We start from the raw sequence: 144,179 nt of genomic DNA, 5'->3' as shown, positions 1-144,179 counted from the left end.
GATGACGTAGAGGCTATGTGTGCAGTGAATCGGAAAATGGCGCAGAGACTTACCCGGTCCACGTGCGCCGGCGGGGTTCCGAACTCCGGCGAGCGCGATTGCGCCTTTCTGGTGGCGGGGGTCCCTGGTTCAAGCTCTGGCAAGCTTCATGGCCTCCTAGGGAAGCTACCTAGGGGCTTGGATCGAGCGGAGGAGGGTGGGAAATGGTTCGGCCACGGTGGTTGTCCTCGAGCGGCGCTGGAGGGTCGTGGAGAGGTCGCCGGAGCTATGGGCGAGCTCTAGGGAGTTCGGCGCGGGACAGAGGATGCAACGGGGAAGATAGCTGGGCATTGGGGCGGTTTTTATAGCTGTGGCGCGGGCGTGGTCACGGGCGGCCGCGGGCGCACGGGGGTTCGCGCACGGGCGTGCTCTGAGCGCGCCCCCGAGTGTCAGCCCGCGTCGAACACGTGTGTGTTTGCTTCTGCCATGGTTCAACGGCCGATTGGAGCACCTTAACGTGCAGATCTTGGCAAAACCACTGTGTACATTCTCTTCCCTGCACCATATCCTACCTTTTTGATGTGAGTCCCAAGCCAAGATACGGTCGGGGTAGGGAGATATAGAGGTGAGAAGTTGCCTCTGTCCTAGCTGTCCAAACCGGGACAAAAGCTATGCCAAGTCGTGTCAAACGACTTGGGGTGGGGTTCAACTTTCTCCAGGGTATTCTAGAGGTATTTTGGCGCCACTTTGTCAATTGGGTCAAATGGTTTTGAAGTTTGAATGAGGGTGAACATGTTTGATCTTTGACCAAGGGTTGGTTTTGGACTTAGAAAAATTTTGATTGTTCTTTTGTGCTCAACCCTTTGGTGAACCTTTTGGGGTTTTTCTGAAACCTTTTTGGGGCTACTTTCTTACTATCATTTGTAGGGTATTAAGTGTACTACATCTTTTATAATTGGCCCAAGTCATGATCATGTGGTTTTCATAGCCTTTTGATCACACTTACCTCTAGTGCTCCACTTGTCCAAAGGGGTTTGAATTAGGGTTTGGGCAATTCTCCCCCTTATATGTGCATAACAAGCCAAGGTATGACATCTAAGATGAGTTGCACTTACTTAGGATCTTGAGCTCCAAATTTGGTGTACTTTTCCCAACTCAAGTCACATGTGATGATGGGCTTACTTGTGTAGTCTTGAGTGAAAACCCTAAGTAACACCTGAGGTGTTACAATTCTCCCCCCTTAAAGGAATCTCGTCCCGAGATTTAGGTAGAGTCCTTTGGAGGGGTGCCATGAAGGTGTGCTGGTGTGTTGCTCCTTCCATTATCTAAGTTTCTCTAGTTAACTGCTCTTCGAATGTCATTCTCTTTGCGACTTCAGAAGGAAGTCCTTTTTGAGTCATTTCTAAAGCTTACCACACCTTTAGCATCTAAGTTTTTCTTATATTTGAATTCAAAGGGCAGGTGGGGTGGGGTTTTGGATTACGTACCGACTCCTTTGGGCAAAAAGTCGGGGAAGCGAGAACGTAGAAAATCCTCAGTCTCCCACGTAGCTTCTTCTACTGAATGGTGACTCCACTGAACCTTATACATTCTGATCGACTTGGCCCGCGTTGATCTCTCCTTTTGATCCAGCACTTTGACGGGGTGTTCCTAATAAGACAAGTCTGGTTCTATCTCAATTTCTGGTTCAGGTAAGACTTCAGTGGGTAAGCGGACACACTTCTGTAGCTGAGATACATGGAACACATTGTGAACTGCTGACATGTGGGGTTGCAACTCCAATTGATAGGCTACGGGTCCACAATTTGCTTTGATCTCATAGGGTCCAATGTAGCGAGGAGCTAACTTGCCCTTGATTCCAAATCTCTGGACACCCTTGGTGGGTGACACCTTAAGATAAACATGATCTCCCACTACAAACTGTAGAGGCTTCCTCCTCTTGTCATGATAGCTCTTTTGCCTGGCCTGAGCAGCTTCTAGGTTCTTCTTAATAACTCTGACCTTTTCCTCTGCTTCAAGTACCAAGTCTGGTCCAAATGTTTCCCTCTCTCCTGCTTGAGACCAATTCAGCGGGGTCCTACACCTTCTCCCATACAAGGCTTCAAAAGGTGCCATCTTCAAACTGGACTGATAGCTGTTATTATAATAGAACTCTGCCAAAGAAAGACACTTGTCCCAATTTTTACCATAATGTAGCACACAGGCTCGCAACATGTCTTCGAGGATTTGATTCACTCTTTCGGTCTGGCCATCTGTCTGCGGATGGTATGCTGAGCTTCTTATTACATGGGTCCCAAGTGATTCTTGTAGCTGCTCCCAAAAGCGTGCCACAAATAGTGCTCCTCTGTCAGATACAATGGTCTTCGGAATGCCATGCAAACGCACTATTTGATCAACATAGATTTCTGCATATTTCTCTGTCTTGTGGGTGGTATGCACTGGCAAGAAATGAGCGGTCTTGGTCAACCTATCCACAATGACCCAAATAGAATCATGGTGCCGGGAGGTATTGGGCAATCCCACGATAAAATCCATGCAAATATCCTCCCATTTCCAAGATGGTATGGGAAGGGGTTGCAAAGTGCCTGCTACCTTCATATGGCTGGCCTTGACTCTCTGGCAGGTGTCGCATTCAGATATATACTTAGCAATTTCCCTTTTCATTTTGGTCCACCAGTATAAAGATCTGAGATCATGATACATCTTATTACTGCCGGGGTGCATGGAGAATTTTGAAAGGTGAGCTTCATCCAATATATTCTTTCTGAGCTCAGGGTTCTTAGGGACAACCAGTCGGTCTCCAAACCATAGAATTCCTTTGCTGTCTTGACGGAAGCAGTTGTATTTTTCTGCTTTCTGTTTGATCATTTCCTTGATAACCTGAACACCCTTGTCACCCATCTGTGCCACGACTATTTGTTCTTGTAAGGTGGGCTCCACTGAAATATAACTCAAGGCACCGGAGGAAACGACTTCTATTTTCAACTTGCACAACTCATCACATAGGGTGGTGACTCTTGCATCCATATTCATACAATTGCACTGGGCTTTCCTGCTTAAAGCGTCTGCCACGACATTGGCTTTGCCAGGATGGTAATGCACCTCCAAATCATAGTCCTTGATTAGCTCTAACCATCTCCTCTGCCTCATATTAAGATCGGCCTGGGTGAAGATATATTTGAGACTCTTATGATCAGTGTAAATGTTACAGTGAGCTCCCATCAAGTAATGTCTCCATATCTTGAGAGCATGAACCACAACTGCTAACTCCAGATCATGTGTGGGGTAGTTCTACTCATGGGGTCTGAGTGCTCGGGAGGCATAAGCAATGACTCTGTTGTCTTGCATTAAGACACATCCCAGTTTAGTACCGGAAGCATTGAAATAAACTTCAAAGGGCTTGGCGTTGTCAGGTTGAGCTAGCACTGGTGCTGTTGTCAAATGTTGTCTTAGTGTATGAAAGGCATCCTCACACTTCTGGCTCCAATCATACTTGACTCCTTTCTTCAACAATTCAGTCATTGGCTTGGCAATTCTGGAGAAATCCGGAATGAATCGTCGATAATACCCTGCCAATCCCACAAAACTCCGAATCTGTCGCACTGTGGTAGGAGGTTTCCAATCTATTAATTCTTGTACCTTCTCAGGATCAACTGATATCCCATCCTGAGAAATTGTGTGACCCAAAAATTTAATTTCCCTCAGCCAGAATTCACATTTAGACAACTTAGCATATAAACGATGATCGCGCAGTCGCTGAAGCACGATGTGTAGATGCTCAGTATGCTCGTCTTCATTCTTGGAATAGACCAGAATATCATCAATGAAAACCACCACAAATTTGTCCAGCTCTGGCATGAATACTGAGTTCATTAGATACATGAAATAAGCCGGGGCATTGGCCAGCCCAAAAGACATCACCAAAAACTCATAAAACCCATATCTGGTAGAGAAAGTCGTCTTGGGAATATCGCTGACACGGATCTTGATCTGATGGTAGCCCGAGCGAAGGTCTACCTTGGAGAACACTTTGGCTCCCACCAACTGATCAAACAAAACATCAATGCGGGGCAGTGGGTATTTGTTCTTGATGGTCACCGCATTGAGAGGTCGGTAATCGACACACATTCTCAGACTTTCATCCTTCTTCTTTACAAACAAGGCTGGGCATCCCCATGGTGAAGTACTTGGGCGAATAAACCCCTTGTCCAACAACTCTTGCAGTTGCTTTTTCAATTCTGCCAATTCCGCTGGAGGCATCCTATAAGGTCTCTTGGATATAGGTGCAGTTCCAGGTTGCAATTCTATTACGAAATCTATGTCCCTATCAGGTGGCATCCCTGGCAATTCATCCGGAAAAACATCTGGGTAGTCACATACCACAGAGATTCTCTCAATAGGGGACGCTATCATGGTGAATGCACAAGAGCGGGTACAACCCTGCTCAGGCAAATATAAAGTAGTCTCGCCACAGGAAGGGGAGTGAATCTCAATGACCCTTGCTGCAATATCAAGTACTGCCTGATGCCTGGATAACCAATCAGTTGCCAATATGATATCCACACTATCCAAACCCAAAATGAGGAGGTTGGTTTTGATTATCAAACTACCAAACTTTATAGGCACATTCTTGTTGATTTGATAGGTGGCAACCCTGCCTCCTGGTGTTGAAATTGTAATACCCCCATTGGTGTGGTGAAAAGGTAATTGGCACTTGCCACTAAATTTTGCACTGATAAAACTATGGGATGCACCAGAATAAAAAAGAATAATTGCAGGATAATTCAAAACTGAAAAGATACCAATCATGACGGGTGCTCCCTCTGGAATGTCAACCATGGTGGTGAAGTTCAGTCTGCCTTGCCTCACTTGCACCTTCTGCCTCTTGCCTTGGTTCTGGTTGGCATTCTGTCCCTGCCTCTGCTGGTTTATGGGGCAATTCTTAGCATAATGTCCGGTGTTACCACAAGTGAAACACATGTTGTCATTGGCCTGACGGTACTGCTGCTGCTGCTGATTGTTCCTCTGCACTGGGGGCTGAGAGCGGTTGGGTGCCTGCTGCTGTTGTTGGGGTCGAATCACCCAACGTCCTTACTGCTGCTGGGGTCCTCTGTTCTGAGTGTCAGACACGATCCTGAAGCGCTGTGGCTGAGCTGAAGGTCCTGCCACAGGGGTCTTCCTCTTCTTCTCTACCTAACGAGCTGTGATACAGTCCTCCTGAGAAATGGCCATGTTGACTAACTCATTATAGATGTTGGCCCTGACTGTGTTGAGACGGTCACGGAGCTTAGTGCTGAGCCCCCTCCTGAACCTGTCCCTCTTCTTCTCATCAGTGTCTGCATGATATCTGGCGTACTGGCACAGGTCATTGAAGGCCTGAGCATACTGTAACACTGTCCGGTTCCCATGAGTGAGTGCCAGGAACTCATTGAGCTTGCGGTCCATAATGCCTGCTGGTATATGATGCCCCTGAAAGCTACCTTGAACTCTCTCCATTCCACCTCATGGTCAACTGGCTGCATAGCAAGAAAGTGGTCCCACCATGTCCGCGTGGGTCCGCGAAGCTGCTGGGTGGCGAACCTGACCTTAGTTACCTCTGAACAAACTCCATGGAGTAGCGGGAATTTGGATTCCACTACCCTCAGCCATACATCAGCATCAAGTGGGTCCTCTGCCCTGGTGAACAACGGTGGCTGGGTACTAAGGAACTCCTGGTAAGTGGCTGCTGCGGGGTGATGCTGATGATCACCACCACTATAATGCTGAGGTGGCGGCTGACGCTGCACCAACTGTTGCAGAATCTCGTTCTGCTGAGCCATCAACTCTTGCAGAGTAGGAGGCGGTGGCAGTGGTGGAGGAATGCGCTCATTCTGTCCACGACGCGCTCTTCCTGCCATCTGAAAAAATCATGTATATTCTCAATATCACATCTCTGAGGTTCAAGGTTCAATCGTGGTGAAAGAGTCAAAAGGGTAAAACCAATATATTCTTGCATAATTGAGAAAGGATTTCACATGGCATAAACTTTTCTTCCTAAATTAAAGCTGACATCCTTCATCATCCATATTTCCAAAAGAGTTTGCCATGATTACATCAATAACTCAAAAGACTCAACTCTATCTAGCCTAGTACCCAAGGGGTGCAAAAGCTAAGCTAGCTTCGAGGAGTTATACCGTCACAGACTTCTAACTCTATCCCTGCGACCTAGTGGGCAAACGAGGCGACGCTCGACTTGGGGGAAGGTGGTCTCCCTGAGACAACAGTGTCCAAGCTGGAGGCAGGCTCCTCTCCTCCCTCGATGTCGACATCCTCATTGGCCTCCATGTCCTGGATCTCCTGGTGGTGCATATCCAGATGCTGGTTAGCCTCCGCAAGCTGCTGTTGAGTGTTGATTAGCTGATCCTCGAGAACCTCGATGGTGTTCTCCCTGGTGCCCACTAGCTCCTCAAGCTCTTGGATCTCATTTGATAATTGTTCCACTTGTAGGTCTTTTTCCACCATCTCAGTGGACAAGTCAACCACAAGTTCCTCTCTGTTATCCAAAGTGATCTTGGTCGCCTCCAGCAATGCCATCAGATGGGACATTGCCTCTCCACGCATCACTTGCAGACGATACAGGGCATTCATGCACCGCACCGTCATGTGAGCAGTCTGACCTGGGTAGATAGCCCAGATATCCTTGGCATGCTCCACTCGGTCCTTCCACATTGGGTCATCCTCCTTCTCCATGGGGAACAAGCCAATGGGGTGAGTGGACAGCTCCAAGGGGTGGAATCTGCAGAAGGTGGTCAGTCCGTGAAGAGCAATTGCCTCCATAGTATCCTCAGCCCGGTATCCAAAAGACTCAGAGTCCAGCGAACGCCAGCCTCGCTGCAGGGGATGAGGCTCGAGGGTCATCCTCACCCTACAGCGGGGCACTCGGTGCTTTTCAAACAGCTGCACCGCGTACTGGGGAGGCATCGTGTAACCAGCTCCCTGAAGTACCTCCCACAAGATACGGGGGAAACCCTCTCGTGCAAGCCCGTCAGTGTGGGACTGTGCATTCCCTTCATCCGAGGATCCGTGAGAAGTCATCTGTGTATGGTTAAGCATAAGTAAAAAGGAAAAGAATTATAAAATAAAAAGGGATCACAACTCAGCCTCTCTATAACTACGACAAGGGTACTGGGGTACTTAATTTGCCATCATTGTGTATTAAAGTTCTTACCCAATTATTAAATAGTTCAATTAAGAATGCATGCATGCTCGTCCTAAACGACCTCACATCAACTTAGAGGGAATAGGAAGGAACTCCCATCCCTTATAGTAGCCTGTAGGGCTTACTCAATTAGCCACCTAGCTACCCCTCTATTATCCTAAGGCTTCACGTCCTAGGTCTATCCTTATCGCCCTGACTATCTATCCAACATTTGTTTCTAACCAGTTTTACTTTGAAAAAGGATGGTATTTATAGTTTATTGATTCCTCTGTGGTGGTACGAGCTCCGATACCAGCTGTGGCGGAACCGCCCGAATTATTCCAACTTAAGTGCCTAAGTCCCACCTTAGAGGCTAGACCACACTTAAATAGGAATAACACGTCAGTCCCTCGGATCTAGTCCGACGAGGCCACTAACAGAATCAAGTACCACGTACTCACTCGATGGTGAGGCACAGAGCAAATGCAATAAAACATAAAACCACACATTAAGGAGTATTTAATTATTACATCATCACCGGAGTTTTTGCAAAAGTAGTCATCATTGTTCGGAATGCAGCGGAATAAAACTAACGATAAGTAAACGGAAGGATGGGGAAGCATGTCCCATCACTCCTCGTGCTCCTCCTCAGCCGAGGTAGGGTCCCACTCGACTGTCCATCCCGGTGGCAAGATGGACGGCCAAGTCACTCCAACAACCATGTCCTCCAGAGAACCTGTAAAATTATGCCACAAGCAAGGCTGAGTATACTGATACTCAACTATACTTACCCGATGTGAGGAGTCTACTGGCTGAGGGGTTTGGTTGCCAAAAGCACTAGCTGAGTCTAAAAATCAAGTTTAAGCTTTTTCAAGTTTTAGTGTGACTCTCTTAAGACTAAATGTGTACTATCTACTCATTCATGGTATCAAGCAATTTAGCAATCAACACCTTTTGCCAACTCATCACATTTCCACTTGTTACTCAATGCAGTACAATGGATCAAGCAGTCTCATTAGCTGCGAGAAGCAGACGATTCGAATCGAGTTTTTATCCTTGCAAGGTAAACCTAAACACACGACGTGGCGAGGCACTCCGTCCCCACACACATCAGCCGTCCCCATCGATTCCCCATCAGCAGATCAGGGCTCACCGCCTTGGCGTACAATGCCTCACTGACCCCGACTGCCGTCGTGCAGTGACCGCACTTGTACCCACCATAACCGGAATGAGAGACCACGTCTCAGGCCGCGTGAGGGGATATGTCCACTGCCAGGTTCACTCAGGAACTAAGCTTACCGATTTACCATATTTCTCGGCATGTTGAAGCGTCCCCAATCCTCTGGGACTCAAATGTGATACAATTACTAGTCCCAGGAGGCTAGTAAACACATTTATACATCAGATGATACCAAATCTGCTTAAACGAGACAAACCTACAAAGGTGGCGAACAACTTTAAGAGTTGGTCCACAACTCGGGACATATCATCAGAGTGGGGCTGAAGCAGCCCGATATACGCGCGAAGCCATTCAGCGGTCCAACAGCCACAGGCAAGGTTGGGAACAGTCGTAACTCTTATCCGATCTCCTTTTTCTGAAAAACAACAAATAAGCAAGGGTGAGTACAAACGTACTCAGTAGCCCACCTTCACCCACGAAATGGGGAAATCAGATATAATGCATGGAATATGTAGAGCTCAGGATATTTGCAGAAACAACAATATTTTATGCAGGGTTGTTTTGAAAAACATTTTGTATTTTGCAAAGTGCATCCTCTCCAAAAGGAGCAGGAAGTTTTTCAATATTAGAACAAAATCCCCTGGACTAAACCATCCAGGTATCTCAGCAGTTCCCACTGGTTTTCATTTTCAAAAACAGCTACTGGACTTCCCGTCCACCATAGCTCACGGCTCAACCGCCGAACCTTTTAAAAACCACTTTTCAAAAGCATCTCTTTTTTTTGGAAAACAAAACATTAATTGCCATACCATACCAGACTCGTCCATTCCTGTGGACACAGACTATTCGAATAGGTTTTCAAACTCTGCGCAGAGGTGTACACTTTACCCACTATTCCGGCTCTGCGATCTCATGATCAGTGAGATCCGAATCCGAATCTCTTTCTTTCCTCGCACGTCCTAACCTTAACGGTTATCCGGAAGGAGTCGGGCCACCGCCATGTCCAAACCGGACAAAACTTTCCCCCTCCTTATCCTCCCGGTGCTCCCCAGCCTTCATAACCCTAGGGTCGGACCGCACGAGTTCAGATTGAGTGACTGCCCACACAGTCTCGAGTGGTTGTACTATTAAAGAGTACAGGTAGTGAAGATGACAAACCGGTCCTTATACGAGGGGACAATCCTTCTGCTCACGCCTAAACCAGCTGAGCCAACACCTTAGGCCCTCCCCTAAACCAGGGAGTCCCTCATTATCCCACTCACAAGGTGATAAGGGCGAAAACCCTTCATCACACACATTTTGAAAAGCATTTTCTTTTGAAAACTCACACCTGTTCTCAAATCATTTAGAACATATATATCAGGGATTGATTGCGGCAAGCGGCTGGGTGGCCATAATAACTTGTCTCAAAATCATATCATGCATAAAATAACAGGTTGAGGGTTGTGGTTGAAAAATCATGGGTAATTTATGCATCAAAGGGATCCAGTGAGCTTGCCGTGCTTATTCGGCGAAGGGGGAAGGGGAGCTCGCAAAACTGGCTTCTGGCTCCACCGCCTAGCGTAGACTTGCGGATCTGGCCTCCACGAGACGACACGGACGCTCCGATAACTATGCAACATGAACAAGCAAACATACAAACGAGCAAGTATACCAACAAATATTTAGTATAGTGGTCAGAATAGTGATACATGGATGGGTAGAGTCTTGAGTAGAATATGTGTCATGTGGTGTTGAGATACTACTAGTGGTGGAGCGGAGGTGCTTACCAGGAGGGTGGACTGGAGGCGAAGCGACACTATGCGTGTAGCCGACAGAGCAGAGTAACTGAGTGGGTGGGGTGTTTGCCTTGGCTGAGGGTGTTGAGTGTGTGTGGAGAGGGAGAGGGTAGCTGGGTGTTTTTATAGCTGGGTGTATGTGGTGTAGCACAATGAAGTTCACTGTTGGTGAGAATAGTGACAAATGAATCGTCTGACTTAGTATGAACAGGAGAGTTATAGGCAGAATATGGGACAAGATTATTTTGGGAGTTTTCTGGAATATGGACCATGCTTAAGGGATGACATGGTTGGATAGGGAATAGTTTGATAAGAATTTAGAAACGAGAATTATTGGGAGCATGGTTCAAAGGAATCTCAAAGTCAAGCATGCTCAACTTGGGGAAACCTGGGATGGGTGACCAGATGGGAAGTTCCCACTGGAAGGAAAACCACAGTCACCGGAGTTTGTATGATTGGAACATGGGTCTGGCTGGTCTTAGGTGGACTGGACAGCATGATGGATGAGTAGTTGAAATTTGGGATGACTAGATGACCGATGAATAGTAACGATGAATAGTGGCGATGGAAAAGTAATTATAGATATCATCGATGAATAGTAACGATGATGAATAGTAATGATAAATAGTAACGATGATGAATAGTGTATGTGAATGGTAACAATGAATAGTAATGGTGAATAGTAATGGTGAATAGTAATGGTGAATAGTAATAGTGAATAGTTCGTATGAACGAACGATGAACGATGAATAGGAACTATGAACGAACGGACGAACGATCGAATGATCGGACGAACGAACGATCGGAATTTCGGCAGCATAACAGTAGGAAAAGATTATTTGGACGAACGAACGGACGAACGATCGAATGATCGTACGAACGAACGATCGGAATTTCGGCAGCATAACGGCAGGACAAAGATTATCTGGAAGAACGATGAATAGGGACTATGAACGAACGATGAACGATGAATAGGGACTATGAACGAACGATGAACGATCGAATGATCGAACGAACGAGCGATCGGAATTTCGGCAGCATAACAGTAGGAAAAAGATTATTTGGACGAACGAACGGACGAACGATCGAATGATCGGACGAACGGACGAACGAACCATGAACGATCGGAAGAGCGATCGAACGATCGGACGAACGAACGAACAAACTAAGAACAGGGGACGAACGATCGAAGAACGATCGAACGATCCTTGTGCTAGTGTGTGCTTGTGTGGAACATGGAGTGGGTGTGTGTGGGGGGGGGAGAGTTGCCATGAAATGGCTTGGGGTGGGATGAGAGGAGGCCCTTGCCCCTCTATTTATAGCCATGGTGGGGGGATTAGGGGGAGGGATGAGAGGATTAGTGGGAGGATGAGAGGATTAGTGGGATATTAGCATGTATTTGTCTTGTATAAGTGAGATTAGCTTGTAGAGCTCACGTATGACACCGGAGGCATACGTATACGTATGAGCATGAGGAAAGTTATGAAGAAAATATTTGTAGGGACTTGAAAAATGATTCTGAAGGTATTTCTCAGGAAGAAAATACTTGGAGATATATCGGTGGAATATTTGGACAGTATTTCTGGAAAGAACTTGAAGGGGATCACTCGGAAAATATCTGGGCGGTATTTCTGGAAGAATTTGAGGGGGATCACTGGGGAAATATTTGTAGGATATTTTGAGGAGGATTTTGGAGAGAATATAGACCACTATATTTTATTTGCTGATATCAACTCACAAACAAACATTTTGAAATGAAATTTGAAATTCATTTTGAATTTAGAGCGAGTTTGAGAAAATTTCAGGATTTGAATTTTTGGGATGCTACACATGTGCTTAGTACGTTCAATCGCTTGACACAGGTATCCGCACGTTAATCCTTATTCCAATTTCATCTCGTAGACCATGCATCCCCATGGATCCGTGTCCACAGACCAACATCATTATGATATGAAAGTGGGTACAATCAATGTCCTGACCTCGCGCGAGTGCTAGAAAAATCACTCGACTTCTATCGAGATCCCTAATTAGCAAAGCAGCTACTCGACCTAGCATACTAGTATCCATCTCAACAAGGGTTCCTGAGTTCATGCAACTAGGGTTTCAATCAACTCCTAAACTTAAGTGCACAATACAAGCCTACAAACATTAAGTGTAGTAAAATAGCATATAGAACAGGTTATGCATAAAACCGGGGCTTGCCTTCTAAAGCTGGGGTAGGCAGATCCTCTGGGGCAGGCTCTGGTGCTGGATCCGGGGCTACCTTCTGAGCAACTCCTTGCTCCGGCACGAGGATGTACTCTCCGTCCGCGAGGTTGCAATCTATCGAATGCAATGAATAAGATATATGCCTGCTATGATATGGAGAATTTAATAGCAATTATGCCTTAGTGCAGAAAAACTAAGTTAGTTAATCATTTAGGGTTTTATTGTTATAAGAGGCTCTTAGGGTTTTAGGCTTATCAATTTAGATTTGAGGTTCTTGCCTAAGCATAATGGATTAAGACTTGGATTGCCTCTTAACTTCTTTAGTGGGCACTCAAGGGTTTTTGCTGGTTGGGTTAGGGTAACATTAGTCTCCACTATTAATTCCCCTTTTTCATTTTCTATTTATGAATTCTAGGGTGGGTTTGAACTACAACAGTGATTTAACTTTTTTCAAAAATTCTATAAAAGTTACAGTGGGTTACTATTTCTCACTGTAGTCTGTCCTATAAATTTGAGGTCCAGAACAAATAGAATATGCCCTGGACAAAAATAACAAAAGTTGGGGCAAAGGGGTCACTTTGCACCACAATTCTTAACTAGGGGGGGGTTCTGTCCTAAGGGTCATTTTTGCTGGTATCTAAAGGTAATAACATGCTTATGTGCCAAAAATCACAGAAGGTTACTTAGTGATTATTTAGTTATGATTTTCTAAAGTTTAATGCTAAAAAGATACTTATAACTAACTTGTTATTTGAAAAATGTCAAACAACAGAACTTATATTTTTTCTAGGTTTATAAATACAAAACATTTGTTATCCCAAGGTTTGGGGTGTTTTCTCCTCAGGGTTATTTTTCTAGGGGTTTTCTAAGTTTTCCTTGTTTTCCTAAAATAAAAGGTACCTCATTTCTTTTGTACTAAACAAGGGTATAATAAATTTTTTTAGTGAACTATACTGAATAAGAAAGCTAACAAAAATGTGGGTGCTCCCTGGTTCTTTATTTAAACCACCTTTTATATTTTCTTCAACTTTAAGCAAAAAGTGATTTAAATGGCAAACTCTACCTTAATGGGGTGTACAGAGGGGTTTATTATTTTTAAACAGGTTAGGAAGTGATTAAGTACTTCTCTAAATTTTCTTAACCCCAGTCTAATAGTGTAGCTATTTTTCCTTATTTCTTTTAGCTTTTCACCAGTTAATCATTTAAATCAAAACTTTAAAGTTTTCTATAACACTTAGGGGTTTTATATTTTTCCTAAGTAGTTTACATCATTTAGAATCTGGCAAAATTGGTTTGACTCGATTTGGGTAAACCAAACTGAAGTTATGAATTTTTCAAGTTCTGTTTGGATTTAAATCAGAATATTTAAAAAGGTTTCCTGGAAAACCCATTTGCACCGAAGACCCTGAGTTCTTTCTAAACTAATCCCTACAGTTATACCTTTGCGCTACTATTCCCCTGAGTCACTGACAACGCACAAAACCCCTTGGCCTTTTCTTCTTCTCCCCCGAGGTCCCTCCCCTTATGCAAACAGTAACCGTGGAAAATTATAGGGCGGCGCGGCTTACCGGCGGCGAGAGAGGTCCGGCGAGGGGCAGGGTTGGCTTCGGGAGGTCCTGGCGGTCACAACGAGGTACAGCTCGACGACGGGGGTGGCCGGAATCGACCGGTCCACGCGCGCAGGCGGGTGAACTCGTCGGCGGCGAGAGCTCCAGCCTAACCACAACGATCTAGTTCAATTAAACGGCACGATGAGCTCCACGGGATGACGTAGAGGCTATGTGTACAGTGAATCGGAAAATGGCGCAGAGACTTACCCGGTCCACGTGCGCCGGCGGGGTTCTGAACTCCGGCGAGCGTGATTGCGCCTTTCCGGTGGCGGGGGTCCCTGGTTCAAGCTCTGGCAAGCTTCACAGCCTCCTAGGGAAGCTACCTAGGGGCTTGGATCGAGCAGAGGAGGGCGGGAAATGGTTCGACCACGGTGGTTGTCGTCGGGCGGCGCTGGCGCGTCGCGGAGAGGTCACCGGAGCTATGGGCGAGCTCCGGGGAGTTCGGCACGGGACAGAGGATGCAACGAGGAATATAGCCGGGCACTGGGGTGGGTTTTATAGCCGTGGCGCGGGCGTGGTCACGGGCGGCCGCGGGCGCGCGGGGGTTCACGCACGGGCGTGCTCTGAGCGCGCCCCCGAGTGTTAGCCCGCGTCGAACACGTGTGTGTTTGCTTCTGCCATGGTTCAACGGCCGATTGGAGCACCTTAACGTGCAGATCTTGGCAAAACCACTGTGTACGGTCTCTTCCCTGCACCATATTCTACCTTTTTGATGTGAGTCCCAAGCCAAGATATGGTCGGGGTAGGGAGATATAGAGGTGAGAAGTTGCCTCTGTCCTAGCTGTCCAAACCGTGACAAAAGCTATGCCAAGTCGTGTCAAACGACTTGGGGTGGGATTCAACTTTCTCCAGGGTATTCTAGAGGTATTTTGGCGCCACTTTGTCAATTGGGTCAAATGGTTTTGAAGTTTGAATGAGGGTGAACATGTTTGATCTTTGACCAAGGGTTGGTTTTGGACTTAGAAAAATTTTGATTGTTCTTTTGTGCTCAACCCTTTGGTGAACCTTTTGGGGTTTTTCTGAAACCTTTTTGGGGCTACTTTCTTACTATCATTTGTAGGGGATTAAGTGTACTACATCTTTTATAATTGGCCCAAGTCATGATCATGTGGTTTTCATAGCCTTTTGATCACACTTACCTCTAGTGCTCCACTTGTCCAAAGGGGTTTGAATTAGGGTTTGGGCAATTCTCCCCCTTATATGTGCATAACAAGCCAAGGTATGACATCTAAGATGGGTTGCACTTACTTAGGATCTTGAGATCCAAATTTGGTGTACTTTTCCCAACTCAAGTCACATGTGATGATGGGCTTACTTGTGTAGTCTTGAGTGAAAACCCTAAGTAACACCTGAGGTGTTACAGAAACGAGTCGCGATCTAATCGCAACGTGAAGCGAAGACGAACAGGCACAAGCAAACAAACATATATATATATATGTATATACATAAGAACATTACACCATACAATATAAAATGTTATAAAAGCGAGCAATATAAAAAAGATAGCGCTTCTACGGTTATAGGAGGAAAAGAATCACGATAGTTGAAGCTAGGGTCGAGAAGTTATAACATTTATGCTACAAAGTATTAGTTAGAACATTTAATTCGACGCAGTCACATTAATTGACATCAAATATAGATTAAAATTACTATGTAGCTATGACTAACTTACTAGTTTAATAGTAGACGATTAAATAGTTAATTAACTGTCATGAATGATTATAAGCAAACAGCTTAATCCCACGCGCGAATAACATGCGATACGTGTGAACGTCGAGCGACAATGTGTGCGAAGAGCGCGCGCGACACTCGCGAATGACACGCGAATACACACGACTTAGCGTGCGGACAACGCATGGCCCAGCACGACACCACGTGCGGAACAGTACACACGAATCCATACGCGCAACATCGCGCGAATGACATGTAAATCAGCATGCGCGAAGCGCGGGAACCACTAAATAACTATCAGGTTTATACTAAACAAGTATTGATTCACAAACATTTGAATCGATGTAATCATATTAATGGGTATTTATAAAAGGGCAAGTTAAAGCTACACTTAAATTAGAATGTCATTTTATTAGCCATTAGACAAACAAACAATACGCTAGTTAGACAAAATACTTATTATTAACATGCATTCAACATGATTATGAAGTTATCACAATTAAAATAGGATCAGATGTATCTACTATGCATACACATTGAATACGTACTCGTTCATAATTCAATACGATGGAATCTCATACGGCCACAACCCATCTCACCCACGAACAGGACGATTGCTTCTTCTTCTCGTTCTCCACTGCGCACATGAGAACTAACACGACGGGAGGAGCTCGGCGAGGGTTGCCTTTCGGTCGACCACGACGGCTGGATGCCGGCCAGGGCCCGCTGGGAGCACACCGCGGCGGGCTAGGGAGCTGGGGCCGGACGCCTAGGCACGCGGGACAGGCGCGCAGGAGAGGGCTCGGCAGCGGGCTGGGAGCTAGGCCGCGCGCGTCGCGCTGGCAGGCCGCGAGCCGCCGCGCCGGGCAGAGACCGAGCAGGCTGGCCACGCAGGGCAAGCCACGGGCCGCCGCGCTGGCTTTCGTGCCATGGCCGCGAGCCGCGCCGCGGGCGGGCTGGCTGCCGCGAGCTGCCACGCCGGCCGTGCCGGCTGCCGTGCCGAGCCGTCGTGGTGGGGCCGAGCGCCCGCACGCCGAGCCGGGGTCGCGCGCCCGCGCCAGGCCTGCCAGGGCTGGTCGCCGCGCCGAGCGGGACGAGGGAGAGGGAGGCACTGGCGGTTTGGAGGGGGAGAGCGAGCGCGTCCTGGTGCCAGAGTGGGAGATCGTGGGAAGCAAGGAGAAAAGATGAGAAAGGGAGAGAGAGAGAGAGAGATGGGTGGGCGAGCGGCGCTAGGGGCAGCTGGGGCAGGGATGGGCGCGCAGGGAGTGCGCAGGCGGTTGGGCGAGCCACGCAGGTGGCGGCGCGGGCAATGCCGCGACATGTGCGAGGGCTAGGGCACGAGGGGGAGGGCGCGGCTGGTGGGCCGAGCGCGCAGCTGCGCTGCAGGAGGGCCGCGGGTGGGAGGCGCGGAGCTGGGCCGCAGAAAGGCCGGCTAGGGGCTAAGGGAAGCTTTCCATCTTATTATTTTTCTTCCTTTTCTTATTCTTTTATCTATTTATATTCAAATTTAGATATAGTTTTTGAATCGAAAATTCAAATATACTTCTTGAGTTTGAATGGATGCAGCACCACAACAATTCAACATATAATAAAATATCTCGGCATGCTATGCAAAAATCAAGGACTCTTTTTAGGGTTCTATTTTACTACGCTCAACATATGTATATATATATATATACACTCACATACAAAATAACTCTCCACTAATCAGGAAAAGAAAAAAGAAATATGAAAGAGAGAGGGTAACACCTGAATTTGGTGAATATTAGAAAAGAAATTTTATACCCCCAAATTCAGGGTGTTACATTGATCCCTTATTCACCCAAGAACTCTTCAACACCAGTGTTCTTCAACTCGGTCCCGTTGTCACTTCTCACCTTCTTGATCTTCAGATCGAATTCATTTTGAGCTCACCTAACGAACTTCTTAAGTATCTCTTGAGTTTCACCTTTGTCACTCAAAAATAAAACCCAAGTGAAACGAGAAAAAAATATCAACAATTACTAGACCATATTTGTTACCGTCAACGCTTATGTAGACCACCGGTCCGAAGAGGTCCATGCGCAGAAGCTCCAATGTTCTCTTGGTGGTGACTACATTCTTTGGATGATGTGGAGCGCCATGTTGCTTTCCTGATTGACATGCTCCACAAACCCTGTCTTTCTCAAAAATAACATTGGCCAGTCCAACAATGTGTCCATCCTTTTGAAGCTTGGCCAAGTTTCTCATGCCAACATGAGCTAGCCGGCGATGCCAAAGCCAACGCTTGTCGGATTTTGTCACTAAACAGGTATCAGATGACACTCCACTTGTTCTAGAGTCAATAAGATAGAGCTTGCCTATCAACGAACCCATAAAGGCAATAGAGGAATCCTCTGTTGTAAGGATTTTCACACACACATTTGTAAATAAACAATCAAAATCCATTCCACAAAGTTGTGAAACGAATAGCAGATTGTAACTCAAAGAATCAACTATTGAACATTAGAGAGTGATTGATGGTTTTAGATAGAAATGTTACCAACACCAATCACCTCTCCCTTACAACTATCCCCAAACACAATCTCTTGTGACTCTTAGGTTAGATGTCAGGTTTGAAACATGTCCTTCTCCCCGGTCATGTGATATGTACATCCACTGTCAAGCACCCAGCTTGACCCAGTGGAGGAGTAGACCTGCAAACACAAGTTTAGGCTATGCTTTTAGGTACCCAAATTGAATTGGGTCCTTGATTGTTAGTAATAGCCTTTGGTACCTGTTGGGGGTCTCTTTCTCTGTCGAAGGTCCTCAGGACAAAGAAATCATCTACAGCCAAAAGGACTGAGCGCCGAAGCTGCAACAAACATGTGTAAAGTGCCGAAGGATTAAAGCTTCGGCCCAAGATAGTTACAAAGGTCAGACGTGATAATGAGGCAGAGAGGAAAATACTTGTTAGTCCCTGATGCTTGTATTAGGATAATGTGAATGTATCAGGGTCATAAATGTACTTTTGCTTGGGTTGCATCCCATGCCTATAAATAGATGAACAGTACTGTTCACGCTGGATTGGAATTGCACTCACGTTTTTGCCTTTGAGCAAGCCAAAGGTACAAATGTAATATACATTATGTATCACTTTATTAATATATGAGATGGATCTTAATATTGATTAACATTTGATATGAAATGAATAAATGGCATAATGATACATCTGCTATTATGCTTTTATATTTATGAATGATGAAGACTTGTTCTTCATGACATTCGTCCAAGACCCATTATGCCCTAAGGGAGATAATGCTTCGAAGGACGAAGGTCCTTAACGTTTAACAATTGTGTTGCCTTGTTTTATGGTCCACAGTAATCTAAAACAAGTGACCAACATTGGCACCCACTGTCGGTGAACTCACTTCCATGACCACAACAATGGCTTTGCAAAGTCATCAGGCTGTGTCACCTTCGGAGACGAAGCTCATGCTTCCGATCATAGGCAGTTCAAGCTTCAAACTAGCCAACAAGAAGCAAAAGAAGGAAGCACAAAGAAGGGTACAACATGTTGGAGTACAAGGACCCTTCATCAAGTCTAAATGGTCTCATGTGCCGATTACATTTTCCCAAGAGGACCTTCAGCTTAAGGATTATCCCCACAATGATGCCATGGTCATATCCTGTGTCATTAAGGGTTCTTGGTCCACAATTTCCTAGTGGATACGAGCAGTGCAACAGATACCATCTTTGCAAAAGCTTTCAGACAGATGCAAGAGCAAGACGACAAGATACATGATGCAACACACCCCCTGTGTGGCTTCGAAGGAAAGCAGATAGTGGCACTTGGAAAGATAACAATGCCAATTACCTTCGGATACGTGCACAACACCATAACTGAGCAAGTTGTATTTGACGTTGTAAACATGGATTATCCTTACAATGCAATCATTGGATGAGGAACATTGAATGTTTTCAAAGCGATACTTCATCCAGCATATTTGTGTATGAAAATACCATCATACTAGGGCCCTATTGCTGTGCATGGAAGCCAGGAGGTTGCTAGAAGGGCAAAGGGAATTGGACAGATTGGAGGGCCATTCACAACATAGACAAAGCTTAAGCTCACCAGCCGCACAAATACATAAGAGATAAAGCTGCTTTGGCGGACCAACCAAAGTCTATGCTTCTGTGTGAAGACGTAGCTGAAAAGAAAGTGTTGTTTGGATCCCAGTTATCTAAGGAACAAGAAAGGGCTTTATTAAATTTCTTATTCAACAATAGGGATGTCTTTGATTGGTCAGCCAATGATCTATGTGGTGTCAACAGAGATGTCATCGAGCACTCTCTCAATGTGGACCCAACCATCAGACCAAGAAAGCAAAAGCTTCGGAAGATGTTAGATGACAAAGCCGAAGGTGCAAGAAATGAAGTAAAAAGACTCCTGAGTGTCGGTGTAATCAGAGAAGTGACATATCCAGAATGGCTAGCTAATACTGTGATGGTGAAAAAGGCCAATAGAAAGTGGAGAATGTGTATTGATTTTACAGATCTCAACAAGGCATGCCCGAAGGATGAATTTCCTTTGCCAAGAATAGACTCCCTTATAGATGCGACAGCCACTTCAGATCTCATGAACCTGTTGGACTGTTATTCAGGCTATCATCAGATTTGGATGAAAAAAGAAGATGAACCCAAAACAAGCTTCATAACCCCTAATGGAACTTATTGCTATCTTCGGATGCCTGAGGGCCTCAAGAATGCTGGAGGAAGCTTCAGTAGAATGACTTCCAAGGTTCTCTGCACTCAGATCTGCAGGAATGTTTTGACATAATTTGTTGATACCATAGTCAAGAGCACGAAGCAAGAAAATCACATTGCTGATTTGCAAGAAACATTTGCCAACTTCAGAAAGGCTGGCCTCAAGTTAAATCCAGAAAAATGTGTCTTAGGGGTGAAAAAGGAAATTCCTTTGTTGTCTAGTATCAATAAAGGGGACTGAAGCTAACCCAAGCAAAATAGAAGCTATACTTCGGATGGAGCCACCATAGTCAAGAAAAGGTGCTTAGAGATTGACAGGAAGGCTGGCATCATTATATAGTTAACAACCTTGACTCCACCTTCATCAGGAGCCCCACTGCTATTGTATGTAGCTGCTTCCCACGCTGCAGTCAGTGCAGCGCTGGTTCAAGAAAGCTAGGATGAACAAACAAAGAAACAAGTCCCAGTTTACTTCGTCTCCGAAGTATTAAGTCCATCAAAAAGGAATTACACAGAGTTGAAAAAGGTACTGTATGTTGTATTGATGGCTTCCAGGAAGCTTCAGTATTATTTTCAGTCTTACCATATAATAGTACCTTCGTCTCAACCCTTAAAGGACATCATAAGAAACAGAGAAGCTATATGAAGGGTTGGCAGGTGGGCTGCAGAGCTGAACGAATTCACCATTGATTTTGTTCATAGATCTTCGATCCAATCTCAAGCACTAGCAGACTTCATTGTCGATTGTACGCCAGGGGCTCATGAAGAAGGACACCTGATAGATGACGAAGCTTGGACAATATTCTGTGATGGCTTGTGGGGAACCTTCGGCACAGGTGCAACAACTGTTCTAATTTCACCATAAAAATCAAACCCAGCTATACAGCCAGGCTGAAATTCAATTGCACAAACAACATTGTAGAATACGAAGCGGTCCTCTTAGGGCTTTGAAAGCTTAAGGCCATGGGAATAAGAAGAGCACTACTTAAATCTGACTCTCAAGTAATCACAGGCCAGGTTGACAAAAGCAGTAAGGCAAGAGATCTGAAGCTTGAAAAATATCTTGACACAGTCCAAAGAATGGAAGCCTCCTTTGAAGGATTTTTTAGTGAAAAACATCCCAAGAAGGGACAATGAACAAGGAGACTTGCTAGCCAAATCAGCGGCACTGGGGCTTCCACTTCCCCTAGAAGTATTCTTTGAAACTCTCAAGGCACCTTCGGTTGAACTCATGGAAAGGGCGGTGCTTACAATTTCGCCAGTACATAGTGAATATTGGAGAACAAAAATTGTATCTTTTCTCCAGGGCAATTATCCTTCGGATGATGAAGCTTACATAAAAAGGATGCATGCTAGAACAAGGCCATATATTATTATAGAAGGGGAATTGTTCAAGCAAGGAGTATGCTCCCCATTGCTAAAATGCCTATCTAGAGCCGAAGGTCAAGAATTGATGAAGGAAATACACTCAGGATATGCGGAGCCCACATTGGATCCAGGCCACTCCTTGGCAAAGTTTTTAGACGAGGGTTTTACTAGCCGAAGGCTGCTTCGGATGCAGCAGATCTAGTGCAAAAATGCGAAAATTGCCATAAGTGTGCCAGGGACCAGAAACAGCCTTCTTTCCTAACACAATTGATTCAGCCCACTTGGCCATTGCAGAGATGGGGACTAGACTTGTTGGGACCACTTACACCAGCCCAATGGAATATGAGATATGTCGCAGTAGTAGTGGAATATTTTTCAAAATGGATTGAAGCCAGACCACTGGCCACGATAACTTCGGCCACAGTCCAAAAGTTTTTCTAGCAAAATATCATTTGCCGCTTCGGTGTGCCGAAGACTATCACAGTTGACAATGGAGCATAGTTCGATTTCGAAGCATTCAAAACTTTTTGTGATCAGATTGGAACAAAAATACACTTCGCTCAGTAAAACATCCAGAATCCAACGACTTAGTAGAGCAAGCAAATGAAATCATTATCACAGGAATAATGAGATCAATCTTTAATCTGCCAAAGGGAAAGTGGCTAGATGAACTAGTGAAGGTAGTGTGGAACCATAACACTGTCGTCTTAAGATCAACATGGTTCACCCCGTTTAAGCTTTTGTTCGATGATGAAGCAATAACACCAGAAGAAGCAAATACAAGATCAATAAGGAGTCTAGCTTCGGCAGAGGACTAAGACACTTACAAAGTATCAAAAGACTCTATAGAGGGATCAGACTTCAGACAATAGATCATATTAATTAATATCAAGCCGAAATAGCAAAGTGGCGGGACATTAAAGTTAGATTTAAAAACATTAAGCCAGGGCATTTGGTGGTTCGAAAAATAGCCATCCCAGAAATAGTGGGAAAGCTATGGTTCAAGTGGGAGGGCCCCTTCTTGGTAGTATCTTCGTCAAGACCAGGATTGTACAGGCTAAGAGACATGGATGGGAATGATATTCCAAGATCCTGGAATGCAGACGAGCTTCGGGGATAAATGTTTACACAAATATTACATTCATTCGACAATTTTTTTGCCGAATATATTGTTTTCATTTACAAAAAAGAGCTCTAAGAGCATCTTTTAGGACTACTAGCAAAATTGTAAGACAGCTTCGGAAGCATTCTTCAGGATTACCGAATAAGCTTTGGTTTGTCAATCTTCATTTGTCTCCCTCTGGAAATAGCAAAAAGACGTTATGAAACACAATGTGATGAATGAGAAGAAGCATGAAAAGCAGGAAAATTTTCATACCTTGTTAATTAGAGCCCGAGCTTCGTCTCCAGCAACTTCTTGGCCACCCTTAGTCCAGATTTGAGTGATAAATCTATTGTCCATGCTTCTGGCTTCAGCCATGATGTTGTCCAAATCTGATGCTGAATGGCCGAAGGTTGGTTTATTGACAGTCTTCAGGTGGTTGCATCCAGCCTTGGCAAAACAACACATGTTCCGCGGGCAGCCACTAGTGCACAAAAGTCATCGTGGCCGACTATAACTTCATTAAGATCTTCAATCTCCTTTTCAATCCATCAGAGTGCCCCTGGAATATCTTCGGTAGAATGACTGGCTTCCTCAGATGTAGCTCTGACAGAATTGAAAATATCCTTCAGCCGAGCGGAACATTGTGTCACAAAGCCAAAGCATCTATCCCGAAGAGCTTTCAGTGTTTCGCTAAGCTTAAAGCTCTTCTCAAATTTGGCCTTGACTTTAATATTTAAGGCTTCGGATTCACGGTTGAATCGGCTCGTGCTTTCTTCCAAATTGATCTTGCTTCTTTCAGCTCTTTACTCAACTTTTCGATTCTTACATTCTGATTTGAAATTAGAATACCTTGCTTCTCGTTTTGAAGACGAGCTTTAGCAAGAGAGCCTTCGGCTAAACTAAGCAAAGAGTCTTTTTCCTTCAAAGAATTTTAAAGGTCCTCAATATTTTTCTCTAAATCACTGATGATAAATTCGTTCTTTCTGTCTCCATCATCTTGTTGTAGTTTCAAATCTTTGCTCAGTAGCAAACTCTGTATCAAAAGACGAAGTTGTATAAGACCTTCACATTCCAAACTCTCTATGGCACAATTCACTGTTCAAACGTCGTTCTCGCGCCGTTTGACCTCTATTTCTCCAAATCACTCTGTTTTTGTGTCATAACTCTCTGTGTATGTATTTATTCACATTTCATATACTTATGACTATGTGACTAATATGTGCTCACCTCTTCTGTCATTTTAGTGATTTTGCCTACTCGCCTGTGTGTCTCCTGTCATGCCTGGTTCTTTTTTCTCTCGAGAAGTTCCGAGGTAGCTATCACTCTATTCAAGACTTACCTACTGCTTTCCACTCTCGCTAATATTATCTCCTTATCTTGCAGCAGTCAGCTCAGGATGGTGAGGACGAAGAATGTCACACCGTCAGGGGAGGAGATGACGAGGACCCTCCTCGCCCCTTCAAACAGGTCAAGGGCAAGACTGTCTATCTTGAGCAGCAAGAGGGCAGAGAGAAGAGGCGTTTGGACAGAGCCGCTCGTGCAGCTCTTGCAGCAGCAGCAGATCAGGCTGAGCAGGGAGGGCAGTTGAGGATCTCCTCTGATCAGATCGTCTACCGAGTTTGTCGCCTCGCGTCTCGGCCTCGCTCCTCCACTGCTCGCTCCACGCCTTTCGACCCAGTCTCCACTCGACCTCCCACTTCGCCAGCTCCTACCGCTCTTGAGCCGTCCACCACTCCCTCTGTTTCCACCACCTCCACTACTCCTGCTTCCACTGCACCCGCTCCCGCTTCCACTCCACCTAGTCCTCCAACTCGCTTCTGTGAGCGTCACAAGACTGAGGTGAGACTGCTTGCTGCTGATCCTCGTCTGCTTGACCTTCAGCGAGCCACAACTGCCCAGGTACGTCGGTTCAGACACCTATCTTTGGATTCTTGATTGCCAGCTCAGAGGGACCCAGCAGCTACGCCACTCTTCAGCACCGGGACCCATGAGTCTTTCTTCAGGGCGCAGTTGCCTGCTTAGATTGCCCTGCGAGTGCACTGGCTTTTGGATCTTCCCGCCTTTCTGTCAGTCGCCGGTGTAGAGTCAAAGGATCATCTCTCCTATCTGCCAGGTTTACTCTCTCTTCTGACCTTCGGTGGTAGATATATTGAGGAGTTGGTCAGAGTATTTTATGCCACAGTATGGATAGATCCAGATCATCAGTGGCTGAGGTTCAGGTTTGAGCGAGAGGATGTGACTTTGCATGCTACCTAGATCCGAGAGCTGTTTGGATTTCCTGGGTCGTTGACAAGGCTCCACAACTTATGCTATGTCATGTCAGATTCTCCCCATCGCCCTCCCTACGATGTTGCTCCAGCCACTGCTCACGTCGCTGCCCTGTTCAGACCTCCGTTCATAGACGGGTTGCGACGTTCTCCAGCAGACTTCACTCCAGCAGCAAAGTTCTTATACGAGATCATGAGGCGCACTTTGCTACCTAGGATGGGATATAGGGAGGCCACCACACATATCCAACTCTGGCTACTTAGTGCCTTGATATCTCACTCGGAGTTTGACGTGGTTGATTTTCTGATCTGTGAGATTGAGGACACAGTTTTGGATGGTCTCCGTGCTCGCCGTCAGCTGCCGTACGGTCACTATCTCTGTCACATATTTGCGCAGCTGATCTAGCCTCCTTAGTTCTAGGCCACCCTCGAGGCCTCTCGACTGCAGTTTGGTTTCTATCGCCCAGCCCCTGAGGACACATTTCCAGCTCTAGCTCCAGTATCAGATATCAGGGTTGAGAATGAGACCATCAGATAGTTCGATTATCAGGGTGCCTGAAAGTCGCCTAGAGGGGGGTGAATAGGCGGAATCTGAAAATTATAAACTTAAAGCACAACTACAAGCCGGGGTTAGCGTTAAAATTAAACTCGAGTCCAAAAGAGCGAGCAAAAACAAATCAACCAAGAAATAAAGCGGATGACACGGTGATTTGTTTTACCGAGGTTCGGTTCTTGCAAACCTACTCCCCGTTGAGGTGGTCACAAAGACCGGGTCTCTTTCAACCCCTTCCCTCTCTCAAACGGTCACCTAGACTGTCACACCCGGTTTTAGAAGGCAAACCGAATGCGAACCATGTACGTGCCAGGATCAGCAATTCACGTACACATCAGTTACATAACATGGACATCATCACACAGTGCTCAAATAGTATTAAAAAGGGAAATAATAGTCGATTACATCATATGTCTGAGACATCCACATAGTCTTTACAATAAATCAAAGTGCGGAAAAGAAACGTAGATAAACGCGGCCTTCACAGGTAGCCGACTGGGGGTTGCCGCTAACCCACGCCTAGAACTCGTCGTAGTCTTGGAACTCCTAGAAGTCTCCTTCCACAGCTTCATCTTCTCCTGAGCAGTGGTTGCAATGCTGACAACCTGGGGATGGGGGGTTTTGGTGTGTAGAGCAAGGGTGAGTACACATCAACATACTCAGCAAGTATCCTGTTTGGCTGTAGTGGACTAGCTTTATGTGGGGATAAGTCAAGCAGTTGCTTTTAGTTGGTCAGATTATTATTTACTAGTAGAAAGCCAGGTTTTAGCATTAACCCAAGTTATTAGCCCGATGTACCCTTTCCAAACGGAAAGAATACCACTTACCAGCACCATAGACATAGCCAAAACCATCAGTCTCATTGCCACCTGTAAACCAAAGTGTCTCTGATCAAGTACCACTAATCACTGGAGCTCCCTTGGCAACTCATAACCGCGAGCACGGCTGATATATCAGTTTTCAAACACTCTGCAGAGGTTGTGCACTTTACCCACAAGCCGTGATTCCCTTTCTGCCCGGAGATCATGACTCTCCATTGATCACTACCAAGGTGACCCAGCAGGGCATCACTATGTAGCCTTTACAAAGATTCCCCGGGGCTGTAGCCACCCGTTAGGTTTCCTAAATGCACCGCACTCCTCCCCAAGGGGCGAACCCAAACTTGGCAGAGCGAGCCGCATACACCGAGCCCCATTGACGGCACGACGGCTAAGTGATCTACACCCCAGATCCTCTAATTATTCAGCTAAGGGCACCCCATTCCACCCTCATGGTTGCACTGTTTTCCCGGGTGGTCATCCATAGAACAGGTCCTTACGGAGAGGCACTCGAGAAACCGCTCGAGCCCCCTTAAAGGCCACAAGTACAACATCATAATAAGAGAAGGGAAAACAGCGTATCATAGATAATCTCATCATGTTCATTGATTAGAGTTTGAGCAATAGCATAAAGCTAAACAATAATAATCTAACCCAAATAGGTAAACAAGGACATGGATAACAAAGCTAGTCAATCCTTAGACATAAATGTGTAATGCGGGAGGTGAATTAAAGAATGAATAGGACAGAGATAGGTCAAGGGACACTTGCCTCCACCAACGGACTGCTGCTCAGGGGCTTCTCCTGCGAGTTCTTCGGGCTCCTCGATCGAATCGTTCTCTATGCGATTGCAAGCATACATACATCCATCCATCCAAATTAGGAAACAAACAGTACACCATACAAGAGAACAAATAAAGTAAATATGCATAGAATATCACATACGATAATGAATTTACCATGGTTAGAAAGAAACGGGGAACGGTCTCCCAGGGGTTAAGGCTTATGCTCGAGGTGCACTACGGGTAGACGAATAACTACACGTTACGTGCTCTAATTCTACTTGGCTTCAACAAAAGGATTAGCTACATGCACTAATGTAAACGTGACCCTTTTTAGTAGATTAGCATTGAATGAGATAGACGATTAGCTATACAAATTAACTAACGTAACCAATTTCCGAATTGAGACTCCTATCTTATTAATATAAACAACGTGATTAGCGCGCATAGGATACAGGGGGGTAGACGGGGCGTCTGGGGGGGGGGGGTAGACGATCGTGTCGCGGACGCGATAGGGCGCTATGTGTCGCGTCGCGGGCACGATGGGCTACGCCAAGGCGCTGCGCGGGCACGCGCACGCGCAAAGCCATGCTTAACGTGCCGCGAACGAGTCGCGCAGGCGTCGGGGCCGCGCGCCAAAGGCACGCTGGCCGAGCTTGAGGCCGCGCCGGGGCCATCACGACACGAGCAAGGCACGCCGGCGGCACGCCGGGGCGGGCGGGCGAACACGGGCGAGGGCGACCGGGCCGAGCGCGGGGCTCGCCGGGGACGAGCGTGGCGGGGGCGGCCGAGCCGGGCGCGGGCGCCATGGCCGGGGCGGCCCGCCGGAGAGGTGGCCGAGCACGGGGGCGGGCGGGTCGCCGGGGGGGGGGGGGGGGGGGGCGGCCAAGGTCGGGTACGGGCTCGCCGGGGAGGGGCGGCCGAACCGAGGGCGACGCGAGGGCGAGACGGGTTCGCCGGGGCGGGCTCGCCGGGGCGCCGGGCGGACGGGGCGGGGTGGGGAAGGGGCGGCGCGGGGTAGTCGAGCCGGGGCCGGGCGCGGCGAGGGTCGGCCGAGGTCGGGGCGCGGCGGGGCGGCTCGCCGGGGCGCCGAGCGGACGGGGCGGCCAAACGCGGGGTCGGGGCAGGGGCGGCTCGCCGAGGCGCGGCGAGGCAGGGCTGGCGCGGGACGCCCGAGCCGGGGCCGGGCGCGGCGGGCGCGGGGGAGGGAGCGGCGGCGGCGGCGCTAGGGCAGGGGAGAGGGAGAGAGAGGGAGAATGACGGGCGGGGCCCGTGGGGAGGGAAATTTTGGGAGGAACGGGGGAGGGGGCGGCTGGGCCGGCCATGGGCCCAAAGCGGGGGGGGGGGCGCGGTTGGGCCGGCCGGGACGGCCCACGGGCCGGCCATGGGCCCAAAGGGGGGGGGGCGGCTGGGCCGCCCAGCTGGGCCGGCGCGAGGGGGAGGGGGGCGGCTGGGCCAAAATGGGGAAGGGGGGAGGAAAAAAAAGTTTTTCCTTTTTCTCTAAATCTAGATGAATGATTTCACAATTTCAATCAATCAAAACAAGTGCATGGTCCGGCATGGTGCAGCAAACAAAAGAAAGCATTTCTAGGGTTTTACTTTACACGAGATTTGAAGCCAAAACCCGCTATAACTTTGGAAAAGATCAAGGTTTAGCGAGGGGAAAAGGGAAAAGGAAAGGGTAACGCCCGAATTTGGCGAGTGAAAAGAAGAAAAAAAAATCTACCCCCAAATTCAGGGCGTTACAAACCTATCCCCCTTAAAAGAATCTCGCCCTCGAGATTCAGGGTTGGCTAGCAAAGAGCTCAGGGTATTTAGCCATCAAATCATCTTCACGCTCCCAGGTTGCTTCTTCCTCAGAGTGATGATTCCACCTGACTTTGCACATTCTGATAGTCTTCCTTCGAGTGACTCTATCTGCGGTTTCAAGGATCTGCGCTGGCTTCTCTGTGTAGGTCAAGTCCTCCTGGACTTCAAGACCCTCCACTGGCAACTGCTCTTCCGGCACACACAAGCACTTCTTCAACTGAGACACATGAAAGACATCATGCACAGCAGCCAAATTCTCTGGCAGGCTGAGCTGATAGGCCACTTCTCCACGCCTTGAGAGAATTTGGTACGGACCAATGTAGCGGGGTGCTAGCTTGCCTTTGACTCCGAACCTTCTGACTCCTCTGATCGGTGACACTTTCAGATAGACAAAGTCTCCGACTTCAAAACTCAGCTCTCTTCTTCTTGTGTATGCATAGTTTCGCTGCCTTGATTGCGCTATCCTCAGATTCTCTCGAACCATCCTGATGTTCTCTTCGGCTTCAAGCAGAATGTCTGGCCCGAACACTTGCTTTTCTCCAAGCTGATCCCATTGCAACGGAGTTCTACAACTCCTTCCATAGAGCGCTTGAAATGGTGACATCTTCAAACTGGCCTGATAACTGTTGTTATAGGAGAACTCTGCATAAGGCAATCTCTTATCCCATCCGGACTGATCTTGCAACGCACAGGCTCTCAACATGTCCTCAAGAATTTGATTGGTCCTTTCGGTCTGACCATCTGTCTGCGGATGATAAGCTGAACTGAAATTCAGATGTGTGCCCAAGGCTTCATGCAACTGCTGCCAGAAATGAGAGGTGAACCGCGTTCCTCTGTCTGACACTATCTTCTTTGGCACACCATGAAGGCAAACGATCCGAGACATATACAACTCTACCAATACTGCACTGCTGTAGTTGGTCTTGACTGGTATGAAGTGGGCTGACTTGGTCAAACGGTCCACTACTACCCAGATGGAATCGTAGCCGGCTCGAGTGTGAGGCAATCCGACTATGAAATCCATACCGATTTCATCCCATTTCCACTGAGGGATTTGCAACGGTTGTAACAATCCAGCTGGTCTCTGGTGCTCTGCCTTAATTCTTCGACAACTATCACACATAGCCACATGCTCTGCGATTTCCCTCTTCATTCCGTACCACTAGAATTTCTTCTTCAGATCCTGATACATCTTCTCACTGCCAGGGTGAATCGAATAGGCTGTCTCATGAGCTTCCTTGAGGATCAACTCCCGAATGGATTGGACATTGGGAACACACAAGCGGTCTTTGAACCATATCACACCTTCTGCATCTTCCCGAAAATCTTTGCCTCTGCCATCTAGAATCAGTCGCCGGATTTCACTGATCTTCTCATCGTTCTTCTGCGCTTCTTTGATTTCCCGCTCCAAGGTAGGTTCCAACTCAACTGTGACTCCTCGCGAATTATTTAGAAATCCGAGACTCAACTTGTCAAACTCTTTGGCCAACTCATAAGGCATCGGACGAGCGACCATCAGGTTGATCTGACTCTTCCTGCTCAAAGCATCTGCCACTACGTTTGCTTTGCCTGGATGGTAATGAATCTCCAACTCATAGTCTTTGATCAGCTCTAACCATCTTCGTTGCCTCATATTCAGTTCTGACTGAGTGAATATGTACTTCAGACTCTTGTGGTCTGTGTAAACATCGCATTTCTGTCCATACAGATAGTGCCTCCATGTCTTCAGTGCGTGAACCACTGCTGCCAACTCTAGATCATGGATTGGGTAATTCTTCTCATGAACCATCAGCTGTCGGGACGAGTAAGCTACAACTCTTCCCTCTTGCATCAACACACATCCCAAACCGGTGTAACAAGCATCATAATACACCGAGAAAGGCTTGTGCACATCAGGCAAGACTAGGACAGGCGCTGTTGTCAACTTCTCTTTCAGCGCTTCGAAGGCCTCTTGACATTCTGGGTCCACTTGAACTCAACCTTGTTGCCTAGCAACGCTATCATTGGTTTCACAATCTTCGAAAACCCTTCAATGAATCGCCGATAATATCCGGCCATTCCAACGAAGCTCTTGATTCCTCTAGCATCTGTTGGTGCTTTCCAGTTCAGAATGTCTGCCACTTTCTTCGGATCCACAACCAATCCTTCTTTGTTGATTATGTGACCCAAGAACAGGACTTCATTGATCCAGAATTCACACTTGCTCAACTTTGCATACAACTGGTGCTCTCGCAATCTCTGCAATACCATCCTCAAATGACTTGCATGCTCTTCTTCGCTATGAGAATAAATCAGAATGTCATCAATGAATACCACCACAAACTTATCAAGATAATCCATGAATACACTGTTCATCAAGTTCATGAAAAAGGCTGGCGCATTGGTCAAACCAAAAGACATCACAGTGAACTCATACAAACCATACTTGGTAATGAATGCCGTCTTCGGAATGTCCGAAGGTCGGATCCTGAGCTGATGATAACCTGACCTCAGATCAATCTTGGAGAACACACTGGCTCCTCTCAACTGGTCGAACAGATCTTCTATTCTGGGCAAGGGGTACTTGTTCTTGATCGTGACTTCATTCAGAGCTCGGTAATCGATACACATTCTCTTGGTGCCATCTTTCTTTTCCACAAATAGGACAGGGGCGGCCCAAGGCGAGGTGCTTGGCCGGATGTAACCTTTCTCTGATAGCTCATCAATCTGCTTCTTAAGCTCAACCAACTCTGGTCCAGATATTCTGTAAGCTCTCTTAAAGATAGGAGAGGTTCCAGGAAGAAGTTCTATGGCAAACTCAACTTTCCGCTCTAGTGGCATACCCGGTAAGTCCTTTGGAAACACATCTGGGAATTCGGACACAACCTTGATACTCTCAATTGGGTATTCTTTACTGCTATCAACGACCATCTGATAACAACTTCTTTTCTTTGGCTCAGGCGGAACTAATTCAGTCACCACTTCCTCTCCTAGTGGGGACACCAACCTGATTGTCCTTGTATCACAACTGATGACTGCCTGGTACTTATCTAGCCAATTCATCCCTAGGATGACATCTATTCCCTGAGTACCCATTACTATGAGGTTGGCGGGAAACGCTATCCCCGTTATTTCCACACTTATATTCAAACATATGCTATCGGCTCGGATTCTACCACCGGCTGAGTCAATTTGAATGGGGGTTGACATGGTAGTAATTGGAAGATTATGTGCTTCTACCCATGATGCAGTAATGAAAGAATGCGTTGCTCCAGTATCAAATAACACTTCTGCAATATGGGAGTCGACTGGGAACATACCTACTATCATGCCGGGGGTCTCCTGAACTGCTTCAGCCTCCAAGTGATTCAGTCTTCCATGATTGTAACGCGGCTGAGAGCGGTTGCCTGCTCCAGGCTGAGACACATTCTGCTTTGCTGGGGCATTGGGGCCTGACTGCTGCTGGGCTGCCTTCTTCGGACATTGCATCACCCAGTGGCCTTGCTCTCCACAGTGGAAACATGCTCTGTTTCCAACCTGAGCTGGTGCTGCCTGACTGTTCTGCTGGGCTGCTGGGGCAAGAAGACGAGGTGCCTGCTGATTCTGCCTCTGAAACTGACCTCCTGACTGATTGCTCTGACGGTTCTGATACTGGTGCTGAGGATACTGCCTTTGGACTCCTGATGTTGCTGAGGTGGACGCTGGTTCTGCCTGAACTGCTGAGGTTGGCTGCCTGAGAAACGAGGACGATTGCTGCTTCCAGGCTGGGGTCCACTGATCTTGCGCTTACGATCCTCCATCTCCTTACGCTTCCTCTCTGTCATGATTGCTCTGTCAATCAAGTGCTAGAACGTCGGAAAGGTATGATTCATCAGCTGATACTGAAGAGGGTCAACCAAGCCTCTCAGGAAACGGTACTGTCGCTTGGCGTCGGTGTTGACATCTTCAGGAGCATAGCGAGACAACTGCAGAAACCTGTCCCGGTACTCACTGACAGATGATGACCCTTGCTTGAGGGCTAGGAACTCCTCCTTCTTCACTGTCATCAGACATGCAGGAACATGGTACTGACGAAAGCTACCTCTGAACTCTTCCCAGGTGATGGTGTCGGGGTTGGCATGGGTGGCGAGATAAGACTCCCACCATGATTGGGCTGCTCCTCTCAACAGACGGGGACCATACATGACCTTCTCCCTATCATCGCATTGAGCGGTATGCAACTCCCGCTCCACAGTGCGCAACCAGTCTTCAGCATCCATGGGGTCAAAAGAGTGAGCAAACATTGGTGGATGACCTCTCATGAACTCATCACGCTTTTCTCTGGGCATCTGAGGCATCTGAGGCTGAGGTGGTGCCTGTTGCTGTTGTTGTTGTTGCTGCTGCTGAATGGCGGCCAGAGTCTGACCGATGGCTTGAACTGCCTGAGTCTGCATCAGAAACATCTGCTCGATCGACACCGGGGGCGGGGGCAGCAGGTGCTATTGCGGAGGCACCTCATCCTGCTGAGCACGCCTTCCTCCTTTGCGCCTGTTCTCTAACATCTGCAGAATGCAACCACACATCAGAACTGATCTGGCAAATCTTGCAGCATAAGAAAAGAGTATAGAATCCTTCAACAGCACTGAACAGATGAGCATCTTCACTGATCTCCAACACAGACCACACAACTTCTCAGATAAAGAGGAAAGTGGAATAAAAGGTTTCCCAACTAGCTAACTAACTCCATTAACATAACAGGTAAACCAAAATGCAGGGGATACCCGCACTCTAGTGACAGTCATTACAAAGATCCAAATCAAACATAGTTCATCATGACAAACATAAATGCACAGGATATAGCAAACTACCCTGTCTAACTAAGACTAACTAAAAGCGAGACTAACGCTAAGACTGTAGCTTCTACGTATATATTTTGTATTAATTACAAGATTCAACTCTAACGAGCTATGGTTCTAGATTTATCTTGGTCTTGCAGTCGGGATTGCCATAAGACTAGCGTCCACGTCGAGGTGAGCGGTACGGGTGCTGAGTCCCGACGGGAGCGGGGGAACCATCATCCAGGTGACGACGTTCCGCGCGCTCAGCCCGCAGCAGGGCGATCTCAGCATGAGCCCTACTCAGCTCATCTAGTGCATGGTCCAGCTCCGTGTTTAGCACGGCGGCTAGTTGACTGTGCTGCTCAACCTAGGATTGTCCTCATCGACAGGTGAAACAATCACGCCTCCTGTGCTGCCAGATGGACGACGGGGGTAGTACTTCAGGTTGAGACCGTCAGCTACACCACCGAGAACCAAGCACTACTGCGAAAGCGCACGCCGTGCAGCATCTTGCATGGCCGCCTCAGCTGAGTCCCGCTCAGAGATAGAATAGTGCTCTGAGCAGACCTCAGCACCCTGGAGACTGTTCTCCGGACGGCGCACCAAGCAGGTTGCCTCCCAGCGGTCCGGGTAGACCCCACGACTATGCTGGTAGACCGCACAACGATACTCGATGGACCAAGTACGCCGGTTAAGTGCCCGACGTAGTAGGGTGTCGAGCGCATCATGGAAGTGACACCCGCGAGCAGCGTCACGAGTGATGGGTCGAGCAACCCATCCTTCCGGCTCCTGGTCAGCAGAGAAGTCGGTGTTGTGGCTCGAGTTGTCGTCGCCACCTCCGTCGTCTGGGTCTCCTCCAGCAGCTACTCCAGAAGCTGGGGTGCCCAGTGGTGGTGCAGGGGGCGCCTCCAGGGGAAGCACAGGGGAACTGCTCCTCACGGACTCTATCTCCTGGTGGAGCGAGAAAGAAGAGCCCTGCTGCTCCTGTCGTCGACGCTCCTGCTCCTCATTCAGGCGGTGGTGCAGTCTCTCCAAGTGGCTGGACTGTCCGGCCACGGGACGACAAAGCGGACGCTCAGCAAGGCGGGAGGGTAAGAAGGGGATGACAGACTTTCGTGCAGTGTGTTTAAGTCGAGCCATCTACAAAAGACACCGCAAGCAAAAGAGTGAGAACAGAATTAATATGACCAGCAAATAATGAACCATAAGTAAATGAAGGATTAGAATAAAACATAATTTTCAGCAAGGTATAGTATATAGTAGAACATAGTTCTGGTCGATATGACCAACTTTTGAAGGGATATCAAAGTCAAGGCAGGGACAGAGGTCTATAGTCCTTAGAACGACCATTCTATTCTAGGTTAGCGGTCCTACAGTCAGCCTGGCTTTGATACCACCTATGTCACACCCGGTTTTAGAAGGCAAACCGAATGCGAACCATGTACGTGCTAGGATCAGCAATTCACGTACACAGCAGTTACATAACATGGACATCATCACACAGTGCTCAAATAGTATTAAAAAGGGAAATAATAGTCGATTACATCATATGTCTGAGACATCCACATAGTCTTTACAATAAATCAAAGTGCGGAAAAGAAACGTAGATAAACGCGGCCTTCACAGGCAGCCGACTGGGGGTTGCCGCTAACCCACGCCTAGAACTCGTCGTAGTCTTGGAACTCCTGGAAGTCTCCTTCCACAGCTTCATCTTCTCCTGAGCAGTGGTTGCAATGCTGACAACCTGGGGATGGGGGGTTTGGTGTGTAGAGCAAGGGTGAGTACACATCAACATACTCAGCAAGTATCCTGTTTGGCTGTAGTGGACTAGCTTTATGTGGGGATAAGTCAAGCAGTTGCTTTTAGTTGGTCAGATTATTATTTACTAGTAGAAAGCCAGATTTTAGCATTAACCCAAGTTATTAGCCCTATGTACCCTTTCCAAACGGAAAGAATACCACTTACCAGCACCATAGACATAGCCAAAACCATCAGTCTCATTGCCACCTGTAAACCAAAGTGTCTCTGATCAAGTACCACTAATCACTGGAGCTCCCTTGGCCGCTCATAACCGCGAGCACGGCTGATATATCAGTTTTCAAACACTCTGCAGAGGTTGTGCACTTTACCCACAAGCCGTGATTCCCTTTCTGCCCGGAGATCATGACTCTCCATGGATCACTACCAAGGTGACCCAGCAGGGCATCACTACGTAGCCTTTACAAAGATTTCCCGGGGCTGTAGCCACCCGTTAGGTTTCCTAAATGCACCGCACTCCTCCTCAAGGGGCGAACCCAAACTTGGTAGAGCGAGCCGCATACACCGAGCCCCATTGACGGCACCACGGCTAAGTGATCTACACCCCGGATCCTCTAATTATTCAGCTAAGGGCACCCCATTCCACCCTCATGGTTGCACTGTTTTCCCGGGCGGTCATCCATAGAACAGGTCCTTACGGAGAGGCACTCGAGAAACCGCTCGAGCCCCCTTAAAGGCCACAAGTACAACATCATAATAAGAGAAGGGAAAACAGCGTATCATAGATAATCTCATCATGTTCATTGATTAGAGTTTGAGCAATAGCATAAAGCTAAACAATAATAATCCAACCCAAATAGGTAAACAAGGACATGGATAACAAAGCTAGTCAATCCTTAGGCATAAATGTGTAATGCGGGAGGTGAATTAAAGAATGAATAGGACAGAGATAGGTCAAGGGACACTTGCCTCCACCAACCGACTGCTGCTCAGGGGCTTCTCCTGCGAGTTCTTCGGGCTCCTCGACCGAATCGTTCTCTATGCGATTGCAAGCATACATACATCCATCCATCCAAATTAGGAAACAAACAGTACACCATACAAGAGAACAAATAAAGTAAATATGCATAGAATATCACATACGATAATGAATTTACCATGGTTAGAAAGAAACAGGGAACAGTCTCGCAGGGGTTAAGGCTTATGCTCGAGGTGCATTACGGGTAGACGAATAACTACACGTTACGTGCTCTAATTCTACTTGGCTTCAACAAAAGGATTAGCTACATGCACTAATGTAAACGTGACCCTTTTTAGTAGATTAACATTGAATGAGATAGACGATTAGCTATACAAATTAACTAACGTAACCAATTTCCAAATTGAGACTCCTATCTTATTAATATAAACAACGTGATTAGCGCGCATAGGATACGGGGGGGGGGGGGGGGGTAGACGGGGCGTCTGGGGGGGTAGACGATCGTGTCGCGGACGCGACAGGGTGCTATGCGTCGCGTCGTGGGTACGATGGGCTACGCCAAGGCGCTGCGCGGGCACGCGCACGCACAAAGCCACACTTAACGTGTCGCGCACGCGTCGGGGCCGCGCGCTGGCCGAGCTCGAGGCCGCGCGCCAAAGGCACGCTGGGCCGAGCTCGAGGCCGCGCCGAGGCCATCACGACACGAGCAAGGCACGCCGGCGGCACGTCGGGGCGGGCAGGCGAACACGGGCGACGGCGAGGGCGGCCGGGCCGGGCGCAGGGCTCGCCGGGGACGACCGCGGCGGGGGCGGCCGAGCCGGGCGCGGGCGCCATGGCTGGGGACGGGCGGGGCGGCCCGCCGGAGAGGCGGCCGAGCACGGGGGCGGGCGGGTCGCCGGGGGGGCGGCCGAGGTCGGGGACGGGCTCGCCGGGGAGGGGCGGCCGAACCGAGGGCAGCGTGAGGGCGAGACGGGTTCGCCGGGGCGGCCGGGCGCGGGCGGGGGCGGGCTCGCCGGGGCGCCGGGCGGACGGGGCGGGGTGGGGAAGGGGCGGCGCGGGGCGGCCGAGCCGGGGCCGGGCGCGGCGAGGGCCGGCCGAGGTCGGGGCGCGGCGGGGCAGCTCGCCGGGGCGCCGAGCGGACGGGGCGGGGCGGGGCAGCCGAACGTGGGGTCGGGGCGGGGGCGGCTCGCCGAGGCGGGGCCGGGCGCGGCGGGCGCGGCGGGCGCGGGGGAGGGAGCGGCGGCGGCGGCGCTAGGGCAGGGGAGGGCGGCGGCGGCGCTAGGGTTAGGGAGAGGGAGAGAGAGGGAGAATGACGGGCGGGGCCCGCGGGGAGGGAAATTTTGGGGGGAAGGGGGGAGGGGGCGGCTGGGCCGGCCATGGGCCCAAAGCGGGGGGGTGGTTGGGCCGGCCGGGACGGCCCACGGCGGGGAGGGAAGGGGGGAAGGGGGGCGGCTGGGCCGCCCAGCTGGGCCGACGCGAGGGGGAGGGGGGCGGCTGGGCCAAAATGGGGAAGGGGGGAGGAAGAAAAAGAAAAGGTTTTTCCTTTTTCTCTAAATCTAGATGAATGATTTCACAATTTCAGTCAATCAAAACAAGTGCATGGTCCGGCATGGTGCAGCAAACAAAAGAAAGTATTTCTAGGGTTTTACTTTACACGAGATTTAAAGCCAAAACCCGCTATAACTTTGGAAAAGATCAAGGTTTAGCGAGGGGAAAAGGGAAAAGGAAAGGGTAACGCCCGAATTTGGCGAGTGAAAAGAAGAAAAAAAATCTACCCCCAAATTCAGGGTGTTACATAGACCGAGTGAGCTTTCTCCTTAATCAAATGGGTCACTTAGACCCCTACAAGGACCACCACACACTTGGTGTCTCTTGCTTTGATTACAAATGTCTTGAGAACAAGAAATGAGGAAGAAGAATGAGATCCAAGAATAAGAGCTCAAAGAACATGAGCAAAACACTCTCTCTAGTCACTATTTGTTTGGAGTGGATTTGGGACTTGGAGAGGCTTTGATTCAATTGAATTGTGTCTTGTATTGATTGCACTAGCTCTTGTATTTAATGCGATGTCTGAAAAACTTGGATGCTTGAAGTGGTGGTGGTTGGGGGGTATTTATAGCCCCAACCACCAAACCAACCGTTGGGGAGGCTGTCTGTCGATGGGCGCACCGGACACTGTCTGGTGCGCCAGCCACGTCACCCAACCATTAGGGTTCTTACAGTTTCGACTGTTGGAGCTCTGACTTCTTGGGGCACCGGACAGTCCAGTGCTGCACCGGACAGGCACTGTTCACTGTCCGGTGCGCCTTCTGGCGCTGCTCTGACTCTACACGAACTATCCGCGCACTGTTCACGCACTGTTCACACTTTTGCAGACGACTGTTGCGCTGTTAGCCATTGCTCCGCTTGGCGCACCAAACAGTCTGGTGGCCCACCGGATAGTCCGGTGAATTGTAGCGGAGCGGCTCTCCAGAAACCCGAAGGTGGCAAGTTTGAAGGAGTACGGCCCTGGGCACCGGACACTGTCCGGTGGTGCACCGGACAGTCCGGTGCGCCAGACCAGGGTTCTCTTCGGTTTCTTTTGCTCCCTTCTTTTGAACCCTAACTTGGATCTTTTTATTGGTTTGTGTTGAACCTTTAGCACCTGTAGAACATATAATCTAGAGCAAACTAGTTAGTCCAATTATTTGTTTTGGGCATTTCAACCACTAAAATCATTTACGAAAAGGTTTGACCCTATTTCCCTTTTAGTGTCGTTGCAGATACTTATTCCGATGATGATGAGGATCTAGGGATTCCTCCACCACCTCCTGGGCCACCTCGTTCCCATGATCACGAGGCTAGTAGCTCTAGTGCTGCTCCTTTGGCTGCTCCTCCAACCATTGAACCTGCTTTGGCTACCATTCTCCAGTCACTCACTCAGAAGCAGGCTCATTTGGCCGTAGAGTAGGCCAGGCAGGCAGCTATTCAGCAGCAGACGTCCGAGTGGATGCTCTCGATATTCCAGACTATTCAGGACCGCCAGGACACCCTACAACAATAGCTCCTAGCAGACAGGGTCGAGCACCGGGCGTTCACAACTCATTGTCCAGCATATTGGTGTTTAGGTCCCTCTAGTGCAGTCTGCTCCTCCTCCTGCTCTTCGGACTGCTGTTGTGCCAGCTCTTCAGTTAGGACCCCCGCTCCATTCCTTTGGTCTATCCATCTCTCCGCTCAGGCCAATCACCCTGGGCTTCTCGACCCAGGTCATCGGACCTGCCAGTGCTCAGCCACTAGTGCCACCAGCGTCTGTTGTTACCATTGCTGTCGTGGCTGTTTCTGTGACTGCTCCAGCTCCGGCAGATCCTGCACCACAGCCAGCGTTAGAGTCAGCACCAGCTCCAGCCTCTACTGTAGATCCTGGATCCGAGACTGACTCCGATACTTAGCTCGCGTTTGCTCTTCTGCCTCGACCGCGACCTGATGCACCTTCACCTCCTCTGTCTTCTTCTGGTATGTAGGTTCGGGTCACCCTTTTGGTGTTTGACACCAAAGGGACAGAGATGTGAGTTGTGAGAGCTAGGGGGAGTTAGTTGAGAGAGCTTTTGATCTTTTGATGTAATATATATGCATGATACTCTCTATACTAGCTCCACTTTTGTATGATGCTTAACTCACAAACTCTATGATATGCTCTCGATGTTTGTTAATGACTGTGTGTGTATTATGTTTTCACCTATGATGTTGTCACCAGTCGTTCAGTTCTTGTTCATGGATTTTCATTTCATACTTATATGAACAAAAAAACTTATGTTGTGTATGCTGATACTTACTATTTTATTACACGACTTTTTCTGTCAAAATTGTTGAGTATAACTAACCATCTTCTATGTTGATAGAAAAACAAACAAACTACTCTCACACTCTTGTAGGGTTGTCATCAATCACCAAAAAGGGGGAGATTGAAAGCACCTAGGCCTCTGGTTGGTTTTAGTGATTAATGACAAAATAAGATTATATGTGACTAATGTGTGTTTTGCAGAGCAAATGGTAAGTTAGGTCGCATTACAGGAAGTTGAGTTGCAACGGTGAAAACAATCCCTCAGATGAGAACTTGAAGCGATGGTTGAAAAAGGCGAATCAAAAGATGAAGGTCTTCATATTCCAAGTGTCAAAGGAGTTGCAGACACTTGGTATAGAATTAGGTCTTTTTTTATTTTAGCCGTACTATAAAGAGGGGTTGTGGACGAGTAGTTTGACCAAGAGATTTCTAGTATAGTGTTGGTGCATATTCACACTCACATCTAGTGCTAGGTGTCACTCTATAACACACTCACAAGTTAGAAGAAAAACAGTTTAGAAAATCCAAAGGAAAAGATGATAGGGTTGCTGGCTTAGGCGCACCGGACTGTCTGGTGTGCATCGGACTATCCGGTGCACCCTCTAACAGTGGGGCCAGCCAGCCCCGGGAGCAGCGCCTCTGCCCCCGAGAAACCCGAGAGCAACGAGTTCACGAGTTGAATTTTAGCGGCCATAATAGATTGTTCGGTGTGCACCGGACAGCCACTGTTCACTGTCCGATGCACTGTCAGTCCAACGGCTAGCTATCAGAACTAGCCATTGGAGCCGACCGTTGGCGCACTGTTGGCGCACCGGACTGTCTGGTGCGTGAAAGTAGCCTAGAGGGGGGTGAATAGGCTAACCTGAAAATTTTTACCACAAACTTTGAAATATTGTTAAATCTACAGTTCAACTGGTGCAGGCCAGTTCAACTGCTACACAGGCAAGTTGAACTACTCTGAACCAGTCCAACTGTTAAAGTAAATCTAGACTATGAACTATGCGGAAAATATAGTGTGAAACTCTTATAGATGATGTAACACCCCTGGTGTTACGAGAACTAAAACTTTGACATGTCATCATCATATGCATCCGCATCATTTTGCTTGCTACACCTAGAATGCACTTTACTAGGTCCAAAATTTCAATTGAAACCCTAAACTAGCCCAAAAAGTGGAAATCAAAATATAGAGAGAAGTTGCCAAAAAGTCCATATACCAAAGTGGTAGATCTTGGAAAGTTGAACAATTTCCATGAGTGGAGATGTCCAAGTTTTATGGGAAAAATCGGAGTGAACTGCTGAAATTCAGTTTTGGTGCAATTTGGAATTTTCTGAAAATAATGTCAATTAGCTAACTTTGGGCTGTTATAACTTTTGGCTTCTAGACATTTTTGTGCTAGTCACTGTAGCAAAGTTGTGGGGTACCTTAGGTGTACAAACTTGTTTAAGTTACTTAACCCTAAAGTCATATGGAATTAGGAGTAAAACTGGTCAAAAGAGGGGCTGACAGGTTTGGATTTCAGACTTGGTGTAATTGCCCAAGTCTAAATTTCAGTGTCTCTGGCTCAACTTTGGAGCTTTGTGGTGCCTGATCCATGTGGTTTTGGGCTAAGGTTGCTGTAGCAAGTTTGAAGGCCATATGTTGGTGTCCTAGTTTGGCAAAATGTCATACCCCTAATTCTATTTGTAATTGGGAGAAAAAGTGATCCAAAATAAGGTTAACAGATTTCCAAAATTTCAGAATGTGAATAATGACTGAATTTGGAATTTAGTGTTGTGAGAGCTGTTTTGGAGTTCTTTTGTGGCTGATCTAGGAAGTTTTAAGCTGAGGTGTTGGTAGAGGAAGTGAAGACCATATAGTGGTGAATAACTTTCTTTAAAGGTAATGGACATGATCCTATATGAAAATTGGAGTAACAACGACTCAAATTTGGACTGTTAGGTGGCTGAACTCTGAATTTTCAGATTTGGAATAGCGTCTAAGTCTGAATTTCAGTGATTGTGACTGACTTTGGGACTTCCTAGTGCATAATCCATAAGGTTTTGAACTATGGTTTCTATAGAGGAATTGAAGACCATATGTTGGGGTACAAATGTCTTTAAGGGTGATGGATATGATCCTGCACAAAAAGTGTAGAAAAAGTTAACTGAAAATGGACTGTTGAGTTGCTGGTGACTGAAATCTGTTCAGTTAACAAAAACTGAAATTCAGTAAATGGTGCCAAATTCAGAGATCATTTGTGATCAATCCAAGTGGTTTTAGACTAAAGTTTCCATAGAAACGTTGGATCCCATAGTACAGAGAACAAGTTTTATAAAGAGGCCTGGACTTGGTTCTACATAAACCTTGGAGTAAAATGCTCCCAAACTTGCCCTGTCAGATTAGGTGTATGGTGTCTGTTTCAGAAACTGCCCCTAGATTCAGTGTTTTGTGAGCAGTTTTGGAGTACCATAACATTGAACTCATGCACTTTTGGCCTTGGAATACTATAGAAACCTTGGAGACCTATAGTTGGAGAACATTTTCCCTTGAGAAGGTGGAGTTTGGTAGTGTACACAAATAGGAATAAATCTGCTCTAAATGATCTCCGTCAGGTTAGTTTGGTGCTGAACCATGTGCAGTTTATTGAGGCAGTGAATTTGGGTTAACCTTGGAGTAGGATAACTCTTGATCTGTGAGCTTTTGGCTTGGGGTTGCTGTGTCAAGATTGTAGAGTTAAGTTTTGTGAGCATATTTGGTTAGCCTTGGTTGACCTGTTGTTGTGTCAAGAAATAAAGGGGGCTGAACAGAGAAGGTTCTGTCAAGTAATGAAGTTCACGTTATTAGAAGAAAAATCTACAGAAGACTTTTTGGTCACTGCCGTGTTTCACTTTTGTGTAAAGGAAGAGATATGGATGAGGTGAATTGCAGGGGCGGTCCAGACTTTAACCAGTACTGAAATATCCCAGGTGAACTGAAAGACATTTATTCTGGCAACTTTATCTGTTGTGCTCGATGGGGGTAACAACAATAAAATCTACCCTATTCCTGCCTTGCTTTGTTCATGCGACCGGCGTGGATGCTTGGAATGGAGCCACATACTCGCGCTCATGCAATTGACAGCCTCACCCAGTTTGACACCTCTATCCAATCTTTGAACTCAGCCATCGTATGAAGCGGCGCTGTCCATATAAAAGGGTAACCGGGGGAAAATAAGAAGAGAGAAAAGGTAGAATCCTTACCCTTGTAGTAAGTCGTTGTGGGTGACTTCAATACCCTATTGCTGCCTTCATTTTCCCCCAAGCTATACCCTGAAAACACTCTAGTCTCTAGCCGTGTAGTTTCGCGTGTCTGGTGACCACGTCATCAAAGTCTCAGCCTCGCGTGGCCAGGCGTACATGGTACGGTTCTGCGCCCCTGATTTAGCGTTCTATTGTTTACGTTTGTTGCTGAAGCTCATCGTGGTGGTCGTTTGATCATTGCCGACCTAAATCTCTCGGAACGAGAGCTCGACGCCGCATATTAGCCCCATGAACTGCCCCTGTGTCAACTTATAGAAGTTTGGTTAGTCTGACGCTATCTAACGTCAGCATCGTGCCTGACGTAACCTACTAGTGCTTTCCGTTGCCCTTGATTTGGATTCTTTCGTGCTAATCATTCATGGACGGGCGCCGTGGACATGGAACCTCGCTATGTGGGGGGGGGGGGAGGACGTCGTTGTAGGGTTCATAAGTAGAATTCATGCCTGAGATAATTTGTTTTAAGGTTTGGGTAGGTCCAACAGATACTTGCGAATGTGCTTGAGCTCCCCCTCGCCGTTACCGAGGCCCGACTTACCTAGAGAACCAGAAACTAGATAATAGACATATTTAAAACCTTAACTTTTGATACTAATTTAGGGTTAAATCAAACTTGAGCCATACTTAATGTTAAACTATAAATTGGCCAACTAGAACTTGAAGAATTCTCTAATTTTTAGTAAGCTTATTATGATCCCTTTAGATAGAGATTATACTACCTAGAGTCATGAGTATAAGTGCCATATGCTTAACTCAGAGTATATAAGCTTTCCACATCTCCCTAAGCAAGAATTTGCATAGCATATCCTTACATGAGCATTCATATACTTCGAATTGACTTGTAGAGCACCTTGAAGAAGAACTTGAAGTTTAAGTGGAAGGGGAGCCTGTTCCTCCATCTGAACCTTCTCCAACTGAGGTTGTCACTGAAGGTCCTCCAGAAGGTGCCCCCTTTGGATTTGCTGCTAACTGCAATATCCCTGTAGAAGAGCCCGACTCTCCTCCTCACCAAGGCAAGCCTCGGTGCATTTGCCACCTTCCTTGTATTACAAAATTTTATCACTTATATGCTGCATTAGGTGACAGAAGTTGAATGATTAAACAATTGATGCATTACCATCCTTGAAAGATTGATTATCATACCTTGTTACCTATTTTATAAAAGCTAGTGATGCTTAGTCCTGCTTATAGATTAAGAAAAATGTTTTTGATTTATGACTCATGATTTTTAAAGAAGAAAAAGGGCTTGGGGTGATGGAGGCATCCTCCACGGGGATGAATTCATCATTCAAGCAGGGTACCTCTGCCAGGTATCAAACTTTGAGAATTTGTTTAAAATGAGACTAGACGTTGAGCTGGATAGGTCGCCCGTCTGTGTCGATTAAGGACCGTACCGATTGTAGGCCTGTTGATCTAGGACCTTTTAACTAGCAACATACCTCATCATGGGTAAGCCTGAACCTGGCTACTCCATATGTGAAAAGACAATCATGCACTGGGAGTGGAGAGATGGCGGGAGTAGCGTGTACCCACCTGGCACGTGGCTGGATGGTGGAGTACCGTACTCTCGGGTGGCGCAGACCGGTTCACGTAGTGGAGGACCCGTGGGAATGGTATACATATGCAAGGGTTAAGTGCTACATATGTCGTGTGGTTGGAGATCCCCAGCTGGGTATTAATCGATTCGAATCACCGTTACTTCTCGGTCATGAAGACTGGATCACTGCTCTGCATCGTAGATAATAAGTATAACAAAGTTTTGGTTAAAAGCAATCTAGTGTAGGCTAAGTGAATGATCTAGATTAGGAAAATCTAGAGACACGTTAGTAGATTCAGGTAATAACCTAACTTGTGAAATAAAACTTGGCTTAAGGATCCATTATTAGTAAGCTTTTATGCAAAAAAGAGTCATTGATAATTGATGAGCTTTTCCCTTGATTCCCCAAAAGCTAGCATGCCCTTTAGAGTCTTTTCCTTAGTCGGGTAAGTCTTGCTGAGTAATTGCCTACTCAGGGTTTTATTCCCTATGTTGTTGCAGGAAAGATTTTTTATGCCTTGGCTTTATTAGTTGCTCCTTATAGAGGTATTGAACCTTAGATTACTTATGTGAATCTTTTATGGAAAGGCCTCACCTTTCCAAGTATTGTAGTTATGCACTCTAAATACTATCAGGACTTGTAAAAATTTCATTCCCTTTTATGTTGTATGACTTGAGTTCTGGAATGTAAAGTGTATTTTGTAAAATTCTTCCGCTCTATCTCCAATGTGTGTACCAAATGTGATTACTATAATATTCCTGTTATGTGGGAGATCCTTGGGATGATGAGTTCAAGTTGATGAACTCAATAGCCTTGTTAAGTTACCCGGTACACGTGCATAGCAATCTGAGGCCATTAAGGCAAGGATTGGTGCATGTGGGCCTGATAATTTGGGAGGGATGTCACAGATGAAAAATGCTACTAATAGGCAAAGTGTGGATGGTGAAGATACGAGTGTTATTTTACCACAAGATCCACACAACGAGTAAACCTATATGTCTATCTTGCCAAATAAGATCTCAATCACAGAACGAGCAAGAACACAAGACACAAGATTTATCTCGAGGTTTGGCCACACCACAAAGTTGTCCTACTCCTCGTTGAGGAGCCCACAAAGGGCCGGGTCTTTTTCAACCCTAAGCCTCCACAACCCGACCACCAAGGTCAAGGGATTCCTTATCTCAAATGTTGCTCACAAGAGCGGGGATTACAAACTTCTTGGGGTCGTCCACAAATTTGGAGACTCCCAAGTAACCTCAAACCGTCTTGAAACCTAGGGTTTCAAGAACACAAAAAAACGCACAAGAGGTGTTTGCAATAAGCTTAAGAGATTAGAATGAGATGGGAGAGGAAAATCAAATCCGTGAGCACAAGCACAAACCTCACACCAAAGGGCTCCTTCAGCCGAGTTGAATCTAGAGCAAGTTTTTGGTGAGAGAGGGATAGAAGTGTGCCTTTGTCTCAAGTTAGGTGAGCAATGAATGTGGGTGTGACCAGCAGCATTAAAGAGAGGGGTGTGGGGTCCTATTTATAGTCACGGCTCAAAACTATCCGTTTGACCAGAATTCCCGACCCCAAACCGGTTGAACCGCCCCTGGTAGACCTGGCAGCCTGTCTGCCAGTCTGACTGGCAGACTGCTACACAGTTTGGTCAAGTTGACCAAAACCGGTTGAACCGACCTGGGGGGCGGTTGAACCGCCCCTGGCAGTTCTGTTGGCCTGTCTGCCAATCTGACTGGTAGACTGCCGGATAGTGGTCAGAGGGGTCAGGGACCAATTGAATCGCCCCTAGGGACCAGTTCAACTGGTCTTGACCAGAGAGTTTAGGAGAGAAAATCCTAGTTCAACTGGCCCAGAGGCATGTTCAACTGGTGTATGGTCAAAGAGGTTCACAGTTGAAGTTGAAGTTCAGCTGTAGTTGGGAAAGCTAAACTGAAGCTGAAAAAGCTCAACTGCAGTTGAAGAAGTTCAACTCAGCTGAAGTTTAACTCAACTGAAAAAACTCAACTGCAGTTGAAGAAGTTCAACTGCTTTTCAACAAGAACACTCTCAGTTTCTCAAACCCAACAACAGTTAGACATAGAGCGTTCAAGAGATTTTGGTTTTCAAAAATAGCTTTTGAATTTGGAGGCTTGAGTTATAGCAAACACCATTACCTGTGCGAAAACTATTAAGGAAGAATTAGATCCTGCGACTCGAGATATACATAAAATTTTATACGTCTGTCGCATGGAGACTTTTCAAGGGTACCGCATATGTGTTTTCTTTTGTCCTTGAAACTTCCTATTTGATTTCTCAATAGTAGTTGTGGTTCTTGTACATTCTGAGCATATACTAGGAGCAAACTTGTTAGTACCCTTATTTGTTTTGTCATTAAATCACCAAAACTCTCAATTAGGGTTGACTGCACTTACAGTGCGCCCATACACAGAGAGGTTCATCAACGACTAGTTTGGTGGTTGGGGCTATTTATACCCCCTCCACCTACCTCATTGAGTGTCTTGCTGCCCACATTCAAGTCCATTCATTGCTAGAGCATTGCATGCCCCACAAAGCCTAGTTACGTGATTAGAAAATCATAATCCCGTGTTAGGACCTCATTAGTGCAAGTGAGAGCCACCTAGAGCACACACCACATGCATTAGGCTTCTCTTGGTCAAGTGAAAGTCTATGGCTTGTTACTCTTGGTGATCGGCATCACCTAGACGGCTTGGTGGCGATTGGAGCGCGGTGATCACCCCGGAGGATTTGTTGGTGACCCGTCTCAAGTTTGTACGCGGTCATGAGAGATCCACCTCGTCGGAGTAGCAAAGGATCACCTCATAGTGAGCACTTGGTTCTTGCGAGGACCAAGGGGAGCGATACCCTTGCACGGGTGCTCCAACGAGGACTAGGGAAGAGTGTCGACTCTTTGATACCTCGACAAAAAATTGGAGGAGTCTTCTTAACCTTGCTCTACATTTCGCATTTCACTTTGTTCAATTGCTTAGCAAGTATTTGAAGTAATGACTTAGGATTGTTGTTTTTCTAGTAGTATTTACTTATTGCTAGTAGTTGTGTGAAGTTGGGCTCTTGCTTAGGGTTTAATATTTGTGGAATTTTTAGAAAAGCCCAATTCACCCCCCTCTTGGGCATCGTGATCCCTTCAATCGCCTCAGTTGTTGCCACATCGTTCGCCATCCTTCTTCTTTTCTCTCCCCCCTCATGCCTCCGCCTCTGCGCCACCCCATTCTCGGCAGAGGGCATGGGAGCAGGCGCCTCCTCCCCGTATTCGTCCAACATCAGCCCTGACACCGACCCGCGCAATGGATATTGCACGTCCACGAGGATGTTTCACAGCATGCGTGCACCATCGTTTTCGCCATCGTTAGATGTCCCGTTCGTCTTTCCGGCCTTCGCCCTGTTCTTCCTCCCCAACCTGCTGCCCCCGCCCACGGTCGTAGCCATGAGCCGACCGACGCTCGTCAACGCGGGTACGGGGTGAGTCGGTCTTGCTCTTGGCCTTTCTCCGTGCGTGCCGTCGAGGAGGATATGGTGGTGCCTGCCACGCTTAGGTTATCTTGGCGATGATGAGTCCAGGTCTGAGATATTGGACATCCAAGGCCTGTAGCGCGACAACAGTCGTCATATGCTACGAAGTTTGTGGTGGTGTTGTGTCACCTCGGCGGGTCCAGGGCTGTGAAGGCACTCGCATTCTCTCGCCCTTCTTGGACTGGCGCCTGGTGCGGGTGCCTCTAGGTTTGGAGCTACCCCGTCTGGGCTTTTTTCTCCACTTGCGTGCTCTCTCCCTTTATTTATCTAGTTGTATACTACATATGTCGCCTCCAGATACCCAGGTCTTCGTCATGTCCTTCTCCAGCAACGAACAGGTATGCCCGCCTCTTCCCTTCCCTTCCTGCTCTACGAAACATTGGAAGTGGGCGAGACGAGGGATGGGGTCATGGGGGTCCTTGATTTGCTGCCTATGGTACCCGTTCGATGGCTCGACATCGTCTATCTACATGGCCTTTCCCTTACCACGATGTCGACTCAGTATGCTTCTACCATTTCTATGTACATGTCACTCATCCTTCTGTCATCGCAAAAATTGTTGTGTTGTTCCTCTGTTGTTTTGGGTGTTAGTTTTTTGTTGTGCTAAGGACTAAACATAATTTGGGTGTGTTAATACTTTATTTATTGTCTGCACATAGTTTGTGTTCTTCTGATGATGGCTCGTGGATCCTGCAAAATGTGTTAGTATTTGGAGATCTATGCGTGCACTACCCCGTAAAAGTAGTTTTAAGAGCAGGCTAAAACGATTTTGGCTTGTATTTTTTGTTAGCTCTAATGGTACACCTAAATGTAAACGTAAAGTTAGAACTGCCCATGGTTTCTTCGGCCCATATGTGTTCACATGCCTAATTTGTTCATGACCCATGTTTCATCAGCCCATATGCAGGTGGGAAAAATACACAGCAGCTTCAGATCGTCTTTTATGTGTTCACCATGTCTGTACACTACACCATGACACATTATTGCCCACAGACTGTCTGATGGTAAAACACCTAAATAGCGTCGTACAGTCTGTCGGTAAAGAGTTTTAGCGACAGATAATGTGTGTCGGCAAAAGTCCTGTCGGCAATAATCTTTACCGGCAGACATAGATGTACCGACATACTATCTGTCGGCAATGGTTATTTTTTTGCCGACAGACATATCTTTACCGTCGGACAGACTTTTGCCGACATATTCTTGTGTCAACGGCTTGTGTGTCGCTAAAAGTCTATATGCCGACAGATTGTCTGATGGTATTCCCTATGTGCAGTTTAAAAAAAAATACATGCATACAAATATATGCTAATGAAACAAATAATAAACTGATTATGATGCACATTGCAGGACAACTTAAATAATATGTAGCTCAGAATATATGAAATTTGATTACTAAAAGGATTGTAGGACAACTTGAATAATATGTAGCTCAAAATATACGTTTGGATTCCAACATATATTTGTTTAGAACACGCTTTCTGTGATGGACATATAAAAATAATAGCATACATGTTTTCTAAATTTTGAAGTGATATTTCAGTTCTATTACATGCAAAAGTATAACGATTCATCTAGCAAACTAAATTCTCTCCACCGGCTGGGTGTTACGCCAACAGCTACCATGCATGCGAGTAATCGTTTTTTCACACTTCAAGCAATCTGATCCTTGCTTCCAGCTCCTCTTCCTACAACATAGTTTGATAATATATCAATTACTGTATCAGCAGGTCCATAAACTCCCAACAGAAAATACAAACTAAAAGTGCAATAAAGGTTTATTAATACATATATTTATGTACTGAATGCACATGATTACAAAGAAATAGAACATGAATCATAACTTGAGCGGGTAGAAAATTTATCATAACAAAGGTATCATGGACTGAATCCTAAACATCATAACGAAGGCATCATGGACTGAATCGCGGTCATCATAACAACGGCAAGAAACAGACTCCCAATTGAATCATGGACAGCAGGAACAAAACCGGACTTCTCCATATATATAAAGAATCTGATGTTAAATATAGACAGACAAAACAGAAACACTGATTCTTGCATAAAGAATCTGTGGACAGATGCTCTAACCTCTTGCTCAGACTGACAACATTTTTATAGATTGCTTAATGCTTATCATGTGAATAAAATCACAAAGAAACTACCATGGACAACTGATTAATCCTCTAAAGTCATCAAGGACATCAACAACCAAAGTAGCCATTTATCTACTAGTACTGTTGCTAGCTGTTTCCTACTTTGCTAACAAGTTTGATCCGACTAATGTCAACGCACGTGCTACTAGCTGATACAGTGGTACTAATAAGCAGGCACAACTAATAAGGTGTTTGGGTCGATGCCACTCGAATGTATGTACTGGTCGAATTTTAGCTTTCCAACATAAAGAAAAATTAGCCATCTAAACAAAGACTAAAGCCATCAAACTTTGCTATAGGAGACGTTTAAGAACAACAAAGGGGGCAGTGCACAAAATATACGGAAAACTGATCTCCAGCACGCCAGCACCAATGCCAAGTTGCATCAGTGGCTCAGCCCTAGATGGAAGCTGCATTGACCCTACACCATCCCTGTGCCGGTGCAATCTGGCATCGTTGGCATAGTTTACTGTTCGCAAATTAAATACACTAAAGTGATAATGGCATTATTAATGGATAAATGCTAGCATGGCCATCAGAAATGAGAACATAAGAATCGCCGCTGTTGGGAGATGAAACTAACTCCAGCATGATGGAAATCTGAAACATCGGTGCTACTCCAATCGGCAAATTCTAACAGCAGTGGCATCAAACAAAGGTGTTATGAATTATGATAAGTCAACAGGCTAGGCTAGGCCGTAAAACGCCCCAAAAATAAATCAAGTGGCATCATCGATCCCTAATAGATCGAGGAAACACAGAGGCGGGCCCAGGATTTAGAGAATGGGTATTCGAAATTGTACTAGATAAAAATATTTGGATGGCCTAAAGCTTATCTGTCAGCGTTTCGACCCCGGGGGGTCCCTGGACCGACGAGTAAATTGTCGCCGCGTGCCCCAGCCCAGATGGGTCGGCGCGAGACGGAGCGCGAAGGGGGGAAAACCAGAGGGAGACAGGCGTAAAGGGGGAAACCCGTGGCCTTCGTGTTTGTCCCGCGCCCAGGTCGGGTGCGCTTGCAGTAGGGGGTTACAATCGTCCGCGTGGGAGAGAGCGAGAAGGATTATGCGCGCCGTCCCGTTCCCCCGCGCGGCCAACCCTCCGTACGAGTGCCCTGGCCCTTCCTTTTATAGGTGTAAGGAGAGGGCCCAGGTGTATAGTGGGAGGTGTAGCAGTGTGCTAACGTGTCTAGCAGAGAGGAGCTAGTGCCCTAAGTACATGCCGTCGTGGCAGCCGGAGAGGTTTTGGCACCCTATTCGTGTGATGTCGTGGCCGTCGGAGGAGCGCTGGAGCCTTGCGGGAGGACAGCTGTCGGGGCTGTCGAGTCCTTGCTGACGTCTCCTTGCTTCCGTAAGGGGGCTGAGAGCCGCCGTCGTCATGGACCACGCGGGGCGCCATCATTATTTGTTTACCAGGGCGAGCCAGATGGGACGCCGGTCTTGTTCCCCGTAGCCAGAGCTAGCTAGAGGTAGGGTAATGATGGCCCCTCCTATGACGTGGTCGGTCCGAGCCCTAGGTCAGGCGAGGCGGAGGCTCCTCCGAGGTCGAGTCTGTCTTTCGAGGTCGAGGTCGAGTCCGAGCCCCTGGGTTGGGCGAGGCGGAGACCGTCGGCTGAGGCCAGGGCTGAGTCCGAGCCCTGGGGTCGGGCGAGGCGGAGTTCGTCGTCTTCCGGGGCCGAGGCCGAGTCCGAGCCCTGGGGTCAGGCGAGGCGGAGTTCGTCGTCTTCCGGGGCCGAGGCCGAGTCCGAGCCTTAGGGTCGGGCGAGGCGGAGTTCGTCGTCTTCTGGGAACGAGGCCGAGTCCGAGCCTTGGGGTCGGGCGAGGCGGAGTTCGTCGTCTTCCGGGGCCGAGGCCGAGTCCGAGCCTTGGGGTCGGGCGAGGCGGAGTTCGTCGTCTTCCGGGGCTGAGGCCGAGTCCGAGCCTTGGGGTCGGGCGAGGCGGAGCTTCCTATGGCGCCCGAGGCCAGACTTGGCTGCTGTCAGCCTCACTCTGTCGAGTGGCATAGCAGTCGGAGCGGCACAGGCGGCGCTGTCCTCTTGTCAGGCCGGTCAGTGGAGCGGCGAAGTGACTGCGGTCACTTCGGCTCTGTCGACTGAAGGGCGCGCGTCAGGATAAGGTGTCAGACCATCCTTGCATTAAATGCTTCTGCGGTGTGATCGGTCGGTGTGGCGATCTGGCCAAGGTTGCTTCTTGGCGAAGACTGGGCCTCGGGCGAGCCGAAGGTGTGTCCATTGCTTGAGGGGGCCCTCGGGCGAGACGTGAATCCTCCGGGGTCGGCTGCCCTTGCCCGAGGCTGGGCTCGAGCGAGGCGAGATCGTGTCCCTTGAGTGGACCGAGCCTTGACTTAATCGCACCTATCAGGCCTTTGCAGCTTTGTGCTGATGGGGGTTACCAGCTGAGATTAGGAGTCTTGGAGGTACCCCTAATTATGGTCCCCGACAGTAGCCCCCGAGCCTCAAAGGGAGTGTTAATACTCGCTTGGAGGCTTTTTTCGCACTTTTTTGCAAGGGGACCGGCCTTTCTCGGTTGTGTTTCGTTCCGGTGGGTGCGCGCGAGCGCACCCGCCGGGTGTAGCCCCCGAGGCCTCGGAGGAGTGGTTTGACTCCTTCGAGGTCTTAATGCGTTTCGTGATGCTTCGGCCGGTCTGGTTGTTCCCTCATGCGAACTGGCTGTAGCCCGGGTGCACAATCGAGTCCCAAGTTCTCGGGCTGGTATGTTGACGCTGTCAACGGTTTGGCCGGAGCCGGGTTTGCGAGAGCAGCCCCCGAGCCTCCGCATAGAGCGAGAGGACGGTCAAGGACAGACTCGACTTTTTTACATACGCCCCTGCGTCGCCTTTCCGCAAGGAGGAGGGGGAAAAGCGCCATGTTGCCCTTGGAGGGCACCGAACATGGTGTCTCCAGTGAGCTGCTAACGGGTAATCCGAGTGGACGCTCGTGCCCCATTTGTTAGGGGTCGGCTAGTGGCCCGGAGGCGCGCTCCAAAAGTACCTGCGGGTGATTTGCCGGACCCGGTCCCCTTTTGACGGGGTCCGAGGGCTCGATGCCTCCCTCTGATGGGATTTCGTTACAAAATCGTTCCCGTTGGTCTCGGAAATGTTCTAGGGTACCTCGAGAGCGTAGCCCGAGCCTTGGTTATGTATCAAACGTACCCAGGGTCATCCCTCGCTCTGCGTCTGAGGCGGCTATCGAACCCTTCGGGGGCCAGCCTACGAACCCCTAATCAGTAGTGGGCGCGGAGCCCGTGTGGCCTGAGGCGGCCGTTGAACCCTTTCGAGGGGCCGACCTTCGAACCCCTGACCAGTAGTGGGCGCGGAGACCGAGTGCTCTGAGGCGGCTGTGGAACCCTTTCGAGGGGCCAGCCTTCGAACCTCTGATCAGTAGGGGGGCTCGGGGCCCGTTTCCTTCACGGAGAAGGATCCCTTTCGGGGTATCCTCTTTCCCGGTCCCTGTTGTAAGAGAGAGAAAGAGGAAGAGGAAGAGGAAAAGGATACGAAATCGAATGACGTGGCGCACCTCTTTTTTTTTGACGCGGTCATTATGGCGGAAGCGAAGCGTCGCCTGCTTCTCCTGCCAAAGGTGCCGCCTGTCCTGCCGCAGAGTTAATGCGACGGGGCGAGTGGTTCACGGGGCGGCTGTTGCGCGTGCGCGAGCCGTTCGAGGAACGGAACACGGGCGCGCCGTCTTCACGCAATGAGAGAGGGTTCTCTCGCTGTCCCAGGAGGGGACGTGAGCTTGGCTGACGACTTGACCGCTACTTTCGCCCGCCTGCCACCGCCATTACTGCCGGCCCATTTCTGGCCGTATCGACTGTCACGCCTTCTCCCGCGGCTGACTGGCCCGTGACCGATGTGCCTGGTTGGCACTGTTGGGTCATGCGCTGGGTTGCCTCGAATCGCGGTACTGGTTCCACAGTTGGGGAGGCATGGTAGTGGCGCGAGTGGCGGTGCAGTTTCTTGCACGTAGCAACCGGCGCGCCGGTTACATGACGTGTGGGCCTGGGCCTCCATGCTGGACGCGTCGAAGTCGAAAAGGTGCGCCCACTTGGTGCGGTTGCATGCCGCCTGCATGGCGGTTCGCCCTTTCACCCGCTGGTCTGGGCAAAAGTGGAGGAATGCTCGTAACCGCTGGGCAGTTGCGCGCGCCGCGCGTGACGGTTTGGCTTCTTCTGCCCCTGGCTAGCTTGCATGACGCGTGAGACCCAGCCCCCGTGTCGTAGGGGGAGAACCTTGGAGCGTGTTGGAGAAGACTCAGCCCGCGATGGCTGAGGACGCAAGTGGGGAGAGTTGCCTTTAAAAGGAGGGTGACCCCCTTGAAAGGCAACCATGTCTTTGCGCTCCCCTCATGCGTCGCGTCTTTCCACCTTCCGAGCCCCCAGATGGGGAACATTCACAGTCCTTCTGCCTTGTCGTTGGAGGAACGCAACTTCACGGAAGTTGGTACCTTTCAGCCATCGTTCGGCTTCAAGGATTTTCATCAGCCAGCCCGGCCGCATCCCCTCGCCGGTGGTCACCCAAGACGGTGACCACCAGCTCCTGGGTGGGGAGAAGCAAGCCGGGTTTTGGCCTCTGCCCCTCCCTCAGCTTCAAGGATGTTCATCATCAGTGCTGGGGAGGGGAGTGTGCCGAGTTGGGGTCGGTCTCCGCGCGGGCAGTGGCACGCCCTTCCCTCAGCGATCAGGGGGAAGGGCGTTCACCGTTCGTGGCGCTGGCAGCTGCCGCGTGTCCGGCTCTCCGGTCCGAGCGGCTTCGGCGCTGCTTCTGGTGTCACCTTCTGCCGCGGCAGCCGGAAGAGGTTTCTCTGCCGACGAGATAGTCGGTGCCGCCCGCGGACTGACCTCCAACTCTACGGCCTTCTGCTCGTCCTCGCCCCTCGAGTGGGGACGTGGGCGAGGGCCTTATGGCAGCGGCATCCGCCCTGAGGTCATCGTTGCTGCTGTTCGGCCGCTCGGAGCAGAAGTCGTTGTCGCTGCTGCTGGAGCGGGCGGCGGCGAGCCATCCGTCGGCCTTCTGTTGCTCCGCAGGCCCTCCAATCGTGGGGGGTTTTTCGTACCTGTGAGGTGGAACCGGAGTTCCGTTCGTAATGGCACCTTGAGTGCCGGTGTCTTGTTCATTGTGGCTGTCGGGGCCTGAACATGTATGTATTTTCGGCACGGAACCGTGTTTTTTCCTCATTTCGAGCACTAGGACTCGCCTGTCGGCTAACTGAACCGCTTAACTAAGTGTGAGTTGCCTCGTGCGAAGGTGACGAGTGAGGTATCCGTATCCTGGAGGCGTAGGAGTCCCTCGGCTCGGTCGGCCTTGCCGCCCGAGGCTTCTCTTGCTTAGTTAAAGGATCCCTCGACCGCTCTTCGATGAGCCGAAGCCGGAGGCAGCGATGTTAGCATGGACAGAGGCAGAGTTGGCTCGAAAAGAAGACTTCGTTGGCCGGAGCCTGGCCGGGCCGTCCACTTGCGGGACCAGCGCCGGAGTCGAGTTGCCGAGGCCATGAGCCGGGCTGGTGTCCTCAAAGGACAGCTGGCTGAGGCTTCGGGGCGGCCGGCCGAGCCGTCTGCTCGGGCCGGATTCCTAGAGGAGACCCTGGCGGCGATGGCCCGGGCGCAGTGCTGACGTCGTCCTTCGGAGTGGAGATCCTCCGACCGCGTCGCCGTCCGAGGCTCGGTCGGACTTCGCCGAGGGTTGGGTTGACACCGAGGGTGCTGCTGCTCCCCCTCCGTCAAGGTCCGAGCCTGCAGGATCGGTTTATCTTGTAGTGTGCGTATGTTTTCTGCGGCCGCCGAGGCCCAAACATACTGTCGTCGTGTTGTAAATCTGCGTTTCTTTTCCTCTTGTTTCGAGTATCCGGACTTATTTGTTGGTAGCAGAATTGTTTGTTCGAGCGGGAGTTACTTTTCACGGAAGGTGATGAGTGAGGTATCCGTATCCCGGAGGCGTAGGAGTCCCTCGGCTCGGTCGGCCTTGCCGCTTACATGTACTCTTACTCGTCCGTAGGATTCTGCTATCGATATAGTCGAGAAGGCCCGAAAAATCGTTTCGTCAGAAGAGTTTTCGAGCGTGAAGACTTGTTCGGTCCGCGGAATCACTTATCCGAGCGTGAGTTACTTATCGCAGAAGGTGATGAGTGAGGTATCCGTATCCCGGAGGCGTAGGAGTCCCACGGCTCGGTCAGCCTTGGCTGCTTACGTGTACTCCGTCATTTTCAGGATCCCACTTTCGAAGTAGTCGAAAAGGACGAAAGACGTTCTGGCAAAAAAGATCTTTTCCGAGGAAAATTTTGACGCAGAGGGGGTTCCCCCCTTCTAGCCCCCGAGGGAGGGTCGGGCTTTGCCGAGGCAAGGCTGACCCTTCCTTGATGGTTAGACTTTGTGTGTGAACGAGGTGTACGAATGACTTGAAAGCATCTTAAGGGTAGAAGCGAAGTAGCTGTCAGATGTTCCAAGCGTTGCTGTAGACCTCGCATTGGCTGTTGGCCAGCTTGTACATCCCGGGCTTCAGAACCTTGGCGATGACGAACGACCCTTCCCAGGGAGGCGTGAGCTTGTGCCGCCCTCGGACGTCTTGCCGCAGCCGAAGCACCAAGTCGCCCACCTGGAGGTCTCGGGACCGAACCCCTCGGGCGTGGTAGCGTCGCAAGGACTGCTGATACCGCACCGAGTGTAGTAAGGCCATGTCCCAAGCCTCTTCCAGCTGGTCCGGTGAGTCTTCTCGGTTAGCTCGACTGCTTTGGTCGTCGTAGGCCGTCGCCCTCGGGGAACCGTATTCTAAGTCTGTGGGCAAGATGGCCTCGGCCCCATAGACTAGAAAGAACGGTGTGAAGCCCGTGGCTCGGCTCGGCGTCGTCCTCAGACTCCAGACCACCGAGGGGAGCTCCTTCATCCATCGCTTGCCGAACTTGTTGAGGTCGTTGTAGATCCGTGGCTTGAGTCCTTGCAGAATCATGCCGTTGGCACGCTCTACTTGCCCATTCGTCATGGGGTGAGCCACGGCGGCCCAGTCCACCCAGATGTGGTGATCCTCGCAGAAGTCCAGGAACTTTCTGCCGGTGAACTGGGTGCCGTTGTCGGTGATGATGGAGTTCGGGACCCCAAAGCGATGGATAATGTTGGTGAAGAATGCCACCGCCTGTTCGGACCTGATGCTGTGTAGGGGTCGGACCTCGATCCACTTGGAGAATTTGTCGATGGCGACCAGCAGGTGTGTGTAGCCCCCGGGTGCCTTCTGCAAGGGACCGACGAGGTCCAGGCCCCACATAGCAAATGGCCAGGTGATGGGTATTGTCTGCAGAGCCTGAGCGGGCAGGTGGGTCTGCCTTGCGTAGAATTGACACGCTTGGCAGGTGCGGACAATTCTAGTGGCGTCGGCCAGTAGAAACCTTGTCGGAAGGCGTTTCCATCAAGGGCTCGGGGCGCTGTGTGATGTCCGCAAGCCCCCGAGTGTATTTCTTGTAAGAGCTCTTGGCCTTCGGTGATGGATATGCATCGCTGGAGGATGCCTGAGGGGCTGCGGTGATAGAGCTCCTTCCCATCCCCCAGCAAGACGAATGACTTGGCGCGCCGCGCCAATCGCCGAGCTTCGGCTCGGTCGAGGGGTAGCTCTCCTCGGTGGAGATATTGCAGGTACGAGGTCTGCCAGTTTTGATTAGGCATGACCCCGCTTCGCTCTTCCTCGACGCGCAGTGCCTCACCCTCGGGGGCCGAGGGTGCCTCCGGCTGAGCCGAGGGTGACTCGGGCTGAGCCGAGGGTGCCTCGGGCTCGGGCGTGTCGTCGGTCTTGATAGAGGGCTGATGTAGGTCTCGGGAGAAGACATCCGGGGGAACCGTTGTTCGCCCCGAGGCTATCTTAGCCAGCTCGTCCGCAGTCTCGTTGTATCATCGGGCGATGTGGTTGAGCTCGAGCCCGTAGAACTTGTCCTCTAGGCGCCGAACCTCATCGCAGTAGGCTTCCATCTTCGGGTCGCGGTAGTGGGAGTTCTTCATGACTTGGTCAATGACGAGTTGCGAGTCACCGCGAGCATCGAGGCATCGGACCCCTAGCTCGATGGCGATGCGCAACCCGTTGACCAGAGCCTCATACTCGGCCACATTGTTGGACGCCGGGAAGTGGAGGCGTAGCACGTAGCGTAGGTGCTTCCCGAGGGGCGGGATGAAGAGCAGGCCTGCGCCTGCCCCTGTCTTCATCAGCGACTCATCGAAAAACATGGTCCAGAGTTCCAGTTGGATCGGAGCCGTTGGGAGCTGGGTGTCGACCCATTCAGCCACAAAGTCCGCCAAGACTTGGGACTTGATGGCCTTCCGAGGGACGAACGAGATTGTCTCGCCCATGATTTCCACCGCGCACTTTGTAATTCTACCCGACGCCTCTCGGCACTGGATGATCTCCCCCAGGGGAAGGATGACACCACAGTCACCGGATGAGACTCAAAGTAGTGTCGCAACTTCCGCCGCGTTAGAATCACCGCGTATAGCAGCTTCTGAATTTGTGGGTAGCGGATCTTGGTCTCGGACAGTACTTCACTGATGAAGTAGACCGGCCTCTGGACGGGCAATGCATGCCCCTCTTCTCATCTCTCAACCACAATCGCGGCGCTGACCACCTGAGTGGTAGCGGCGACGTAGATCAAGAGGGCTTGTCCAGCAGTGGGGGGCACCAAGATGGGCGCGTTCGTGAGGAGCGCCTTCAGGTTCCCGAGGGCTTCCTCAGCCTCAGGGGTCCAAGTGAAGCACTTGGCCTTTCTTAAGATGCGGTACAGAGGTAGACCTCTTTCGCCGAGGCGCGAGATGAAGCGGCTCAGAGCCGCAAGGCATCCCGTGACCCTCTGTACGCCTTTCAAGTCCTTGATGGGCCCCATGTTGGTGATGGCCGCGATTTTCTCCGGGTTGGCCTCGATGCCCCGGTCGGAGACGATGAACCCCAAAAGCATGCCTCGTGGGATTCCGAAGACGCGCTTCTCCGGATTGGGTTTTACGCCTTTCGCCTTGAGACACCGGAATGTCGTTTCAAGGTCGGAAAGGAGGTCGGAGGCTTTCCTCGTCTTGACTATGATGTCATCGACGTAAGCCTCGACCGTTCGACCGATGTGTTGGCCGAAACACGTGGTTCATGCACCTTTGGTATGTCGCACCCGCATTCCTCAAACCAAACGGCATGGTAACATAGCAGTACATGCCGAAAGGTGTGATGAAAGAAGTCGCGAGCTGGTCGGACTCTTTCATCCTGATTTGGTGATACCCTGAGTAGGCATCGAGGAAAGACAGGGTTTCGCACCCAGCAGTGGAATCCACGATTTGATCGATGCGAGGCAGAGGGTAGGGAACTTTTGGACATGCTTTGTTTAGACCAGTGTAGTCTACACACATCCGCCATTTCCCTCCTTTCTTTCTCACAAGCACAGGGTTGGCAAGCCATTCGGGATGGAATACCTCTTTGATGAACCCTGCCGCCATTAGCTTGTGGATCTCCTCGCCTATGGCTCTGCGCTTTTCTTCGTCGAATCGGCGCAGAGGCTGCTTCACGGGTCGGGCTCCGGCTCGGATATCCAGCGAGTGCTCGGCGACATCCCTCGGTATGCCGGGCATGTCCGAGGGACTCCACGCGAAAACGTCGGCGTTTGCGCGGAGAAAGTCGACGAGCACTGCTTCCTATTTGGGGTCAAGCTCGGAGCCGATCCGGATCTACTTGGAGGCGTCGTTGCTGGGATCGAGAGGGACGGATTTGACCGTCTCCGCTGGCTCGAAGTTGCCGGCATGGCGCTTCACGTCTAGCGCCTCCTTGGAGAGGCTCTCCAGGTCGGCGATGAGGGCCTCGGATTTGGCGAGGGCCTCGGCGTACTCCACGCACTCCACGTCGCATTCGTACGCATGTCGGTATGTGGGGCCGACGGTGATGACCCCGATGGGGCCCGACATCTTGAGCTTGAGGTAGGTGTAGTTGGGGACGGCCATGAACTTGGCGTAGCATGGCCTCCCCAACACTGCGTGGTAAGTTCCTCGGAACCCGACCACCTCGAACGTGAGGGTTTCCCTTCGGAAGTTGGAGGGAGTCCCGAAGCAGACGGGTAGATCGAGTTGTCCGAGGGGCTGGACGCGTTTCCCGGGGATGATCCCGTGGAAAGGCGCCGCGCCTGCCCGGACCGAGGATAGATCGATTTGCAGGAGCCTGAGGGTCTCGGCGTAGATGATGTTGAGGCTGCTGCCTCCGTCCATGAGGACCTTGGTGAGCCTGACGTTGCCGATGATGGGGTCGACAACGAGCGGGTATTTCCTCGGGCTCGGCACGTGGTCGGGATGGTCGCCCTGGTCGAAGGTGATGGGCTTGTCGGACTAGTCTAGGTAGACTAGCGCCGCCACCTTTACCGAGCAGACCTCCCGACGCTCTTGCTTATGGTGCCGAGCCGAGGCGTTCGCCACTTGCCCACCGTAGATCATGAAGCAGTCGTGGACCTCGGGGAACTCTCCTGCCTTGTGATCCTCCTTCTTATCGTCGTTGTGGGCCCTGCCACCTTCCGCAGGTGGCCCGGCCTTGTGAAAGTGGTGCCGAAGCATGGCGCACTCCTCAAGGGTGTGCTTGACGGGCCCCTGATGATAGGGGCATGACTCCTTGAGCATCTTGTCGAAGAGATTGGCACCTCCGGGAGGTTTCTGAGGGTTCTTGTACTCAGCGGCGGCGACAAGGTCCGCGTCGGAGGCATCGTGTTTCGCTTGCGACTTCTTATTGCCTTTCTTCTTGGTGCCGCGCTGAGTGGACGCCTCGGGGACATCTTCCGGCTGGCGGCCCTGGGGCTGCTTGTCCTTCCGGAAGATGGCCTCAACCGCCTCCTGGCCAGAGGCAAACTTGGTGGCGATGTCCATCAGCTCGCTCGCCCTGGTGGGGGTCTTGCGACCCAGCTTGCTCACCAGGTCGCGGCAGGTGGTGCCGGCGAGGAACGCGCCGATGACATCCGAGTCGGTGACGTTGGGCAGCTCGATGCGCTGCTTCGAGAATCGCCGGATGTAGTCCCGGAGGGACTCTCCCGGCTGCTGGCGGCAGCTTCGGAGATCCCAAGAGTTCCCAGGGCGCACGTACGTGCCCTGGAAGTTGCCGGCGAAGGCCTGGACCAGGTCGTCCCAGTTGGAGATCTGCCCCGGAGGCAGGTGCTCCAGCCAGGCTCGAGCGGTGTCGGAGAGGAACAGGGGGAGGTTGCGGATGATGAGGTTGTCATCGTCCGTTCCACCCAGGTGGCAAGCCAGCCGGTAGTCCGCGAGCCACAGTTCTGGCCTCGTCTCCCCCGAGTACTTTGTGATAGTAGTCGGGGTTCGGAACCGGGTCGGGAACGGCGCCCGTCGTATGGCCCGGCTGAAAGCCTGCGGACCGGGTGGTTCGGGCGAGGGACTCCGATCCTCCCCGCTGTCGTAGCGTCCCCCACGCCTGGGGTGGTAGCCTCGGCGCACCTTCTCGTCGAGGTGGGCTCGATGGTTGAGGTGGTGGTGCTCGTTGCCGAGGCGACCCGGGGCCACAGGCGCTGTGTTGCGCGTGCGCCCGGTGTGGACCGAGGCTTCCCGCATGAATCGGGAAGTCGCGGCGCGATGCTCTGAGGGGTACCCCTGCCTTCGGGAGGCAGAGCTTTCGGCCCGTCAGACCGCGGCATCCTCCAGGAGATTCTTGAGCTCTCCCTGGATACGCCGCCCCTCGGTGGTTGATGGCTCCGGCATCGCGCAGAGAAGTATTGCCGCTGCAGCCAGGTTCTGGCCGACCCCACTGGAAGCCGGTGGCGGCCTTGCCCTGACATCGTCGGCGATGCGGTGCTGGATGCCCTGGGGTAGATGACGCGCTTCTTCTGCCGGAGGTTGGCCTGCCCATTCCTGCCCGATGTCCCAGCGAAACGGCTCAAGCGTTCCTGCTCCCTCGTCGATCCTGGCCTGCATCTCGCGGATTTGCTCGAGCTGTGAGTCCTGACCCCCCGCAGGGACTGGGACCACAGCTAGCTCCCGAAGGATGTCAATGCGAGGCACAGGCCTAGGGGGATCACCGTTTTCCGGTATACCAAGATGGTTGCCTTCGCCGGGACCCCGAAGATCGACGTGGAAACATTCACGACTTGGGCCGCAGTCCTCGTCGCCGAAGCTGCGGCTACCATCGGAACAATCGGACAGGCAGTAGTCGCATGCGGTCATGAAGTCCCGCATGGCACTGGGGTTGCCTGTAACACCCCAGGTGTTACCATGGCTAGAGCCCACCTAGATACTAAAGGCTATGATCACATGTGGAAGAACTTAAGGAGCAAAAGCATGAGGGCCTTGGAAAGCTAGATGTTAACCAAGGATTGTGAGTGACCAAAAGCATTACTCCAATCATTGCACACTTACTACCTTGGATAAGAGGGGAGAAGAACCCTAGACCTCTCTTAAACCCTATCTCCCAAAACCCTAGATAAGAGGGAAAAGAGAGTGAACAAGTGTGCAAAGCATGAGTAATATTTACCCAAACCTTAAGTAACCTTATAACCAGCAATTAGGGGAAGGGATTATTGCAAAAAGACCCCTGGAGAAACCCCAAATCAAATCTCCAAGTGGAGAGAGAGCTAGAGCTCTCTATTTCTCTCTAAGTTAAAAACTATACCTACACTAAAGATCAGTTGTGTTCACCTCGAATCTGGCATCAAATCCACCTATGTCCTATACCAAAAATGTGGCATACCACCCAAGGCACCCACTGGAAAAAGCTGAGCTCGAGACTTGGACGTTTGACATGCCTTGGCATGGTTTTTGTCGCGAAGTGGGCAGTGTGACACACCCGATTTGGCGACCAGAGATCTCCCTACCTAGGCCATATCTGCCATGGCAGCTCACGAATGAGAGACAGCCCTAGGTGCCAGGAAAAGACTCGCGCCGGATTTTTGCCAAGATTCGCACGTTTGCGACTTGGGTGAGCTGTGGAACACGGGCAGATTGAAAGCTCCACGTGTTCGACGCGCCCTGAGCTTGCCAGAGCACGCCCGCGCGCGCCCCGCGTCGCGCCAACGGCCAGCCGATGCCCTGTCCCGCGCCCGCGCCTATAAAGCCCTCCCAGGCGTCGGTTACACTCTTTCGCGCACGCTCAAGCCTCACCGGAGTTCAGTTCGCCGTCGTTTGCCCGTGCGCGGCGTGTCCGCGGCTACCCGAGCCACTGCCGCCGTAGACCGGTCAGTCCAGTTTCCCCCAGCCCCATCCAACCCTCTGAGACGAATGTACACGCCCCAGTGAAGCTCCCCGAGCGAGGAATCGAAGCCTACTTCGCCGGAGAGGCCAGTCCACGGTCGCCGGAGCTCTCAACCCCGCCGGAGTGCGTGGACCGGGTAAATCACTGAGCCATTTCTCGATTCACTGCACAGATAGCCTATACGTCACCCCAGGAAGCTCACCGTGCCCTTGGATTGAACCAGATCGCCGTGGTTTGGCCGGTACACTCGCCGCCGACGAGAACACCCGCCTGCGCTCGTAGACCGGGCGATTCCGGCCATCCCCGCCGTCAAGCCGCACCTCGCTGTGACCGCCAGAGCCTCCCCGAGCCAACCCTGCCCTTCGCCGGACCTATCTCGCCGCCGGTAAGCCGCGCCACCCTTTTCTTTCCCACGGGTACTGTTTACATTGAGGGAAGGACTGCGGGTGAGAGGAAGAAAAGGTCAGGGGACTTTTTGAACTGTCAGCGACCTAGGGAATAGTGGCGCAAGGGTAGAACTGCGAGGATTGATTTAGTTTAAACCCAGGGACCTCGGTGTAAACTGTTTTTCCAGGAAACTCTTATTAAATCTGTTTTTAATTTGAACAGAGACTTCAAAAATTCATAACTTCTGTTTAGTTCATCCAAATTTGGTCAAACCAATTTTGTCAGACTCTAAATAATGTAACCCACTTAAGAAAATATAAAACCCCCTATGTACTATAGAAAACTTTAAAGCTCTGATTTAATTATAGTTTTGGCCAAAAGCTCAATAATAGGGCTAAAATTAGTTGCACTATTTGACTAGGGCTAGAAAAATTTGGAAAAGTTTATATCTACCTACTAACCCAAATAAAAATGCTAAACCTTTCTGTCCACCCCATTAAGTTAGTTGTTGCCCCTTATTTTACAATATGCTCAAGGTTAAGAAAAATAGAAAATGTGATTTAAATAATGAACCAGAGGGCACCCCTATTTTTGTTAGGACACTTATTCAATATAGTTCACTAGAAAAATCTCTCATACCCTGGTTTAGTATAAAATAAGTAGGATACCTTTTAATTGAATAAAACAGGGATAACTTAGAAAAACCCTACAAAAATAACCCCAAGGTGAAAACACCCCCACCCTTGGGATAGTTAATGATTTGTTATTAAGAACTTAGGAAAAATATGGAATCTCCTGTTTGACATTTTGCAAATAACAATGAAGTAGAAACTGCCTTTTTGCCATTTAACTTTAGAAAATCATAACTAAATAACCACCCCTTAGCTTTATGTGATTTTTGGCACATAAGCCGATTATTACTGTTAGATGCCAACAAAAATAACCCTTAGGGCAGACCCCACCTCTACTTAAGAGTTGTAGTACAAAGTGGCCCATTTACCCAATTTTTATTCTTTTTGTCTTAAGCATAGCCTTTATATGTTGAGCCTCAAATTCTTAAAACAGGCTAGAATAGCAAATGGCAACCCACTGTAATTTTTACAGAATTTTTGGAAAACATTAAACCACTGTCATAGTTCAAACCTACACTAGAAACCATAAGGAGAAATTAAAGAAAGGAAAATGAATAATGGTAATTAGTGTCATCCTAAAACCCTTGTAATTTGTCCACTGAAATGTATCAAGACAATACAAATCCACTATGTTATCCTCAATGAAAACCTAAGCCTAAAAAGTAATAAGCCTAACCCACTGGAAGCCCCGCATGACTAAGAAAACCCTAAGTTACTTCTTGACTTAGTTTCTTTTTAGCATAATGTTATTAAAATCCTGCATAATCATGACATTCATGTTCATTGCATTCGATAGACTGTAACCTTGCTGACGGAGAGTACGTCCTCGTGCCGGAGCAAGGAGCTGCTCAGGAGGTAGCCCCAGAGCTAGCACCAGAGCCTGCACCAGAGGACCTGCCTGCCACTGCTTTGGAAGGCAAGCCCCGGTTTATGCATAACCTGTTATTTATGCTATTTTACTTCACTTAATGATTGTAGGATTGATTGTGCACTTAGGTGTAGGAATTGTTTGAAACCCTAGTTGCATGATCTCAGGAATCCATTTGAGATGAATACTAGTATGATAGGTCGAGTAGTTGCTTTATTTAATTAGGATCTCGGTAGAAGACGAGTGATTTTTCTAGCACTCGCGCGAGATCAGGATTTGGTTGTACCCACCTTCATACTATTATGATACTAGTGGTAGACAACAATCCATGGGGATTGGTTGTCTACGAGATGGGAAAATGGAATAAGGATTAACGTGCGGATACCTGTGTCAAGCGTTTGAACGTACTAAACACATACCGAGAAATATGGTAAATCGGTAAGCCTAGTACCTAAGTGAACCTGCCTGCAGACTTTGCCCCTCACGCGACCTGAGACGTGGTCTCCCATTCCGGTTATGGTGGGTACAAGTGCGGTCACTGCACGACGGCAGTCGGGGTCAGTGAGGCATTGTACGCCAAGGCGGTGAGCCCTGATCTGTTGCCAGGGAATCGATGGGGACGGTTGATGTGTGTGGGGACGGAGTGCCTCGCCACGTCATGTGTTTAGGTTTACCTTGCAAGGATAAAAACTCGATTCGAATCGTCTGCTTCTCGCAGCTAATGAGACTGCTTGATCCATTGTACTGCATTGAGTAACAAGTGGAAATATGATGAGTTGATATAAGATGTTGATTGCTAATAATGCTTGGTACTATGTATGAGTAGATAGTACACTTTTAGCCTTAAGAGAGTCACACTTAAATTGGAAAAGTTAAAACTTGACTTAGAAACTCAGCTAGTGCTTTTGGCAACCAAACCCCACAACCAAACAGCTGCATGTCTAGAGGTAGAGGAGTAGACTCCTCACACCGGGTAAGTCTAGCTGAGTATTAGTATACTCAGCCTTGCTTGTGGCATAATTTTTTACAGGTTCTCAGGAGGAAATGGTTGCTGGAGTGACTTGGCCGTCCATCTTGCCACCGGGTTGGACTGTCGAGTGGGACCCTGCCTCGGCTGAGGAGGAGCATGAGGAGTGATTGGACAGGCTTCCCCATCTCTCTGTTTAATTACCGTTAGTTTTATTCCGCTGCACTTCGAACACTGATGGCTACTTTTGAAAAACTCCGATGATGATGTAATAACTTAATACTCTTTCATGCATGGTTTTATGCTTTATTGTATTTGCTCTGTGACTCACCATCGAGTGAGATTGTGGTACTTGATCCTGTCAGTGGCCGTGTCGGACTAGATCCGAGGGATTGACGGGTTATTCCCATTTAAGTGTGGTCTAGCCTTTAAAGCGGGACTTAGACACTTAAGTTGGAATAATTCGGGCAGTTCCGCCACAGCTGGTATCGGAGCTTGTACCACCACAGAGGAATCAATAAAATGTAAATACCATCCTTTTTCCGAAATAAAACTTGTTAGAAACGAGGTTGGATAGATAGTAGGGCGAGCAGGATAGACCTAGGACGTGAAGCCTTGGGAGGATAGAAGGGTAGTTAGGTGGCTAAGTGATTAGGCCCTACCGGCCACCTTAAGGGATGGGAGTTCTTCCCTATCCCCTTATATTGTGAGGTCGATCAGGACGAGCATGCATGCATTCTAAATTAAACAAATGGATATTTGAGTAAAAACTTAAAAACAAGAAAATAACCAACTAAGTCCCCAGTACCTTTTTATTTAACTAGAGAGGCTGAGTTTTATTTTTTTATTCTTTTTATAATTCTTTTTCTTCTTTTACTTACGCTTAACCATGCACAGATGACTTCCCACGGATCCTCCGATGACGGAAATGCACTGTCCCACACTGACGGGCTTGCACGAGAGGGCTTTCCCCGTATTTTGTGGGAGGTACTTCAGGGGGCCGGATACGCGACACCCCCTCAGTACGCGGTGCAGCAGTTCGAGAAGCATCGAGTGCCCCGCTGTAGGGTGAGGATGACCTTGGAGCCTCATCCCCTGCAGCCAGGCTGGCGCTCTTTGGACTCCGAGTCTTTCGGATACTGAGCGGAGGACACGATCGAGGCGATCGCTCTGCATGTATTGACCACTTTCTGCGGATTCCATCCTTTGGAGTTGGCTACCCACCCCATTGGCTTGTTCCCCGCCGAAAGGGAGGACGACCCAATGTGGAAGGATCGGGTGGAGCATGCCAAGGATATCTGGGCCATCTACCCAGGACAGACTGCGCACTTGACCGTACGGTGCATGAATGCCCTGTACCGTCTGCAAGTGATGCGCGGTGAGGCGATGTCCCATCTGATGGCATTGTTGGAGGCAACAAAGATTACCTTGGACAACAGGGAGGAGCTGGTGGTGGATTTGTCCACTGAGATGGTGGAGAAGGACTTGCAGGTGGAGCAGCTATCCACTGATATCCAAGAGTTGGAGGAATTGGTGGGTACCCGGGAGAACACCATCGAGGTTCTCGAGGACCAGCTCATTAACACCCAGCAGCAGCTTGCCGAGGCTAATGAGCACCTGGACATGCATCATCAAGAGATCCAGGACATGGAGGCCAACGAGGACGTCGACATCGAGGGAGGAGAGGAGCCTGCCTCTAGTGTGGACACTGCTGGCTCAGGGAGACCACCTTCCCCCGAGACGAGTGTTGCCTCATTCGCTCACTAGATGTCCAGGATAGAGTTAGACGTTGGTGATGGTAGGACTCCTCGCAACTAGCTTAGCTTTTGCACCCTCGGGGTACTAGGCTAGATAGAGTTGAGTCTTTTTGGGACAAATGATGTAACCGTGATAAACTCTCTTGGAAGCATGTTTGATGGATACTGTTATCAGTTTTAAATTCGGAAGGAAAATTTTATGCCTGTTTAAATCCTTTTGTCGAAATTGGAGTCTATCATATTGCTTTTGACTCTTTTCGCCGCAATTAAATCTTGAACTTGGAGATATGGTGTTAAGTATGTATGTGGTTTTTCAGATGGCTGGGAGGCAACGTCGTGGCCAAAATGAGCGCGTTCCTCCACCGCCGCCACCGCCTCCCACTCTGCAGGAGCTCATGGCTCAGTAGAATGAGATTTTGAGGCAGCTAGCTCAGCGTCAGCCACCACCTCAGCACTATGGTGGTGGAGACCATCAGCGTCACCCTGCGGCAGCCACCTACCAGGAGTTCCTCAGTACTCAGCCTCCTTTGTTCACAAGGGCGGAGGACCCACTTGATGCAGATGTATGGTTGCGAGTGGTGGAATCCAAATTCCCGCTACTCCATGGAGCTTGTTCAGAGGTCACTAAAGTCAGGTTCGCCACCCAGCAGCTTCGCGGACCCACGAGGACTTGGTGGGACCATTTTCTTGCCATGCAGCCAGAGGATCGAGAGGTGGAATGGAGGGAGTTCAAGGCAGCTTTCAGGGGACACCACATACCAGCCGGGATTATGGACCGGAAGCTCAATGAGTTTCTGGCACTCACTCAGGGCAACAGGACAGTGTTGCAGTATGCCCAGGCTTTTAATGACTTGTGCCAATATGCGGGATACCACGCGGATACAGATGAGAAGAAGAGAGACAGGTTCAGGAGGGGGCTCAACACTAAGCTCCGTGACCGTCTCAACACCGTCAGGGCCAACAGCTACAATGAGTTGGTCAACATGGCTATCTCCCAGGAGGACTGCATTACAGCTCGACAGGCAGAGAAGAAGAGGAAGACCCCTGTGGCAGGACCCTCAGCTCAGCCACATCGCTTCAGGATTGTGTCCGACACACAGAACAGGAGACCCCAGCAGCAGCCAGGAAGATGGGTGATCCGACCACAGCAGCAGCAGCAGCAGGCACCCAACCGCACCCAGTTTCCAGCTCAGAGGAACAATCAGCAGCAGCAGTACTGCCAGGCAAATGACAACAGGTGTTTCACATGTGGCAACACCGGTCATTATGCCAAGAATTGCCCCAGGAACCAGCAAAGGCAGGTGCAGAATGTTAATCAGAATCAAGGCAAGAGACAGAAGGTGCAAGTGAGGCAGGGCAGGCTGAACTTCACCACCATGGCTGATATCCTAGAGGGAGCACCCGTCTTGACTGGTATCTTTACAGTTTTGAATTATCCTGCTATTGTTCTTTTGATTCTGGTGCATCACACAGTTTTATCAGTACCAAATTTAGTGCCAAGTGCCAATTGCCTTTTCACCACACCAATGGGGGTATTACAATCTCAACACCAGGAGGTAGGGTTGCCACCTATCAGATCAATAGGCACGTACCAATTAAGCTGGGTAGTCTCATTTTCAAAACCACTCTATTGATAATGGGATTGGATAGTGTGGATATCATCTTAGGGACTGATTGGTTATCACGGCACCACGCGGTAATTGATGTCGCAGCCAGAGCCATAGAAATCCACTCCCCTTTGGATGGCGAGATCACCTTATATCTGCCCGACCAGGGTTGTACCCGTTCTTGTGCCTTTGTCATGATAGATTCCCCAGTTGAAAAGATTCCAGTAGTCCGTGACTATCCGGATGTGTTTTCGGACGAATTGCCAGGAATGCCACCTGACCGAGACATTGAGTTCGCAATCGAATTGCAACCCGGGACTGCTCCTATCTCCAAGAGACCCTATAGGATGCCTCTCACGGAATTGGCAGAATTGAAGAAGCAATTGCAAGAGTTGTTGGACAAGGGGTTTATTCGCCCAAGTACTTCACCATGGGGATGTCCAGCATTATTTGTGAAGAAAAAGGATGAGAGTTTGAGAATGTGTGTTGACTACCGCCCTCTCAATGCGGTGACTATCAAGAACAAATACCCGCTGCCCCGTATTGATGTTCTGTTTGATCAGTTGGTAGGAGCCAAGGTATTCTCCAAGATAGACCTTCGCTCAGGTTACCATCAAATCAAGATCCGTGCCAGCGATATTCCCAAGACGGCCTTTTCTACCAGATATGGGCTGTATGAGTTTTTGGTGATGTCTTTTGGGCTAACCAATGCCCCGACTTATTTTATGTACCTGATGAACTCAGTATTTATGCCGGAGCTAGACAAGTTCGTGGTCGTTTTCATTGATGATATTCTGGTTTATTCCAAGAATGAAGCCGAGCACACCAAACATTTGCATACTGTACTTCAGAGACTGCGTGACCATCAGTTGTATGCTAAGTTGTCTAAGTGCGAATTCTGGCTGAAGGAGATTAAATTCTTGGGTCACACAATTTCTCAGGATGGGATATCCGTTGATCCTGAGAAGGTGCAGGAGGTGATGGGTTGGAAACCCCCGACTACAGTGAAGCAAATTCGGAGTTTTCTGGGATTGGCAGGGTATTATCGACGATTTATTCCGGATTTCTCCAGAATTGGCAAACCAATGACTGAACTGTTGAAGAAGGGAGTCAAATATGAGTGGAGCCAAAAGTGCGAAGATGCCTTTCACACCTTGAGGCAGCATTTGACAACGGCCCCAGTGCTGGCTCAACCTGACAACACCAAGCCATTTGAAGTTTATTGTGATGCTTCTGGTACAGGTTTGGGATGTGTCTTGATGCAAGAGAACAGAGTCATTGCTTATGCTTCCCGAGCACTCAGGCCCCATGAGCAGAACTACCCTACACATGACCTGGAGTTGGCAGCTGTGGTCCATGCTCTTAAGATATGGAGACACTACTTGATGGGAGCTCATTGTAACATCTACACCGATCACAAGAGTCTCAAATACATCTTCACTCAGGCAGATCTGAACATGAGGCAAAGGAGATGGTTGGAGTTAATCAAGGACTATGATTTGGAAGTGCATTACCATCCGGGCAAAGCAAATGTTGTGGCAGATGCCTTGAGCAGAAAGGCCCAGTGCAATTGTATGAGCATGGATGCAAGAGTTACCACCCTGTGCGATGAGCTGTGCAAGCTGAACCTGGAAGTTGTTTCTCCAGGTGACTTAAGTTATATCTCGGTGGAACCCACATTGCAAGAGCAAATAGTGAGGGCACATATTGAGGATAAGGGTGTTCAAATGATTAAGGAAATGATCAAGCAAAAGGCAGAGAAATACAAGTGCTTCCGTCAGGACAACAAGGGAATTTTATGGTTTGGAGACCGATTGGTTGTTCCCAAGGACCCTGAGCTCAGAAAGAAGATACTAGATGAAGCTCACCTTTCCAAATTCTCCATGCACCCTGGTAGCAACAAGATGTACCATGATCTCAGATCTTTATATTGGTGGACCAGGATGAAGAGGGAAATTGCCAAGTACATATCAGAATGTGACACCTACCAGAGAATCAAGGCCAGTCACTTAAAGGCAGCAGGCCCCTTGCAACCCCTTCCCATACCATCCTGGAAATGGGAGGACATTTGCATGGACTTCATAGTGGGATTACCCAATACCTCCAGGCACCATGATTCCATTTGGGTTATTGTGGACAGGTTGACCAAGACCGCTCATTTCTTGCCAGTGCACACCACCCACAAGACAGAAAAGTATGCAGAAACTTATGTTGATCAAATAGTGCGATTGCATGGTATTCCAAAGACCATCATATCTGACAGAGGAGCACTGTTTGTGGCACGCTTTTGGGAGAAGCTACAAGAATCACTTGGGACCCAAGTAATCCGAAGCTCAGCATACCATCCCCAAACAGATGGCCAGACAGAAAGGGTGAATCAGATTTTGGAAGACATGTTGCGAGCATGTGCACTACACTACGGGAAGAATTGGGACAAGTGTCTGTCTTTGGCAGAGTTTTCTTACAATAACAGCTATCAGTCCAGTCTGAAGATGGCACCTTTTGAAGCCTTATATGGGAGAAGGTGTAGGACCCCACTGAATTGGTCTCAAGCAGGAGAAAGGGAAATTTTTGGGCCAGACTTGGTACTTGAGGCAGAGGCAAAGGTCAGGGTTATTACCAAGAACTTAGAAGCTGCTCAGGCCAGGCAAAAGAGCTATCATGACAAGAGGCAGAAGCCTCTACAGTTTGAGGTGGGAAATTATGTTTATCTTAAAGTGTCACCCACCAAGGGTGTCCAGAGATTCGGGATCAAGGGTAAGTTAGCTCCTCGCTACATTGGACCCTATGAAATCAAAGCAAGTTGTGGACCTGTAGCCTATCAGTTGGAATTGCCATCTCACATGTCAGCAGTTCACAATGTGTTCCATGTATCTCAGCTGCGGAAATGTGTTCGCCTACCCACTGAAGTACTGCCAGAACCAGACATTGAGATAGAACCAGACTTATCCTACCAAGAGTACCCCGTCAAGGTATTAGATCAAAAGGAAAGATCAACTCGGGCAAGGTCAATCAGAATGTATAAAGTTCAATGGAGTCACCATTCAGCAGAAGAAGCTACATGGGAGACTGAAGATTTTCTACGCTCTCGCTTCCCCGACTTTCTACCCAAAGGAGTCGGTACGTAACCCCAAAACCCCACCCCCACCTGCCCTTTGAATTCAATTATAAGAAAAACTTAGATAACAAGGATAGTCTAAGTTGTAAATTTAACTTAAGAAGGGCTTCCTTCTGAAGTTGCAAAGAGAATGACATTCGAAGAGCAGTTAATAAGAGAAACTTAAGTGTAAAGGAAGAATCGCACCAACACACCTTCAAGCACCCTCCAAGGGTCTCTACCTAAAATCTCGGGACGAGATTCCTTTAAGGGGGGAGGGCTGTAACACCCCAGGTGTTACCATGGCTAGAGCCCACCTAGATACTAAAGGCTATGATCACATGTGGAAGAACTTAAGGAGCAAAAGCATGAGGGCCTTGGAAAGCTAGATGTTAACCAAGGATTGTGAGTGACCAAAAGCATTACTCCAATCCTTGCACACTTACTACCTTGGATAAGAGGGGAGAAGAACCCTAGACCTCTCTTAAACCCTATCTCCCAAAACCCTAGATAAGAGGGAAAAGAGAGTGAACAAGTGTGCAAAGCATGAGTAATATTTACCCAAACCTTAAGTAACCTTATAACCAGCAATTAGGGGAAGGGATTATTGCAAAAAGACCCCTGGAGAAACCCCAAATCAAATCTCCAAGTGGAGAGAGAGCTAGAGCTCTCTATTTCTCTCTAAGTTAAAAACTATACCTACACTAAAGATCAGTTGTGTTCACCTCGAATCTGGCATCAAATCCACCTATGTCCTATACCAAAAATGTGGCATACCACCCAAGGCACCCACTGGAAAAAGCTGAGCTCGAGACTTGGACGTTTGACATGCCTTGGCATGGTTTTTGTCGCGAAGTGGGCAGTGTGACACACCCGATTTGGCGACCAGAGATCTCCCTACCTAGGCCATATCTGCCATGGCAGCTCACGGATGAGAGACAGCCCTAGGTGCCAGGAAAAGACTCGCGCCGGATTTTTGCCAAGATTCGCACGTTTGCGACTTGGGTGAGCTGTGGAACACGGGCAGATTGAAAGCTCCACGTGTTCGACGCACCCTGAGCTTGCCAGAGCACGCCCGCGCGCGCCCCGCGTCGCGCCAACGACCAGCCGGCGCCCTGTCCCGCGCCCGTGCCTATAAAGCCCTCCCAGGCGTCGGTTACACTCTTCCGCGCACGCTCAAGCCTCACCGGAGTTCAGTTCGCCGTCGTTTGCCCGTGCGCGGCGTGTCCGCGGCCACCCGAGCCACTGCCGCCGTAGACCGGCCAGTCCAGTTTCCCCCAGCCCCATCCAACCCTCTGAGACGAATGTACACGCCCCAGTGAAGCTCCCCGAGCGAGGAATCGAAGCCTACTTCGTCGGAGAGGCCAGTCCACGGTCGCCGGAGCTCTCAACCCCACCGGAGTGCGTGGACCGGGTAAATCACTGAGCCATTTCTCGATTCACTGCACAGATAGCCTATACGTCACCCCTGGAAACTCACAGTGCCCTTGGATTGAACCAGATCGCCGTGGTTTGGCCGGTACACTCGCCGCCGACGAGAACACCCGCCTGCGCTCATAGACCGGGCAATTCCGGCCATCCCCGCCGTCAAGCCGCACCTCGCTGTGACCGCCTGAGCCTCCCCGAGCCAACCCTGCCCTTCGCCGGACCTATCTCGCCGCCGGTAAGCCGCGCCACCCTTTTCTTTCCCACGGGTACTGTTTACATTGGGGGAAGGACTGCGGGTGAGAGGAAGAAAAGGTCAGGGGGCTTTTTGAACTGTCAGCGACCCAGGGGAATAGTAGCGCAAGGGTAGAACTGCGAGGATTGATTTAGTTAAAACCCAGGGACCTCGGTGTAAACTGTTTTTCCAGGAAACTCTTATTAAATCTGTTTTTAATTTGAACAGAGACTTCAAAAATTCATAACTTCTGTTTAGTTCATCCAAATTTGGTCAAACCAATTTTGTCAGACTCTAAATAATGTAACCCACTTAAGAAAAATATAAAACCCCCTATGTACTATAGAAAACTTTAAAGCTCTGATTTAATTATAGTTTTGGTCAAAAGCTCAATAATAGGGCTAAAATTAGTTGCACTATTTGACTAGGGCTAGAAAAATTTGGAAAAGTTTATATCTACCTACTAACCTTTCTGTCCACCCCATTAAGTTAGTTGTTGCCCCTTATTTTACAATATGCTCAAGGTTAAGAAAAATAGAAAATGTGATTTAAATAATGAACTAGAGGGCACCCCTATTTTTGTTAGGACACTTATTCAATATAGTTCACTAGAAAAATCTCTCATACCCTGGTTTAGTATAAAATAAGTAGGATACCTTTTAATTGAATAAAACAGGGATAACTTAGAAAAACCCTACAAAAATAACCCCAAGGTGAAAACACCCCCACCCTTGGGATAGTTAATGATTTGTTATTAAGAACTTAGGAAAAATATGGAATCTGCTGTTTGACATTTTGCAAATAACAATGAAGTAGAAACTGCCTTTTTGCCATTTAACTTTAGAAAATCATAACTAAATAACCACCCCTTAGCTTTATGTGATTTTTGGCACAGAAGCCTATTATTACTGTTAAATGCCAACAAAAATAACCCTTAGGGCAGACCCCACCTCTACTTAAGAGTTGTAGTACAAAGTGGCCCATTTACCCAATTTTTATTCTTTTTGTCTTAAGCATAGTCTTTATATGTTGAGCCTCAAATTCTTAAAACAGGCTAGAATAGCAAATTGCAACCCACTGTAATTTGTACAGAATTTTTGGAAAACATTAAACCACTGTCATAGTTCAAACCTACACTAGAAACCATAAGGAGAAATTAAAGAAAGGAAAATGAATAATGGTAATTAGTGTCATCCTAAAACCCTTGTAATTTGTCCACTGAAATGTATCAAGACAATACAAATCCACTATGTTATCCTCAATGAAAACCTAAGCCTAAAAAGTAATAAGCCTAACCCACTGGAAGCCCCGCATGACTAAGAAAACCCTAAGTTACTTCTTGACTTAGTTTCTTTTTAGCATAATGTTATTAAAATCCTGCATAATCATGACATTCATGTTCATTGCATTCGATAGACTGTAACCTTGCTGACAGAGAGTACGTCCTCGTGCCGGAGCAAGGAGCTGCTCAGGAGGTAGCCCCAGAGCCAGCACCAGAGCCTGCACCAGAGGACCTGCCTGCCACTGCTTTGGAAGGCAAGCCCCGGTTTATGCATAACCTGTTATTTATGCTATTTTACTTTACTTAATGATTGTAGGATTGATTGTGCACTTAGGTGTAGGAATTGTTTGAAACCCTAGTTGCATGATCTCAGGAATCCATTTGAGATGAATACTAGTATGATAGGTCGAGTAGTTGCTTTATTTAATTAGGATCTCGGTAGAAGACGAGTGATTTTTCTAGCACTCGCGCGAGATCAGGATTTGGTTGTACCCACCTTCATACTATTATGATACTAGTGGTAGACAACAATCCATGGGGATTGGTTGTCTACGAGATGGGAAAATGGAATAAGGATTAACGTGCGGATACCTGTGTCAAGCGTTTGAACGTACTAAACACATACCGAGAAATATGGTAAATTGGTAAGCCTAGTACCTGAGTGAACCTGCCCGCAGACTTTGCCCCTCACGCGACCTGAGACGTGGTCTCCCATTCCGGTTATGGTGGGTACAAGTGCGGTCACTGCACGATGGCAGTCAGGGTCAGTGAGGCATTGTACGCCAAGGCGGTGAGCCCTGATCTGTTGCCAGGGAATCGATGGGGACGGTTGATGTGTGTGGGGACGGAGTGCCTCGCCACATCGTGTGTTTAGGTTTACCTTGCAAGGATAAAAACTCGATTCGAATCGTCTGCTTCTCGCAGCTAATGAGACTGCTTGATCCATTGTACTGCATTGAGTAACAAGTGGAAATATGATGAGTTGATATAAGATGTTGATTGCTAATAATGCTTGCTACTATGTATGAGTATATAGTACACTTTTAGCCTTAAGAGAGTCACACTTAAATTGGCAAAGTTAAAACTTGACTTAGAAACTTAGCTAGTTCTTTTGGCAACCAAACCCCACAGCCAAACAGCTGCATGTCTAGAGGTAGAGGAGTAGACTCCTCACACCGAGTAAGTCTAGCTGAGTATTAGTATACTCAGCCTTGCTTGTGGCATAATTTTTTACAGGTTCTCTGGAGGAAATGGTTGCTAGAGTGACTTGGCCGTCCATCTTGCCACCGGGTTCGACTGTCGAGTGGGACCCTGCCTCGGCTGAGGAGGAGCATGAGGAGTGATGGGACATGCTTCCCCATCTCTCTGTTTAATTACCGTTAGTTTTATTCCGCTGCACTTCGAACACTGATGGCTACTTTTGAAAAACTCCGATGATGATGTAATAACTTAATACTCTTTCATGCATGGTTTTATGCTTTATTGTATTTGCTCTGTGACTCACCATCGAGTGAGATTGTGGTACTTGATCCTATCAGTGGTCGTGTCGGACTAGATCCGAGGGATTGACGGGTTATTCCCATTTAAGTGTGGTCTAGCCTTTAAAGCGGGACTTAGACACTTAAGTTGGAATAATTCGGGCAGTTCCGCCACATTGCCAAGTCCGGAGAAATCCCAACAAAAGTCGGGCTCGTCATCTTCCTCAGAACCCGAGGGCCCGTAGGTCGAGACGACTGTCAGCCGGTCCCAGGGTGACCGCATACCGTACCCCAGAGGGTTTGGACTCGCCTCTATGAAAGCGTCCACCGAAGCGAAGTCGCTTGGTGGGTCGAGGCTAAATCCAAAAGGCACGAGATGGGAATCGGTCGGTACCTCTTGGTCGACAGGCGGTGACGAAGTCACGTCAGGGGCAGACTGCACCGTCGTCTCAGGTACGAGGGTGACGCCCAGCAAGTCCTTTGCGAGCGTGCTGGCGTCGTCCGTCCGCTTGGAGTTGGCGTGTTGCGGGGAAACGGCACTCGTCTTTGTCTCAGACGTGAGGTCGATGCCCGATGTGTCCCCCGTTGGGGCGCCGGCGCCGTCGACTCGCTCGACAGCCGACGAGGTGCCGCCTCCTGCTTGGCCTTGGTTGCCCCGCCTCCTCCTCCGTCAGCGGGGGAGGCGACGGGACAAACCCGAATGTTGTTCTTCCGCCATGTGGGGAAGACGTCGTCGATTCCGCTGCCACGCGGGTTGTCGACCACCATTGTCGCTGTCACACGGCGGGGGAAGGAGTATCACGTTGTAGCTGCCGTCGAGGGACATGAACTCAAGACTCCCGAAACGGAGCACCGTTCCGGGTTGGAAAGGTTGCTGGAGACTACCCATCTGGAGCATGACGGGAAGCTGTTCGTCAACACGCAGCAGGCCCCTACCTGGCGCGCCAACTGTCGGCGTTTCGACCCCGGGGGTCCCTGGACCGACGAGTAAATTGTCGCCGCGTGCCCCAGCCCAGATGGGTCGGCGCGAGACGGAGCGCGAAGGGGGGAAAACCAGAGGGAGACAAGCGTAAAGGGGGAAACCCGCGGCCTTCGTGTTTGTCTCGCGCCCAGGTTAGTTGCGCTTGCAGTAGGGGGTTACAAGCGTCCGCGTGGGAGAGAGCGAGAAGGCTTATGCGCGTCGTCCCGTTCCCCCGCGCGACCAACCCTCCGTACGAGTGCACTGGCCCTTCCTTTTATAGGCGTAAGGAGAGGGCCCAGGTGTACAGTGGGAGGTGTAGCAGTATGCTAACGTGTCTAGCAGAGAGGAGCTAGTGCCCTAAGTACATGCCATCGTGGCAGCCAGAGAGGTTTTGGCACCCTATTCGTGTGATGTCGTGGCCGTCGGAGGAGTGCTGGAGCCTTGCGGGAGGACAGCTGTCGGGGCTGTCGAGTCCTTGCTGACGTCTCCTTGCTTCCGTTAGGGGGCTGAGAGCCGCCGTTGTCATGGAGCACGCGGGGCGCCATCATTATTTGTTTACCGGGGCGAGCCAGATGGGACGCCGATCTTGTTCCCCGTAGCCAGAGCTAGCTAGGGGTAGGGTAATGATGGCCCCTCCTGTGACGTGGTCGGTCCGAGCCCTGGGTCGGGCGAGGCGGAGGCTCCTCCGAGGTCGAGGTCGAGTCTGTCTTCCGAGGTCGAGGTCGAGTCCGATCCCCTGGGTCGGGCGAGGCGGAGACCGTCGGCTGAGGCCAGGGCTGAGTCCGAGCCCTGGGGTCGGGCGAGGCGGAGTTCGTCGTCTTCCGGGGCCGAGGCCGAGTCCAAGCCTTGGGGTCGGGCGAGGCGGAGCTTCCTTTGGCGCCTGAGGCCGGACTTGGCTGCTGTCAGCCTCACTCTGTCGAGTGGCACAGCAGTCGGAGCGGCGCAGGCGGCGCTGTCCTCTTGTCAGGCCGGTCAGTGGAGCGGCGAAGTGACTGTAGTCACTTCGACTCTGTCGACTGAAGGGCGCGCGTCAGGATAAGGTGTCAGGCCATCCTTGCATTAAATGCTTCTGCGGTGTGGTCGATCGGTGTGGCGATCTGGCCAAGGTTGCTTCTTGGCGAAGACTGGGCCTCGGGCGAGCCGAAGGTGTGTCCGTTGCTTGAGGGGGCTCTCGGGCGAGACGTGAATCCTCCAGGGTCGGCTGCCCTTGCCCGAGACTGGGCTCGGGCGAGGCGAGATCGTGTCCCTTGAGTGGACCGAGCCTTGACTTAATCGCACCCATCAGGCCTTTGCAGCTTTGTGCTGATGGGGGTTACCAGCTGAGATTAGGAGTCTTGGGGGTACCCCTAATTATGGTCCCCGACACTATCATAATAGACTTTATACATATATATAATTGATTCACCTATAGATAGTCATAGCATAGATAGTCATAACATATAATAGAACATACACATTACAGAAGTAGTAAACTAAATCATAACTCATGTAAAAATAATAGGTCAGGGGAACATTAAATAGTATAAGAATGCTTACAAATTACAAGACAACCTTCTAATCCTTTAAGCTTTGAAATTGAGTGGTAGCACTACTCTTCCTCTTCATTTTCAAATCTACAAATAAATCACAATACACTTAATTCAATGCCTAGTCTAAAACAAATTAAGATGCACTCAAATCACAAATCAGTGAAACCATTCAAACGGTCAAACAACTAAACAGGACCTCAACTTCAACTTCACATATCGGCGAACCGCGGATGGTTGTCTTGGTTCAGGACTTCAGGCTGCCGTGCCGGCTGGGCCAAGGCGGCTCCGCCGTAGCTGGCCTGTGGCCAGTGGCCTGGGTGCCCCGCGCCTGGCAATGGTAGGCTGGCCGCTGGCAGCGAGCGCTTAAGCGCTAGCGCCTCAGGCCTCAGCCGCTCAGCGGTCAGCGGCTCGCTGGCTCAGCGCGACAGCGCCCGGCGCCCTGGCCGATGGTCGTGGTGCGCCCGTCAGGCCCCTGGCGCCCGTGCGGTCGTGGCCGAGGCCGACCGCCGATGGCGCCTCGCGCGAGTTGCGTCCGCCCTGGCGCCTTGGCGGCTGCCGGCTGGTGTCTGGTGAGACCTGCGACTGCCGTGCTGGGGGCCTGGGACAGCGCGCGACAGACCTAATGCCTAATGGGCCAGATGGGCCGAGCATGCAAAGAAGCAAGAACAAAGCCTAGAACGAATTTGGGTCTAAATACTCAGTACTCATGTATTTTTCAATATTTCAGAGTATATATATAGCATATACATGTATATATAACTTTTTTTGCCAAAAATAATATGTTCGATTCCGATCCTATACGTTACGTACGTAGTACTCACGACGCTCGTTATTAATTATTTTTTGCTATTTAGGATCGTGACATCCATTTACCGACAAACGATTTGATGCTATTTTTTCCCGATAGACTTTGCGCCACGTATAACCTGTTTTACCGACAGATGGACTGTCACAATAGCTCGACATTATTGCCGACAGATTTGTTGACTCCAATACAATAACTACCGACAGATAGTGTGATGGGAATATTTTGTGACAGACTGTCTGTCGCAAAACGTCTATTTTTACCGTCAGTTGTTTGACGCTAAAATTGTGTCATGGTGTAGGGGTAGTTTGTGACGCATAGCTGTTTGTTTGGTTTTTTAGCTTCTGGCCACTAAAAGCTACCATGGATAGTCAAACGCCCCAGCTTTTCAGCTCAATTCTATAAGAATTGTTTTGTTAAAAAATGTCCAAAATCAATATGAACACAGAACCAGTCGAGTCATCACGATAGTAGGAATCCATCGTTTTCTAAATCCTGAATCCTTTGGGCCACTTCATCTTTCTCCGCACGTAATCCCCACGACACTCAAATTCTTCACATAACTAGATTATCTTGACAACTAGATTCTCAGGAAAGTTGGTCAGAAAAAAGCTAAACCAAACATGCCTAACATCGTCTAGCATATGTCTAGCAGAAGGGAAGCTGACGGGGCAATGAAGAACAACAGATGTCCCGGAGTTGAATTTTGACTATGCCATGAGCGCCGGCGCAAGGGCGGATATTGGGCCTGGGCCACCTGGGCCGTGGTCCGGGTCGTAGCCCAAAAAAATTATATATATAGTAGAGATTTTGGTCAAAAAAACACTAACAGACCTTCTGCGTCCTATCTGTTTTCTGCGTCCGTGTGCCAAGGCGCCACCAGCCGTGAGAGCACGACACCGAGCACTGCAGGAGCACGAGAGCTCTGCGAGCAGCAGCACGCCATACGCCAGCACTGCTGGTCTGCTGCACTGCAGCACCGCAAGGCATAGCCGGCTAGCCGCGTAGACCGAGCGTGCCGTGCCAGGCTGCTGGGCGCTGGCTGCAAGCCTGCCAGGCCTGGGCGCTGGGCGGTTGGGCGTGCCGACTGCTGCGGGCCCGCGTGCCACTGCCTCACTGCGCGCCAGCCCTGGGCTGGGCGGCTGGGCGTGCCGTGCGCGGCGCCGGTGCGCCCGTGCCAGGCGCAGGCAGCTAGGCAGCTGCCGGCCAGGTGTAACCGAGCGGTATGTTCCTGAGCTCTTGCGACTTGTATCTCATTTTCTCGGATTTTTTTAACTAGTGAACAACGAGCCAAATACTAGATTTTTAAATGTTTCTGTGACTGATGATAGATTGCCATCAAAATTCAAAATCAAAGAATGAAGAGGACAAAAAATTGAGATCGTTTTATTGTCCGGCTCCTACACCTTTGATACGAACTGATTCATCAACACCAAACCAACCTTCCCAAGAAGAACCTGTTATAGAATCATAAAAATTAGGTGTTGAGGAAGGACAGGCATCATTAGAGACAGAAGGTAGCAATGCAAATGAATCGGTAGGTTTAAGAGATAGCAATATCAATAATGTCGATCAAGTTATAGCTGATCCTGGTCTTCGCATGCCAACTGAGCAAATTGATGCAAACATTAGGGATGCTGTCAGAAGAACATATATTGTGAAGGGTCCATGCCAACCAAAAGGTCATAAGCATCCTAAAAGAATGATAGGCAATCGCAATAGGTCTTTTCATAATGAATGGTATGTAAATAATCCATGGTTGGAGTATAGCATTGCTAAGGATGCGATCTTTTGTTTTTATTGCTACCTGAAAGGGAAATAGGGTCAAACCTTTTTCCTATAAATGATTTTGGTGGTTGAATGACGAACACAAATATTGAACTAACTAGTCTGCTCTAGATTATCAATTCTACAGGTGCATAAAGGTTCAACACAAAACAATAAAAGATCAAAGTTAGGGTTCAAAAAGAAAGGAGCAAAAGAAACCGAAGAGAACCCTGGTCTGGCGCACCAGACTGTCCGGTGCCCAGGGCCGTACGACTCAAAACTATTCACTTTCGGGTTTCTGGGACCACGCTCCACTATAATTCATCGCACTGTCCGGTGTACCAGCGGAGCAACGGCTAGCGAGCGCAATGGTCAACTCCAACGTTCCCTTGCAACGTGAACAGTGCACGGACAGTTCGCGCAGAGTCAGAGCAGCGCTAGAAGGCGCACCGGACAGTGAACAGTGCATGTCCGGTGCGGCACCGGACTGTCCGGTGCCCTAAGAAGTCAGAGCTCCAATGGTCGAAACCGTCAGAACCCTAACAGTTAGGTGACGTGGCTGGCGCACCGGACTGTCCGGTGCGCCCATCGACAGACAACCTCCCCAACGACTATGTGGTGGTTGAGGGCTATAAATACCCCCCAACCACCACCACTCCAAGCATCCAAGTTTTTCAGACATCACATTCAATACAAGAGCTAGTGCAATCAATACAAGACACAATTCAAAAAAATCAAAGCCTCTCCAAGTCCCAAATTCACTCCAAACCACTAGGACTAGAGAGAGAGAGTTTTGCTCGTGTTCTTTGAGCTCTTGTTCTTGGATCGCTTTCTTCTTCCTCATTATTGTTCTCTAAGTGACTTGTAATCAAAGCAAGAGACACAAAGTTTGTAGTTGTCCTTGCGGGGTCTAAGTGACCCGTTTGATTAAGGAGAAAGCTCACTCGGTCTAGGTGACCGTTTGAGAGAGGGAAAGTGTCGGTGTTTTGGGTCCGATCGCGCACCCGGGGTTGCCCCTCAAGGTGCTTTTTGGAGTAGGACGGTGTTACCGACTGTAGCTCGATGGTTCGTGCTAGATGCACGAGAGATAGTGTACAGTTGTGTACAGGTTCGGGCCGCTTTGAGATGCGTAACACCCTACGTCCTGGCGTGAGTACTTTATGTGGTGGGTTACAAGGAGGCTCTCTAGTGTTGGAAACGTAGAGAACCGGGTGGGTGGCTAAGTAGTGAGGTCTCTCTTTTTGAAGGGGTGCCCCCTAGGCCTTATATACTCGACTGTGGGGTGTTACATGCGGATATGATAACGACGTGTGCCTAAGTAATAGTGAACTGATTGAGTCTGTCTTCCTATAATTCAGCCGACCCATCCTCGCTCGGTTTTGATGTATGAGGCCCCTGCGCGGGAAGGTCGGGTCACTGTTGTGATCGCTGCTCGAATTCATCGGGTCGTCTGGGCTTGCGTCGATCCGGTCTTGTGTCAATCCGCTTCACTAGACGTTCCTCCCCAGGCCCATGAAGGGATGACCTTGCGAATTATTGGGCCCACGGGCCTCTCGTGAGGTCTCTTATCCTTCTGGTGAACCCAGGGGATATCCGCCCCCCATAAGCCCCCGATCTTTGGGTTGATTTTAAAATAACCGGCCCAAAGATCCTAGGTCCAGCTTGCAGTTTTTGATTTAAACAAGGAATGCCTTGAAAATAAGTCTGTCGGGCCACTACTTCTGAACTCTGAGTGATCCGGTAAAAACGACATTTTACTGTCTTCTTCTGCTATTATTCCTCGAGATTCAGTGTTCTGTCTCAAGTTTATGCTTTAGAGGTCAGCATTTTGCTTTGTAGAACTTCGAAATTCATTGGGTGCACCGAAGGTGCACCCAATGGGTGTAGCCCCCGAGCTTCGAGTGGATTTTTGCAGATAATCCACTCGAAGGTCTTCATTTCAAGTCTTCTCATAAATCACTTTTATCTTCCACTTGTGTTTTTTCAGAAGTCAGCCTGGTCTTAGTTTCGCCTTATGCTTTAGAGGTCAGCATTTTTCCTCTCGGGGATGATGATTCATTGGGTGCACCACAGGTGCACCCAATGGGTGTAGCCCCCGAGCTTTGAGTGAATTTTTGAAAATAATCCACTCGAAGGTCTTCATTTCATGCCGTTTTTCAGGAATCATCCTTTCCTTTTGTCGAATGCCTTAGAGATCAGCATTATATCATTAACATTATGCTTTAGAGGTCAGCATACATTTTTGTCTTTGAGGCCGAGTATGCGATCTGCCCATATCTTGTTAGGTCTTGCAATTTATTTGATTTGCGAATGATTGGACGTTCGGTAGATGGCCTTTGGCTAGTCTTCATATCACTTTGTGCTTCAATGCTTCTGTTGATTAGACTTGTACCTCATTGGCTATATTTGGCTTTCCTCTGATATCTGTTGATATCTTCCTTCTGTCTTGAGGTATTCATTGCGTATACTGTATGGATGTGACTGCTTGGGAAAAATCTATTGAAAATTCCTGGACGTCCCCCCCAATGGGTGTAGGCAAGGGACGACTTGGTGCGCTGAGCGTTTAGCAAACTGCTTCTGAGTAGTAACTTGACGTGACTGCGGGTGTAATCATATCGCCCAGGCAGTTGACTGGAGTCCCAATGGGTGTCGTGTTACGTGGAACGGCGCCAGCCGCCTGACGTGTCTCCAGACGGTTTGAATTGCATATTGAATTTTTGCGACTGTTCGGTGGCCGTGGTAGGAGGTGAGCGGTTGCCTTCTTCTTCTATAAATAGTGTGCTTGCTTTTCTGGCATCTTCACATCTCTTACTACTGCTTGTTGCTTACTCTCTTCACTTTCCTTCTACTCCACCATGGGCAAGAGCAAGAAAGGTGGTAGTTCTTCGCATCACTCCGGCGATAAGCAGAAGCATGAGCCGACTCCTCCCTCGGAGGACTTCGGCGACTCGGAGGAGGAGTTATCCTCCGAGTCAGAGGGCTCACCGGTCCATGCCTCTCCCCCGGCGTCGTCTGATGACTCAGATGACTCCCAGGGGCTCGCCGCAGAGGTGTGGACCTACATCCGGGTCGTCGAGCGCGCCGGGCTCGAGGGCTCGGATGAGTCGGAGTACTTCTCGGACTCGTCCGAGGAGGGCGGCGGCGACGACGATGGTGGTGACGGCGACGACAACGGAGGCGATGGTGACGACGGCGGTGACAGCGGCGAAGGCGACGGCAAGGGCGGCGACGGCGAAGGCGGCAACAAGGGCAGCAACAAGGCCAGTGGCTAGGCGCCACTGGTTTTAAATGTTAGTATAGATTAGTAGTAGAAGTAGTATTAGTGAAATAATGTAGTAGTAGTTAGTAGTATAGTGTAGTGAAATGTAATGTAGTAGTGGGGAGGAAATCAGCTCATAATGAGTTGATTTTTAAGTTTGGTAATGCTTCCCTTTTATGATGAAGAAGAATTTCGCCCCATTCTGTGTGCACTCTTTTGCTTTCCCGTCGATCGTCGATCGTATTTATGCTTACTACGGATGTTGTTCTTGGACGTAACGCTTGAGTAACGACTTAGAATCGTCGAGTTGCGTTTCAGATTGCCTTCTTCGCGATGTCGGCGCTTTAGTGGTAGCGGCCGAGTCCTTTGGAGCCACGTTGCCGCTTTAGGAATAACAACCGAGTGATTACCGGCGACGTCGGCGTTTTTAGAAGTAACAACTGAGTGATAACGGGCCACGTCGGTGTTTTAGAAATAACGACCGAGCGGTTACTAGCGATGTCGGCGTTTTACAAGTAACAGCCGAGTCCTTTGGAGCCACGTCGCTGCTTTAGGAATAACATCCGAGTGACTACTGGCGATGTTGGTGTTTTAGAAGTAACAGCCGAGTGACAACGGACCACGTCGGCCGCTTTGGAAACAGTGGTCGAGTGAAGTCTGGTAACGTCAGCGTTTTTAGAAATAGCAGCTGAGTTATATTGGGCCGCGTCGGCCGTTTTGGAAATAACGGCCGAGTGATGACATGGCACGCCAGCGTTTTAGAAATAACAGTTGGGTGATGACTGGGCACTTTTTAGAAATGGCGTCTGGCCCAGGAAAACCCCATATGTACTGCATTGTCGCATGCCTCTGCATTCTGAGCCCTAGTTTTGCTTTTCTGCATCCAGATCTTCTCTGCTCTCTTGCGATATTGCTTCCGCTCCACTCGCCAGCAAGATTGAGATGGCGCCCAAGCGGAAGACTCAGAGTTCATCTGTCGCAATCATTCCTCCCATCGATCCCAACAACCAGTTGCCTTTCGTAGGTAACCACATGTCTGTTGTTTCTGAATCCGACCTTCTCCACCTTGTATCCATCAGAGTCCTTCCTCCGAAGGAACTCTGTTCTTGGCAGATTTGTCGTGGGGTCAATGTTCTGACAGAAAACACTCATGAATCCGTCATTTACATTCCTTTTCTCATCTGCGGCCTTGCTCTTCCTATTTCTCCTTTCTTCCGCGGTCTCCTTGATTTCTATCACTTGAATCTAACCCATCTGAATCCCAATTCCATTATGCAAGTTTCCGTTTTTGTTCATTTGTGCGAAGCCTTCCTTGGTATTCTGCCACACTTTGGCTTATGGAAGTATTTGTATCACTGTCGGCCTGGGATGGCCGGGGGACAGCACCAGCTTGTGGGGGGTGCAAGTTTGGAGGTGCGTCGTGGGAGGAAAACTGAGTACCTCGACATCCCACTCAAGGACAGCATCAAAGGATGGCGCCTGGAATGGTTTATCGTGGAGAATCACGGGAATTCCCTCCCCCAGTCAGGGAGACAACCAGATGTTCGCACTTCGAGTTGGACTGAATCCCCCACAGATCTGGAGGTAGCTGAGGCGGGGGCTCTACTTGCCGAGGTTGGATTGTTGAAGGAGAAGGGTCTGACTGTCGAGGCAGTGGTTGCCGATTTTGTTTTCAAGAACATTCAGCTACTGAAAGACAGAGCGCATCCAGCTTATATGTATCAAGGCCTTGCTGATTCAACCCGGGTTACCAACAGAAGGATTCCTGCTATGGATTTGGTGAGCCGGCTTGAGATGATACTCAGAGGCAAGGTGTCTAATATCGGTGCTCCTATTGCATACTCAGCCTGGAATCTGCCTCCTTCCAAGACCTTCATCAGTTTTGTGTCAAATCCTTCTACTGGTGATAGCGGTTTGGGCCTTAGAGTGCGACCTTCTCCCGAATAGGTTGAGGCTTTGGTTGCTTCACTTGGCGAAATCCCCAAAGACGAGAGGCAGGTTCATTTCGAGGTGCCTTTGAATCTGAGTGACGTAGAAATAAGTGCCATGCTGGACATGTTGGCTGAAGATTCCTCTGATGCAGCCCCTGCTAAAACACTGGTTGTAGCACCCATCCCCGAGTCTGGCAAAGCTTTGGATATTCAGAGGTCTGATAGTATTCGCCCGAAGCGTCCTCGCCGAACCAATCATCCAACTTCTCCTACTGAGGGGAAGAAAAAGAAAAAGAAAAAGAGACATCTTCGTCGAGTGTCATGCTTGAATCAGGATGCCGGCCCTTCTGCTCCTGCTGCTGAGGAAGTGCCAGTGCCGGTTTTTGCTGAAGCTGATCCCAATGGGTGTGACCCGACTGATGCTGAACCAAATGGGTGTGACCTTGATGATGTTGAACCCAATGGGTGTAATCCGGCCAAAGTTGATCCCAATGGGTGTACTATCCGCATTATTGATGAAGATGAGGAAGAGGAGGAGGAAATCCCTTTAATTCGGAAGAATAGCCAGCGCTACATAGCCAGCGGGGAGAGTAGTGGTGTTCCTTCTCCAGCTTTGTCTGCCCTCGTTGGTCTGCAAGAATTGTCTCTGGCAAATTTTGATCAGACTCTCGAAGATATGGTTCCAGAAGATCTGTTGTCGGAGCCGGCAGATGGTGGGATGATGGAAATTTGTGCTGATATGCCTGATGCCGGGTTGGAGTTATTCCGAGCGGCGTCTCGTGCCTCATCGACCTTGGAGCGTGGTCTTAAGAGTCAGGAGGCTGGTCTGGATTGCTCTGTTCCCATGGAAGTGGTTGAAGGTCCTTCAGCCTTAGAGGTGGCTGTTACAGAGGGCTCGGTCCTCAAGGATGGCGCTAGCGTTTACCCAGCCCCTGAGGGTGTTGCCGGAGATGATCCAGCTCGGATGGGTAGCGCGAGCTATGACCCAGCCCTCGAGGGTGTCCGAGTTGGTTCTCCCTCTCATACTTCCATGGATGTTCACGTAGGGTCTTCTCCTCCGCATTCTGGTTGCATGGCAGCAGCACGAGCTTTGGATCAGCAAGTCGCCTTAGAGGCCGGCGCTCCTGATGACAGAGTTTTGATTTCTGCTGATGACATTGAATTGGTCCCCACTGATGCATTGCGGATTGCTCCGGTTGGTGATCCTTCATCGAGCTATCAACTGACTTTCCACGATTTGGGGGTTCCTTCGTTCTTCTCCAACCTCCAGGTAATTTGGTTTTTCCTGATCTGACTATAGCCCGGGTATGATACTGTTCTTACACTTATTTGTTTTTAACGTCAGACATTGGTTGACGAAATGGCTGGTCAGTTGAGGTTGCAGGGTGCTTCAGTCCCGGAAAGAGCTCTGTCTCTAACGCATGGAATCCAGTGCTGCTTCAGCGGTGGGTATCTGATTTGGAGATGGCAAATGCTGGTTAGTGCCCTTTGTTTCTTCTTTGGCTACTTGACTGATATGCTTTTTAGCTGAACACCCTTGCTTGACTGTTTCTTGATAGATATGGTCTGGCGGTATTCTGATCTTGAAGAAAAATATTCTCAAGGTCAGACGGATTTGGCCCAGGTTTCTGCTTCTCTGAATGATGCCAACATGCTGAACTCCACTCTCAATGCTCAGCTTGACTCTGAAAAGGTGGCCAATGAATTAAACTTTTACCTGCCCTTATCTACTGCGTTCTTAATGCTTGCTTGACGTTGGGGAACTGATTCTTGTTTGCAGGAGGAGAAACGTGCCCTTGCAACTTCTCGTGACAACCTTGACAAGTTATACCGCGACGCCAACAACTCGTTGACCATCTTGGAGAGGAGCCATCGCTTCACCATGGAAGACTTGGATAATCATCGTTATAAGCTGCAAGAGTCCATGGATGATATGATTCGCCTTAGGCAATTGGTGTCGAGCAAGGATACTATCATCAAGGATCTGCGCGCTTCTAAGAGATCAGTCGTCCAGGAGCTAGAAGCTGCTCGGTTGGCTGTCAAGGCTGTTGAAGACACTTCCGCTACTCAGAGGGCCCAGCGCGACAGAGCTATGGACAAAGCCATTCGCGCGGGGCGAATCCTAATGAGGAGACCCGGCGTGGTTGTTCCTGACGACATAGTGGCAGACGTGAATGTCGTTCCTGAATTCTTCGAGTCGCCCCACTTCGTCGGTCGCTCCTGAGAAGAACATTACCAAATAGAAACACTGAATGCTTTGTATACGTGGTTAGTGTGCTCGGATATTTCGTTAGAAAACACTTTTCAGTACTGAATGTCGTTATTGTTTTCCCGTTGTTAGAATCCAACGGTGTCTACAATTGCAGAAGTAAATGTAGTGTGATGGTTTTGAAATTTCTTCATATTTTGCGACTTATAGTGGTCACCCTGAGTTAAGTAAGTGTGAGCATGTCACACCGTCTTAAGTCGTTGCCGACTTAAGTCGATTGCTCCGTTAGTAGGGTATAGTGCTCACCCTGAGTTAAGTAAGCGTGAGCATGTCACACCGCCTTAAGTCGTTGCCGACTTAAGTCGATTGCTCCGTTAGTAGGGTATAGTGGTCACCCTGATTTAAGTAAGCATGAGCATGTCACACCGCCTTAAGTCGTTGCCGACTTAAGTCGATTGCTCCGTTAGTAGGGTATAGTGGTCACCCTGAGTTAAGTAAGCGTGAGCATGTCACACCGTCTTAAGTCGTTGCCGACTTAAGTCGATTGCTCCGTTAGTAGGGTATAGTGGTCACCCTGAGTTAAGTAAGCGTGAGCATGTCACACCGCCTTAAGTCGTTGCCGACTTAAGTAGATTGCTCCGTTAGTAGGGTATAGTGGTCACCCTGAGTTAAGTAAGCGTGAGCATGTCACACCGCCTTAAGTCGTTGCCGACTTAAGTCGATTGCTCCGTTAGTAGGGTATAGTGGTCACCCTGAGTTAAGTAAGCATGCAGGTTGACAGTAAATAATTTGAGTGCCTTTGAAGTCTTTTTATTGATGATATATTTCCCAGTTTACAGAATACAATGTCGTCCCATTAGCTTTTGAAATATAGCTAGGGGTAAAACTTCCTGAGATGTTCTATGTTCCATGAGTTCCCAATTTCCGAGCCGTCCATTTGAGTGAGACGATATGATCCAGGTCGAGTGACTTCTGCTACTATGAATGGTCCTTCCCATAGTGGTGATAATTTGTGCCGTCCCTCCCCCATTAGAATTCGGTGGAGGACGAGGTCTCCCACTGCGAAGGATCGATGTCGTATGGCCTTGTCATGATAGCGCCTCAGAGTTTGCTGATACCGGGCCGACTGAATCACTGTATTCAATCGTTCCTCTTCTAGTACATCAACATCCTCTAGTCTAGTAGCCTCAGCTTCTGCTATGTTTTCAAAGATTAACCTTGGTGCCCCAAACTTGAGATCAGCGGTGTTGGGGCGAAGGCGAAGACGCCACCCTTCGCTCGATGCCTTCGCCGACCTCGCTGGATCGACGGAGACAAGACAACGGACAGACTTACCCTTCGCCCGACACGGCGCCGGACGAAGACCTATGGCGAGGTCATCCCACCTCACGACCTCGTCCTGCGTGGAGGCCCACGTGTGATCCGGCCCATTGTAACAGACCCTGGGTGGCCGCTGCGCGTTACGGGCCTATTATGTAAAAGCCTCCCTGTAATTACGGTCTGTAACCCTGCTTTATGGGAATATTCCGGGGATAACCTAGGCGCCTGAGGGCACATGCGTCCTTAACACTGGACGTTGGGCACTCAGATACCTATAAATACCCCCGCACAGTGCCCTTGAGAGGCTAGATTAACAGAGCTATTGCCATCTCGTGCAAAAACCCTGTTTGCGTTGCTACACTCCCCCGTTGGGCCAACTTGCACCGGAGAGCAAGTTCCAACAAGCGGGTAGCACTGCTTCCGAACCATAGACCATAAAGAAAGGAGTGTTTCCATGCAAGGCCCAACTAGGTTGAGTTCTCAGGCTCCAAACAACATAGGGCAGCTCTCTGATCCACTTTCCTGTGAACTTTTCATTCTGGTCAAAGACTTTCTTTCTAAGCGCCTCCAATATCACCCCGTTGGCTCTTTCTACCTGCCCGTTGGCTCTTGGGTGCGCCACCGAGGCATATTTGATCTGAATGCTTTTTTGTTCGCAGAAATCAAAGAACTCTGAGCTTGTGAAGTTGGATCCTAGGTCGGTTATAATGCTATTCGGTATTCCGAACCTGAATATTATGTCTTGTATGAATTCCACTGCCTTAGCTGAAGTTAGAGAAGCAATGGGTTTGAACTCTATCCATTTAGTGAATTTGTCGATAGCAACCAGTACATGAGTGTATCCTCCTTGAGCTTTCTTGAAGGGTCCAATCATATCTAGTCCCCAGCATGCGAACGGCCAGGTTACATGTATGGTTTGTAGTTGCTGCGCTGGTAGATGCTGATATTTTGACAAGTACTGGCAGGCTTCGCACCTCTGGACTAACTCGGCTGCATCACTCTTTGTTGTTGGCCAATAGAAACCCGACCTGAAGACCTTCCCAACCAGGGTCCTAGATGCTGCGTGTATCCCGCATTGTCCAGCATGGACCTCATCCAGAAGTTGTTTCCCAGTAGTCGAGAGAATGCATTTCATGAGGACTCCTGATGCGCCCCTTCTGTATAGTGTTTCCCCAATGAGAGTATAATGAGCTGACTGCCTCGCAATGCGTTCGGCTGCATTTTTGTCATCTGGTTCCTCCTCATTCTTTATGTACCTTATGATCGGCTCCCTCTAGTCATTAGAATCTGACTCTGGTTAGCTCAGAGTATTGCATTCCTCTACCCGATCTAGTGAAATGCTCGGATGCAGTATGTTGGGACCATGCTTCGTCGCCGAAGGTCCTGCAGGAAGAAACAGCTTCGGCTGATGCTGTCTTCACGTGATGCCGAAGGGTGCCGTTCATGAAGCTTCGGAATTACAAACCGACTTAAAAGTAGAATGACCTTTTAGTCCATAAGTGTTTGAGCCGTTGTTGTAAAATTTTATGAGGGGTATGATTGTAATTGCTCACAGGCTATGTCCTGTGCCTATAAATAGTGAACAGTATTCCTTTACTGTTCACGCATTCCTGTAATTGCAATCGCATCATTCGGGAACTATTCTTTGCCAAGGCAGAGCATTTGAGAACGAGTCCTCAACATTGGCGCCCACCTCCGGTGAACTCACTTCCACTTTTCTGAGCTGATGGCTTCGTTCAACATACAAGCTGGAGCTGCTTCGGCTCCGAAGCTGGTACTCCCGATAACAGGCGGTTCATGTTCAGAGCCAGCCAACAAGAAGCAGAAGAAGGAGGCACAGAGAAGGGTACAGCATGTTGGGGTGCAAGGACCCTTCATCAAGTCAAGATGGTCTCATGTTCCTATTACCTTCTCCCAAGAGGACCTTCAACTCAAGGATTACCCACACAACGATGCTATGGTTATCTCTTGTGTTATCAAAGGATTTCTGGTCCACAATGTTTTGGTTGATACAGGCAGTGCAGCTGATATCATATTTGCTAAGGCCTTCAGACAGATGCAAGAGCCCGAAGATAGAATTCTTGATGCCACACATCCCCTTTGCGGCTTCGAAGGAAGGCAGATTGTAGCACTCGGCAAAATCTCAATGTCAGTGGCCTTCGGATTTATCAACAACACAAGGACTGAACAAGTTGTGTTTGATATTGTTGACATGGAATACCCTTACAATGCAATCATTGGTCGTGGTACTCTTAATGCCTTCGAAGCAATTCTGCATCCAGCTTATCTTTGCATGAAGATACCTTCGGACCAAGGGCCCATTGCTATTCATGGAAGTCAAGAAGCTGCCAGAAGGGCCGAAGGAAACTGGACAGACTCAAAAGCAATCCATAATATAGATGGAACTGAAGCTTGTGAGCAATACAAGTTCAGAAGGGAAAAAGCTGCTTCGGCTGACCAGCCGAAACCCATGCTCCTATGTGAGGATATAGCAGAGCAGAAGGTGCTATTGGGATCTCAATTGTCCGAAGAGCAGGAGAAAACCTTGATAAGGTTTCTGTTCAACAATAAAGATGTTTTTGCTTGGTCAGCTAATGATCTTTGTGGAGTCAACAGGGATGTTATTGAGCACTCGCTCAATGTTGACCCATCCTTCAGGCCCAAAAAGCAGAGGCTTCGGCAAATGTCTGAAGACAAGGCCGAAGGTGCTCGGAATGAAGTAAAAAGACTCCTCAGTGCCGGAGTTATTAGAGAGGTAAAATACCCAGAATGGTTGGCTAACACTGTTATGGTGAAGAAGGCCAATGGTAAATGGAGAATGTGTATCGATTTTACTGACCTCAATAAAGCCTGTCCGAAGGACGAGTTTCCATTGCCAAGGATAGATTCCTTAGTTGATGCAGCAGCTTCATCAGAGCTTATGAGTTTGCTGGATTGCTATTCAGGCTATCATCAAATATGGATGAAGAAGGAAGATGAACCAAAAACCAACTTCATAACCCCTAGTGGGACATATTGTTACCTTCGGATGCCTGAGGGGCTTAAAAATGTTGGAGGAAGTTTCAGCAGAATGACAGCGAAGGTCCTTCACTCTCAGATACGAAGGAATGTGCTAACTTATGTTGATGATATCATTGTAAAAAGCACGAAGCAAGATAACCACATAGCTGATTTGCAGGAGACCTTCGCTAGTTTTAGACAGGCTGGTCTAAAATTGAATCCAGAAAAATGTGTCTTCGGAGTAAAGAAGGGGAAATTTCTCGGTTGCCTAGTCTCAACAAAGGGAATCGAGGCTAATCCAAGCAAGAAGCAATACTACGAATGGAACCACCAAGTACAAAAAAGGGGGCTCAAAGATTGACAGGAAGGCTGGCGTCTCTCAACAGATTCATATCTAGATCAGTAGAGAGAAACTTACCATTCTTCGAAGTGCTGAAGACAGCTGAAGTCTTTCAATGGGGGCCAATCCAGCAGAAGGCCTTCGAAGAGCTAAAGCAGTATTTGATAGATCTAACAACATTAACTCCACCTACGCCAGGGGCTCCTTTGTTATTATATGTGGCAGCTTCGCACTCAGCGGTAAGTGCAGCACTTGTTCAGGAGAAGCTTGAAGGCCAAGTTAAGAGGCAGGCCCCAATATATTTTGTATCCGAGGTTCTTAGTTTATCAAAGAAAAACTATACAGAGTTGGAGAAGGTACTGTATGCTGTCTTGATGGCCTCCAGGAAGCTTCGGCACTATTTTCAAGCTTACAACATAATTGTTCCTTCTTCACAACCTCTGAATGATATTATGAAGAACCGAGAAGCTACTGGAAGGATTGGAAAATGGGCTGCAGAGCTCAATGAATTTTGTATTGATTATGTTCATAGATCTTCGATTCAGTCCCAGGCGTTAGCAGACTTCATTGCTGACTGGACGCTAGGGGCTCAGGAGGAAGAAACAAATAAAGACGTCGAAGCATGGACAGTGTTTTGCGATGGGTCTTGGGGAACCTTCGGAGCGGGAGCGGCTGCTGTGTTGGTTTCACCTTCCAAAGTTAAAACTTGTTATGCGGCAAGACTTGATTTCAGTTGCACAAATAACATCGCCGAGTATGAAGCTCTACTTTTGGGTCTTCAGAAACTAAAGACAATGGGAATCAGAAGGGCCATTTTTAAAACTGATTCTCAAGTTATTTCTGGTCATATTGACAAAAGTTACAAAGCAAGAGACCTGAAGCTTGAAAAGTATCTAGATACAGTCCGAAGGATTGAGGTTTCCTTCGAAGGTTTCTCTGTCAAAAATATTCCTCGTGGAGAAAATGAATACGCTGATCTATTGGCTAAGTCAGCAGCCCAGGGGCTTCCTATACCTTCGGAAGTATTTTTTGAAATAATAAAAGCACCTTCGGTCGAGCTTCTTGAAAGAGCAATCCTTAACATATCCCCTGTTTATAGTGAAGATTGGAGAACTGAGATCATCTCTTTCCTTCAGGGTAATTTTCTTTCAGACGACGAAGCTTATAACAGGAGAATAGAAGCAAGAGCTCGACCATATGTCATAATAGAAGGGGAGTTATACAAGTGCGGGGTCTGTTCCCCATTGCTCAAGTGCTTATCCAGATCCGAAGGTATAGAATTAATGAAGGACATACATGCAGGTCTGTGTGGATCTCACATTGGATCTAGGCCCTTGCTTGGGAAAGTTTTTCGCCAAGGGTTTTATTGGCCAAAGGCAGCTTCGGATGCAGCGGATTTAGTTCAAAAGTGCGAAGGTTGTCAGAAATGTGCAAGAGATCAAAAACAACCTTCGTCTTTAACTCAATTAATACAACCCACTTGGCCGTTGCAAAGGTGGGGTCTGGATTTGCTAGGTCCATTACCACCAGCATAGGGGAACTTAAGATATGTGGTGGTGGCAGTGGAATATTTTTCCAAATGGATTGAGGTGAAGCCCTTAGCCACAATAACTTCATTTACTATTCAAAAGTTTTTCTGGCAAAACATTGTTTGTCGCTTCGGAGTGCCGAAGGCTATCACTGTGGATAGTGGGACACAGTTTGATTCTGAAGCCTTCAGAGAATTTTGTAATCAAATTGGCACGAAGATCCATTTTGCATCAGTCCGACACCCAGAGTCAAATGGACTTGTCGAAAGAGCCAATGGGATCATCATGACAGGAATAATGAAGTCAATCTTCAATCAGCCCAGGGGAAAGTGGCCAGATGAGTTAATCAAAGTGGTGTGGAGTCATAACACAACCATGTCCAGATCAACAGGCTTTACACCCTTTAAACTATTGTTTGGTGACGAAGCAATAACCCTAGAAGAGGCCGAAACAGGATCAATAAGGACAGTAGCTTCGGCAGAGGGCGAAAACGAAGCTGATTGCTCTGTAGAAAAAGATGCTATTGAAGGGATCAGACTTCAAGCTGTGGAGAACATCAATAAATATCAAGCTAAAACAATAAAATGGCGTGATAGAAAGGTCAAACTGAAGAACATTGAACCAGGACACTTGGTACTTCGAAGAGTAGCTAACCCTGAAACAGTAGGCAAATTACAGCTGAAGTGGGAAGGCCCCTTTTTGGTGGTATCTTCGTCAAGATCCGGTTCCTACAGATTGAAGGATATGGACGGCAATGACATTCCTAGGTCGTGGAATGCGGATGAGCTTCGGCGATATTATGTTTAGTTCGATGTAATTTTTTATATTCTTTTTTGTGGCACCCTTTTCCTTTCCAAAGGGGGAGAAAGGTTTTTAATCGGGCCACAACATGTAATTTTTCTTTTCCTTATTTCAATTCTATAAGAGCAATATCCCCCAAAAATGTAAATGTAAAAGCTGAGAACGCACCTTCGAGTGCAAAGAAAAAAGAAAAGAAAATAGGGAGAAGCTCAAAAGTCGTTCCTAAGGGAATGCAGAGCTTACAGCGAAAAATAAACGTTGATTCCGCCGAAAGTAAAAGGCGAAGAAGCTCCTAAGGGAGGCTTACAGCGAAAAATAAACGCTGATTCCACCGAAAGTAAAAGGCGAAGAAGCTCCTAAGGGAGGCTTACAGCGAAAAGTCAACGCTGATACACCGAAAAGTAAACGGTGAAGCCAAAAAGTACACGACAAAAAGATTTTTATCATTCTTGAGGGGATGAAGGGCCGTGCTTATGGTTTTTGAACATGTGTCCTAATATTCATTTGCATATTACATGTCATCATGTCATTTGCATTCATAAACATCCATTTAGACATATATAGAATCATCATCACGCTACACAAAAAAAGACAGGTGTTTCAGAAAATAAGGAAAAGATTCGAAGGAAAAATTTCATATGCTTCGTTGTGTACGAAAAGAAGGGAATGTGTTTTTCGCCTTCGGCTCATAAGAGAAGTTTCGTCCACAGCAAAGCAGACTGAATGCGGATAAGGGAGACAGGATATATTGCAAGGTAAGTACAAATTTACATGAGTTATTCCATATCTATATTACAAGAGTTTCTCCAAGAATTTTTGCAGGAAAGCACATTATAAGCAACTTTAGGCTTAAGCTAAGGCTTCGTCTTCAGTTTTGTCAAACTTCAGCATTGTCAATCTTCAGCTTCGTCATCCTGTATGTACCAAACAGCAGAGTAAGAAAGGTACAAATTTCAAAGGAGAAGGTAAAAGTAGCAAACATAAGTTTCTTACCGGCTTAAGATGGCTTCGAGCTTCGTCGCCCGCCATTTTCCGCCTGCCACTTACCCAGATCTGGGTCATGAATCTATTTCCGATGCTTCTGGCTAAGCTTGGGATATCTATCAAATCTGAAGCTGACAAGCTGAAGTTTGGTCTGTTCACAATGTTTCCATGCGTGCAGCCAGCCTTCAAAAAAGCAGTAGTTGTGCCCCGAGAAGCTACCAGGGCGCAGAAGTCGGCGTGCCCACCAATAACTTCGTCAAGGGCATCAACTTCGCCTTCAATATATTCTAATGTTCTTGGCAGATTTTCAGCTGAAGGTGTAAATTTCGAAGAGCTAGCTCCGACAGAGTGAAACACGTCCTTCAGCCGCTGCACACATCGGCTGCCGAAGCTTAAGCATTTCTCCTGAAGTTCTGTAAAGGATTTCTGCAAATTTGAGTATTTATCCACTTCAGTTTTCAGGCTTGCTTCAAGATATTTCTTTTCCTGCTCGAATTTTTCTGTTTGTTGGAGCAATTCATTCTTTAATTTGTCATTCTCAGTTTGGACTTCAGCCAAAGAGCCCTCCATGGTCTGAATAACAAAATCCTTCTTTTCTAATGCACCTTCGTGCTCTTTGACCATGATTTCAAGGTCTTGGATTGTGAAGTCTTTCTTTTTCAGATTGGCTTTGTGATTTTCAACTTTTTCAGCCAAATCTTGAATGACGGCTTTGTTTTTCTCTTCTTCCAGATCTTGTTGCATTTTTAGAACCTTGCTTAATAATATGCTCTGTCGAAACGATCTTCGTTAGAACACGACCTAAAAGATAATAATAATAGTAATAAAATAACAAAAATATTCGTTACCTTGAAGTTAGCATAAAGCAAGCTTCCGGCGATGTGGTGTCGTTGATAACGGCACAAGTCCGCTTCCAGCTTCGGCAAGCCAATGCTTTTGGAAAGGGTTCTAACAATTTTGGCCTCGGTGCGGTTCCGAAGGCATCTTAGTTTCCCTTCGTTCACCCCACCAAATAGCATAGCCCCTGATTTATATCCGCAAGATATGGCATATTTTTTCAACTCCTCTTTCTCAGCGTCTGTTAACTCTTGTCCAAGTAGATCTTGAAAGTTAAAATCTTCTTCTTCAGAAACTTCATCAATTTGCTCTTTCCCCTTTTCAGTTGCCGTGCTCACCGCAGCTGCAGTAGTTTCTTCTTCAGCCATTTTCAGGAGTATATTGTAAATAACCTCAAGTGTAGTTTCCAGGTTCGACACTTCGGTGGTCCCGGCTTCGGCCCCGGTAGCTTTGGCTTCGCCGGTCTCAGCTTCAATGGTTTCCACTCCAGTAGCTTCGGCTGCGACACCTTTGGCTTCGGCAGTCTCGGCAAAGACAACTTTTGACACCGTCGCCGGTGGCGGCGTCTGATGGATCACATCTGTCACTTGAATAATTCTCCGTTTTTTCGGCTTCACAGGACTTTTTGCTGCCGAAGCTGCCTTGTCCCTCTGAAAAAACTTCGTCAGTGCCAGTGCCAGTGGACTTAGCCTGATAGGCAAGGGTTCAGTCATTACCTTCATAATCTCTTCTACTTCAACAGCAGAAGGAGAAGCAGGAGTATCTTCTTTTCGGACCGGCGTTTCCGGCTCTGGGGATGTACTTTTTCTCTTTCTTGTAGTGGCCACCTTCGGCTCAGGATTTAACTCTTCAGCGCTAAGATTTTCAGAATCTTTCTTTTTCTTTTTGGCTACCTTGACGACTTCTTCGTCAGTAGCGCTGGCAATCCTTTTTTGCTTCGGGCCTCCAGCATCTCCGCCCAGTCGGCTGTAGTCAGCATATTCAAATCCTATGGCATCAAGCACCCTGTTCAGCCTTCGTTTCGGCCGAGTGCCGAAGGCCGCTGTCATCAGTTGGTCCTCTTTTTTAGAGTAATTCCCAAGAATTTCATTACTCATTATTTCAATTGTATCAAGCCATTCTTGGCAGGGTACTTTAAAATATTTCTTGAACTTATAATAGTAGGGCAGTCGGACGAGTTCCCCCTCTTTCTTTTCCCCTTTAAGCTTCGGCATTGTCCACTCTTTCATAGTTGGAAAAACTCTGAAGGCCAGGAATTCCTGCACTAAATCTCTAGTGCCAATATGTTCTGCTATAATTTTGAATTCGCCCAGTGCAGCCCAAGTTGGACCTTCTACTGCCATTTTGCATCGAGGTCTTGTTTCTCCGAAGATTAGTTCAAGAGGGCTCTGAACCAGCTTCTCTTTATCTTCGTCAACTTTGACATAAAACCATTCTGATTTCCAGCCTGCCGGCCATTTGCTTCGGTGGCTGATCACGGGAAACTTCGTGGTTTTCCGATAAGCAAAATTATAGCAACCAAAATTTTCGTGCAATCCATCTTTTCTGGCCTTAGTTTGATAATGCAGCTCATGAACTCGACAGAAGCTGTCGGCAAATGGCTCCACCGCCTAGCTTCGGAGAGCCCAGATATAGACGCTGAGCCTGACAATTGCGTTGGGAGTTAGTTGGTGAAAGTGGATACCAAATCTTTGCAGCACATCAGAATTCATCCTATTTAAGGGGAATCTCAACCCAGCTTTTAGAAAGCTCTTGAAAATAACTATTTCATCTTTTTCTGGCTTCGGGGTAGTTTCTTCCCCCCCGAAGCGAAGCAGCTTCTTCTCATTCTCACTAAAATAGCCCGACTTCACCATTTTGGAGAAATCAGCCTTGGAAACAGTCGATTTTCCGAAGTCCAAATGGCTCGGCTTGCTTGGTACGGCAATATGGTAATCATCATCGGAATCAGCTTCCTCAATATCTCCTTCTTCCGCTTCGGCAGCAACTTGTTCTGTATCGGCAACAGTTTGCTCTGTCTCGGCAGTACGGATTCCTTCCGAGGTAACCAGTCCGGATCGTTGCATCGCTTCGGAGATAGCAACAGTCTCCGCTCCTTCGGCTTCGCCTCCCTCACGCTCAACTCTAGCGGTAGAGCGCACTCTGGCCATTTAATTCTGAATTTCTTGCGAACTAAATAACTTCCTCTCCCGAAGCTTTTCTTCTGACGAAGTAGGCCTTGAACTAGAGCTTCGTTTGATTGCGAGAGCAAAGCTTCGGCTATGGTTAAAAATTTGGGCAGCAGAACAGTGCAATAGCAATGAATGCTGTGGTAACTTCACATCTACCCGTCTGTTTATATAGTGCTGCAGGTAAGAAGGTGAATCGTCAGGATTTTTACACCAGGCAAACAGCTGTTGTAATACTCAAAAATTGGGTACAAGAAATACATGGTGATTTCCTTATTTTATGTGCCTTATTTGCATCATGAAAAAGAGCACATATAAAATGAAGAGTGATTAAATCAAACCAAAGACACTAAGATAAAAGAAAGTTCATCTTGTTGGAGTTTTATTGTTTGTACATTAAATAAAATAATAATAATAATAAAATAATAATTCTAAAGGTTGAATTGATCCCTAAATTAAAATTTAGGGTTTTGGAAAGGAGAAGAAGAAAAAATGATATGAAAAATATAAATAATATATATAAATAAATATATCCAGAATTAATACCCCTAAATCCACAAACATAAGTTGTAGTGATGAACTTAAATTTGAATTCAAATTTGGATTTGAAAATAGAGAAAAAGGAAAAGGAATAGAAAATAAAAAGGAAAAGTCAGGTTGCAAGACCCACCTGGGCTGGATTCACCTGCGCGGCCTAGTTTTCCCCCCTGCACTCGGCCCACTCCACACTCTCTCTCCCGCCAGCCCAATACTGTCGCGCCCGTCACTTGCGCGCGGGGCCCAGCTGACAGCCACTGCCCGCTATTCTCGCTCACGCCGACTTGCGGGGCCCGCCCAACTACATGGCTACCGCGCCGCGCGCTGCTCACCGCCAGGTGGGGCCTAGGGGTCAGCTGCTTCTTCTAGACGAGTGCGTTGGGCTCCTCCGGATCTTCCGTCGCCCACCTCCGCATCCCACGCCGATCGTTTCTCTCCCTCGGACTTTCTCCTGTGACTACAAAGCTAGGCCGCGACCCCCTCCTTCCTACCGCATGAATTTCGTGCTGCCCATTCTCTGCTGCCATGTCCACCGAGAGCGGGAGATAGAAGATCCGCTGACAACGCCGTTCCCCACCCTCGCCGTCGGTCGCGATCTGCTGGGTGGTCAGGGTCAATCGAGTTGGGAGTGCTGGTCGCGTTGAAGTCGGGCGTGGGCGCAATCGAAGGGGAAGATCACCGGAGATCGCGAAATCCCTTGCCGGTGTTGGTGAATCCGCAGGTTCCCGTGGCCAGGGCTGTCCGCGCTACCAACCGTGGTGAGAACTCATGTACCAGTCTCGCAATCCACTGCTCTTTGTTTTGCGGTTGCCGGAGTGAAGTTTACAGGCGGGACTCGAGCTTTAGGTGCGGCCGGCAATGGCTTGGCCGTGTCTGGTGAACGTCGCGGCTAGGTGTTCGGTCGGGTGATGGGCGATGTAGAAGACGACCGCTCAGCCGTTAGATGGCCATCGACGGTCTAGATTAAACCACATCTTACCGTTTCGCGAGATTGATCCGGGTCACAGATCTTCGATCAGACGGTTTGGCTTACTCGTAGGTTTGGTTTGCGCCAGATCTAATCGGCGCCGTTCATTTCCAATCGGATGGTCGTACTCGGCCGATACCCCTTCGGCCTGCACTTTTTGCAGAAAACCCCTTATAGACTTTAGAACATAACCCGCCGTCCTCACGGGTGTAGTCTGAGTCTAGGATTTAATTGCGTCGTGGCCCCTGGCCTTTTGTTTATTCATGCGCCTAGTCCAGTGATTTAGGAAAGTAGGAAAAACAATATAGAAAATACTTTTCTAGCACAAAAATAATTCTAGAACTTGTGAAATTCATAGTAAATTCATTTTAACTCCAAATTGATTAATTCCAGTTGCAATAATTCTGTATTAATATTGTTTATCACCTAGTACCTTTGTTTAACCATGAAACTTGAATTAAAATTGCTCGATTAAATTAATCTATTCTAGGTGCTAAATAATTTCAGAAACTCATAACTCAATAACCATAACTCCGTTTTGATCCATTCTAGTTGCGTTAGTCTCACAATAATATTTATTATTATCTGGTAACTTTGTTTTGTTGTGAGATATAGGTTAAAATGTTGCACTTAGTCTATTATATACTTAACCACGTGGATCTTCGGGAAAACCATAACTTCATAACCGTAACCCCGAATCTAGCGATTCTTGTTCCCACGATCTCGTAGCAATGTGCAGATTATTATTACTCATTTTATTATTATGTTTGGTGTGATGTTTATTTTGCCTATACCATGTCTGTCTGTATTGCTACGTTTAGCAGTGAGGTCACGAGTCACCTGAAGGTCATCCTGGTACCTGGAATCTCAAGTCCCAGGCAAGTTGTGCCCTTGATCACTTCTTTTACCCACTCATGTTCTAATTAATCATAATGATCTGCATAGGTTAATTTTGATGGGACCCAATAGGTCACCCTAGTTTGTTTATCCTGAATACCTTGTTTACCCCTGAATCACTTGGGTAGTTCTGCTACTGCTTTATATGGTTTTGGGTTAATATTTCATTATATCTATGTTCCAATTATGTTGTTATTTTATTTATGTTCATGACAAGATCATTAAATGTTAATTGGAACATAGAGCTTAACTTGAGAGACACGTGCCACCACAAGGGTTTATGGACGCCCTTGGCTGATTAATTACGAAAGCTAGTGGAGGACTACCTTACCCGAAAGGGGCAAGGGTAGTAGGGGAGTGGTCAGTGTAGGGAGGTCCTTGGTTGATTTTGCTGCGATGGCGGTCAGTCAAGAACCCTGCATTGGAGCTTCCTATAAACTGTAGCGGGTTTTCTGAAGCTAGTGGAACTTTGTAAAGGCCTCGTAGTGTTACCCTGCCTCGCCTCCTCGGTAGAGGTGTATGGGAAGTCGCGATCCCTTGGCAGACGTGTAACATGACTTGTGGGTAAAGGGTACCACCTCTGCAGAGTGTAAAACTGGTATACTAGCCGAGCTCACGGTCATGAGCAGCTCAGGACTCTCTGATGATTAAATTATGAAACTTAAATTCAATTTGTCATATGCATTGCATCGCAGGTGATGTTGTTACTTTGTTCTACTACTTATTTGGGTTGGTATTTACTTATACTTAGTAATTGCTAATAAAATTTTGACCAACTTTAAAAGCAATGCTCAGCTCTAACCATCCTCTTTGGTAAGCCTTACACTTCACGTGAGCTCCAACCTTTGGCGAGTTCATGCACATTATTCCCCACAACTTGTTGAGCGATGAACGTATGTGAGCTCACTCTTGCTGTCTCACCCCCCCCCACACAGGTCAAGAACAGGTACCGCAGGATGAGGCGCAAGGAGGATGCTGCGATGTGTTCGTGAGAGATCTAGGCCGTCGTCTCCCAGTCAACTTTGGGTTGCTGGACCGTTGTCTCCTTATAATGTAATTATTTATTTTGTAAAGAACTCATATTATTTAGTAAATATGTGACATTCGATCCTGTGCCATGATTCATCATATGTGTGAGACTTGGTCCCAGCACACCTGGTGATTATGTTCGCGCCCGGGCTTTGGACCCCTGAAATCCGGGTGTGACAGAAGTGGTATCAGAGGAATGTTGACTGTTGGACAAAACCTAGATAGAACTGGACAACCATTGTCTACATACCTCTGCTACTCCGATTCTTTTCTAAACTTATCTTAATCTTTTCTCATCTAATTCCGCTTTACTCTGATTATTCTTACCTTTTATTTCTAAAGACAAATGTGGATTTCACACTTTGAAATCCTGTGCCTAAAGTGACTTTAAGACTAGGAGACATAATCTTAGGAACAAAAACAAAACTATTTTTTTGTGTCTATATGCTTGAATGCTTGTTCTTATGATACTTGTTTGATTTGGATCTTTGATTGAGTGTGATGAGTTGTGGAGTAATGTCCACAATTGCATCTACATATACACATAGGTATAAAAAAAATATTTATAAAATAACTAGACAACCTAGATTATCCCCATTGGAATATATCTAGCTTAAGAGATTTATCTTATCCTAAAAGATCTCATTCTAACCAATACATCTTATTTTAATAAGATTCTCTCTTATCTTAATAGATTCATCTTATCTTAAAAATATTTTATCTCATCTTAATAGATCTAACTAATCTCAAAAGATTCTATTTCATCTTATCCTAATAAGCATACTTATCCACCCTAGTTTAACAACCATGATCTAATGCAAATTAAATAGATATTATCTAGTCAAACTAGTCACACCAATCTAACCTAGATCTGATCTAATCTAAAGTGACTTATCAAACATGTTAGATAATACTGATGAAATAGATTAGACTTTTACTCCTATAGAACTGGTCTTAACTTAGTTCACCCTGCACTAAATTAAGAATGATAGATCGACTTGGCCATATGCAACTACCTTAACCATCCGATAGTTGCATAACCCCTCAATTTTAACCGAGCAAGAGATTCTAACCTACCTACACCATATAATCCATCCTACTCACATATATCCTAACCATATGTCCTTAACTCGGATGGCAACTCCAAGATGAAAGGCCAAAGGAGACCAACCACGTCAAAGAAAGATAAGCATCAACTCAAGACTTCAAAGATCAAGTTGAATCGCTAGCGGAATCAAGATCCACAGTTCAGGATGAAGTCTTTCCTTATTATACTCTTCCTTGCCACAACCTATACTTGCCATAATCGTACCTCATCTGACCTAATAGATGGCTAGACATATATGTCTATATTTTCCAAATCATCTACTAGCTAGTATAAAAAAATCATGAAACAAAACTTTTGATTCCTAAACCAAACTGGTTGCATCCCTTTTCTATAAATCTCGAGGACGAGATTATTTTTAAGGGGGGTAGGATTTGTAATACTCAAAAATTGGGTACAAGAAATACATGGTGATTTCCTTATTTTATGTGCCTTATTTGCATCATGAAAAAGAGCACATATAAAATGAACAGTGATTAAATCAAACCAAAGACACTAAGATAAAAGAAAGTTCATCTCGTTGGAGTTTTATTGTTTGTACATTAAATAAAATAATAATAATAATAAAATAATAATTCTAAAGGTTGAATTGATCCCTAAATTAAAATTTAGGGTTTTGGAAAGGAGAAGAAGGAAAAATGATATGAAAAATATAAATAATATATATAAATAAATATATCCAGAATTAATACCCCTAAATCCACAAACATAAGTTGTAGTGATGAACTTAAATTTGAATTCAAATTTGGATTTGAAAATAGAGAAAAAGGAAAAGGAATAAAAATAAAAAGGAAAAGTCAGGTTGCAAGACCCACCTGGGCTGGATTCACCTGCGCGTTTCCCCCCTGCACTCGGCCCACTCCACACTCTCTCTCCCGCCAGCCCAAAACTGTCGCGCCCGTCACTTGCGCGCGAGGCCCAGCTGACAGCCACTGCCCGCTATTCTCGCTCACGCCGACTTGCGGGGCCCGCCCAACTACATGGCTACCGCGCCGCGCGCTGCTCACCGCCAGGTGGGGCCTAGGGGTCAGCTGCTTCTTCTAGACGAGTGCGTTGGGCTCCTCCGGGTCTTCCGTCGCCCACCTCCGCATCCCACGCCGATCATTTCTCTCCCTCGGACTTTCTCCTGTGACTACAAAGCTAGGCCGCGACCCCCTCCTTCCTACCGCATGAATTTCGTGCTGCCCATTCTCTGCTGCCATGTCCACCGAGAGCGGGAGATAGAAGATCCGCTGACAACACCGTTCCCCACCCTCGTCGTCGGTCGCGATCTGCTGGGTGGTTAGGGTCAATCGAGTTGGGAGTGCTGGTCGCGTTGAAGTCGGGCGTGGGCGCAATCGAAGGGGAAGATCACCAGAGATCGCGAAATCCCTTGCCGGTGTTGGTGAATCCACAGGTTCCTGTGGCCAGGGCTGTCCGCGCTACCAACCGTGGTGAGAACTCATGTACCAGTCTCGCAATCCACTGCTCTTCGTTTTGCGGTTGCCAGAGTGAAGTTTACAGGCGGGACTCGAGCTTTAGGTGCGGCCGGCAATGGCTTGGCCGTGTCTGGTGAACGCCGTGGCTAGGTGTTCGGTCGGGTGATGGGCGATGTAGAAGACGACCGCTCAGCCGTTAGATGGCCATCGACGGTCTAGATTAAACCACATCTTACCGTTTCGCGAGATTGATCCGGGTCGCAGATCTTCGATCAGACGGTTTGGCTTACTCGTAGGTTTGGTTTGCGCCAGATCTAATCGGCGCCGTTCATTTCCAATCGGATGGTCGTACTCGGCCGATACCCCTTCGGCCTGCACTTTTTGCAGAAAACCCCTTATAGACTTTAGAACATAACCCGCCGTCCTCACGGGTGTAGTCTGAGTCTAGGATTTAATTGCGTCGTGGCCCCTGGCCTTTTGTTTATTCATGCGCCTAGTCCAGTGATTTAGGAAAGTAGGAAAAACAATATAGAAAATACTTTTCTAGCACAAAAATAATTCTAGAACTTGTGAAATTCATAGTAAATTCATTTTAACTCCAAATTGATTAATTCTAGTTGCAATAATTCTGTATTAATATTGTTTATCACCTAGTACCTTTGTTTAACCATGAAACTTGAATTAAAATTGCTCGATTAAATTAATCTATTCTAGGTGCTAAATAATTTCAGAAACTCATAACTCAATAACCATAACTCCGTTTTGATCCATTCTAGTTGCGTTAGTCTCACAATAATATTTATTATTATCTGGTAACTTTGTTTTGTTGTGAGGTATAGGTTAAAACGTTGCACTTAGTCTATTATATACTTAACCACGTGGATCTTCGGGAAAACCATAACTTCATAACCGTAACCCCGAATCTAGCGATTCTTGTTCCCACGATCTCGTAGCAATGTGTAGATTATTATTACTCAGTTTATTCTTATGTTTGGTGTGATGTTTATTTTGCCTATACCATGTCTGTCTGTATTGCTACGTTTAGCAGTGAGGTCACGAGTCACCTGAAGGTCATCCTGGTACCTGGAATCTCAAGTCCCAGGCAAGTTGTGCCCTTGATCACTTCTTTTACCCACTCATGTTCTAATTAATCATAATGATCTGCATAGGTTAATTTTGATGGGACCCAATAGGTCACCCTAGTTTGTTTATCCTGAATACCTTGTTTACCCCTGAATCACTTGGGTAGTTCTGCTACTGCTTTATATGGTTTTGGGTTAATATTTCATTATATCTATGTTCCAATTATGTTGTTATTTTATTTATGTTCATGACAAGATCATTAAATGTTAATTGGAACATAGAGCTTAACTTGAGAGACACGTGCCACCACAAGGGTTTATGGACGCCCTTGGCTGATTAATTAGGAAAGCTAGTGGAGGACTACCTTACCCGAAAGGGGCAAGGGTAGTAGGGGAGTTGTCAGTGTAGGGAGGTCCTTGGTTGATTTTGCTGCGATGGCGGTCAGTCAAGAACCCTGCATTGGAGCTTCCTATAAACTGTAGCGGGTTTTCTGAAGCTAGTGGAACTTTGTAAAGGCCTCGTAGTGTTACCCTGCCTCGCCTCCTCGGTAGAGGTGTATGGGAAGTCGCGATCCCTTGGCAGACGTGTAACATGACTTGTGGGTAAAGGGTACCACCTCTGCAGAGTGTAAAACTGGTATACTAGCCGAGCTCACGGTCATGAGCAGCTCAGGACTCTCTGATGATTAAATTATGAAACTTAAATTCAATTTGTCATATGCATTGCATCGCAGGTGATGTTGTTACTTTGTTCTACTACTTATTTGGGTTGGTATTTACTTATACTTAGTAATTGCTAATAAAATTTTGACCAACTTTAAAAGCAATGCTCAGCTCTAACCATCCTCTTTGGTAAGCCTTACACTTCACTTGAGCTCCAACCTTTGGCGAGTTCATGCACATTATTCCCCACAACTTGTTGAGCGATGAACGTATGTGAGCTCACTCTTGCTGTCTCACACCCCCCACACAGGTCAAGAACAGGTACCGCAGGATGAGGCGCAAGGAGGATGCTGCGATGTGTTCGTGAGAGATCTAGGCCGTCGTCTCCCAGTCAACTTTGGGTTGCTGGACCGTTGTCTCCTTATAATGTAATTATTTATTTTGTAAAGAACTCATATTATTTAGTAAATATGTGACATTCGATCCTGTGCCATGATTCATCATATGTGTGAGACTTGGTCCCAGCACACCTGGTGATTATGTTCGCGCCCGGGCTTTGGACCCCTGAAATCCGGGTGTGACAGCTGCTTACACCCGCTGCGCGGTGGACCGCAGAGACCAAATAGTAACCCTGCAGGGTGGGACCGCTACGCGCTCGGAAACTGAATCGTTTCTCGACAACGAGCTCAAGGAAGGTGTTTTTCGGACCTTCGGCTTCCTGAAGCCTAAGAGACTTTTTTCACGGATCAAGCTCGTTACGAAAAACGATCTAGCACCGCGAAGGGGCTACTGTTGGGACCATGCTTCGTCGCTGAAGGTCCTGCAGGAAGAAACAGCTTCGGCTGAAGCTGTCTTCACGTGATGCCGAAGGGTGCCGTTCATGAAGCTTCGGAATTACAAACCGACTTAAAAGTAGAATGACCTTTTTGTCGGCGTTTCGAGACAGGGGGGTCCCTAAGCCGACGAGTGAGTGTGCTGCGTGCCCCAGCCCAGATGGGTCGAGCGCGTGGGCGAGCGCGGAGGGGGGAGAGGCGAGGCGGCCGGAGCCGAGCGTGAGAGAGGCGGAAGTCCCGCGGCCTTCGTGTTCGTCCCGCGCCCAGGTCAGGTGCGCTTGCAGTAGGGGGGTTACAAGCGTCCACGCGGGTGAGGGAAGCGAGCGGCCCCAAGAGAGCGCCTGTCCCGTCCTTGGTCCCGCGCGGCCAACCTCCTCTGAGAAGGCCCTGGTCCTTCCTTTTATAGTTGTAAGGAGAGGATCCAGGTGTACAATGGGGATGTAGCAGAGTGCTACGTGTCTAGCGGGGGGAGAGCTAGCGCCCTAGGTACATGCCGATGTGGCAGCCGGAGAGATCTGGGCATCCTGCTGGCGTGATGTCGTGGCTATCGGAGGTGCGGCGGAGCCTGATGGAGGGACAACTGTTGGGGCGGTCGAGTTCCTGCTGACGTTGTCCTGCTTCCGTAAGAGAGCTGGGGGCCGCCGTCGTCACAGAGCTTGTGGAGCGCCATCATTGCCCCTCTGGCGGAGCTGGCCGGACGAGACGCCGGTCTTGTTCTCCGTGACCCGAGTCAATTCGGGGTAGGATGATGATGGCGCCTCCTGTTGACGTGGCGGTCTGTGCTCTAGGCAGGGCGACGTGGGGTTTCCTCCGAAGCCGAGGTTGAGTCTGCCTTCTGCTGCCGTGGCCGAGCCCGAGCCAGGGGGTCGGGCGAGGCGGAAGTCGTCCGGCCGAGGCCAGGGCGGAGTCCGAGCCCTGGGGTCGGGCGAGGCGGAGTTTCGTCGTCTTCCGGGTCTTAGCCTGAGTCCGAGCCCTGGGGTCGGGCGGAGCGGAGTTCGCCGTCTTCCGGGTCTTAGCCCGAGTCCGAGCCCTGGGGTCGGGCGGAGCGGAGTTCGCCGTCTTCCGGGTCTTAGCCCGAGTCCGAGCCCTGGGGTCGGGCGGAGCAGAGTTCGCCGTCTTCCGGGTCTTAGCCCGAGTCCGAGCCCTGGGGTCGGGCGGAGCGGAGTTCGCCGTCTTCCGGGTCTTAGCCCGAGTCCGAGCCCTGGGGTCGGGCGGAGCGGAGTTCGCCGTCTTCCGGGTCTTAGCCCGAGTCCGAGCCCTGGGGTCGGGCGGAGCGGAGTTCGCCGTGGCGCCTTCGGCAAGGCCTAATGGCCTGTCAGACTCACTCTGTCGAGTGGCACTGCAGTCGGAGTGGCGCAGGCGGCGCTGTCCTTTTGTCAGACTGGCCAGTGGAGTGGTGGAGTGACGGCGGTCACCTCGGCTCTGCCGGGGGCGCGTGTCAGGATAGAGGTGTCAGGCCACCTTTGCGTTAAATGCCCCTGCAATTTGGTCAGTCGGTGCGGTGATTTAGTCAAGGTTGCTTCTGAGCGAAGCCAAGGCCTTGGGCGAGCCGGTGATGTGTCCGCCATAAAAAGGGGGGCCTCGGGCGAGACGGAAGTCTCTCGAGGTCGGCTGCCTTCGGCCGAGGCTAGGCTCGGGTGAAGCGTGATCGAGTCACTCGTGTGGACTGATCCCTGACTTAATCGTGCCCATCAGGCCTTTGCAGCTTTATGCTGATGGGGGTTACCAGCTGAGAATTAGACGTCTTGAGGGTACCCCTAATTATGGTCCCCGACAGTAGCCCCCGAGCCTCGAAGGGAGTGTTAGCACTCGCTTGGAGGCTTTCGTCGCACTTTTTTGCAAGGGGACCAGCCTTTCTCGGTTGCATTTCGTTCCGGTGGGTGCGCGCGAGCGCACCCGCCGGGTGTAGCCCCCGAGGCCTCGGAGGAGTGGTTACACTCCTTCGAGGTCTTAATGCTTCGCTTTACGCTTCGGCTGGTCTGGTCGTTCCCTCATGCGAACTGGCCGTAGCCCGGGTGCACGGTCGGGGCCCAAGCTCTCGGGCTGGTATGTTGACGCTGTCAACGATTTGGCCGGAGCCGGTTTTTGCGAGAGCAGCCCCCGAGCCTCTGCACAGGGCGAGAGGACGATCAGGGACAGACTCGGCTTTTTACATACGCCCCTACGTCGCCTTTCCGCAAGGAGGAGGGGGGGAGTGCGCCATGTTACCCTCGATGGGCACCGAACATGGTGTCTCCGGTGAGCTGCAAGCGGGTAATCCGAGTGGACGTCCGTGCCCCGTTCGTTGGGGGTTGGCTAGGGGCCCAGAGGCACGCCCAAAAGTACCTGCGGGTGATTTGCCGGACCCGGTCCCCTGGCGACGGGGTCCGAGGGCTCGATGCCTCCCTCCGATGGGATTCCGTTACAAGATCGTTCCCGCTGGTCTCGGAAATGTCCTAGGGTACCTCGGGAGCGCAGCCCGAGCCTCGGTTATGTATCGAACGTACCCCTGGTCATCCCTCGCTCGGTGTCTGAGGCGACTGTGAACCCTTCGGGGGCCAGCCTTCGAACCCCTGATCAGTAATGGGCGCGGAGCCCGAGTAGCCTGAGGCGGCCATGGAGCCCTTCGGGGGGCTGGCCTTCGAACCCCTGACCAGTAGTGGGTGTCGGGCCCACGCGATCTGAGGCGGCTGTTGAACCCTTGGGGGGCCAGCCTTCGAACCCCTGATCAGTAATGGGGGGCTCGGAGCCCGGTTCCTTCGCGGAGAAGGATCCCTTTCGGGGTATCCCCCTTCCCCGGTCCCTGTTGCAAGAGATAGAGAAAGAGGAAAACGGAAAAGGATACGAAATCGGACGACGTGGCGTACCTTTTCTAAAGCGGTTATTAAGGCGAAGGTGAAGCGTCGCGCGCTCCTCCTGCCAGAAGCGCCGCGTGTCCCGCCGCGGAGTTAATGCGACGGGGCGAGTGGTTGGCGGGGCGGCCGCTACGCGTGTGCGATCCGTTCGAGGAACGGGTCACGGGTGCACCGTCTTCACGCCGTGAGAGGAGGCTCTCTTGCTGTCTCAGGATGGGACGTGAGCCTGGCTGACGACGTGACCGATGCGCCCGTCCGCCTGCCACCGCCATTACTGCCGTCCCACTTTCGGTTGCTTTGACCGACGCGCCAGTCTGGCGCTGTTGGGTCGCCTCGAGTCGTGGCATAGGCTTCGCAACCGAAGAGGCGCGATGGTGGCACAAGTGGCGGTGCGGTTGCTTGCATGCAGCAACTGGCGTGCCAGTTGCTCGACGCGTGGGCCTGGGCCCCAGGCTGGCGTGTCAGAAGTTGGAGAAGCGCGTCCATCTGGCGCGGTTGCATGCCGCCTGCATGGCTGCTCGCCCCTTCTGCCCGTTGGTCTGGGCGAAAATGGGGGGTCGCCTGTAACCGCTGGACGGTCGTGCGCACCATGCGCGGCGGTTTGGCTTCTTCTGCCCTGAGCCGGCTTGTATGACATGCGGGACCCAGCCCCCGAGTCGCAGGGGAGGGTCTTGGAGCGTGTTGGAGAAGACTCGGCCCGTGGCGCTTGGGGGCGCACGTAGGGGGAGCTGCCTTTAAAAGGAGGGAGGCTCCCTTCGTAAGGCAACCATGTCTTCTTCCTCCCTTAAGCGTCGGGTCTTCCCGTCTTCCAAGCCCCCGGATGGGGGGTATCCGCCGCCTTTCCGCCTCCTCGTTGGAGGAGCGCATCTCCATGGGAGTTGGTACCTCTCAGCCATCGTTCGGCTTCAAGGATTTTCATCACGCAGCCCGGTCGCACCCCTTCACCGGCGGTCACCCGAGATGGCGACCTCCAGCTTGATGGTGGGGGAAAGCGAGCCGGGCTGCGGCCTCTGCCCCTTCCTCAGCCTCAAGGATTTTCATCACCAAGGCTGGGGAGGGGAGAGTGCCGAGTTGGGGTCGGCCCCTGCGTGGGCGGTGGCCCGCTCCTTCACTCAGTGATGGGGGGAGAAGCGGGCATTGCCCGTGGCGTCCGGCAGCTGCAGCGTGCCTGGTCTTCAGCCGCGAGTGGCTTCGGGGCCCCTTGCGGCGTCGGCGTCTGCCACGGCAGCCGGAAGAGGTTCTTCCGCCGGCGCGGCGGCCGGGACCGGCCACGGGCTGACCTCCAACTTCTACGGCCTTCTGCCCGTCCTTGCCTCACGAGTTTTGGCACGGGCGGGGGCCTCCTGACAGCGGCATCCACCCTGAGGTCAGCGTTGCCGCTGTTCGGCCCCCCGGAGCAGAAGTCGCCGTCGTCGCCACTGCTGGAGCAGGTGACGGCGCGCCGTTCGTCGGTCTTCCGTTGCTCCGCAGGCCTTCCCCCTCGGAGTGGGGTTGTTCGTACCTGCGGAGGGGGAACCGGAGTTCCGTTTGTAATGGCACTTTGAATGCCAGTGAGTTCGTTCATTGTGGCTGTCGAGGCCTGAACGTGTATGTAAGTTTGGCACGGAGCCGTGTTTTTTCCTCATTTCCGAGCACTAAGTCTCGCCTGTTTTATTATCTGAAACGCTTTACCAAGCATGAGTTGCCCCGTGTCAAGGTGACGGGTGAGGTATCCGTATCCCGGAGGCGTAGGAATCCCTCGGCCCGTTCGGCCTTGTTACGTGAGGCTCCTCTAGCTTAGTTGAAGGGACCCCTCGGCCGCCCTTTGGTGGATCGAGGCCGGGGGTAGCGATATCAGTATGAACAGAGGCGGAGTTGGCTCGAGAATGGGGAACCTGGTTGGCCGGAGCCTAGCCGTGTCGCCCGTCAGCGGTGCCGACGCCCAAGTCGGTCAGTCGAGGCCTCGGATCGGGCTAGCGCCCTTGGAAGCCTGCTGCCCGAGGCCCCAGGGGTAACCGGTTGAGCCGCCTGCTCGGGCCGGATTCCCGGAGGAGCCCCTGGACCTCGGCGCCGCCCGAGGCTGGGTCGGGCTTTGTTGTAGACGTCGTCGATGCCGAGGGTGCTACGGCTCCCTTCGGCGTGAAGACCCGAGCCTGCAGGATCAGATCGTCTTGTAGCGTGTGTTTTCTGCGGCCGCCGAGGCCAGAAGAACACGCCCTCGCCGCGCTTGCGAAGCTGCGTCCTTTTTTCCTCTTGTTTCGAGCATCTGGACTGCGTACTTTCACCCGTCCATGAGGCCCTTTTCCCGACTTAGTCGAGAAAGCTTGAAGGACTGCTTCGGCAGGAGAGCTTCCGAACGTGATGACTCGTTCGGTCCACGGAGTCGCTTTACCCGAGCGCAAGTTACTTATCGCAGAAAGGGACGAGTGAGGTATCCGTGTCCCGGAGGCGTAGGAGTCCCTCGGCTCGGTCAGCCTTGGCTGCTTACATGTACCTCGTCGTTTCCAGGGTCCGCTTTCCGAAGTAGTCAAGAGGCACGGAAGAAACCCTGCTAAAAAGAGATCCTTTTTCGAGAAAAAATTCGACGCAGAGGGGGTCTCCCCCCTTTTAGCCCCCGAGGGAGGGTCGGGCTTTGCCGGGGCTAGGCCGACCCTTCCTTGACAACTAAACTTTGCGTAGGTGCGAGGTATATGGACAACTTGAAAACATCTTAAGGGTAGAAGCGACGTAGCTGTTTGATGTTCCAAGCGTTGCCGTAGATCTCGCCTTGGTTGTTGGCCAGCTTGTATTTTCCGGGCTTCAGAACTTTGGCGACGACGAATGGCCCTTCCCAGGGGGGCGTGAGCTTGTGCCTCCCTCGGGCATCTTGTCGCAGCCGAAGCACCAGGTCGCCCACCTGGAGTTCTCGGGACCGGACCCCTCGGGCGTGGTAGCGTCGCAAGGACTGTTGATACCGCGCCGAGTGTATCAAAGCCCTGTCCCGAGCTTCCTCCAGCTGGTCCAGCGATTCCGCTCGGCTAGCTTGGTTGCTTTGTTCGGTGTATGCCCTCGCCCTCGGGGAGCCGTATTCCAGGTCAGTGGGCAAGATAGCTTCAGCCCCGTAGACCAGGAAAAACGGCGTGAAGCCCGTGGCACGACTCGGCGTCGTCCTTAGGCTCCAGACCACCGAGGGGAGTTCCTTTATCCATCGCCTGCCGAACTTGTTGAGGTCGTTGTAGATTCGAGGCTTGAGCCCTTGTAGAATCATGTCGTTGGCACGCTCTACTTGCCCATTCGACATGGGATGAGCCACGGCGGCCCAGTCCACCCGGATATGGTGATCCTCGCAAAAATCCAAGAATTTTTTGCCGGTGAACTGGGTGCCATTGTCGGTGATGATGGAGTTTGGGACCCCGAAGCGATGGATGATGTTGGTGAAGAATGCCACCGCCTGCTCGGACCTGATGCTGTTCAGAGGTCGGACCTCGATCCACTTGGAGAATTTGTCGATGGCGACCAGCAGGTGCGTGTAGCCCCCGGGCGCCTTCTGCAAGGGGCCGACGAGGTCCAGACCCCATACAGCGAAGGGCCAGGTGATGGGTATTGTCTGCAGAGCCTGAGCGGGCAGGTGTGTCCGCTTCGCATAGAATTGGCACCCTTCGCAGGTGCGGACAATTCTAGTGGCGTCAGCCACCGCCGTTGGCCAGTAGAAGCCTTGCCGGAAAGCATTTCCAACAAGGGCTCGGGGTGCTGCGTGGTGGCCGCAAGCCCCCGAGTGTACTTCTTGCAGCAGTTCCCGACCTTCGGCGATGGAGATGCATCGCTGGAGGATGCCCGAGGGGCTGCGATGGTAGAGCTCCTCTTTGTCGCCCAGCAAGACGAATGACTTGGCGCGTCGCGCTACCCGCCGAGCCTCGACTTGGTCGAGGGGTAGCTCTCCTCGACGGAGATATTGCAGGTACGGGGTCTGCCAATCTTGGTCTGGCGTGGCCCCGCTCTGCTCTTCCTCGATGTTCAATGCCCCGCCCTCGGGGGCCGAGGGTACCTCGGGCCGGCCCGAGGTTACCTCGGGCTGAGCCGAGGGTACCTCGGGCTGAGCCGAGGGTACCTCGGGCTCGGGCGCGTCGTCGAGCTTGACGGAGGGTTGATGCAGGTCCCGGGAGAAGACGTCCGGGGGGACTGTCGTTTGCCCCGAGGCTATCTTCGCCAGCTCGTCTGCGGTTTCGTTGTAGCGCCGAGCGATGTGGTTGAGCTCGAGCCCGAAGAACTTGTCTTCCAGGCGCCGAACCTCGTCGCAGTAGGCCTCCATCTTCGGGTCGCGGCAGTGGGAGTTCTTCATGACTTGGTCGATGACGAGCTGCGAATCACCGCGGGCGTCGAGGCGTCTGACCCCTAGCTCGATGGCGATCCGCAATCCGTTGACCAGAGCTTCGTACTCGGCCACATTGTTGGACGCCGGGAAGTGGAGGCGCAGCACGTAGCGCAAGTGCTTTCCGAGGGGCGAGATGAAGAGCAGGCCCGCACCGGCCCCCGTCTTCATCAGCGACCCGTCGAAAAACATGGTCCAGAGCTCCGGTTGGATCGGAGTCGTTGGTAGTTGGGTATCGACCCATTCGGCCATGAAATCCGCCAACACTTGGGACTTGATGGCCTTCCGAGGGGCGAACGAGATCGTTTCTCCCATGATTTCCACCGCCCACTTTGCGATCCTGCCCGAGGCTTCTCGGCACTGGATGATCTCCCCCAGGGGGAAGGATGACACCACAGTTACCGGGTGAGACTCGAAGTAGTGTCGCAGCTTCCGCCTTGTCAGGATCACAGCATACAGCAGCTTTTGAACTTGTGGGTAGCGGATCTTGGTCTCGGACAGCACTTCGCTGATGAAGTAGACCGGCCTCTGAACGGGCAACGTATGCCCTTCCTCCTGCCTCTCGACCACAATCGCGGCGCTAACCACCTGAGTGGTCGCGGCAACGTAGACCAAGAGGACTTCTCCGTCCGCCGGCGGCACCAAGACCGGCGCCTTTGTAAGGAGTGCCTTCAGGTTGTCGAGGGGGACGGCCTTGACCGTCTTCGCTGGCTCGAAGTTGCCGGCATGGCGCTTCACGTCTGGGACCCCCTTGGAGAGGTTCTCCAGGTCGGTGATGAGGGCCTCGGACTCGGCGAGGGCCTCGGCGTACTCCACGCACTCCACGTCGCATTCGAACGCGTGTTTGTACGTGGGGCCGACAGTGATGACCCCGTTGGGGCCCGGCATCTTGAGCTTCAGGTAGGTGTAGTTGGGGACGGCCATGAACTTCGCGTAGCATGGCTTCCCTAGCACGGCGTGGTAGGTTCCTCGGAACCCGACCACTTCGAACGTCAGGGTCTCCCTTCGGAAGTTGGAGGGTGTCCCGAAGCAGACTGGGAGGTCGAGTCACCCGAGGGGCTGGACGCGCTTCCCAGGGATGATCCCGTGGAAGGGCGCAGCGCCTGCTCGGACGGAGGACGGATCGACGCGCAGGAGCTTGAGGGTCTCGGCGTAGATGATGTTGAGGCAGCTGCCCCCGTCCATCAGGACCTTGGTGAGCCTGACATCGCCGACAACGGGGTCGACGACGAGCGGGTATTTCCCCGGGCTCGGCACATGGTCAGGGTGGTCGGCCCGGTCGAAAGTGATGGGCTTGTCGGACCAGTCTAGGTAGACTGGCGCCGCCACCTTTACCGAGCAGACCTCCCGGCGCTCTTGCTTGCGGTGCCGAGCCGAGGTATTCGCCGCATGCCCTCCATAGATCATGTAGCAGTCGCGGACCTCGGGGAACCCCCCTGCTGGGTGATCTTCGTTCTTGTCGTCGTCGTGGGCCCTGCCACCCTCGGCGGGTGGCCCGGCCCTGTGGAAATGACGCCGAAGCATAACGCACTCCTCGAGGGTGTGCTTGACGGGCCCCTGATGGTAGGGGCACGGCTCCTTAAGCATCTTGTCGAAGAGGTTTGCACCTCCGGGGGGCTTCCGAGGGTTCTTATACTCGGCGGCGGCGACAAGGTCCGCGTCGGCGGCGTCGCGTTTCGATTGCGACTTCTTCTTGCCTTTCTTCTTGGCGCCGCGCGGAGCAGACGCCTCGGGGGCTTCTTCCGATGGGCGGCCCTGGGGCTGCTTGTCCTTTCGGAAGATAGCCTCGACTGCCTCCTGGCCAGAGGCGAACTTGGTGGCGATGTCCATCAGCTCGCTCGCCCTGGTGGGGGTTTTGCGACCCAGCTTGCTCACCAGGTCGCGGCAAGTGGTGCCGGCGAGGAACGCGCCGATGACATCCGAGTCGGTGATGTTGGGCTGCTCGGTGCGCTGCTTCGAGAATCGCCGGATGTAGTCCCGGAGCGACTCCCCCGGCTGTTGCCGGCAGCTTCGAAGGTCCCAGGAATTCCCGGGGCGCACGTATGTGCCCTGGAAATTGCCAGCGAAGGCTTGGACCAAGTCGTCCCAGTTGAAAATCTGCCCCGGAGGCAGGTGCTCCAACCAGGCACGAGCAGTGTCGGAGAGGAACAGGGGGAGGTTGCGGATGATGAGGTTGTCGTCGTCCGTTCCACCCAGTTGGCAGGCAAGGCGGTAGTCCACGAGCCACAGTTCCGGTCTCGTTTCCCCCGAGTACTTTACGATAGTAGTCGGGGGTCGGAACCGGGTCGGGAATGGCGCCCGTCGGATGGCCCGACCGAAAGCCTGCGGACCGGGTGGTTCGGGCGAAGGACTCCGATCCTCCCCGCTGTCGTAACGTCCCCCACGCCTGGGGTGATAGCCTCGGCGCACCCTTTCGTCGAGGTGAGCCCGACGGTCGCGTCGATGGTGCTCGTTGCCGAGGTGGCCCGGGGCCGCAGGCGCGGTGTTGCGCGTGCGCCCGGTGTAGACCGAGGCTTCCCGCATGAATCGGGAAGTCGCGGCATGAGGTTCCGAGGGATATCCTTGCCTTCGGGATGCAGTGCTCTCGGCCCGCCGGGCCGCGGCGCCTTCCAGGAGATTCTAGAGTTCTCCCTGGATCCGCCGACCCTCGGTGGTTGACGGCTCCGGCATCGCGCGGATGAGCATTGCTGCGGTTGCCAGGTTCTGACCGACCCCGCTGGATGCGGGCGGCGGCCTGATCCTGACGTCGTTGGCGACACGGTGCTGGAGACCTTGGGGCAGATGACGTATTTCTCCGGCCAGGGGTTGGCCCACCCATGCCTGTCCGACGTCCCGACGGATCGGCTCAAGCGCTCCCGTTCCCTCGTTGAGCCTGGCCTGCGCCTCGCGGACTTGCTCGAGTTGTGGGTCGTAACCCCCCGCCGGAGCGGGGACCACAGCTAGCTCCCGTGGGATGTCGGCGCGAGGCACCGGCCTAGGGAGATCACCATCCTCCGGCATGCCAAGATGGTTGCCTTCGGTGGGATTCCCTAGCTCGATGTGGAAACATTCGCGGCTTGGGCCGCAGCTCTCGTCGCCAAGGCTGCGGCTTCCATCGGAACAGTCGGACAGACAGTAGTCACATGCGGCCATGAAGTCCCGCACGGCACTGGGGTTGCCAAGTCCGGAGAAATCCCAACCGATGCTGGGGTCGTCATCTTCCTCGGACCCAGAGGGCCCGTAGGTCGAGACGTCCGTCAGTCGGTCCCAAGGCGACCGCATACAGAACCTCAGTGGGGTTGCACTCGCCTCAATGAGAGCGCCCGCCAAATCGAGGTCGTTTGGCGGGTGGAGGCCGAGTCGAAATGACGCAAGATGGGAGTTAGTCGTTACCTTTTGGTCGACGAGGAGCGACGTAGTCACATCGGGGACTGGTTGCGCCGTCATCTCTGGTTTGAGGGCGACGTCCTGCAGGCTTTCCGCGAGCGCGCCGGCGTCGTCTTCTTGCTCGGGGTCATCGTGCCGCGGGGGGACGGCGCTTGCCTCCGTCTTGAACGCGAGGTCGATGTCCGGCGTGCCTTCCGTCGGGGCGTCGGGGGCGTCGATTCGCTCGACGGCTGACGAAGCGCGACCTCCCGTCTGGCCTTGACGGCTCCGCCTTCCCCTCCGTTGGCGGGGGAGAGAACGGAGCGAGCCCGAATATAGCTCTTCCACCACGCGGGGAAGACGTCGTCGATTCCGCCGCCGGCGGGCGGGTTGTCGGCCGCCATTGTCGTAGTCGCGCGGCGGTGGAAGAAGTATCATGTCCTAGCTGCCGTCGAAGGACATGAACTCGAGAGTCCCGAAACGAAGCACCGTCCCGGGCCGGAGAGGTTGCTGGAGACTGCCCATCTGGAGCCTGACGGGGAGCTGTTCGTCAGCACGCAGCAGGCCCCTACCTGGCGCGCCAACTGTCGGCGTTTCGAGACAGGGGGGTCCCTAAGCCGACGAGTGAGTGTGCTGCGTGCCCCAGCCCAGATGGGTCGAGCGCGTGGGCGAGCGCGGAGGGGGGAGAGGCGAGGCGGCCGGAGCCGAGCGTGAGAGAGGCGGAAGTCCCGCGGCCTTCGTGTTGGTCCCGCGCCCAGGTCAGGTGCGCTTGCAGTAGGGGGGTTACAAGCGTCCACGCGGGTGAGGGAAGCGAGCGGCCCCAAGAGAGCGCCTGTCCCGTCCTTGGTCCCGCGCGGCCAACCTCCTCTGAGAAGGCCCTGGTCCTTCCTTTTATAGTTGTAAGGAGAGGATCCAGGTGTACAATGGGGATGTAGCAGAGTGCTACGTGTCTAGCGGGGGGAGAGCTAGCGCCCTAGGTACATGCCGATGTGGCAGCCGGAGAGATCTGGGCATCCTGCTGGCGTGATGTCGTGGCTATCGGAGGTGCGGCGGAGCCTGATGGAGGGACAGCTGTTGGGGCGGTCGAGTCCCTGCTGACGTTGTCCTGCTTCCGTAAGAGAGCTGGGGGCCGCCGTCGTCACAGAGCTTGTGGAGCGCCATCATTGCCCCTCTGGCGGAGCTGGCCGGACGAGACGCCGGTCTTGTTCTCCGTGACCCGAGTCAATTCGGGGTAGGATGATGATGGCGCCTCCTGTTGACGTGGCGGTCTGTGCTCTAGGCAGGGCGACGTGGGGTTTCCTCCGAAGCCGAGGTTGAGTCTGCCTTCTGCTGCCGTGGCCGAGCCCGAGCCAGGGGGTCGGGCGAGGCGGAAGTCGTCCGGCCGAGGCCAGGGCGGAGTCCGAGCCCTGGGGTCGGGCGAGGCGGAGTTTCGTCGTCTTCCGGGTCTTAGCCTGAGTCCGAGCCCTGGGGTCGGGCGGAGCGGAGTTCGCCGTCTTCCGGGTCTTAGCCCGAGTCCGAGCCCTGGGGTCGGGCGGAGCGGAGTTCGCCGTCTTCCGGGTCTTAGCCCGAGTCCGAGCCCTGGGGTCGGGCGGAGCGGAGTTCGCCGTCTTCCGGGTCTTAGCCCGAGTCCGAGCCCTGGGGTCGGGCGGAGCGGAGTTCGCCGTCTTCCGGGTCTTAGCCCGAGTCCGAGCCCTGGGGTCGGGCGGAGCGGAGTTCGCCGTCTTCCGGGTCTTAGCCCGAGTCCGAGCCCTGGGGTCGGGCGGAGCGGAGTTCGCCGTGGCGCCTTCGGCAAGGCCTAATGGCCTGTCAGACTCACTCTGTCGAGTGGCACTGCAGTCGGAGTGGCGCAGGCGGCGCTGTCCTTTTGTCAGACTGGCCAGTGGAGTGGTGGAGTGACGGCGGTCACCTCGGCTCTGCCGGGGGCGCGTGTCAGGATAGAGGTGTCAGGCCACCTTTGCGTTAAATGCCCCTGCAATTTGGTCAGTCGGTGCGGTGATTTAGTCAAGGTTGCTTCTGAGCGAAGCCAAGGCCTTGGGCGAGCCGGTGATGTGTCCGCCATAAAAAGGGGGGCCTCGGGCGAGACGGAAGTCTCTCGAGGTCGGCTGCCTTCGGCCGAGGCTAGGCTCGGGTGAAGCGTGATCGAGTCACTCGTGTGGACTGATCCCTGACTTAATCGTGCCCATCAGGCCTTTGCAGCTTTATGCTGATGGGGGTTACCAGCTGAGAATTAGGCGTCTTGAGGGTACCCCTAATTATGGTCCCCGACACTTTTAGTCCATAAGTGTTTGAGCCGTTGTTGTAAACTTTTATGAGGGGTATGATTGTAATTGCTCACAGGCTGTGTCCTATGCCTATAAATAGTGAACAGTATTCCTTTACTGTTCACGCATTCCTGTAATTGCAATCGCATCATTCGGGAACTATTCTTTGCCAAGGCAGAGCATTTGAGAACGAGTCCTCAACACAGTACTTCTTGGACAAAAACTTCAGGTGGGACCTGAGTCCGACTGGATCCTAGCTTGGACAATGCATCAGCTGCCGTGTTGCGGTCTCTCTCCACATGATGAAATTCCAGACCCTCAAATTTGTCTTCTAGTTTTCGGACAGCAGTGCAGTATTTTCCCATGGAATCATTCGAGCAATCCCATTCTTTATTTATCTGACTTATGACCACCAGAGAATCTCCGTATACCATCAGTCTCTTGATGCTCAGTGATATGGCAATGTTCAGTCCATGAATCAGAGCTTCGTATTCTGCTGCATTGTTGGATGCTGGGAATAACAATTGAAGAGCATATTTGAGTTGTTCACCTCCGGGTGCAATGAAGAGGATCCCTGCACCTGCCCCCTGCAGTTTTAACGAGCCATCAAAATACATTCGCCATACTTCTGCTGTTTCCGGGTTATCTGGCACTTGTTGTTCGGTCCACTCTGATACGAAGTCAACCAGTGCTTGAGTTTTGATTGCGGTGCGAGGTCGAAATTCAATGTCATGAGATCCCAGTTCACAGGCCCACTTGGCTATTCTTCCGATGGCTTCTTTATTATGGAGAATACCCCCTATCGGAAATCCAGTGACTACTATGACTTTATGGTCGTCGAAGTAGTGACGGAGCTTGCGTGCAGTTAGAAGTACTGCATATAATAATTTCTAAACTTGAGGGTATTTCTTCTTCGAGGGACCCAGGACTTCACTGATGAAATAGATAGGATGTTGTACTGGGTATGCATGTCCCTCTTCTGCTCGCTCGACTACCAACACGGTGCTCACCACGTGAGTCGTGCAAGAGATGTATAATAGCAGATCTTCAGCCGGTTGAATCGGTGTGGCTCGGCGCGGTGGTTTTAGCACTGGCGGTGTTGTCAAGAATTTCTTCAGCGCATCTAGAGCTTCCTGTGCTTCTGAAGTCCACTGGAATTTGTCTACCTTCTCGAGCAACTTATAGAATGGTAAGCCTTTTTCTCCCAGCCTTGATATGAATCTGCTTAGAGCTGCCATGCATCTGGTAAGTCTTTGTACTTTCTTCTGTGATCGTGGTGCTTCCATTCTCATGATAGCCTCGATCTTTTCTGGATTGGCCTTAATTCCCCGGTGGCCGACAATAAACCCGAGCAACTTTCCTGCTGGTACTCCGAAGACACATTTTTTGGGATTAAGCTTCCATCGATATCGCCGTAGACTGTTGAAGACCAGCTGTAAATCTTCAATGAAATTTTCTGAGTTCTCTGTCTTAATTACCACATCATCCATGTAAGCTTCCACACGCTTGCCACAGTGATTGGCTAAGCATGTCTGAATAGCCCTCTCCAGCGTTTTTGAGGCCGAACGACATGGAGGTATAGCAGAAAGCTCCAAACGGGGTGATGAATGCTGTTTTTTCCTCGTCTTCTTTTGCCAAGCTAATTTGGTGATACCCGGAGTAGCAATCCAAGAAAGACAACAAAGAACATCCGGCGGTCGAGTCCACCACCTGGTCTATTCTAGGAAGTCCGAAGGGATCCTTTGGATAGTGTTTGTTGAGATCCGTATAGTCGACTCACATGCGCCAATCCACTTTATTCTTTTTTAGTACGAGAACAGGGTTAGCTAACCACTCAGGATGTAACACCTCTCTAATGAATCCGGCCGTGACCAAGCGAGCTAGCTCAGCATGGATGGCTTCTCTCTTGTCGGGCGTGAAGTGACGTAATTTTTGTCGGATCGGCCTCGCCTGGGGGTAGACCTTCAATTTGTGCTCGGCCAGTTCTCTCGGGACTCCCGGCATATCCGCAGGTTGCCATGCGAATACGTCTCGGTTATCTTGCAAAAAATGGACGAGCGCGCCTTCCTATTTGTCCTCCAGGCTAGAACTGATGATAGTTGTTTTGTGTTCATCAGCGAACCCAAGATTGATTCTCTTGGTTCCTTTAGTCGGCCGTATAGAGGTCACGGCTTGAGCTTCATTCGTGGGTACCGCGAGGTCTTCCTCAGGCTTTGAGTTCGCCTGCGCAGAAGAAGTCGCCGATGGTTTGGTGGTGAGGGCCGCCTGGATGGCCACTCGGAAACATTCTGCGATGCCTTGGAAGTCAGCACGCACAGTTATGATTCCTTGTGGTCCTGGCATCTTCAATATCATGTATGTATAATGTGGAATGGCCATGAACTTCGCCAATCCAGACCTCCCGATGATGGCGTTGTATCCGCAGTCGAAGTTTGCCACCTCGAACCTCAGGAACTCGGTTCTGTAGTTTTCCGGAGTTCCGAAGGTGACCAGCATGTAGATGTGGCCCAGTGGATATTCTCCATCAGTGGGCACGATGCTGAAGAAAGGAGTGTCCGACTCATGGAGCTCTTTGAGGGAGACTCCCAAGCCTTGGAGCGTCCGGGGGAAGGTGACGTTGATGCTGCTTCCCCCGTCCACTAATACCTTTTTTACCCTGCTCTCTTAGATCACCGGATCGACGAGGAGCGGGTACTTGCCCGGGTGGTCGAAGTTGAGCCACTGATCTGCCCGGGTGAAGGTGATCAAGTGCTCAGACCATCGGTACGGGGCGGGAGGACCGGTGGCCGCCACCAGTATCTGACGATCGTTGAGCTTTTGTTGTCTCTTGCTTTCTTGCGACCCGTGTCCACCAAAGATGACGTTGACCTCTCTGTCAACGTGCGGGAAAGCTCCACCTCCCCCCTCCTCCCGCTGATGGGGTTGTCGATGTTCTCCAGGTCCTCCTTGTGGTGGGGGAGGAGGTAGAGGTTGGAAGGGTCGGTCGTTCCCCACAGAATGCTTGAAGTCTCTGCAGTTCCGGAGGGTGTGGCACATGTCCTTGTGGTACGGGCACTGGGCGTCGAGGATGTCGTCCAGCGTGCGCTCGCCTCCGCGAGGTCCTCCTCAGGCGCGAGAGGCGGGCGGTCCGGCGGCGTGGACCTCTTCACGAGGCCTCTTCTCCCAGCGTTTGTCGGGTTGTTGGTTCGTGTCGTTTCGCGGTGCTGTCGGTGCAGGCTTTGCTCCTCCGATGAGGTCTTGAGCTCGTTCATCGGCGGTGATGTAGAGGTCGGCTTCCCGGAATAGCTGTTCAGAAGTGGTTGGTGCCTTCTGTAGTATGGCTCGGACGAAGGCCGAGTCATTGGATCCCCGGTAGAAGTCCTCGATCACTGCTGCTTCCGCGACCTCGGGGATACGATTTCTCATGGTCTGAAACCTTTTGAGGTACGACCGGAGAGTTTCGTCCCCTCGGCGTTTGATGGATTTGAGGTCCCATGGTTGCGCCGGTTTGTTGGAGAGAGATTGGAAGTTGGCGGTGAAGCGCCGAGTGAAGTTGCTCCAATCGTCGATGCAGTGTCAGGGTAGGTGTCGTAGCCATTGCAGCGCGTCTTGTCCAAGGACGATAGGCAAGTATGCGGTCATCACATCTTCGGTCACCCCAGCGGCTCAGGCGATAGTGGTGTAGACGACCAGCCAGCCTCCCGGATCCTGCTTGGGCTCATATTTGTCAACGTTGGAGACCTTGAAGTTAGGGGGCCACTGAATGGCCCGGAGGCGTGGAGTAAGCGCTGATACTCCACACGTGTCCTCTTGTCGTTGATGATGATGTCTGTCCCAGGGAGGGGAGTTGTTGTCGTGGTGCCTCGACCGTCCCCGGGTGGTGCCACTAGTCGAAGTCGTTGTCGACTCAGTTCTGGTGGCCTGACTCCGTGCCGGGATGCCGTGATCCCGGTCATATTCCTCTCGGCGGCGAATCTCGTTCTTGTGTCGTCGTTCGCGTGAAGCGTTGATGGAGCTCTGTGCGTCCTGACGACTGTTGATGGCATGTCATAGATCGCTCGGCGGATGAGCGAGTGGTAGAAGGTGGTTGGCTGCTCGAGTGAACAGTCGTCGATAGCCCTCGGCGTCTGGAGTCCGGGGGAGGCCATCGGCTATCCGAGCCAATACTCCACCAACTTCACTCGGCGTGTTCATGGCTCGAGCGAAGTCGGGGTTCAGGTTGCGTCCAAAGAGTGGATTCTCTCGATGTTGCCTTGTTTCTTGCTCAGCCTGCTCTTGTGCCTGTCGACCGTCACGTCGTCGAGAGTTCTTTCTTTCTCTGAGGACCCATTCTTCTGGAGTTTCTCCCACTTCTGAGACCTCGTCTTGTGATACGGGCTGCGCCGGATCCCGTTCTCCGGCTTCATGATGTCGCCAAATATTTCGGCGTCGGTTCCTCCGCCGGCGAGATTCCCGCTGAAGAGGTTCTTCTCCTGGTACAGTCGGTTCATCGTCGGAGATAGGATTTGATTCCACTCTTCCTCTGATGAAGAGGATGTCGGGGTAGAATGGAACAGTTGTCGCGACGATTCTCTTTCTGCCCTCCTTTGAGGACGGAGGCACAGAAAGAGCAGCTTGACGATCCTTTGCCTCATTTGCTTCCCTTTTCCTTGTGATCCGTGTCCATTTTTCCGTCGGAGAGGTGGACAGCGGAGTTCTCCGGGTAGACGGACCCCTGGCTCCTATCTTGCTGAAGGTGGTCTTTTCTCGGAGCGTTGGAGGTTGCGCTTCTTCCTGCTTTGCTCCGATTTTCTCGGAGATCTTTGAGGAAGACATTCTTTCTGGTGGATCCGTGATGCGATGCAGAGTTCCCTCTTCATCTGCTACAGATGAAATAGTTTCGAAGCAGAACACGAACCCAAGACGGAGGATGATCTTGTGCTGGAAGGTGACGGCCATTGAGCTAGCTTGGATCGGTGACACACCCCCTACCTGGCGCGCCAGCTGTCGGTGTTTTGGGTCCGAATGCGCACCCGGGGTTGCCTCTCAAGGTGCTTTTTGGAGTAGGACGGTGTTATCGACTGTAGCTCGATGGTTCGTGCTAGATGCACGAGAGATAGTGGACAGTTGTGTACAGGTCCGGGCTGCTTTGAGATGCATAACACCCTACGTCCTGGCGTGAGTACTTTATGTGGTGGGTTACAAGGAGGCTCTCTAGTGTTGGAAACATAGAGAACCGAGTGGGTGGCTAAGTAGTGAGGTCTCTCTTTTTGAAGGGGTGCCCCCTAGGCCTTATATACTCGACCATGGGGTGTTACATGCGGATATGATAACGACGTGTGCCTAAGTAATAGTGAACTGACTGAGTCTATCTTCCTATAATTCAGCCGACCCATCCTCGCTCGGTTCTGATGTATGAGGCCCCTGCGCGGGAAGGTCGGGTAACTGTTGTGATCACTGCTCGAATTCATTGGGCCGTCTGGGCTTGCGTCGATCCGGTCTTGTGTCAATCCGCTTCACTAGACGTTCCTCCCCAGGCCCACGAAGGGATGACCTTGCGAATTATTGGGCCCACGGGCCTCTCGTGAGGTCTCTTATCCTTCTGGTGGACCCGGGGGATATCCGTCCCCCACAGAAAGGGTTGAAAGAGACCCGGTCTTTGTGACCACCTCAACGGGGACTAGGTTCTTTGGAATCAAACCTCGGTAAAACAAATCACCGTGTCATCCGCTTTATTTTCTTGGTTGATTTGATTTCGCTCTCTCTCCCGGACTCGGATTTTATTCTAACGCAAACCCTGACTTGTAGATTGTGTTTTAAGTTATAATTTTCAGATTCCGCATATCCACCCCCCTCTAGGAGACTTTCAATTGGTATCAGAGCCTGGTGCTTCATTAGAGTTTAACAACTCGAAGTGATGTCGGGATATCACGCCAAGAGGGAGATCGTGACCGGCGGTGTGGGGGATAGATATCCCCCGGGTCCACTAAAGAGTAAAAGACCTCACGAAAGGCCCAAGGGCCCAATAAATCATAAGGTCATTCTTTCGTGGGCCTGGGGAGAGACAACCAGCAGAGCAGATCGACATGAGGCCAGATTGATGTAAACCTGGACGATCCACGACGTCGAACGAGTGACTACAACAGAGATCCGACTTTCCCGCGCTGGAGCCCCCATGCGACGGAGCCATGCGAGGATAAGTCGGCGAGGGTTACGCGGAGATAAACTCAAGAGATTCACTATCTTCTAGCGACTCGTTGTTATCATATCCACATGTATTGCCCCACGGCCGAGTATATAAGGCCTAGGGGGCACCCCTTCAGATCGATCGACCCTATTACTTAGTCACCCACGTCAACTCCCTGTACTCCCAGTCCAGAGAGCTCTCTTGTAACCACATTCACCAAGCATACTCACCAGGACGTAGGGTGTTACGCATCTCTAAGCGGCCCGAACCTGTAAACCTTGTCCACTGTTCCTCGTGCAATCGGCACGAACCATTTTGCTACAGTTGTCGACACCGTCCTACTCCTAAAAACACCTTGAGGGGAAACCCCGGGTGTGCGGTCGGACCCAAAACGCCGACAGCTGGCGCGCCAGGTAGGGGGTGTGTCGACGATCCAAGCTAGCTCAATGGCCGTCACCTTCTACAGCAAGATCACCCTGCGTCCCGGATCCGTATTCTGCTTCGGAACAATCTCATCTGTAGCGGATGAAGAGGGAATTCTACACCTTATCGCGGATCCGCCGGAAAAGAAGTCTCCTCCAACGAACTCCGAAAATGCCGGAGAAGCGCAACCTCCAGCCCTCCGGAAAAAGATCGTCTCCGGAAAGTCGGGGGCCGAGGGCTCGCTGACCCGGAGAACTCCACTGTCTACTTCTCTGACAACAGAATGGACACAGATCGCGAGGAAGAAGGAAACCAGGGAGAAGCAGGTTGTTCTTTCCGTTCCTCCGCCCTCAAAGGAGAACGGAAAGAAGATCGCCACGACAGCAACACCATTCTATCCCGACGTCCTCTTCATCGGGAGGGTGGAGTCACCTACCGTCTCCGACGACGAGCCGACTGCACTCGGAGAAGAACCGCCTCAACGAGAATCCCGCCGACGGAGGAATCGGCGCAGGAACGTTCGACGACATCACGCAGCCGGAAAACGGGATCCGGAACAACCTGTCTCGCGAGATGAGGTCTCGGAGATAGGGGAAACTCCGGAAGAACGCGTCTTCAGAGAACGAAGGAATTCCCGACGACGAGATCGCCGACGGGCTCAGGAACAAGCCGAGCAAGATGCAAGGCAACGCCGAGAGAATCCATTCTTCGGGCGCAACCTGAATCCCGACTTCGCCCGAGCTATGAACACGCAGAGCGAAGTCGGAGGAGTACTAGCTCAGATAGCTGATGGACTTCCTCGGACTCCTGACGCTGAGGGCTACCGACGACTGTTCACTCAGGCGGCCAACCATCTTCTACCGCTTGCTCACCCGCCGAACGATCTACGACACGCCATCAACAGTCGCCGAGACGCGCGAAGCTCCATCAATGCTTCGCGCGAACGACGGCATGAGAACGAGATTCGCCGCCGGGAGGAGTACGACAGGGATCATGGCATCCCGGCTCAGAGCCAGGCCACTAGAACTGAGTCGGCAACGGCCTCAACTAGCGGTACCACCCGGGGACGGTCGAGGAACCACAACTCCCCTCCCCGGGACAGACATCGTCCCCGACGACAGGAGGACACATGCGGAGTGTCCGCTCTTACTCCGCGCCTTAGGGCCATTCAATGGCCTCCCAACTTCAAGGTATCCAATGTCAACAAATATGAACCTAAGCAGGATCCAGGGGGTTGGCTAGCCGTCTACACCACCACTGCTCGAGCTGTCGGGGCGTCCGAAGACGTGATGACCGCATATTTACCCATCGTCCTTGGGCAAGACGCGATGCAATGGCTGCGACATCTACCCCGACACTGCATCGACGACTGGGGCGACTTCAGTCGATGCTTCACCGCCAACTTCCAGTCCCTCTCCGACAAGCCGGCGCAACCGTGGAACCTCAAATCCATCAAGCGCCGGGGGGATGAGACTCTCCGGTCATACCTCAAAAGGTTCCAGACCATGAGAAATCGTATCCCCGAGGTCACGGAGGCGGCCGTGATCGAGGACTTCTACAGAGGATCCAATGACTCGGCTTTCGTCCGAGCCATACTACAGAAGGCACCGACTACCTCCGAGGAGCTGTTCCGGGAAGCCGACCTCTACATCACCGCCGACGAGCGAGCTCAGGACCTCATCGGAGGAGCAAAGCCCACACCGGCAGCACCACGACGTGACACGAACCAGCCACCCGACAAACGCTGGGAGAAGAGGCCTCGTGAAGAAATGCACGCCGCCGGACCACCTGCCTCTCGCGCCCAAGGAGGACCTCGCGGAGGCGAACGCACGCTGGACGACATCCTCGACACCTAGTGCCCGTACCACAAAGACATGCGCCACACTCTTCGTAACTGCCGGGACTTCAAGCACTCCATCGGGCACGGCCGACCCTTCCAACCTCTACCTCCTCCTCCGCCGAGGGGAGGACCAGATGAACTACAACAACCCCATCAGCAGGAGGAGGGGGGAGGAGGAGGAGCTTTCCCGCACGTGGACAGAGAGGTCAACGTCATCTTCGGCGGACACGGATCACAGGAGAACAAACGACAACAAAAGCTCAACGACCGCCAAATACTGGTGGCGACCATCGGTCCTCCCGCCCCATACCGGTGGTCGGAACACCCGATCACTTTCACTCGGGAGGATCAATGGCTTAACTTCGACCATCCAGGCAAATACCCGCTCCTCGTCGATCCGGTGATCCGAGAGAGCTGGGTGAAGAAGGTGCTAATGGACGGGGGGAGCAGCATCAACGTCACCTTCCCCCGAACACTCCAAGGCTTGGGAGTTCACCTCAAAGAGCTCCACGAGTCGGACACTCCTTTCTTCGGCATCGTGCCGACGGAAGGAGAATACCCGCTGGGCCACATCTACATGCCAGTCACCTTCGGAACTCCGGAGAAGTACAGAACCGAGTTCCTGAGGTTCGAAGTGGCGAACTTCGACTGCGGGTACAACGCCATCATCGGGAGGCCGGGGCTGGCCAAATTCATGGCCATCCCCCATTACACATACATGGTACTGAAGATGCCAGGACCGCAAGGAATCATAACTGTGCGCGCCGACTTCCAAGGCGCCGCAGAATGTTTCCGAGTGGCCATCCAAGCAGCCCTCACCACCAAGCCGTCGACGGTTTCCTCGACACTGGCGAACTCTAAGCCTGGAGAGAACCTCGCAGTACCGGCAAACGAAGCTCAGGCCGCGACCTCTATGCGGCCGACTGAAGAAACCAAAAGGATCAACCTGGGGTTCGCTGATGAGCGCAAGACTGCCATCATCAGCTCCAGCTTGGACGACAAATAGGAAAGCGCGCTCGTCCAGTTTCTGCAAGATAACCGAGATGTATTCGCATGGCAACCTGCGGATATGCCGGGAGTCCCAAGAGAACTGGCCGAGCACAAACTGAAGGTCTATCCCCAAGCGAGGCCGATTCGGCAAAAGCTACGACGTTTCACGCCCGACAAGAGAGAAGCCATTCGCGCCGAGTTAGCTCGCTTGGTCGCGGCTAGATTTATTAGAGAAGTGAAAGGATCACGATGCCCAAGAGGGGGGGTGAATTGGGTTTTTCTAAAAATCAACACTAATTAAAACCTAAGCAAGAGCTAAGCAAGAGCCCAACTTCACCCCAACAACTAGTACTAAGAATATAATACTAGAAATGCAACAAAGCTAAGATAATACTTCAAATACTTGCTAAACAAATACACAATGTAAAGTGCTTGAATTAAGTGCGGAATGTAAAGCAAAGTTTAGAAGACTCCTCCAATTTTTCCCGAGGTATCGAAGAGTCGGCACTCTTCACTAGTCCTCGTTGGAGCACCCGCGCAAGGGTATCGCTCCCCCTTTGGTCCTCGCAAGAACCAAGTGCTCACTACGAGATGATCCTTTGCCACTCCGGCGCGGTGGATCCCTCGAGACCGCTTACAAACTTGAGTCGGGTCACCAACAAGATCTTCACGGTGATCACCGAGCTCCCAACGCCACCAAGCCGTCTAGGTGATGCTGATCACCAAGAGTAACAAGCCGTAGACTTTCGCTTGACCAAGAGAAGCCTAATGCAAGTGGTGTGTGCTCTAGGTGGCTCTCACTAGCGCTAATGAGGAACAAACGCGGATTATGATTCTCTAATCTCCTCACTAGGCTTTTGGTGCTTGCAATGCTCTAGCAATGTGCTGGAATAAATGTGGAGTGCAAGACATTGAATATGGTGGGTGGAGGGGGTATAAATAGCCCTCACCCACCAACTAGCCGTTACAGGCAATTCACTGCGCGATGGCGCACCGGACAGTCTGGTGCGCCACCAGTGCGCCAACGGTGCGCCACCGGTGCGCCAACGGTCGATTCCAACGGCTAGTTCTGACAGGGAGCCGTTGGACTCATGGCGCACCGGACAGTGAACAGTCCACTGTCCGGTGCACACCGGACAGTCCGGTGCGGTGTCCGCTGTGCCACTAAAATTCAACTCTGAAAGCTGCGCTCTCGGGTTTCTGCGAAGGGGAAAGCCTCTGCAGTGGACCAGCCTGGCCCCACCTGGCAGAGGGTGCACCGGACAGTCCGGTGCACACCGGACAGTCCGGTGCCCCAAAACCAGAAACACTAACTCTTGTTTTTCATCTTATTTTCAAATCGGTTTTCGCTCTAACTTGTGTGTGAGTTCTAGAGTGACACCTAGCACTGTATATGAGTGTGATTGTGCACCAACACTACACTAGAACTCTCTTGGTCAAACTACTCATCGACAACCCCCTCTTTATAGTACGGCTAAAAGAGAATAAAAGACCTAACTAAAATGCGAGTGTCCACATCTCCTTGACACTCGGACTCCGTAGACCTTCACCTTTTGTTTCGTCGTTTTAGCCGTTGCTTCGAGTTCTTATCTCCGGGATTGTTTTCACCGTTGTAGTACTTCTACCTGTCATGCGACCTAACTTACCATTTGTCTCTGCAAAACACACGTTAGTCACATATAATATTACGTTGTCATTAATCACTAAAACCAACCAGGGGCCTATATGCTTTCAATCTCCCCCTTTTTGGTGATTGATGACAACCCTACAAGTTTTGTGAGAGTAGTTTGTTTTGAAGTTTCTGTCAATAGAAAGAATGGTTAGTTATACTCAGTAATTTTTGACAGAAAGAACATGTACCATAATAATAAGAGTGAGCGCATACACATCGTAAGATTCTTGTTCATATAAAAGTGAAGTTAAATCAATGAAACAAGAGCTAGAAGACTGGTGATAAAATATAAGGTGAAAACATAATACACACAGTCAATCATAAGCAACGAGAGTATATGTCGAGTTTGTGAGCCAAAAACATCAAGCTAGTACAGAGAGTAGCAAGCACATATATTACATCAAAATGACTCTCTACTAACTCTCTAACTCCCCCTAGCTCTCACAACTCATATCTCTCCCCCTTTGGCGTCAAACACCAAAAGGGACCTGAACCTAAACATCTGAAGCAGGAGGAGGCGACGGGGGCGCATCCGGTCGTGGTCGAGGCAGCAGAGCGAACGCCGGCGGAGGGTCAGAGTCAGTCTCGGATCCAGGATCTGCGGTAGAAGCTGGAGCTGGTACTGACTCGGACTGAGGCCGCGCTGCAGGAGCTACCGGAACAGAAGCGGTCACAGATACTGCCACAGCGGTAGTGGTAACAGCAGATGCTGGTGGCACTGGCGGCTGTGGGCAGACAGAGCTGAGAACCGGAGAGGTGAACGCCAAAGTGACCGGCCGGAGCGGAGAGGTACCAACAGGGGGTCCTGACAAAATCGATGGCACCACTGGAGCGTGAAGCGGAGGAGGTGGAGCAGACTGAACCGGAGGTACTGAGATACCAGAATGCTGAAGCATAAGAGCCATGAATGCCCTAGTCTCAGCCCGATCCTGAAGTAGCTGCTGCTGAAGGGCATCCTGCCTGTCCTGCATGTTCTAAAACATCGAGAGCATCCTCTCGGATAACCGGGCCTGCTCGGCCGCCAGGTTGGCCAGAATCGAAGCAAGAGCAGGGTCCATAGCCTGAGGAGGAGCAGGGGCAGCACTAGAACTCCCAGCCTCATGATCATGTGAGCGTGGAGGCATAGGAGGCAGAGGCAGAGGAGGAACCCCAAAATCATCATCATCATCATCATCAGCTGCTGTACACCGAGTGTCAAACTGTCGAAGAGCTGCATCCTCGGCCTAAGAGTCAAACATAGAAGCAGAAGCTTGCACAGGAATCTCAGGCGCAGGACGGTAGGATCCAAAAACAAGGCGTGAGGCCTCAAGGGTGCTCTGAAATCGAGGGGGCTGAATCAGCTGCGCAAAGATGTGGCACAAGTAGTGAGCATAAGGCAACTACCGACGAGCACGAATCCCATCCAGAACGGTGTCCTCGATCTCACAAATCAGGAAGTCCACAACGTCAAACTCAGAGTGGGAGACCAGGGCACCAAGGAGCCAAAGCTGAATATGAGTGGTAGCCTCCCTGTATCCCATCCTCGGCAGAAGAGTCCGTCCGATGAGCTCATATAAGTACTTTGCTGCTGTAGTAAAATCTGCCGGTGAACGTCGCGACCCATCTGAAAAGGGCGGGCGGAACAGAGCCGCGACGTGAGCTGTACCCAGAGCCACACCGCCGTGAGGGCGACGAGGAGGGTCAGAAGTGTCGTAGCAGAGGCTGTGAAGGCGAGTCGTCGACTCGGGGAATCCAAAAAGCTGGCGGATCTGACTAGCAGTAATTGTGACATCCTCTCGCTCAAAGCGGAACCTCATCCAGTGATGATCCGGGTCAATCCAAACAGAGGCGTAGAAGACTCGGACCCACTCCTCAACATACCTGCCGCTGATAGTCAGAAGGGTCTGAAGGCCAGGCAGATAGGTGAGGTGCGCCTCAGAGTCAGCACCGGCTGCAAGCAGAAAGGCTGGAAGATCCAAAAGCCGGTGCACTCGCAGAGCTATCTGAGCAGACATCTGAGCTCTGAAAAACGACTCCTGAATACGTGTGCTGAAAAGATCACCTGCTGCAGGGTCTCTCTGAGCTGGTAGCCAAGACTCCACGGGTACGTATCTGAACCTACGTACCCGTGCCGCTGTAGCACGCTGAAGGTCAAACAGTCGAGGATCCGAAACCAGAGGACGAACCTCAGTCTCATCACGCTCCCGGAATCGAGGTGGAGGGACAGGAGGAGCTGAAGCGGGAGCGGGAGCAGGGGAAGCAGTGGAAGCTGGCGTAGTGGAGGTAGTGGGTATGGCTGTGGAGGTGGATGGAGCAATAGGAGTGACGGGAGCAGGCAGAGTGGGTGGTGGAGTGGAAGCGGAGGTGTGAGTGGAGGAGCGAGGCCGGGAGGTGAGACGACGAACACGGAATGCAATCTGATCGGATGGAGTCTGCGGCTGATCTCCAAGCTCGGCCTGCGCAGCGGCTGCTGCAGCTGCTGCCGCTGCACGGGCTGCTCTGTCCGTACGCCGCTTCTTGCGGCCTTCCTGCTGCTCCAAGTAAACAGTCTTGCCCTTGACCTGCCTGAAGGGGCGACGAGGATCCTCATCATCGCCTCCCCCTGGCGCCGACACATTCTTCGTGCGCGGCATCCTGAACTGATGTCTGCAAAAGAGAGAGAGTGACTAAGCAAAAATGACCGATAGATTTAGCAAAGAATGAGATGACTACCTGGAAAGCTCACACGAGAGGTGACGATCCAGGCAGGACGGGAGATGGCACACGGGCAATCAAGGTCACTGAAATGACAGAAGAGGTGAGCACGTATTAGTCACATAGTCATAAGTATATGAAATGGGAATAAATACATACACAAGAGAAATATGGCACAGGAAACACAAGATGAGACGATCGAGAAGTCAAACGACTTGAAAACGACGTTTGAAGGATAAATAATGTCATAGGATGTTTGGAATTCGAATTGAGGCACAAAACGATATGGAATTGAGCCGATACTTCACGAATAGGTTTATATAGGTGAATATGAGTGAAGTGTGTGCTTGGTTTGAATTTAGGCGAAGAAAAAAGGATTTGGGCACTCGGCTCGGAAACGATCGCTCAAAACGGGAAATTTGGTGAAATTTAAGCCTGGAATCTCGGATTGGCGTGAAATTTGGCAAGAGTGTCACTGGAAGTGTTGTGAAGGTGCCTGAAACATTTGGGTTCAATTGGAGCATTTTTGGCTGGTTTGGGCATTTTACCGAACACGTGGTGGGCGAGATATTAGGGTTTCGGAGAAATGGCCATATGAGGAGTGAAAACCCTCCCGAAGGAGCCAAGAATCTGCAGGGATACACAATAGGGACAATTGAACACATTCCACCAACTGGATTCACAAGATTTCACAAGAATTTGAAATGATGCACAAGGGGTGGAAAAGGAGAAGCTTAACTGCCTCAGACAGAGCACTGAGAGGGAGTGGAGACAGGGGAGGAAGAGGGGAGCCTGCTCACCGAGAGGGAGAGGACGAGCCCAGGTCTCCACGGTCGCCGGAGCACGGTGGTCGCCGGAGGGTCACCGGTGGGGGAGAGGGAGACACCAGAGACAGAGAGCGGTGAGGGAAGAACTGAGAGCCTCTGGCTCGGTTGGGCTGGAGGCCTTTTTTTAAAACGCGATATGGGCGCACCGGACAGTCTATAGTGCCTGTCCGGTGCACACCGGACAGCGCACAGTAGCTGTCCGGTGAACCACCGGACAGCGCACAGGAAAACAGATTTTTTAGCGCGCGGCTGCCGGTGCACCGGACATTGCACAATGCAGTGTCCGGTGCACACCGGACTGTCCGGTGAGCCCAGACAGAGGAGAGTTTGGAAAATTTTGGATTTTTCTATCTAACTCCCAACCAAACCAAATCCCAACTTATAATCACACAAAATAACATTTGTTGGGACAGGTATTGGCACCCTCATATACTTTTCAAAATATTTTGCCATAGGCTAGATAATTTTTAGAGAAAATAGGCAAATGGTGAAATTTGCATTTTGGCTTGCACTAGGGGTTTTCATGAGTGATTTGAGTTTTGAATACTCCCCCTAAGTGCAGTACCTCATGCATATTTCAAGAACCAATAATTGCATAAAAAGTAAGAATTTAAGTGCTAAAAGCTTAAAACTAAGACTTGTCAAGTTTGACCCGAGTTAAGCTTTTTCACTCGCTTTGTTGGCGGTTATCTTAACTATGTTAGACAAGTCCTAGATGCAATACAAGGAATTTAAACATGCAATGCAAGCTTGACAACACCATTTGACATTTTACATAAAATTTCTGAGATCAAGAATATTTAGTTCATTCCTCAACATGCAAAAGCGGGTCTTATCAAGAGGCTTAGTGAAAATATCCGCTAATTGATCTTCCGACCTCACTCCTTCTAAAATGATATCTCCTTTAGCAACATGATCTCTAAGGAAGTGATGACGGATATCAATGTGCTTGGTGCGAGAGTGTTGTACAGGATTATTAGCAATTTTAATAGCACTCTCATTATCACACAACAAAGGTACCTTTTCTAGAACTACGCCATAGTCTAGAAGAGTTTGTTTCATGTATAAAATTTGTGTGCAACAAGCACCTGCGGCAATGTATTCTGCTTCGGCAGTTGACAAGGCAACACTATTTTGCTTTTTGGATGTCCATGAAACTAGTGATCTACCAAGCAGATGGCATCCCCCAGAAGTACTTTTCCTATCAATTTTGCAACCGGCATAATCCGAATCGGAATAGCCAGTTAAATCAAAAGTAGCTCCTTTGGGATACCACAGACCAACGCTTGTGGTGTGCCTGAGATACCTAAGAATTCTCTTAACAGCGCTAAGATGAGCTTTCTTAGGATTAGATTGGAATCTAGCATACATGCAAACACTGAACATAATATCGGGCCTAGATGCGGTAAGGTACATAAAACTACCAATCATAGAACGGTAGAGAGTTTGATTAACCGGGTTATCTCCCTCATCTAAGTCGAGATGTCCATTTGTAGGCATGGGGGTCTTGATTGGTTTGCACTTCTCCATGTTGAACCTTTTCAACAAGTCTTTGGTATACTTCTCTTGTGAGAGAAAGTTACCATCTTTCATTTGCTTGACTTGAAAGCCGAGGAAGTATATTAGCTCACCAATCATTAACATCTCGAACTCCTTCGACATCAACTCACCAAATTCCTTGCAATGATAGTCATTTGTCGAGCCAAAGATTATATCATCAACATATACTTGACAAATGAAAATATCACCGTTATGTTTCTTTGTGAAGAGAGTTGTGTCGACGGTCCCGATCTTGAAGCCCTTTTCGATGAGGAAGTCGCGAAGACGCTCATACCAAGCCCTTGGAGCTTGCTTTAGCCCATAAAGCGCCTTGGACAACCTGTAAGCATGGTTAGGATATCTAGGGTCTTCAAATCCAGGCGGTTGCTCAACATATACAAGTTCATTTATGAAGCCATTTAAAAATGCACTTTTTACATCCATTTGATAAAGTTTTATATCATAGCATGATGCATATGCAAGTAGGATATGGATGGCTTCCAGTCGAGCAACCGGTGCAAAGGTCTCTCCAAAATCTAAGCCTTCAACTTGAGAGAATCCCTTTGCGACAAGTCTTGCCTTGTTTCTTACAATCACACCTTGATCATCTTGTTTGTTTCTGAACACCCACTTTGTTCCAATGATTCTTGCATCTTGTGGGGGCTTCTCCAGGGTCCAAACTTCGTTACGGGTGAAGTTGTTAAGTTCTTCATGCATGGCATTCACCCAGTCCGGATCCTGTAGCGCCTCATCTATACAAGTAGGCTCAACACAAGAAACAAAAGAGTGATGTTCAATAAAAGTAGCATGTCTATGTGATCGAGTAATAACCCCTTGTGAAGGACTCCCGATGATTTGGTTTTGAGGATGAGCTTGAAGTAGTGATGAGTTTCTTCTGTCAACCACTCGGGAAGAGGATCCAGGAGCATCAACATCTTCGGCTTGTACCCTTGCTTGTTCATGAGAGACAAATGTATCTTCAATTGCATGCCTCTCATCTTTTTCATCATCTTGTGGTACATTTGATGAAGAAGGCCTGTCAATGATTTGCGTCTCTTCTTCATCTTCTTTTGGTTTGATAGCTCCAATAGGCATGTTCTTCATTGCTTCCCTCAGTGGCTCATCACCTACATCATCAAGATTTTCAAGTGCTCCTTGGGAGCCATTAGTCTCATCAAATTCCACATCATATGTTTCTTCTACCACGCCAGTGGCATGGTTGAATACTCTATATGCTTTGGACTTTAATGAATAACCCAAAAGAAAACCAATATCACAACGTCTTTGAAACTTCCCTAGGTGATGGCGTTTCTTGTAGATGTAGCATTTGCACCCAAACACCCGGAAGAAGGAGACGTCTGGCTTTTTCCCATTTAGCAGTTCATAAGGAGTCTTCGCAAGTAGCCGGTGAGGAAATAGCCTGTTTGATGCATAACATGCAGTGTTGACAGCTTCGGCCCAAAACCTTTCCAGTGTGTTATACTCATCAATCATTGTTCTTGCAAGAGTGATCAAGGTCCTGTTTTTCCTTTCAACAACTCCATTTTGTTGAGGTGTATATGTTGCAGATACTTCATGCTTGATCCCAATTTCATCACAGTACTCATGAATGTTGGTGTTGTCAAATTCTTTGCCATTGTCACTTCTAATCTTCTTAATCTTGCAATCAAATTCATTTTGTGCTTTCTTGGCAAACTTCTTGAATATAGATGCAACTTCAGATTTGTCATGGAGAAAGAACACCCAAGTGTATCTTGAGAAGTCATCAACAATCAATAGACAGTAGAGGTTGCCACCGGCACTGACATAATTTGTAGGTCCAAATAAATCCATATGAAGTAGTTCCAGTGGCCTTGATGTTGACATGAAAGCTTTAGTGGGATGTGTATTAGCAACTTGCTTTCCAGCTTGACATGCACTGCATGGCTTGTCTTTTTCAAACACCACATCCTTTAAACCTCTAACCATATCTTTCTTTAATACCTTCTTGAGTGTGCTCATCCCAACATGTGCAAGCCTCCTATGCCAAAGCCATCCAAGAGAAGCTTTGGTGAAGAGGCAAGTTCTTAAGTCTGCATCTTCTGAAGTGAAATCCACTAAGTAGAGGTTGTTGTATCTAAATCCCTTGAATACCATTGATTCATCATCCATTTTTGTTACAATAACCTCTGATGGAGTGAATAAGCATTGAAGTCCAAGATCACAGAGTTGACCCACTGATAATAAATTGAAGCTCAAAGGTGCAACTAAGAGAACATTTGATATTGATAAATCATTTGAGATTGCCACCTTGCCAAGTCCTTGCACTTTTCCTTTTGAATTGTCTCCAAATGTGATTTTATCTTGACCCTCAACATTCTCATCTAGTGAGGTGAACATCCGTGGGTTGCCTGTCATATGTTGTGTGCATCCATTGTCAATAACCCAATGGCTCCCACCGGTCTTGTAGTTCACCTACATTCACAGACAATTCAAGCTTGAGTTTTGAGGGCCCTATATTGCATAGGACCAGTGACTCTCTCAATTAAGGACTTTGCCACCCAGATTTGTCTAGGTCTACTCTTATTTGGTGGACCTAGGAATGTAACCTTAACCTTTCCATTTGCAACCTTTCTTAGAACATAGTGAGCATTGAAAGCAAATGGTCTTGAGTGCTTAGGCAAGGGAGTTGGTGGTTTAGCTTTGCAGTTGTGGGCAAAATGACCTTCATTTCCACACTCAAAGCATTTGATAGGCTTGTGAGTCTGCTTTGGCTTGTATTGAGTGATAGCTTTCTTTTGCACAAAAGCATTGTATCCAATACCACTCTTGTTATTTTTCATAACAGTGTTCATAAGCAGCTCATTTTGGAGGTATTGACCCTTGTTGAACTTTTGCACACTTGTTGCAAGATGTTCATTTTCACTTTTTAGTTTCTTGACCTCATTCTTAAGCCTTTGATTATCCACTGCCAACTCATTGTTGAAATCATTGTTCTCAATAGCAACTTTTCCTCTAGTAGTTGCATCAGTCAAGTAATTCTTCAATTTTTGGTTGTCTAAAGTCAGGACTTCAACTTTTTCAGTCAATTCAGCATGTAGACTAGTTTGCTCTTCTTGAATCAAATCATCACATGAGGTTGCTACATCAAACTTAACAACAGGGTTAATAGCCTCATGTGTTTTGCAAGATAAAAGTTCATTTTCAACAAGAAGATTGTCATGATCAAATTTAATTTGAGTATAGTCTTCCTTGATCTTTACTAGTCTATTTTGCAACTCCCCATTAGCTTCATTTAATTTGTCATATTTTTCCTTAGCATCTTTTAAGGAGTTTGTGAGCTCATTTACAGTTGATGACATAGTTTTATTTTCTTCTTTTATTTCATCACTAGCCTTTATAACTATGTCATACTTGGCATTTAAAGATTCATTTTCATTTTTCAACCTATCACATTTAGCTTTTGACTTTCTAATGATTTGAGTATATTCTTTAAGTAAGACAACTAACTCATCATATGAAGGTGAAGCAAATTCCTCATCACTATCACTATCACTATCATCAGCAATATTAATATCATTTTGTACCTTCCGTTCACCCCTAGCCATGAGGCATAGGTGAGAAGTGGATGATGGCGATGGTGGTGGTGAAGAGAAATCCCCGGCGATGGCCTCAACTTTTTCATCATTCTCTTCTTCACTTGAAGAAGACCAACTTGATGATTCGATGTCGGTGAGCCAGTCGCCAACAATATATGCCTTTCCATTCTTCTTCTTGTGGAACCTCTTTTGCTTCCCATCCTTTCTCTTGAAGAATTTTTTTTCCTTCTTTTCATCATCGCTGTCATCTTCTTTCTTGCCCTTGAACTTGTTCTTCTTGGGCTTGTTGCATTGATGAGCAAGATGACCAAGCTCACCACAGTTGTAGCAGTCCATCTCAGAAATGGGCTTTCTTTTGTTGGAAAAGAACTTCTTCTTTCTTGAATCAAATTTGATGCCTTCTCTATTTAGCTTCTTCAACATCTTGGTGGTCTTCCTTACCATCAAGGCAATGTTTGCATCAAGGTCATCATCACTTGAGGATTCTTCCTCAACTTGTATTTTTGCTTTTCCTTTTCTTTCATGGTTTGCTTTGAGAGCCAAATCCTTTCTTTTGGAAGATGATTCTTCTTTGTCGTTGATGTGCATGTACATTTCATGGGCATTGATCTTTCCCAAAATTTGTGTAGGTGTGGTAACTGAAAGATCCATTTGATGTAGCACAGTGACAATGTGTCCATATTTGTCTATTGGGAGGACACTGAGAATCTTCCTCACAACATCCGGTTGTGAGATTTGAGTAAGCCCCAATCCATTGACTTCCTCTACAAGAATATTAAGTCGTGAGTACATAGCGTTTGCATTTTCATTAGTAAGCATTTCAAAAGAATTTAACTTTCGCATGGCTATGTGATATCTTTCCTCACGTTCACTTCTAGTTCCTTCGTGTAGAGCACAAATGTCCATCCACAAATCATGAGCATTTTTATGATTCCTTACTCTATTGAACACATCTTTGCAAAGGCCTCTAAAAAGGGTGTTTTTGGCCTTAGCATTCCATTTCTCATAATTGAACTCATCACCTACAAGATTTGTGGGATCTCTAGGTTCGGGGAACCCTTGTGTGGCGGCTTTATAGACACCAATGTCTATAGCCTCTAAGTATGCTTCCATACAAATTTTCCAATAAGGAAAATCGTCATCATCAAAAACGGGAGGAGGTCCATCCCCACCGGACATCGTAACTCTAGCGGTTAAGCTAATCTATGAGCAACAAGGCTCCGATACCAATTGAAAGGATCACGATGCCCAAGAGGGGGGGGTGAATTGGGCTTTTCTAAAAATCAACACTAATTAAAACCTAAGCAAGAGCTAAGCAAGAGCCCAACTTCACCCCAACAACTAGTACTAAGAATATAATACTAGAAATGCAACAAAGCTAAGATAATACTTCAAATACTTGCTAAACAAATACACAATGTAAAGTGCTTGAATTAAGTGCGGAATGTAAAGCAAAGTTTAGAAGACTCCTCCAATTTTTCCCGAGGTATCGAAGAGTCGGCACTCTCCACTAGTCCTCGTTGGAGCACCCGCGCAAGGGTATCGCTCCCCCTTTGGTCCTCGCAAGAACCAAGTGCTCACTACGAGATGATCCTTTGCCACTCCGGCGCGGTGGATCCCTCGAGACCGCTTACAAACTTGAGTCGGGTCACCAACAAGATCTTCACGGTGATCACCGAGCTCCCAACGCCACCAAGCCGTCTAGGTGATGCCGATCACCAAGAGTAACAAGCCGTAGACTTTCGCTTGACCAAGAGAAGCCTAATGCAAGTGGTGTGTGCTCTAGGTGGCTCTCACTAGCGCTAATGAGGAACAAACGCGGATTATGATTCTCTAATCTCCTCACTAGGCTTTTGGTGCTTGCAATGCTCTAGCAATATGCTGGAATAAATGTGGAGTGCAAGACATTGAATATGGTGGGTGGAGGGGGTATAAATAGCCCTCACCCACCAACTAGCCATTACAGGC

This window comes from Zea mays, chromosome 2, assembly GCF_902167145.1.
Source record: "Zea mays cultivar B73 chromosome 2, Zm-B73-REFERENCE-NAM-5.0, whole genome shotgun sequence".
Lineage (NCBI taxonomy): Eukaryota > Viridiplantae > Streptophyta > Magnoliopsida > Poales > Poaceae > Zea > Zea mays.
The sequence above is the reverse complement of the archived record's forward strand: the minus strand, read 5'-3'. Positions refer to the sequence as shown.